The sequence below is a fragment of the Chlorocebus sabaeus genome, chromosome 5 (genome assembly GCF_047675955.1).
Source record: "Chlorocebus sabaeus isolate Y175 chromosome 5, mChlSab1.0.hap1, whole genome shotgun sequence".
Lineage (NCBI taxonomy): Eukaryota > Metazoa > Chordata > Mammalia > Primates > Cercopithecidae > Chlorocebus > Chlorocebus sabaeus.
The window spans coordinates 19,946,958-20,054,509 of record NC_132908.1 but is presented as its reverse complement, the minus strand read 5'-3'; the positions used below and the strand labels follow the sequence as shown (position 1 = coordinate 20,054,509).

Sequence of the window (107,552 nt, the reverse complement as noted above, 5' to 3'; positions counted from 1 at the left end):
TCTTTATAACCTTGGATTTTTGTTTGCCATTTTCCTTAAACGTGCAAAGGAATAGAAAACCGTATGTGATTGTGAAATTAGGAAAACACAGACTGAAAAGATGGGAAAACTCCTGAAAGAGAAGGAAGGGGGGATAGAACTTGGGGACATCAAAGGAGACTTGAATTTTATCTAGAGTATTCATTTTAATTTTTAATTTAATGTTAAAAATTTGAGGTCAGGCGCGGTGGCTCACATCTGTAATCCTAGCCCTTTGGGAGACCGAGGCTGGCGGATCACCTGAAGTCAGGAGCTCGAGACCAGCCTGACCAATATGATGAAACCCTGTCTCTACTAAAATTAGCCGCATGTGGTGGCATGCACCTGTAATCCCAGCTACTTGGGAGGCTGAGACAGGAGAATTGCTTGAAACTGGGAGGCAGAGGTTGCAGTGAGCCAAGATTGCACCATTGCACTCCAGCCTGGGCAACAAAAGCAAAACTCAGTCTCAAAAAAAAAAAAAAAAAAAAAAAAAAAAAAAAAAAAAAAAATTGAAGCTAATATGCAAAATGTTAGTAATAATTCGAGATGATGGGAAATGGAATTTTGCTAGGTTGTACTCTACATTTATTGCATTTTTTTTTTCTAAAAAACACTAAAATCCTCTGCACGTACGAACAAGGGTCTTGGGAGGCTGGGGAATGTCGGCTGGCTGGGACACCCGAGGCTAGTTACTTAGCATCTCTATTTTTCTCCTCTGTAAAATATGAAAGCTTAATGGTTTGATTTGGAAGGAGCCCACACCTGCAAAGAACCGGTAACAACGTTCAGTGGTTTTCCCCGCTGAACTCTCGATTCTTACATCGCGAGGGCAAAGGCTAGGCCATGAGGCCACGCAGCGCTACAGAGGCGCCTTGAACTGGACAGAGCGTCCGCAGGTTGGGGACCCAGCTTGATTCGGTGCAAACTGGGGCTCCACGCAAGACCCCGGCCCACCGGGGAGGAAGCGGCAGTACGGGAGCGCCCCTGTGTGGCTGAAGGCAGGATCACGCCCAAGGAAAACTCAAGCCCAAACACACATGTGAGGATGTAATATTAAAAATATTAACGTTTGATAATTAGGCCCTCTTCATTTTAATAGTGCATTCCTAGTGTGTTCACTATTGCTGAGCACGAGAGCACTGTGACTCCAAAGCTCCCTCAGCGACGCAGGAGACGCCGGTTCCATATTGAGCATGCGCAAACCTTGAGGGCGGGGCGCCTGTGTCATCACCCTAATATATTCTGGGTAGCGAACCGAGAGGACGGGAGGTAGCGTGGCCGAGTGGTCTAAGGCGCTGGATTTAGGCTCCAGTCATTTCGATGGCGTGGGTTCGAATCCCACCGCTGCCACACCCCACAGGGTCTCACTTTTTTTTCCTCCATCCGTAAACCATCTCTTTATGTAGTCCTCTATGTAGTCCTTTTCCAACCTCTCTTCTTTTTTTCTCCTTTCTGATGTCTTTTTTTAAGATTTAGATTGCTTATAATGGATTTTTTTTTTAGTGGAAGGGGGAAGGGAAGAGAAAAGGCAGAAACTGCAGTGCAGGCTCTTTCACTCTCTAGCCCAATACAAACCTCTCTTTCACCTACCCATCCAGCTCCCTCAAAACAAAACAACAAAACAAAACACGGCTCTCCATTTCCAGGGGAAAGCGTCCGAGCTAGCTTGAAAAGTTCCCAACAGCCTGTCTGGGTCTTCCCAGGGTTAGTTGGGGGTGGTTGTAATCATGAGTTAGGGGGTGGGGGGTCCCTTTCTGGCCTGCTCCGTGTACTTTAGAGGGCTCCAGGGACCCAATAAACCTCTGTTGCCTGGTGACCCTGGAGTAGTAGGGGTCTGGCCCTACGTGGGGGTGCCAACCTTGAGGTCTCTGCTTCATTGATTCACCTCTTACTTGGTTTTCAGGCTTGATTTAGGGGTCCTCATTTATAAACAGTTGTTGAACTGTTTATGAAGGGCCTACTATGTGCCAGAAACCGTGCTTGTCCTGAGGCTATGGTGGTGTACAAGGCAGACATGTTTTCGAACCCATCGAATTTGCAGACATTGTCATTGTAATTAATCACACCTGTGAGAAGTGTTAGGCAGTACAGCGTGCTAACCTGGCCCCTGAGAAGCAACGAAGTGACATTTAGCTGGGGCCTGAAATTGAGATTAGCCAAGTGAAGGTGCGGGGTCGGGGAGGGGTGGGGGGAGGATTTCCAAGAAGAGGGAACTCCTAAAGGACGAGAGTCTGCTAAGGCTGAGATGCTGTGAAGGCAATTGAGGGCAGCTGCACAGACAGTGGAGGTGGAGTATTGGCAACAGGTGAGGCTGAAGAGATAGGCAAAGAGGACCATGAATGCCGAGTTAGGGCTTTGAATTTGGTCCCTTTCCAAGGGCAATGGGAAACCATGAAAGGCTTTTGAGCTAGAGAGTGGCATGTTTCAATTTGGAATTTGAAAGTTCACCCGTTGGGCATGGTGGCTCACACCTGTAATTCCAACACTTTGGGAGGCCGAGGCCGGTGGGTCACCTGAGGTTAGAAGTTCGAGACCAGCCTGGCCAACACGGTGAAACCCCGTCTCTAGTAAAAATATAAAATTTAGCTGGGCGTGGTGGTGCGCGCCTGTAATTCCAGCTACTTGGGCGGCTGAGACAGAAGAATTGCTTGAACCCGGGAGGCAAAGGTTGCAGTGACTCGAGATCATGCCACTGCACTCCAGCCTGGCCGATAGACACTGCACTCCACTCTGTCTCAAAAAAAAAAAAAAAAAAAAGAAAGAAAAGAAAAGAAAAGAAAGTTCCCACTGGCAGCAGGGACAGGAGGTCCCATTCAATGCCTATTGCAATTGTCTAGGAGAAAGGACAGTGGCTTGTACCACAATAGTGGCCGGGTGCGGGACAGAAGGAGTGAGTCAGGGAGACATTTTAGAGACAGAGTTGACATAATCCACTGATGAGCATGTCGAGAAGAAGAGGATCATGTCAAAAGTGATGCCCAGGATTTGGGCTTGGGTCATTCGATGGCTGGTTGTGCTTCTCCTCTCCCTCGGAGGGAACATGGGATAAATGGAAAGCAGGTTTGTGGGAGATGATGACTTCAGTTTGATTTTCATTGAGTTGGAGATTCTTGTGGGATATGGGGTTGAGTAGGAGGTTGGACATAGATTTCTGGAGGTCAAGAGGCACTCCAAGGAAATGATACAGATTTGGGAGGTATTAGAGACTGAGGTCATGGGAAGGGATGAACTCACCCAGAAAGAGCCCGCAGAGGGAGAAGAGGGGACAAGACAGAGTGCCGAGGGACATCATCTTAAAGGGAGGGCAGTGGAAGAAAAGCCAGTGAAAGAGACGGGAAAGGCCAGCGATATATGTGGAAAACAGGTGTGGTCTTATAGAGACCAAGAAGAGTGGATCAAGAAGGAGGGGGCGGTCAACTCTGTTGAACACAGCTAAGAGGATTGGCAAAATAAAGACTGAAAAATATTAAGATTTATGGACAAGATCATTGATGATCTTAAAGTCATTTTGGAATGGGTTGAGGAGAAGAAAATTTGATTTTGAAGAGAAGGAGCAAAAGGAAGAGTTGTAGGAGGGGAAATGGGGGAATCAGGGAGGATTTTTTTTTTTTTTTTTTAAAGATGGGGTCTTGCCCTGTTGCCCGGCTGGAGTGTAGTGGTGCAATCATAGCTTACTGCAGACTCAAACTCCTGGACTCAAGTGATTCTCCTGCCTCAGCCTCCTTTTTTTTTGGTAGATGCAGGGTTCTCACCATATCACCCAGGGTAGTTTTGAACTCTCGACCTCAAGCAATCCTCCAGTCTTAGCCTCCCAAAATGTTGGGATTACAGGTGTGAGCCACTGCGCCCTGCTGGGAAGATATTTTCAAGATGAGAGAGACTTGAGGATGTTTTAGATGCCTGGCATTGGGTTTACAATGGGGAACAGCTTCAGCACCCATAATGGAAAGCTTATGAGTTTTGTCTTGATGGTCCCTTCAAATCGACTCTGTCACCTTGGGCTGCCCACTGTGACAACTCTGTTTCTTGCATTTGTGATGCTTCTCCTTAGTGTCTCCAAGTAAGCTAGAACCTCCTACTTGCCCTTTCAGAACGTCACGGCTAGTGGTCTGGGCAGTCTCAAAAATTCTTACAGTGATTCAGTTTTTCTGTTGGGTGGGGATGCCACCTCCTTTTCCATTGGATAAAGAGGCTTGAAAGGAAAAAAGCTTTCTTGACATAGTGACCCATGTTGTCCCCATGCCCAGAGTTTAGACATCCTGCTTCCAGAGTGTTAAGGAATAGATGAGTTGGAGAAATCCAGAAAACAAATAAATTGATTCTTGGCTTTTGGGTTTTCAAAAGCTGAGGTTTGGCACTAGTCAAAAGATCTAGAAAATAATGGGAGCAGTGTGACACTGTTTTTCCTACTCCAAGAATAGATTTCCCAGGATTAGCAGGGAGAAGAAAGAGAGGAAGGAAGTGAGTTTGGATGTAAGCATGTTATCGAGAGGAAAGGAAGCCCCAGGACTGCCAGCTTCAAATGGTCCGAGGTTTGTGGCTCTGAGAGAATAAGACCAATCCCAGAGTTCAACCACAAGCCTTGGCATGGCCAGGGTGTAGAAAAATAGAAGTTACCACGTGTTGTGTTTAGGCCAGTGGGGGCTTAGGCGGTGCTCCTCCAAATTCCCCCAGCTGTAGAACAGAAACCCCCACCCTCCTCTGATCTTTGGAATGAGACAAAGCCCCAGTTTCCGTCATCTATAAAATCAGAATAATAAATCCTATTTAAGAGTGGCTGTAAGAATTAAATAAGATCATATAGATGAAAGCCCTTTCACACTGTCAAGCATTAAACAGACATAAAGGATTATTATTGATCTTTCAAAAATTATATACACACCTACAATTCAGCCTAGCAGAGAGCAGCATACAGTTTTTTGTTTTGTTTTTTTTTTTTTTTAGCTCCTTCCCAAACTGCCCACCTTGTTCAGTAGGTGGGACACACGCTGCTGTGGCCATGTTGGTTCTGATGAGCCCATTCCATCCCCTCCACCTCAGGCTTGTGATGCTTTTCTTCTCTGCCAGTCCCACGTGTGCATATTATGATCTATACCTGGTTGTACTGACACACTAATGTCTTGGTACTCACAACTGATAACTGACACCAAGATGATAGGGGGCGAAGTTTCTGTGGAGAGCAGGGCTAGATTAAGAAGTTTTGTGACCTTAAACTTTAAAGATTATGGTGATCACCACTACCTCTAATTAGTAAATAGAAACAGTACTAAATCATAAAATGCAACCAACTAAACTCTATTTTTCCCATTATAGCTTTATTGGTACTTCATCGAGACATCCAATTATTTTAAAAGTTTTTTTTTTTTAATTTTTTGATGCTCTTTCTGGTACTAAAACCTGTGCTTAATATGCTGTCATCCTCAGACAGGAACCCAAAAAGGCCAAATCGGGCTCGGCAGAAGCTTGGGTCCTGGTTTTCCCCAAGCCCTGGCTGTCAACACAGATCTGTGTGAATGAGAAGCCCAGAACACTGGGTCGGGGTGGATCGAAAGCAATGTTACCAGACAGAGCAGCAGCCGACGGCGTAAACTCATACCAACTCCACCCCAGCCTGCATTAGCCCATAGCGACGCGGCAGCCAGGCTCTGAGCAGAACCCACCCAGTAGGCGGACCTGGAAAGGGGTGAAGCCAGAGAGGGAGGGGGCGGGACTGGACCCAAAGGGAGGAGCAAGGCTAGACCCAAAAGGAGAAGCCAAGGGGGCTCAAGCACGCAGGGAGGACCAGAAAGGGGGCGAAACCAGAACGAGGGAGAATCTGGGGGCGGACCGGAACTGGGCAGAGACTAGGAGAAGGTCCAGAAGGTGGAGGAGGCGGAGAGCCTTGGCCCATGTCAGTAACCGGGGCAGGCCGGAGGGAGGAAAAAAGGGGCAGGGCCAGGGCTTGGAGGGAGGGACGTGGACGTAGGCACGACTCAGGGGGTAGGGCGGGGGCGTGACCAGGACTCAGGGGGCGTGACCAGGACTCAGAAGGCGTGCCCAAACGTGGAGGGGGAAGGGGCGTGGCTATGACATGGGGCGGGGTTAGGCCTGGAGAGCGGCTCAGGACTAGGCCCTGAAGTCAGGGGGCGGGGAAGAGGCGTGCCCAATTTGAAGGGCGGGTCAAGGGCGCGGCCAAAACATGGAAAGGGACTCGGGGCTAAGTGTCGGGGCCGACCAGGGGCGTGGCCAGGATTCAGGGGGTGGAGGGGGAGCGTGCCCACTTCGGGGGGCGGGGCGGAACGGGGGCGGGGCCAAAACACAGGAGGGGCATGAGGCAAAGTCTGGGAGTAGTCAGGAGCGTCGCCAGGATTCGGGGGTCGGGGCTAGGTCTGGAGGACGGCTCAGGGGCGTGGCCAGGATTCAAGGGGCGGAGCGGAGGTGCGCTCAAACCCAGAAGGCGGGGCAGGGGCTGGTACTAGCCCAGGAGCCGGGCGTGGGAGAAGGTGCAGCAGTGCCTACCCCGGCGGGCGGCAGGCGGTCACAGGCGCTCCGCGGAGGCGTGCAGAGGCTGCAGGCCTAGGAAGTGCAGGGCCAGGGCGAGCAAGCCGAGGAACAGAAGCAGCCCGAGCAGCAGTCGCAGGAGGGTCCGCGCCGTGGAGCCGCGGGGCCGCCGTGTCGTGGACTGCACGTATAGCTCCACGGCGTCGGCGAACCTGAACTTGTCGGGCGCATAGCCAAGCTGGGCGCGGGCCTTGGCTATCTGGAAGGTGTGCGTCACGGCCACGCTGCGCACCTGCGGGGACAGGCGGGGCATCCGAGGGCGGGGCTCGTGGAAGGGGGGCATCCTCTACCTGGTTGTTTACGGAAAGGGAAAAGAGAGGGCAGGGATTTCCCCTCCATTGCACAGTGATTTAAAAGGACCCGAGGACAGCGTCTTGCTCCTGCGATGCCCTCATTAGAGAGGTTTTCCTTTCTTCCTTCCATCTTCATTTTTATTGGAGGGTGCCGCCTCTGCGTCGCCCCCTCCAGCCCCGCTGAATTTGCACCTTATTTAACTCCTTGGCCCCTAAGAAGGAAAGGTCTCACCCCTACACTCATCTTCCCGGCCTAGCACGGTGCTGGGACTCAGGAGGCCCTTGATACATTCTTAGGCATCCGCTAGGAGACGGTGAACGCCTGCCAGAAACATCTCCAGGAAACGACATTGGCTTCCTGCTCCCAACCTCAGACCAACCGTGGCCAGGCGGGCCCCAGTCGCAGCCTTCACGCCCTCGCTGATTAACTAAGTTTCCCTAAGAGAGGAATTCCATTATGCAGAACTGATTACTCTCCAGGGTCTAAGTTGTTTCTCCCCTGCTGCCAGACGGCTTGGGGCCCACTGGTGTCAAGGGTAGTAAAGATAGCTATCAGTTAAGGAACACACACTCTGCACTTGGCCTGGGCTAAATCCTTTCTATGCCCTACACCTCATTTAATCCTCTAAGGTGGTACTAGCACTATCTGTTCTGTGCATACTTGGAAAAAGGTCAGAGAGGTTGAGTGACTTGCCCGGGGTCACACAGGGGAGCCAGGTTCTAGCCTAATTTCTTCCCTGCTGTGCTGGCATCTGAAGATGCTCTCCCAGCGGACTCATTTCTTCCTCTCTTGTGCCTCAGCCAGACCCTGGGGAATAATCCACCAGCTGCTGGATTCTCCCATGGCACTGAAACAGCCCCTGGGGTCAAACCTGTGGTCTTGGATGCTTAATGGGGGGTGAGGAGAGAGGCCAGTATTTGTCCGTTTTTGTCCCAGTCATTAAGTGCAGAGCTTTGGGGAGCACAGGAGCTGAGTTATGCTAGATAAGCAGGGTCCCTAACACACTAGATGTCTCTAGATGTCACCTCCTCTGGGGAGCTTTCTCTGACTTCCTCAGAGTTGGCTTAGGCGCCCCTTCTGTGTGCACTGGAGTTTCTCGCGATTTTCCCAAAAATGGCTCTAATTACAGTGTTGAGTTGCCTGGTTCGTGGGCTGTCTTCCCCTTTGGACTAGGAGCTCCCTGAGGGAAGGACTATGTCTTCTTGCCTCCATTGCTCAGCACAGTGCCTGGTACCACAGGAGATGCTGAATACATGTTAAATGCGTTAAAGGCTATAAAGTCAAACTGGAGGGCTGGTTGGTGTGTCACAGACTGACCAGCAGAGGGTACCCGAGCCACAGCCAAGGAACTTCCACAGTTAAGGACACTGCCCCTGAACTGAACAAGGAAATCCCCAACTTAAAGAAGAGGGAGAGGAGCCAAGTCCCTGCCTGACCACAATTCAGCTGCACCCTGGCAGCTATTTTATGGATGTGATTCCTGATGCATTTTCACAAGCTAATGGTTAAGCTTGAAATCACTGAGGTCTGGGTTCAAGTCCCAGCTCTACCATTTAAGTGCGTGATCACGGGCAGGTTATTTCACTGTGTGTCTCACTTCCTCCTCTCTAAATGGAGAGGACAATGGCGTCTACAACTCAGTTAAATGAGATAAAGCACAGTGCCTGGCATATTGTCACCACTCAAGAGATGGTATCATCTTATTCTCTCCTCTACTGATCCGGATGGTTCAAAGGAGAAGCCATAGGTGACTACTTCTTTCTGTGGCCCATTCTCCACTCTCCCCCTCTGACTCCTCTTGTTAAAGAGCACTGAACATGGAGTCTGAAGCCAGTTCTAGTATGGTGTGGCCTTGGACAAATCAATAATTTTCCTAATGCTCAATTTTTTGTCATAAAATGTACAGCATGATTTTTTTTGACCTTTTTAACTTAGCAAGGCATCAGAGACAATCAAATGAGAGTGGACTGGAAGGATTTTTTTTTTTTTTTAGATGGAGTCTTGTTCTGTCACCCAGGTTGGAGTGCAGTGGTGTGGTCTCAGCTCACTGCAACCTCCGCCTCCCAGGTTCAAGCGACTCTCCTGCCTCAGCCTTCCGAGTAGCTGGGACTACAGGTATGTGCCACCACACCCAGATAATTTTTGTATTTTTGGTAGAGACAAGGTTTCACTATGTTGGCCAGGCTGGTCTTGAACTCCTGACCTCAGGTGATCCACCTGCCTCAGCCTCCCAAAGTGCTGGGAACAAGTGTGAGCCACTGCGCCCGACTGGACTGGAAGGATTTTTGCAAATAACCTCAAATACCACCTATTGCTTTGCTATTTACAATCTGCGATGAAAACATCTTCTCTTTTAACTAAGCAAATATAAACCTGCATCATCATTATTATGAGAATAGTATTCTGAGCCAGGCATGGTGGTGCATGCCTGTAAGCTCAGCTATTTAGAAGGCTGAGTGGGGAGGATCTCTCTCTCTCTTTTTTTTTTTTTTTTTTGGTTTTTAGGGGCAGGGTCTCTATCTGTTGCCTAGGCTGGAATACAGTGGTGCAATCGTGGCTCACTGCAGCCTCGAACGCCTGGGCTCAAGTGATCCCCCCACCTGAGCTGGGACTAAAGGCATACACCACCTTGCCTGGCTAATTTTAAAATTTTTTGTAGAGACGAGGTCTTTCTGTGTTGCCCAGGCTGGTCTCAAACTCCTGGCCTCAAGTGATCCTCTTGTCTCAGCCTCCCAAAGCACTGGGATTATAGCTGTGAGCCACCACAACTGGCCAAGAGGATCTCTTGAGCTCAGGAGTTTGAGACTAGCCTGGACAACATAGTGAGACCCTGTCTCATAAAAATAATTATATTCTGTATATAGTAGGTACTTAATATATACTCATTATTCAGTAAGCATGAACTATGAGCCGAGGACCACCAGGCTGGGGTGTGTGTGTGTGTGTTGAGAGTTGGTGGGATTGGTAGCATTCAAAGAAGTGAATGGCCTGAAACTTGCCTTGGGGAACCTCCAGTCTGGTGGAAAGACAAGATGCTTATGAATGAAAAAACAGTGATGATGGATGGGCTTGGAGCTGTCACATTTCAGACCCACAGCCTCAGCAAAAACCCAGAGGTTGGGGTAATCATAACAGAAACAGCACCAGCTTTGGGCCCACACGGAAAGTTCTGAGACCTCAGACAAGCCTCCATCATCATGGTGTCAAAGGGGTAAGGAGTGGTAGCAGTGGGGATGGTGGGGAGAGGTGGGAAGGGAGGGATGGGGAGCAGGGCCCAGGCTCCCACAGCAGCAGCCCACTTACCTCACTCCGAGTGAGCAGCGGTGGGAGGCAGCAGATGGGTCTCAGGGCCAGATGCAGGCGCTCCATCACTGCCGCTGCGGGGAAGAAGGGGGCCAGTGACCAGGGGCCTCACATTATGCAAACTCCAGGGAGGCCCTTGGGGACAAATCAATGGGGGCACCATTTGCTTTGCTGGAGGTCACTTTCAAAAGTCATTGGATTCCTTTAAATCAGCAGCCCATGCTGGGGTGCCTTGTTTAGCTGTGAAGTATGTCACAGGCAACTTGTTTTTAATATTAAAGGACTGGGCCAGGTGCAGTGGCTCATGCCTGTAATCCCAGCACTTTGGGAGGCCGAGGCAGGTGGACCTCCTGAGATCAGGAGTTCGAGACCAGCCTGGCCAACATGGTGAAACCCCACCTCTACTAAAAATACAAAACTTAGCTGGGCATGGTGGCATGTGCCTGTAATCCCAGCTACTGGGGAGGCTGAGGCAGAGAATCGCTTATACCAGGAGGCAGAGGTTGCAGTGAGCCGAGATTGCGCCACTGTACTCCAGCCTAGGCGACAGAATGAGACTCTGTCTAAAAAAAAAAAAAAAAAAGCCCAAAAATTAAAGGACTGAAATTTTTAAATAAATCTGAGCAGATGCAAAGTTATCCATATAATAATCTCTCTCACTTCTACTCCAATGCTCTCTGCAGTAGGAGAGAAAGAGGTTGGAGTAACAGTTCTCAAACTGGGCTGCATGTGGGACCAATTTAAAAATAATGCTGGTGAGAACCAGGTGTGGTGGCTCATGCCTGTAATCCCAGCATAAGAGACTGAGGAGAGAGGATCTCTTGAAGCCAGGAGTTCAAGACCAGCCTAGGCAACAAATGAGACATCCTTCATCTCTAAAAAAATATTTAAAAAATAGCCAGGCACAGAAGTGTAAGCCTGTCACCTCCACTACTCTGGAGGCTGAAGTGGGAGGATCGCTTCAGGCCAGGAGTTCGATACCAGCTGGGGTAACATAGCAAGACCCCCATCTCTACTAAAGTATAACAATTAGCTGGGCCTGGTGGTAGGAGCCTAAAGTCCTAGAGGCTTGAGAGGCTGAGGCAGAGAATTGCTTGAGCACAGGAGGTTGAGTCTGCAGTGAGCTATGATCATGCCACTGCACTCCAGCGTGAGTGGCAGTGCAAGATCCTGACTCTAAAAAAACAAAAAATACTGACACTTCCCTCCCGCTTCCTCCCTGCTAATCCCAGTTTAATTGGTCAGTGGTGTGGCTGAGACGTTTCTCTATTTTAAAAGCTCCCAGGTGACTGTGAAGTGCAGTCCTGGTTGAGAAGCACTGAGTTACTGTTAGTCCACTGGGAACTGGGAACATATTTACAATCCTCCCCAAGTGCCATCGGCCGTGGCTCAGGGCCAGGAGTGCCAATCACTGTGGAAATGCTGTGCATGAGAAGTTGCCCTGCATGTGTTCCCTAGTGAGCAGAAATTTGCGAACCCCTGCTTCTAATGCCAAGCTACCTGATGCATTTAAAACACAAGAGATCCTACCAAGGAGACCCTGGAACACAGCTATTTGGGACTGGAGGGCCACCATCCCCTCAGGCTGGTCACTCCATATCTGAAGCCTGCTCTGCCTTCCAGCTGGGAAGAGGCCAGTAGATGGGTGCTGGGGACAGAGGGAAGGGCAGCAGCCAAGACACATTGTCGGGGGTGGAGGTGGGAGCAGAGACTGACTTTCAGGAACAGGAGGAGAATCTAGAATCAAAATGGAGCCTCCGTTTGTCCTAAGGTAGCCCTAACTTCAGGGTGACCTTGGGGGACAGAACCCCAGGGTTCCCTCTTCTCCTGACTGGCATGAGACCTCCCAGCAGCACCACGAAGAGCCCAGAGCCCGCCAAGCCCAGCTGTGAATTCAGCCTCCCCCACTTTCTCACTGTGGCACTTTGAGAAAGTCACTAACCTCTCAGAGCCTCGGGTCAAGTCATCTTTACAATGGTCCCACCATAACTGCCTTGCAGGTGGGACTAGGGTGAGGGAAGTGAGACACCTAGGTTGTGGAATTTAAGGAGGCACTTGCTTCCAGCACCAGGCAACTGCAAACTCAGGCTTGGAGCTGCTGCACGGCCTCCTTAAATTTTGTGATCACGGTGCCTCACTGTCCTCATCCTAGTCTTGGTCCTGCCTGAGTTTCTTTTTCTTTTTTTCCTTTTGAGATGGAGTCTTGCTGTGTCACCCAGGCTGGAGTGCAGTGGTGGGATCTCGGCTCACTGCAACCTCCGCCTCCTGGGTTACAGCGATTCTCCTGCCTCAGCCTCCCAAGGAACTGGGAATACAGGTGTGTGCCACCACACCGGCTGATTTTTACATTTTTAGTAGAGATGGGGTTTTACTGTGTTGGCCAGGATGGTCTGGAACTGCTGAGCTCAGGTGATCCACCTGTCTCAGCCTCCCAAAGTCCTAGGATTACAGGCGCGAGCCACTGCACCTGGCCCCTGAGTTTCAATTAAGGCAATGCAAGGTACACCTGGCACATAGTGGGCTTTACTACGCACACTCCTTTCCTTACCTGTCAGGTAAACCCAGGAAGTAGGCACCTGGATCCAGGGCTGGCTGTACCCCAGCTTCTCAAACTGCAAAGAAACTTGAGCTGGACTGAGAATAGGTGGTTCAGGTACTGGTGTGGAAAGACCACAGGCTCCCTCTACCGGGGACCAGCAGAAGTACCTGCTGTCTCCCCACCAGCCCACCCCAGGGGGCAGACCCTGCAGCCAAACCCAAGCCTATGCCAGTCTTGAAATGAAATCTGCACCTTGACCCAGAAAACCCAAGGAGGAATTGAAAGCATGGGATAGTTAAATTTTTTTTTTTTTGCAGAGATCAGGGGTCATGATGTGTTGCTCGGGCTGGTCTCAAACTCCTGGCCTCAGGTGATCCTCTTGCCTCAGCCTCCCAAAGTGCTGGGATTACAGGCATAAGCCATTACACCTGCCAGGTAGCTTTTTAACGTGGGATCATTCCCATCATTTAATTATCACCTACATCTGTCTATACCTAGCGACACTCCAGGGCATTTATGTAGAATCTGATTTTTCCAGAATTGACTTTTCTGTTATTAAAGAGAAAAAAAACACCACCACAACATGTGTGTGGAGGGTGGTAGGAGATGCAGCAGAGATGGGCTGGCATGGGATAAGGTGAGCTCTTCACTGGCATAAAAACTTTCCAGGTCAGGAGAAAACCTGTGTCGTCTAGCCTGGGTTTTCTGGTCTACCCCTTCCAGGCAAGCCTGGCTGCTAGGAGTCTGGGCTGCTCAGAGAGGACGCCAGAGTTCCCAGGCAGCCGTGTGGGGAGGCCCCAAAGCCAAACACCTCCCCTGTGCTTTTGACTCTTCCACATGCCTCCTTCAGAGCCTCAACACATAACAGGTGGCTCACAAGCAAAATGCCACAGGGCTAGGAGCCAACATAAATCTGGAAGCATCAAGACCAGCCTGGCCAACATGGTGAAACCCTGTCTCTACTAAAAATACAAAAATTAGCCGAGCAGGGTGGTGTGCACCTGTAATCCCAGCTACTCAGTAGGCTGAGGCAGGAGAATCTCTTGAACCCGGGAGGCAGAAGTTGCAGTAAGCTGAGATCGCACCACTGCACCCCAGCCTGGGTGACACAGTGAGACTGTCTCAAAAAAACAAAACAAAACAAATGCCTGGAAGCAGGGTGGAAGGGAACTGCAGGTAACTGAGGAGCACATAGCGCCCCTCAAGGGCTCCAGCCAGTTCCAATGTTGCCAGAGCTGTTTTTTTAAAAAATTGGTTTTTAGGCCGGGCGCGGTGGCTCAAGCCTGTAATCCCAGCACTTTGGGAGGCTGAGACGGGCGGATCACGAGGTCAGGAGTTCGAGACCATCCTGGCTAACACGGTGAAACTCCGTCTCTACTAAAAAAATACAAAAAGCTAGCCGGGCGAGGTGGCTGGTGCCTGTAGTCCCAGCTACTCGGGAGGCTGAGGCAGGAGAATGGCATAAACCCGGGAGGCGGAGCTTGCAGTGAGCTGAGATCCGGCCACTGCACTCCAGCTTGGGCGACAGAGCAAGACTCCGTCTCAAAAAAAATAAAATAAAATAAAAAAAATAAAAATAAAAAAAAAATTGGTTTTTAGAGATAGGGTCTTGTTCTGTTGCCCAGGCTGGAATACAGTGGTGCAATCATAACTCACTGCAGCCTTGAACTTCTGTGCTCAAGAGATCCTCCCGCCTCAGCTGCCCAAGTAGCTGGGACCACAGGTGCGCCAACACCATGCCCACCTAATTGAATTTTTATTTTTGCAGAGATGGGGGTCCTTGCTTTGTTGCCCAGGTTGGTCTCAAACTCCTGGCCTCAAGCTATCCTCCCATGTTAGCCTCCCAAAGTGCTGGGATTACAGATGTGAGCCACCTCACCGGGCAAAGAGTTGGTTTTTAACGTGAAATTTTCTGACTTTTTGAACATAGAAAAGGACAAGAAGAGAAGGCTGCAGGCTGGGCGCAGTGGCTCACGCCTGTAATCCCAGCACTTTGGGAGGCTGAGACGGGCGGATCACGAGGTCAGGAGTTCGAGACCATCCTGGCTAACACGGTGAAACTCCGTCTCTACTAAAAAAATACAAAAAGCTAGCCGGGCGAGGTGGCTGGTGCCTGTAGTCCCAGCTACTCGGGAGGCTGAGGCAGGAGAATGGCGTAAACCCGGGAGGCGGAGCTTGCAGTGAGCTGAGATCCGGCCACTGCACTCCAGCTTGGGCGACAGAGCAAGACTCCGTCTCAAAAAAAATAAAATAAAATAAAAAAAATAAAAATAAAATTGGTTTTTAGAGATAGGGTCTTGTTCTGTTGCCCAGGCTGGAGTACAGTGGTGCAATCATAACTCACTGCAGCCTTGAACTTCTGTGCTCAAGAGATCCTCCTGCCTCAGCTGCCCAAGTAGCTGGGACCACAGGTGCGCCAACACCATGCCCACCTAATTGAATTTTTATTTTTGCAGAGATGGGGGTCCTTGCTTTGTTGCCCAGGTTGGTCTCAAACTCCTGGCCTCAAGCGATCCTCCCATGTTAGCCTCCCAAAGTGCTGGGATTACAGATGTGAGCCACCTCACCGGGCAAAGAGTTGGTTTTTAACGTGAAATTTTCTGACTTTTTGAACATAGAAAAGGACAAGAAGAGAAGGCTGCAGGCTGGGCGCAGTGGCTCACGCCTGTAATCCCAGTACTCTGGGAGGCTGAGGTGGGTGGATCACTTGAGGTCAGGACTTTGAGACCAGCCTGGCCAACATGGTGAAACCCCATCTCTACTAAAAATACAAAAAATTAGCTGGGCGTGGTGATGTGCGCCTGTAATCCTAGCTGCTTGGGAGGCTGAGGCATGAGAAGTGCTTGAACCTGGGAGGTGGAGGTTGCAGTGAGCCGAGATTGCGCCACTGGACTCCAGCCTGGGTGACAAGAGCGAAACTCTGTCTCAAAAATTTAAAAAAATAAATAAATAAATAAAAAGGAAGAGAAGGTCAGGGATCCCAGAATGATCATTCGGGGTGGGCGGGCATCTGGGCACCTACCAGCGGGGCCATCCACTCAAAGAGGTTGACGCTCTCCCCATCGTTGATGTAGTACGCCTGCCCACTCTGAAGGGGACATGTGGGAGGGGACGGTCAGCCTTCTCCCCAGCAGCCTGCCCCCACCCTTCCAGATGGCTCCCAGCAGCTGTTCCAACCCTGAGTTCTCTGGAGCAGCCCCAAGACCTGAGGACACACCTGAGCTATTCCCTGTGAATTCTAGGACGACCACACTAACTAGCTGTGTGACCTCCATGGAGTTGCTTAACCTCTCTGTACTTCAGTTTCTTCATCTGAGAAATGGGAGGATAATAATGAGATCTCCCTCTTGGACTGTTGTGAAGATTAAATGCGACATTATGTGTGGAGGCTTAGCATTTGGCACCTGTTATTCTGGGATCAACACCAACCTCACATGGTCATAGGAAGAGCTAAACATGCTCTATAAAGAACTCCACACTCCACCTACCAGCTTCCCCCAAGCTTCCCTGGGCTGAGAGTCCCTCCAGCCTTCTTAAGTTGGGGGGAAATCTTGTGTGCCATCCAGCAATCCCCTAGGGATGGGGCGCTCTGTCTGCAGCCCTGTGGGGAAGGTGGTTGGGGGTGTCAGAGGGGACTCACAGCCACATAGCCCTTGGCCGCAGTGAGGGCCTCAGCTGCCAGCACATGTGCCTGCACCAGATTGTGTATGTGGACCCAGTTCATCCGTGCCTTGCGGTCCCCAAATCGGAACATGAACAGCCTCTTCTTGATGTGGCCCTGGTGGAGAGGGGTGGGTGATAAACATAGGCTTGTGCCCGGAATGGCTTTACATTCCATCTAGATGCTGATGGCTCCCCAGGTTCTAGCTCCAGGTCAAGCCCCTCTGCTCCAGGCTCGTGTATCCAGTGCTCTCCGGATATCAACAACAGGTTGTCTAAAGAAAACTCAAACTCACTAGCTCCTGGAGCAAGCATCTGATAGTCTCTCCCATCCCGCTCCTCCCTCCCTTTCCGGTGGACTGGTCAGTTCACTCTGCCGCTCAGGCTAAAACCCAAAAGCCACCTTTGACTCCCCCTTGTCTTACACGCCATGTCCAACCCACCTGCAAATCCAATTGGCTCAACTGTTAAAATCTGTTCAGAATGTGATAGCTTTTCGCCCCTCTGACGGCCACCCTCCTCTCACCTGGACACCACAGTTGCTCCCTAACTGGTCCCCCTCTGTCCACCCTCAGCCCCTGTAGTCTGTTGTCTGCCCAGCCAGGCAGATCCTTTGATTTTCTCTTTTTTTTTTTTTTTTTTTTTTGAGACAGAGTCTTGCTCTGTTGTCCAGACTGGAGCGCAGTGGCAAGATCTTGGTCACTGCAAACTCCATGCCCTGGGTTCATGCAATTCTCCTGCCTCAGCCTCCCGAGTAGCTGGAATTACAGGCGCGTGCCACCACACTCAGCTAATTTTTGTATTTTTAGTAGAGACAGGGTTTCACCATATTGGCCAGGCTGGTCTTGAACTCCTGACCTCAGGTGATCCACCCATCTCGGCCTCCCAAAATGCTGGGATTACAGGTGTGAGCCACTGCACCTGGTCAGATCCTTTGGCTCTTTTATATATTTTTTAGAGACAGGGTATGGCTCTGTTGCCCACACTGGGATGCAGTGGTACAGTCACTGCAGCCTTGAACTCATAGGCTCAAGTGATCCTCCTGCTTTGGCCTCTTGAGTAGCTGGGACTATAGATGAACAACACCACACCTGGATACTTTTTAAATTTATTGTAGAGATGGGGGTCTCACTATGTTGCCCAGGCTGGTCTTAAACTCCTGGGCTCAAGCAATCTTCCCACCCGGCTTCCCAAAGTGCTGGGATTGCAGACATGAGCCAGCGTGCCCAGTCAGGGCTCCTTTTATTTTTGGACAGAGTCTCCCTGTGTCACCCAGGCTGGAGTGCAGTGGTGCAATCACAGCTCACTGCAGCCTTGAAATCCTGGGCTCAAGGGATCTTCCCATCTCAGCCTCCCAAAGTGCTGAGATTACAGACATGTGCTTCCGTGCCCAGCCAGGAGCACCTTTGAAAATTCTAAGTACAACCGTGTTGTTCCATGGCTCAGAACCTTCCAGGGGCGCCTATCCTGCTAGGCTGGAAGCTCAAGTCCTGACAATGGCTGTCCAACCCTTCCTGATCTGGCCCCAGTCCCTCTGTGACTTCATCTCCTACCAAACCCTCTCACTCGCTCCACCACAACTGCACCGCCCCTTTGCTCTTCCTGGACTCTGCTGCAGGTTCCCATCTCAGGGCTTTGGATGAACTGTTCCCACTGTCTGGAAGGTATTTGGAGGAAGAGCCTTTCAGACTTTGTCACCTCTGTCAAGTGGATGCTCAAATGTCCCTTTCTAAATGAGTTCACCCCCGACTACCTGACAAGCCCAATTCCCTCACCCTACTTCACTTTTTCCTTTTCTCCACAGTGCCTGGCATCTTTTTTTTTTTTTTTAGATGAAGTCTCACTCTTGTTGCCCAGGCTGGAGTGCAATGGCGCAATCTTGGCTCACTGTAACCTCTGCCTCCCAGGTTCAAGCGATTCTCCTGCCTCAGCCTCCTGAGTAGCTGGGATTACAGGTGCCCGCCACCACGTCTGGCCAATTTTTTTGTATTTTTAGTAGAGACGGGGTTTCACCATGTTGGCCAGGCTGGTCTCGAACTCCTGACCTCAGTTGATCCATCCCTTTCAGCCTCCCAAAGTGCTGGGATTACAGGCGTGAGCCATCGCGCTTGGCCTGAACATACCTTATAATTTAACATGTTCACTGTTTATTATCTGTCTCTTCATGTGAGAAGAGAAACCCCACAATGACAGAAATCATCTGTTTTGTTCACTGATCTGTCCTCAAACCTAGAACAGTGCAGGGCACATACTAGGAGTTAGTAAGTGTTGAATGAATGAATAAATGCATGGGGAGAGAGTCACTGGGGTTGACCACATTCCTTAAGAATCCACTTAACTGAAAAAAAAAAAAAGGATTGCCGGGTGCAGTGGTTCACACCTGTCATCCCAGCAACTTGGGAGGCTGAGGCAGGAGGATTGGTTGAGGCCAGGAATTTGAGACCAGCTTGGGCAACATAATGAGACCCTACCTCTACAAAAAATAAAAATAGTCAATCAGGCATGGTTATGCACACTTATAGTCACACCTACTCGGGAGGCAGGAGGATTGCTTGAGTCCAGGAGGTGGAGGCTGCAGTGAGCCATGATCACACCATTGCACTCTTGCCTGGGTGATACAGTGAGATCCTGACTGTAAACAAAAAGACATATAGCCAAGCAGAGGAATGTTTTGAAACTGCAGACTGGAACTTCTCCCCGCTAATAACTCTGGCTCCTCATGATCCTGCGCTCCCAGATCAGATCCAGCCACAGGGACCTCTTGCTGCTTCCTAAACCAATCATGATCTTTCTCACTTCCAGGTTTGTGCCCAAGCTGTCCCCTCTGTTTGGCCTATCTTCTCTCTACCACCTCATTTGCTTGGTTAATTCCTTTTTCTTTTTCAAACAACACAGACATCACTTCCTCCAGGGAACCCTCCTGGGTTTCCCTTGCCAGGCCCATCTTCTTGTGCTCCTCTTTCCACAGCCCTCCCCACATTGAAACTGTGACTGTGGTGTCTGTCTCCCTGAAAAATTTGAGGACAGGGCCTATAGCCCCTTGTAGCTATATTTCTGGCACCTGACCCTTTAGAGGCTTTCTGTATGAAGAAACTTGTGCTCCCAGCATGGAATAAACCATCCAGGGTACAGGGAGCCCACATGGGAGTGAGGGCAAGAGGTTCCTTTCTGCCTTTTTGGGGTCACAGGTCTATGGCTCCTCTCCCTGTGCCTTGGCTTGGCTGGTACACTCTGAGAGCTCTGTTCCTGCCAGGAGCTCCAAGGGACCTGTGGACCAGTGGGGGCAGGGACATCTTGTAGAACTGAGGGTTCCAGGCTCGGGACACTTAGCCTCGAGACTGATGCAGGGACCTTGGGCTGGGAGGGTCCTACCAGTGTGCACCTCGGCTAGGATCCTTCTCTGACTTGGGTCCTGAAAGCGGGCATGACGTACCGCCACACGAGGCAGGTGCCTCTGCTCTTCAGGGCCGTAGATCCCTGGAGGCCGGAGCACACACGTCCGAAGAGCGCCTCCTCCTAGCACACAGGGAAGCATGGTCAGGGCTCAGGGGAGGAGCAGCCCACAGGGAGAAGGAGAGAGAGGCCACCTCCGTCTCCTGGTCCTTACCTGGACAGGCTAGAGGGGAAGACCGGCCCAGGGGCTTCCTCGTTCAATTTGTTATTCTCTTAGTCATTCAACAGACACTATTCAGAGTCTCACTCCCACCGCCAACCCCCCTGCCCCCCACCCTGGATGGATGCTGTGAAGAATGTAAGGATGTCCAAGAAATGGTCCCTGCCCTCCCCATGCTCATAGTGCAGTCACAGAGGTAAGAGCCAGATGTAAACATGTGCATAGCCGGTCTGTTTGCCAAGCACTCGGCAGAGTGATTTTCTTTGATGCCCCTTGAGTGCACTACTGTGCCCATTTTACAGATGCACACAGATGCACACACCCTTATGCCCATAGCTCTTGTTCTCTCTTTTTTCTTTTTCTTTCTTTCTTCTTCTTTTTTTTTTTTTTTGAGATGGAATCTTGCTCTGCCGCCCAGGCTGCAGAGCGGTGGCGCGATCTTGGCGCATTGCAACCTCCGTCCCCCAGGTTCAAGCAATTTTCCTGCCTCAGCCTCCCAAATACCTGGGATTACAGGCGCCCACCACCATGCCTGGCTAATTTTTGTATTTTTAGTAGAGACAGGTTTTCACCATGTTGGCCAGGCTGGTCTTGAACTCCTGACATCAGGTGATCCACCCACCTCGGCCTCCTGAAGTGCTAGGATTACAGACGTGAGCCACCGCACCCAGTCCTGTTCTCTCCTTTTTCTAATCATCAGTTGGATAAGGACCAGTTGGATAAGGACTTATGTATAGATAAGGACTATATAATAGATATCTAAGAGACAAGGGCTCTCAGAGAGGTCCTTCTATGTTCCTGGTGCTCTGATACGTCAAGGTTGGAGATGTTATAATCCCTGTCTATGGGGAAAAAAAACCACAGCTCAGAGAAGGGATGTGGTTTGCTTCTAGTCACACAGATCAGAATGGTGGAGCTGAGATGGGGACCTGAAGTCCACACCGTTTCCACTAATGCCCCTGCTTCTCAGAGGTAAGGCAAACAGTGAACCCTATATTTTAGCCAACGCAGCCTTGGTTTCCCCACATGGAAATGGGGTGCTTTGGAAGTGTCAGCAGCTGCCACACTTTCCAATCAATGCAGAAAGGAAAGAGCCGGGGTCTGTACCCCTTTCACTGGTCTATCTCTGCGGAGCTCCCCAGACCCTGACAGAGCTCAATCTAGGGCTTCCGAAATTCTCCACTGGAGGCACCCAAATGGCAGAAGCGGGTGAACATGTCTCTCTTGGAGACATGGGGCAGTCTGGGGGTACAGTCTGGGGGTACATATGTCTGCCGCAGACATATGTCAGTCTTGTCTTAACACCTACTACTAGCTGGGAGCAGTGGCTCACGCCTGTAATCCCAGCGCTTTGGGAGGCCAAGGCAGGAGGATTGCTTGAGCCCAGGAGTTCGAGACCAGCCTGGGCAACATAGAGAGACTGTCTCTACTATTTATTAAAAAATAATAATAGCCGGGCGCGGTGGCTCAAGCCTGTAATCCCAGCACTTTGGGAGGCTGAGAAGGGCGGATCACAAGGTCAGGAGATCAAGACCATCCTGGCTAACATGGTGAAACCCCATCTCTACTAAAAATACAAAAAAATTAGCCAGGCGTGGTAGCGGGCGCCTGTAGTCCCAGCTACTCCGGAGGCTGAGGCAGGAGAATGGCGTGAACCCAGGAGGCGGAGTTTGTAGTGAGCCGAGATCGCACCACTGCACTCCAGCCTGGGTGACAGAGCAAGACTCTGTCTCAAAAAAAAAAAAAAAAAAAAAAAAATAATAATAATAATAATAATACAAAAAACACCTACAAAGTATTTAGTTTATCCTCATAATTCATGTTTAAGATTTTAAAAAATGTTCTTTTATTTTTATTGCCATATAATAATTGTACATATTTATGGGGTAAGGTGTGATGTTTTGGCTCTGAAGTTTAGAGCGCAAGGGATACCTAAAGTTTTTACCTCCATGAATACAGCGTGTAATGATCAAATCTGGGTAATTAGCATATCTATTAATATCACCTTAAACGTTTATCATTTCTTTGTCTTGGGGACATTCACATCTACTGCCTGGGCAATAAAGTGAGACCCCATCTCTGACAAAAAAAAAAAAAAAAAAATTAGCCAGGCACCATGGTGTGCACCTATAGTCCCAACGTTCTGGGAGGCTGGGGTGGGGGAATCGCTTGAATCCAAGGGTTTGAGGCTGCAGTGAGCCATGATAGCACCACTGCACTTCAGCCCGGGTGACAGAGTGAGACCCTGTCTCAAAGAAAAAAAAAATCCACTCTTCTAGCTATTTGAAAATACACAATAAATAGTGGTTAATTATAGTCATTATATAGTGCTATAGAACACTATAACTTTTAAAAAAAAAAAGATTTTTAGAAAATATTTAATATGACTTCTTTTTTTTTTAAATGGAGTCTTGCTCTGTCGCCCAGGCTGGAGTGCAATGGCACAATCTCAGCTCACTGCAACCTCCGCCTCTTGGGTTCAAGTGATTCACCTGCCTCAGCCTCCCGAGTAGCTGGGATTACAGGCATGTGCCACCATGCCCCACTAATTTTTGTGTATTTTTAGTAGAGGAGGGGTTTCGCTATGTTGGCCAGGCTGGTCTTGAATGCCTGACCTCAGGTGATCCACCTACCTCAGCCTCCCAAGGTGCTGGGATTACAGGCGTGAGCCACTGCACCCAGCCTAAAAGGACTTATTTAATTAATTATTTTTAGAGACAGGGTCTCACTCTGTCACCGAGGCTGAAATGCAATGGTGCCTCATGGCTCCCTGCATCCTCAACCTCCCAGGCTCAAGCAATTGGGCTACCTTAGTCTCCCAAGTGGATGGGACTACAGACTCATACCACCACACCCAGCTGGTTTTTTTTTTTTTAATTTTTAATAGAGATAAGGTCTCCCTATGTTGCCCAGGCTGGTCTTGAACTCCTGAGCTCAAGCAATCCTCCCACCTCAGCCTCCCAAATTTCTGGGATTACAGGTGAGCCACCGTGCCCCACCTTAGTTTTATAAATTAATTAACTCCCAGCCCCAATTTCTCAACTAAAGTGGAGCCTCTTGGAAGAGGTTCCACTCTCCCTCCCAAGGCTCAGGTTCCCAACGGGGCTGAACCTCGGTATGGAATCCCTGAGTGGGTCATCCTCCATGGCTGCTTTCCTTTGGGGAACCCCTCCCCTCTGCATGAGGTCTTAGGGGGACCATCAGTCTAGAAGGAGGCCATGGAATGTTCTCACCCATGATGTCAAGAGGGGGACTCTTGATATCATGGACACCAGGACCTAAAAACCTAGGAGTGGAGTCACCCAGAGGAAACTGGTCATCAGTTCCTGCCACCCAGGTCCCTGAAGCTGCCTTAACACTATCCTTTCCAAGCCCTGGTGGTCGTGTTCCTAGAAATCTATTTTCTAGAAGCTAGCCCACATCCTTCTAAGATAAGTTCCCTTTCCCTCATAAATGAGCCAGGGTCAGTGTCTATGGGTCATAACCGAATGCCCCTGGGTCATAACCAAATGCCCTGACTGCTACATCCTCTGAGCCCCTCACTTTACCTTGAGGTCGTGTGCAGTGGATTAAATGGTGGCCCCTAAAAGATATGTCCATGCCCCCAAATCTGTGGATGTCACCTTAGTTGGAAAAAAGGTCATTGCAGATGTCATTGAGGAGCTCAAGATGAGATCTTCCTGAGATATCCAGGGAAGCCCTCTATCCAATGACAAGTGTCCTTAAAAGACTCACAGAGAAGAGACGGAAAAGAGGAGAAGGTGATGTGAAGGCGGAGGCAGGGGCTGGAGCGATGCAGCCACAAACCAAGTAATATCTGGGGCCACCAGAAACTGGAAGAAATGAGGAAGGAGTGTAGGCCAGGCACGGTGGCTGTTGCCTGTAATCCCAGCACTTTGGGAGGCCAAGGTGGGTAGATCACCTGAGGTCAGGAGTTTGAGACTAGCCTGGCCAACTGGTGAAACCCCATCTCTACTAAAAATATAAAAATTAGCCAGGCATGGTAGCACATGCGTGTAATCCCAACTACTCAGGAGGCTGAGGCAGGAGAATTGCTTGAACCCAGGAGGCGGAGGTTGCAGTGAGCCAAGATCACGCCACTGCACTCCAGCCTGGGCAACAGAGTGAGACTCTGCCTCAAAGGAAAAAAAGAGGAAGGAGTGCAGCCTACCTGAGCCTCCGGGAGTGCAGCCCAGCTGACACCTTGATTTCAGACTGGCCTCCAGGATGGTGAAGGAATAAATGATTGCCTTTTGTTCATTTGTTTTTGAGAGAGGGTCACCGCTCACTGCCATCTTGGCTTCCCTGGGCTAAGGTGATCCTCGCACCTCTGCCTCCCGAGTAGCTGGAAGTACAGGCGTGCACCACCACACCAGACAATTTTTGTATTTTTTTTGTGGAGACAGAGTTTTGCCATGTTGCCCGGGCTGGTCTTGAAATCCTGGGCTCAAGCAATCCTCCCATCTTGGCCTCACAAATTGCTGGGATTACAGGTGTCAGCCACCATGCCTGGCCCATTTCTGTTGTTTTAAGTCATCAAATTTGGGTGGCATCATCTGTCACAGCAGCCACAGGATCCTAACACACCCAGAGATAGAAGATGGGAGGACATAACTGCATTAACACTGAGCTAGGATCTGCACGCCTCAGGACTCTGCTTCCAGGACTACGCTGGAACTGCACTGAGTCAGAAAAACAGCCTCAGGAACCTGCTTGGATAGTAGGGAGTGGAAATAACCCCAGGTGACTGCAGCTGGACTCCTGGAAGGCAGGTATCAGGTGAGCTTTCCTGTAAACAGCTTGCAGCTAATTTTAAACTCTGGGTCACCTGGGCATAGTGGGGGGAGGTCGGGTTGCAGCTGACGTTGGCAGGCGGGGCATTGGACAGCCACTTCACGGAGGGCCAGGGTATCTATGACTCTCCTGACCATGGAAAGCTGCAGATGCTCATATAAATAATTCTTGGCTGGAGGATTAGGTGTCTAGAGTACAGGCTGCTGGGATGGCCAGCAGAGGCCCCAGGTAGAGAAAATATTATTCAACTGCACAAGGTTGAAACCTCTGGGAGAGCAGCTGGATATTTCTACTGGGATCAGGGGTCCAGGCCTGACTGGCCCAGGGTGATGGAGAGTTGGGTGGGGGTTGGGGGATGGGGAAGATTTTAAGGAAAAGAGTCAGTGCTCAGGGACCTGCTCAGCTGGGGCTGCAGCACTGCACAGTGATTAAGCCCCAGGCTCTGGTGTAAAACTCTCCTGGGGTTCAAATCCCATCTCTACCACCTAACAGCAGGATGATATTGAGTGAGGTCAGTTCATCTGTCTGTTTTCTCACCTGTACATTGAGGATTATTATTATTATTATTATTATTTTTGAGACGGCGTCTGGCTTTGTCGCCTAGGCTGGAGTGCAGTGGCACGATCTCGACTCACGCAACCTCTGCCCCACTGGGTTCAAGGGATTCTCCTGCCTCAGCCTCCCGAGTAGCTGGGACTACAGGGACGCACCACCATGCCCACCTAATTTTTTCATATTTTCAGTAGAGATGGGGTTTCACCACATTGGCTAGGCTGGTCTTAAACTCCTGACCTTGTGATCTGCTGCCTTGGCCTCCCAAAGTGCTGGGATTACAGGTGTAAGCCACTGCGCCCAGTGAGGATTGTAATTTTTAAGCCCTCCAACTCTCCACATCCACTTGGCTCTCAAGTTCAGAGAGTTTTGATAGTGAAGGGAAACCAAGTTATCTGATTCTTTTTACTTTCTGAATTTTAGAAAGCTATATATATATATATAGTACAAAATACATATATTTTGTACAGACAGGGTTTTGCCATGTTCTCCAGGCTGGTCTTGAACTCCTAAACTCAAGCCATCCACCCACCTCTGCCTCCCAAAGTGCTGAGATTACAGGCGTGAGCCACTGCACCAGCCCAAGTAGTGATAATTTGGATAGCACGAAATTTATCTGAATAAATTTGGCTCTGAAGTTTAGAAAGCAAGGGATACCTATGGTTTTTACCTAAAAGGCGTGTTGTGAAGGGTTAATTTGACCTTTTGCATATAAAGTTAGCAACCTGTGGGAGAAGGGTCCATGAAAAAATATGAGATAAAATTAAAATAAAGGGAAAAGTAGAATAAAGAATGGGGCCGGGTGCGGTGGCTCATGGACTCCCATGCCTATAATCCCAGCACTTTGGGAGGTCGAGGCAGGTGGATCACTTGAGGTCAGCAGTTCTAGACCAGCCTGACCAACATGGTGAAACCCCATCTCTACTAAAAATACAAAAATTAGCCAAGTGTGATGGCATGCACCTGTAGTCCCAGCTACTTGGGAGGCTGAGGTAGGAGAATCGCTTGAACCCAGGAGGCGGAGGTTGCAGTGAGCCAAGATCATACCATTGCACTGCAGCCTGGGTGACAGAGCAAGACTCCTTCTCAAAGAAAAAAAAATAAGAGATTAAGAATTGTATTTTAAAGAAAAAAATAGCATGCAAAATAGGCCTGGCATGTAGTGTGCATTCAAGAAATATGGACTCTTTGCATTCTGTTATTACTCATCTATAACCAGAAGAGGCAATATAAAAAGGCAGCCAAGGCCAGGCATGGTGGCTTATGCCTGTAATCCCAGCATTTGGGAGTCTGAGGCAGGATGATCATTTGAGGCCAGGAGTTTGAGACCAGCCTGGACGACATCGTGAGACCCCATCTCTACAAAAAAAATAGAAAATAAGCCTGGTGTGGTGGCACACACCTGCAGTTTCAGCCACCTGGGAGGCAGAGGCAGGAGGATTACTTAAGCCCAGGAGTTCGAGGCTGCAGTAAGCTATGATTGTGCCATTCCACTCCAGCCTGGGCAACAGAGCAAGACTCTATCTCTAGAACAAATAAATAAATAAGACGGCCAAGGTAGACTCTTCTGGGAAGTTACTGAAGCTCGAGCCTTTGGGCCTCTCCCTTGCAAGGCCCCTTCAAAGTGTTATATCTCATTCCACACTCATAATTTGGCGCTCTTTTGTCTAAAGAGAGACCCTAAAGCTGGATCCACTCCTGTGCAGGAGAAAAGAGAGCCAGACCTGGGTTTGCTCAAGTCTCTTCACCATCTGACTGTGAGCTATGTAAGGGCAGACACTGGGCCTGACTTCTGGGCTGTATCCCTGGCAGGGTGTAGCCACACAGCAGGTGTTCAGAATGTGCTGAATGATGAATGGGCGAGACCCTGGGAAACCATCCTTTGGGAGGAAGGTGGGCCTCAGTCACACATTAGCATGAATCACACAGGTATTTTGGACGAGGCAGCAGTGGGCAGGTGCATTTGATATAAGCAGAGCCCCATGATACTCACCTGGGAGAGGCGTCCCATTGGCCATGAGGGTCAATTGGTCGGCGATGGCTTTGGTTCGGGAGTAGTGGTCTATGTGCTGCCAGAGGCCGGGACAAACAGAACCACCAGAGAGGGTCAGCAATGCTGCTGGCAATGCCTGCCCAGCCTGGCCCAGCCCCAGGGCTGCACCTTCCCTCGGGACTCCCACTGGGATAGGCCAAGCCCCGAGCCCCATGGCCTTTCCTCTCCCCGGGGTGGGACAACAGTGCATCTCCTTCCAGAGCCACAGGAGCAGAGGAGCACTGGGTTTGGAGCAGTAACAATGACTAGGGGCAGCCCAACTCAGGGAGACTCCTGCCAGCCCCAGACACCTGTCCTTGCAAGGCTGATGCTGGACACACGCTGGATGAATTACCTACACATGGCTCTTTTGTGTTCACATGGCATTTTCACATTGGTTAAATTATTTCCTGCTCTGCACAACCCCATGGCAGTAGTGTTACCATGCTGGGATGAAGAAACAGAGGCTTTTCTGGGTGCAGTGACTTATGCCTGTAATCCCAGCACTTTGGGAGGCCCAGGAGGGAGGATTGATTGAGCCCAGGAGTTTGAGACCAGCCTGGGCAACACAATGAAACCTGTATCCACTAAAAATACAAAAGTTAACTGGGCGTGGTAGTCCCAGCTACTGGGGAGGCTGAGGCAGGAAAACCACTTGAACCCGGGAGGTGGAGGTTGCATTTAGCTGAGATCCTGCCACTGCACTCCAGTCTGAGTGACAGAGCAAAGCAAGACCTTGTCTCAAAACAAAACAAAACAAAAACCACCTGTAATCCCAGCACTTTGGGAGGCTGAGGCTGGCAGATCATGAGGTCAGGAGATGGAGAACATCCTGGCCAACATGGTGAAACCCTGTCTCTACTAAAAATACAAAACTTGGCTGGTTGTGGTGGCGTGCGCCTGTAGTCCCAGCTACTGGGGAGGCTGAAGCAGAAGAATCACTTGAACTTGGGAGGTGGAGGTTGCAGTGAGCCAAAATCGCGCCACTGCACTCCAGCCTGGTGACAGAGTGAGACTCGTCTCAACAAAAAGAAAAAAAGCCGGGCGCGGTGGCTCACGCCTGTAATCCCAGCACTCTGGGAGGCCGAGGCAGGCGGATCATGAGGTCAGGAGATACCGACCATCTTGGCTAACACGGTGAAACCTCGTCTCTACTAAAAATACAAAAAACTAGCCGGGCGAGGTGGCGGGTGCCTGTAGTACCAGCTACTCGGGAGGCTGAGGCAGGAGAATGGCGTGAACCTGGGAGGCGGAGCTTGCAGTGAGCAGAGATCGCACCACTGCATTCCAGCCTGGGCGACAAAGCGAGACTCTGTCTCAAAAAACAAAAAAAAAAAAAAAAAAAGAAAAGAAAAAAGAAAAAAAAAAGAAAAAGAAAAGAAAAAGTAAAAAAACCAAAACAACAAAACAGAGGCTCAAAGGGCTTAAGTGATTTGCTCAGGGTCAGGGTCACATGGGTAGAATGTGGCCAGGTTGGGGAGTGCTGATGCCAGCCAGTTTTGGGGGCCCCTTCCTGCTAGGACACATCCTGAGTTGTGAAACCAACCCTGCTTCCACCCATTCCTACCCTCTGAGCTGTAGGTCCCCGGTCCGCGGGCCCCGCCCACCTCTCCCGGAAGACAGGTACCTTGTCCAATGGGAAATATGGCACGGAGTCCTCATCGCCCTGCTCTATGGGCTTCCCGCCAAATGCAACGTTGACAGTGCTGGTATAGATAAGCCTCGGAACCCGCTGGCGAACACAGACTGCAGCAGCAGGTGCACATAGCAACAAATACACACACACATGTGCAAAGACACAGACACACACACGGGACACATGGGACACATGTGAGCATGGAGTCGGCTAAGGAGGTGCCATGCAGATCTCCACCAAGTTTTCAATGCACAACTTGGACCCCCCGGGACCCTCCCAGAATCTACAGCTGTTCAGGAGGGAAGAGTCTTCTGCCCTTAACTTAGGGTGCAGGTCAAGGTTCCTGCTCTGTGGGCCTCTGGGAGCCAGGCCTACTCCTTATTCTTTCTCACTGTGGCTTGGACCCCTGGGCTACCTTGCCAGAGACAAGTCAGAAGAAGGTCTCACTGGATGGAGACATAGAAAAAGGCACTCTAGAATCAGAGACATATGGGATAAGGCAGGACATGCCCAGGCAGCCCACACATGGGTCTTCGATTTTGGTGCTTCAGCAACTTTTTATTGATTGATTGATTGAGACGGAGTTTCACTCTTATTGCCCAGGCTGGAGTGCAATGGCGCAATCTTGGCTCACCACAACCTCCGCCTCCCGTGTTCAAGTGATTCTCCTGCCTCAGCCTCCCCAGTAGCTGGGATTATAGGCATGTGCCACCACGCCCTGCTAATTTTGTATTTTTAGTAGAAACAGGGTTTCTCCATGTTGGTCAGGCTAGTCCCAAACTCCTGACCTCAGGTGATTCGCCTGCCTCGGCCTCCCAAAGTGCTGGGATTACAGGCATGAGCCACCACGCCCAGCCTTATTTATTTATTTTTAAATTTTATTTATTTATTTATTTTGAGACAGAGTTTTGCTCTTGTTACTCACGCTGTAGAGCAGTGGTGTGATCTCGGCTCACTGCAACCTCTGCCTCTCAGATTCAAGCAATTCTCCTGCCTCAGCCTCCCAGGTAGCTGGGACTGCAGGCACCTGCCGGCACGCCTGGCTATTTTTTTGTATTTTTAGTAGAGGTGGGGTTTCACCATTTTGGCCAGGCTGGTCTCGAACTCCTGACCTCAGGTGATCCACCCCTGTCGGCCTCACAAAGTGCTGGGATTACAGGCGTGAGCCACCGTGCCCAGCCAGCTTTGGAAACTTTTCTTTTCCATCCCCTAAGCCCTCAGAGGTAACTCTGGTCCCCATATTCCCAGACATGCTAAGACCACACGGATACACTCATGCGGGGCCCTGGGCAGGTCTGCAGTGCACAAGGGATGTGCTGCCCCCAGGCCCTCCCATTGATGGCAGGAGGGCCCCACCTCTGTCTCCCAGCCCTACACTCTGGGAGCTGGGCCTGCAGCAGGAGAAGGGAGAGAGGGGGAGATGCACAGCAGGTCATACCTGGTTCTGAGCACCTACCATCAATCACTAGTTTGGTGCCTCCGACATTTATAGACTCAATCTGCTCTTTCTGCAGCTAAAAGACAAGACAGGTGAGAAAGTCATGATGCTACCCATGCCTTCTTGCTGAGGCTGGAAGGCTGCGCTTGGGATCAGGTGGGACGGGGCAGCAGGATGTTCACCTCAGAGACAGGGGTCCCGAAGGCCCACCTGGAGTGTGGGTGCCTGGCTCTGCCACCATCTTCCTGGGTGGCCAGGGAAGGTTCTGCCCCCACATCTGGCCCTCAGCAACCTTATCTGTAAAGTGAGGGCCAACCTCCTCCCCTGGGTGGTGGGCGGGACTCAGTAAGACACTTGAGAGGACCTGGTACAATCCCTGGCATAGAAGACAGGCTCAGAACCTGCTCTCAAAGCCTCAGTTTCCCTATCTGTAAGGTGGACAGGGTAATATGGGCTGGGCCCTCATGAGGGAGCTGGGGTATGAAAAACAAAAACTAGGGGGCTATGAGGGCTCCTATGGGCCAGGGACAGGGCGAGAGCTTCCCGATCCACGATCTCATTTAATTCTCATCACACCAGAAGATGAGCTCCATGCTTATTTTTAAGCTATATTTATTAATTTTTTTTTGAGATGGAGTTTAGCTCTTGTTGCCCAGGGTGGAGTGCAGCGGTGCAGTCTTGGCTCACTGCAACCTCTGCCTCCCAGGTTCAAATGATTCTCCTGCCTCAGCCTCCCAAGTAGCTGGGATTACAGGCATGCACCACCATGTCCGGCTAATGTTTTTGTCTTTAGTAGAGATGGGGTTTCATCACATGGGTCAGGATGGTCTGGAACTCCTGACCTCATGTGATCCACCTGCCTTGGCCTCTCAAAGTGTTGAGATTACAGGCATGAGCCACTGCGTCCAGCCTATATTTATTCTCTTAAAAATTTTTGGCCAGGCATGGTATCTCATGCCTATAATCCCAGCACTTTGGGAGGTCAAGGCAGGTGGATCACTTGAGGTCAGGAGTTTGAGACCAGCCTGAGCAACATGGCAAAACCCCATCTCTACTAAAAATACAAAAATTATCCAGGTGTGGTGGCGTGCAACTGTAATCTCAGCTACTCAGGATAATTGATTGAATCTGGGAGGTGGAGGCTGCAGTGAACCGAGATTGCACCACTGCACTCCAGCCTTGGAGGCAGAGTGAAATTCTGTCTCAAAAATAAATAAATAAATAAAAATAATAAAATTTACTTTTATTATTTTTAAATAGAGATGGGTTCTCCTTATGTTGCCCAGACTGGTCTCGAACTCCTGGGCTCAAGCAATCCTCCCACCTTGGCCTCCCAAAGTGCTGGGATTACAGGTGTGAGCCACCATGCCTGGCTCTATATTTATTCTTGTTGTGGCTGTTTTTGTTTCATAGGCAACACGATCAAGGTTAAAAAGAATTCAAACAGTAAAATGGGTGTATGGTGAAAAAGAAGTTTCCCTCCCACTCCTGATTCCAAGTCTTCCTTTTCCCTCCCCAGAGGCAGCCACTGTTAAATTTCCAGTGTTTCTCGAGATAATCTGTTCTCGTTAATATCAGCATATAAGCATGTGTGAGTACAGAAATAAACAGTTTCTTTAGCTTTTTTTGGAAACAAACAGGAGAATGCCAAACACTGCTTTGCACCTTGGAAACTGTTTTTTTAATCTGCACACTTTGAGTTACCTCTTTCTTTTGAATGGCTGCATAGAATTTGACTGTAAAACACAATTTATTTAAATAGTCCTCAACTGATGGGTTATTTCTGGTGTTTTGTTATTAAAAACAATGCTGCAAATACACAAATGAGTGTAATTTCTGAGGCAACGGGTGTACGTATGTTTTGGTGGATACTATTACATCGCTCTCTGAAGAGGTTGTGTTATTACTAATAGTAATATCCTCACTTTCCAGATGATGAAAGAGGATCAGAGAGGTTAAATAAACTTGCCCTAGATAACACAGTTATGAAATGGCAGAACTGGGGCCGGGTGCAGTGGCTCATGCCTGTAATCCCAGCACTTTGGGAGGCCAAGGCAGGTGGATCACCTGAGGTCAGGAGTTTGAGACTAGCCTGGCCAACATGGTGAAACCCCGTTTCTGCTAAAAATACAAAAATAAGCTGAGCGTGTTGGTGGTACCTGTAATCCCAGTTACTCGGGAGGCTGAGGCAGGAGAAGCACTTCAACCTGGGAGATGGAAGTTGCAGTGAGCTGAGATTGTGCCACTGCACTCCAGCCTGGGTGACAGAGTGAGACTCAGTCTCAAAAAAACAAAAACAAAAAACAAACCCAAATGACCAAAGTGGTATTTGGTCTCATGGATGCAGGATGCAGGGTGGGAGTAGCCCAAGTCCTTCCTACAGTAGGTGAAGCATGATAGGGAATGCATGGGCGTGAGGGCAGAGCCAGGACTGGAACCACACTCTGTCTAACTCTAGGTGTTGTGTGTGAGGAGCCCACCTTCTCAACCCCAGACATTCCATAGGAAGCCATGTGGAAGACACAGTCCACCCCTTTGAAGGCACGGTACAGGGCTTCTTCATCTCGGACGTCAGCCTGCACCAGAGGAAAAAGAGATGAGGGCAGGGGGTTCAAGTCCAAGGCAAGAGATAACACCTCTGCACCTTGCCTGGTCTCAGAGCTGGCCTCCTGACCCAGCCCAGGCCAAGCTTCTGTAGCATCAGGAAAGGCTGGTAGGGAAGGATTCACTAAATGATCCTACAGGGCACTATGAGCATCATCTCCTGCTCATTCATCACACTCTCTAGGTCACAGGGGCTGTGCTAGGTTTATGTGTACTGTTTCATCAACTCCCAATGAGACCTTGTGAAGTAGGTGTTAGTTACTATTGTCCCCTTTCTGTGACCACAGCTGCCCAGCTGGTAGCACTGGAGCCAGAGCTATAGCTCAAACAGTCTGGCTTCAGGGTCTGTGCCCCTAAACCCCACACCACAGGTTTCACATCAAACACTGGCTCCTGAGCATCACCACCACCCCAGTCTATTAAGACCCTTGTCCCTTGTACCTGGATGAACTCGGTTTCCGGGGACAGTTCCCACTGGGGTCTGCGGCGGTCAAGCAGAATGACAGGAGTGCCACTCTTGGCCAGGTGGGATCCCAGGCTAAAGCCCAGGTAGCCTCCTCCTCCAGTCACCAGAACCTTCTGCCTGGCAACCTTTGTGGGTTTGGCTTCAGTCTTCTGCTGCGGTGCTGGTGTTGGGGTTGTTGTTGACTCATTGGGTTTGGGCCCAGTCCCAGAGCCCTGTCTGAGCCCAGGTCCTAGCTCTGGCTCAGGTGTAGACCCAGCTCCTGGCCCAGGTACCGATCCAGCTCCTGGCCCAGGTACTGACCCAGCTTCTGGCCCAGCTCCTAAACCATGTCCCAACCCAGCTCCTAGACCAGGTACAGACCCAGATCCTGGCCCAGCTGCAGACCCAGCTCCTAGGCCAGGTCCAGAACCAGCTCCTGGCCCAAGTACAGACCCAGCTCCTGGCCCAGGTACAAACCTAGCTCCTAGACCAGGTATAGACCCAGTTCCTGGCCCAGGTACAGACCCAGCTCCTAGACCAGGTACAGACCCAGCTCCTGGTCCAGGTACTGACCCAGCTCCTGGCCCAGGTCCTAGACCTGGTCCAGTCCCTGAAACAGCACCAGGCCTCGGAGCAGCACCAGAACCCGCCTGAGGTCCTGGAATAGTTTTGGGCCCCAGTCCAGACCCTGGAATGGCACCAGGCTTTGGTGCAGGCCCTGACTCAGACCCTAAACCAGACCTTGGACCCGAGACCTCTCCACAGGCCTGGCAGACAGGGCAGCTCTTCTCACCCTGGCCTGCAGCTTTGCAGGCCTCTGGGGAGGAGCCTGGGGGGTTGGACTTCATCCTCTACTGAGCCATGCAGACCCAGAAACAGACCACCTGTGGGAAAAAAGTAGAAGAAAGAATGCTCTAGAATCGTTTCAGGTCACATAGATTATTAGACCTCTAGGACTGAGGGGAGCTCCAGGTGGAAGTTAGAGACTTTCTGAGTTCCCAGGGAACCTGTCCCTTTCAGAATCTCAAGAATCTCCAGTGGGGGCCTGGCGCGGTGGCTCACATCTGTAATTCCAGCACTTTGGGAGGCCGAGGCGGGCGAATCACTTAAGGCCAGGAGTTGGAGACCAGCATGGCCAACATGGTGAAACCCCGTCTCTACTGAAAATGCAAAAATTAGCTGGGTGTGGTGGGGCACACCTGTAATCCCAGCTAGGAGACTGAAGCACAAGAATTGCTTGAACCCAGAAGGCAGAGGTTGCAGTGAGTTGAGATGGTGCCACTGCACCCCAGCCTGGGCAATAGAGTGAGACTCAACCTCAAAAAACAACAAAAAAAGAAACGCCAGTGTGGCTGCTGTCCTCTGCACAGAGAGTCAGAGACAAGGCAGCCAAGACTTGGGTTTTAGAGCTAGGGAAATTGAGGCCCAAAGTCACATTGTGTGACTGAGGGTGACATAAAGCATTCCTGACTTCTCTACCAGTTTCTTAAAATTCCAGTTTCCATGGAGCACTGAAGGAAGACAGGGCAAATCATGCAGCGGGAACCTCACCAGAATGGGAGGTGGCTGCTTTCTGACTGGGGCGATGGGGAGGGCCTTCTGGAAGAGGAAGAAGAGAAAGAGGAGGAGGAGGAGAATCCACATGGATCCAAAAGGACTCTGCACCCTGGAAACTTGTACATGACTCCAAGTGCTGTGCCTGTCCCCACCCTGCCACCTGCCACCTCTGGTCCTCCCAGGTCCAATAGTGTGGGTAGCTGGTACCACAGGGTCTGCCCAATCCCTCTGCAGGCTTTAGGTTCTGGTCTATGGGTCTAGGGGGACAGCACTGAGGATCCTGTTCTTTGCAGCCTCAGACTACTTTTTTTCTCTGTCGCCTAGGCTGGAGTGCAGTGGCGCAATCATAGCTCACTGTAGCCTTAACCTTCCCTGCTCAAGTGATCCTCCCATCTTAGCCCCCGAAGCAGCTGGGAATATAGATGCATGCTACCATGTCTGGTAAGTTTTTGCATTTTCAGTGGAGATGGAGTTGTTCACCATGTTGGCCAGCCTGGTCTTGAACTCCTGACCTCAAGTGATCCTCCCACCTCAGCCTCCCAAAGTTCTGGAATTACAGGTGTGAGCCACCGTACCCGGCTCCCTAGATCTTTTTTAGATTTTTGAGACAGAGTCTCACTCTGTTGCTCAGGCTAGTAGTGAACTCCTGAACTCAAGCAATTCTCCTGCCTTGGCCTCCCAAAGTGTTGAGATTACAGGCGTGAGCCACTGTGCCCAGCCCTCAGTCTAGACTCAGGGCAAGCCAGGCTGTCAGTCACTGTCACCATCACCCATGCCCCCACCCCCCTCCCGACCTCCCGCTCCACCTGAGGATGAGGCTGGATGACCAGGGCCAGGTGATCATAACCACAACAACAACAACCATGTGCTAGGGACCTCTATGCGTCAGGCCCTACATATGCAGATAGGCGCGTCTCTGCCCTGCATGGCATATACTGGCTGCATGAAAGAATGGGTATTTGTTGAGTGACTGGACTGATGAGCCCCACGTTTTTTGCTGGTGGTGGTCAGAGGGCAGGGACTCTGGCAGCTAGAGGGGCTGTATTTTTAATTTCCTCTGTTACTGCCCTGCTCACCAAATGTCTGGGTGAGGAAAACAGTCCTGCCCCATATGAGCACGAACACTCATGGCTTTATTTATTTATTTAGAGAAGGAGTCTCACTCTGTTGCCCAGGCTGGAGTGCAGTGGTGTGATCTTGGCTCACTGCAACCTCCGTCTCCCTGGCTCAAGCAATTCTTCCTCAGCCTCCCCAGCAGCTGGGACTACAGGCACGTGCCACCACACCTGACTAATTTTTATATTTTTAGTAGAGATGGGGGTTTCACCACGTTGGCCAGGCTGGTCGTGAACTCCTGGCCTCAAGTGATCCACCCGCCTCGGCCTCCCAAAGTGCTGGGATTACAGGTGTGAGCCACCGCGCCCAGCCCACTCATGGGTTTAATGAGAGAGACCACAAATCATCATGGAGGAGGGGCCTAAATCCCCCAGAGGGAGAGGAGAGGATGCAGCCACATAGCGAGCCCTCCTCTTATACTCGGGCCCAGAGGACTCTGTTCTGGGGAAGGGTCTATGGGACCAGAGTTGACTTTCTACCCTAAGGGGATGCCTTTTGTGGCAAAAGCTGGACTCAGCCTTGGGTACTCACTTGTTGGGGTGTGCCCTTGGGTAACGGCCTTAAAACCTCACTGTACCTCAGTAGGCACAACTGCGAACGGACCCAAATATTTCTGGCTGCTCTGGCTCCTCACAGGGTGGCCATGAGAAAACAGACGCCAGAATGCCTTGCAAGGCTACATTGCAAAGCTCCAGGAGGATTTCATTCCCTGGAGTGTCCCAGCACCTAGAACAGTGGCTGGCACAAAGCAGGCGGCCAGCGAATGCTGCTGGGTGAACAAAATCTCTGGGGCATGTTGGGGATCTGGCCGTGCTATGGTCGCGTGCCAGACTGACCCCGGACATGGCTGCACTCATTCTTTTGGAAGTTCAGTGAAGTACAGGCTATGGTTCCCATTACCCAGAGGTGGAAACTGAGGCCCAGAGAACATGAGGAAACTTTGATGGAATCACAGACAATGTCTCCGCCGGAATCCAGGTCGATGGGGACCCCAAAAGCGGGTTTGGTGGAAGGAACTGGCAAAAGGGTGGGGAGCATCAGGGACTGACCCTGGGCGCGCTGGGCTCGCGGGCAGCTCGAGGGTGGGGGTCCCCTCCCCTCTTGGCCCCCTCACCCTCCCTGTCCCGCCCGCTCCTGCGTCCTTCCCTGGCCCGCGTCCGGGCTTCGCTCACCTGGCCCGGGCTCCCGCGGTGCTGCGTGCTCCCCGCGCTGCGCCAGACTCCGCGCCGCCAGGGCCACCGGGCCACCTCCTCCTCCAGAGGGGGCAGAACGGGGCGGAGCGTGGCATCCGGACCGCCCCCGCCTGCTCCTCTGCACCCGGCAGGGAGCACCTGCATTCTCTCAGGTGGAGACCCGCAGGCTCTCATAGAGGGGAAGCTGAAGCCAGTAGGGCCGGGATGGGCGAAATGGTCCACGGTTCTGGTGGGAAAACACACAAAGGCCCTGCGTGCCGGGCTCTGTCGTGCCGGCCAAGTCGTCCTAGAACCCCAAGAAAAAGGTTTCATCTATATCTAGGAGCAGAATTGCTGGGTCATATGATTACTCTGTGTTTAGAGAAGAACCGCCAAACTGTTCTCTAAAGTAGCTGCACCATTTTACAACCCTACCAGCAGTGTATAGGGTTCCAATATTTCCACATCTTTACCAACACTTATTATCTATGTTTAAAATTTTAACTATTCTGTTGGGTGTGAAGTGGGGTCTCATTGTGGTTTCATTTATATTTTCCTGATAGCTAATGCTGCTGAACATGTTTTCATGTGCTCATTGGCACATTAATGTGTTTTCTTTGGAGAAGTGTCTGTTCAAATCCTTTGCTCATTTTTAGCTGAGTTATTTGTTGACTTTTAAGAGTTCTTTGTATGTTCTGGATATAAATCCCTCATCACATAAATGATTTGCAAATATTTAAACAAACAAAAAAACCCAAAAAAGTTCTTCTATCATCCATCCTTCCACCCATCCATCCAACCTTCCATCCATCCATCCTTCCATCTATCCATCCATCCTTCCACTTATCCATCCAACTTTCCATCCATCCATCCTTCCACCTATCCATCCATCCTTCCACTTATCCATCCAACCTTCCATCCATCTATCCTTCTACCTATCCATCCATCCTTCCACCTATCCATCCAACCTTCCATCCATCCATCCTTCCACCTATCCATACATCCTTCCACCTATCCATCCAACCTTCCATCATCCATCCTTCCACTTACCCATCCAAACTTCCATCTGTCCATCCTTCCACTTATCCATCCAACCTTTCATCCATCTGTACTTCTACCTGTCCATCCAGCTTTCCATCTATCTGTATTTCCACCTGTCCATATGGCCTTTCATCCATCCATTCTTCCACCTGTCCATCCAACCTTCCGTCATCTATCCTTCCACCTATCCATCCAAACTTCCATCCATCCAACCTTCCACCCATCTAATTCATCCCATATATCTTTCTTTCCTTCCTTCTACCCATCTATCTACTCTTCCTGTCTTGCAATCTTCCACTGATCTCTGTTGATTTATGCATCAATCACATCACTCTACTTTTGAGGGATGCTTCTTCAGTGCTGGATACTATCACCCTTTGAAAACTCGTGTTCAGCTGGGTGTGGCTCATGCCTGTAATCCCAGCACTTTGGGAGGCTGGGGTGGGCAGATCACTTGAGCCTAGGAGTTTGAGACCAGCCTGGGCAACATAGTGAGAGCCCATCTCTATGAAAAAATACAAAAAAATTAGCCAGGCATAGTGGTATGTGCCTGTAGTCCCAGCTACTTGGGAGGCTGAGGCAGGAGGATCACCTGAGCCCGGGAGGTAGAGGCTATGTGGGCTGTGATTGTGCCACTGCAATCTCACTGCTGGAAAGCTCGGGCAATGGAGTGAGATCCTGTCTCAGTAAAAGAAAACTCATGTTCAAGTGGTGGTATTAGAGGGTCAGGCATGTGCCCAAGAGCTCACAACTGCTGTAATGGAGCCACAGGGGCTGAGAGCAGCAAGGGCTGGTCACTTTGCTCTGAAAAGGGCAACTGAAAAAGCCTCCACCCATACAACGCCCTTTGTGGGCATAGGTGTGGGGAAGAGAAAAACAAAATCTTAGTCTGCATGTTGTATGAGCCAGATGGTAAGAGATCTTGCTTAATCCTCACAACTCTGTTTTAGCTCAATTTTAGAGACAGGGAAACAGGTTCAGAAAAGGGGCTCCAAATGTGGTGGGGAAAAGCCACGGGGTCTGTACTGGATTTAAATCTTGGCTTTGCCACTTTCTTGCTGTGTGTCTTTGAGCACCTACGAGGCTCAGTTTCCTAATCTGTAAACTGCCAATGATGTGCACTTAATAGTTGCGATGCTGTGAGGTTTATGACTAACATGCTTTATGCAAAATGTTGAGCATGGTGCTGGCTCAATTAGTGCGCAAACAATAGTAGCTGTTCTTCTCATTACATGCGAAGTTGGGATTTGAACCTAGGTCCTGTCCTTCCCCACTTCATAAGCCATGTGTCTGGTCCAACCTTAAATTCATAAAGGCCAGCCTCTTCTCCCACCAACAGGGTCAGAGAACTCACATTCCCCGGTACCAGCTGCTGATATTGTCCTGCAAAGAGAAGCATAACTTATATCTGTGATGGGTTGAATTGTGTTCTTCACAAAATTCATATGTGGAAGTCCCAATCCCATGTACTTAACCCTAACTCTGCAAAGAGAGTCATTGCAGATGTAATGAGTTAAGGTCATAGTGGAATAAGGTGGGCCCCTACTCCAGTATGACTAGTGTTCTTATAAATGGGGGAAATTTGGACAGAGACATGCACATAGGGAGAATTTCATGTGAGGACTGGAGTTACGCTGCCCAAAGCCAAGGAACTACCAGAATGGAGAAGTCTGGAATGGATCCTTCCCAGTGTCTTCAGAGGGAGCATGGCCCTGAGGGCACCTTAATCTTGAACTTCCAGCTTCCAGAACAATAAGACAATAAATTTCTGTTGTTTCATCCACTCAATTTGTGGTACTTTGTTATGACAGCTCTAGCAAATGAATACAACCACCACAGGCCCTTTTCTCTGTATTTACAGAGGTGACCCAAAATGGCAGCTGTGCAAGATGGATCAGACTGAGAATAACCACGGCAGGGGCTGTGGTCACCACTGCCTTCCTGGACCCAGCACAGAATCTGGCCAAAGGAGGGTCTCATCAAGCCTTAGCAAGTGAGTTTCATTTTTTTTTGTTTTGTTTTTTGTTTTTTGTTTTTGAGACAGAGTCTCTGTCGCCAGGCTGGAGTGCAGTGGCACGATCTCAGCTCACTACAACCTCCACCTCCCGGGTTCAAGCGATTCTCCTGACTCAGCCTCCGAGTAGCTGGGATTACAGGTGTCCACCACCACGCCTGGCTAATTTTTGTATTTTTGGTAGAGACAGGGTTTCTCCATGTTGCCCAGGCTGGTCTCGAACTCCTGGCCTTGAGCCATCTGCCTGCCTTGGTCTCCCTAAGTGCTGGGATTACAGGCATGAACCACCACACCTGGCCACAACTGAGTGTTTTTAAACAACTTGATGAATTTTTACTTATGTATACTTCAATGTAACTCCTACCTTGATCAAGATATATAATATTTTCATCATGCCAGATGTCCCCTTTGTGTTCCTCATCCCACAGGGTAACTACTATTTTGACTTCAGTCACCAATAAGGAATTTGCTTGGTTCTTGAACTTCATATAAATGACATTATACAGTATGTACTCTTTTGTGTCTGGTTTCTTTTGCCCAATATTATGAGACTGATGCATCTTGTTGAATATAGCTGTATAGATCATTCTTTTTTGGGGGTGCAGGCAGGGTTTCACTCTATTGCCCAGGCTGGAGTGTAGTGGCATGATCAAGGCTCACTGCAGCCTCAACCTCTCCTGGGCTCAGGTGATCCTTGCACCTCAGCCTCCTGAGTAGCTGGCACTACAGGCATGTGCTTCCAAGCCTGGCTAATTTTTGTATTTTTTGTAGGATGGGTTCTCACCATGTTACCTAGGCTAGTCTCAAACTCCTGGGCTCAAGTCATCTACCTGCCTTGGTCTCCCAAAGTGCTGGGATTTCAGGTGTGAGCCACCATGTCAACTATTCATTCTTTTTAAATCGATGCATAGTATTTCACTGTAAAATGTATCAGATTTTATTTGCACATTAATCTGATGGACATTGGGTAGTTTCCAGTTTTGAGCTCTAATGAATAAGGCTGCTGGAAAAATCCTTATATGTCTTTTGTCTAACATATGCACTCATTACCCTTGGAGTGGAATTACTAGATCATAGAGCAGGCATATGTTTTACTTTAGTAGAAATTGCCAAATAGTCTTCCAAAGTTATTGAGTCAAATTACACATCCCTACCCCAACCCCTACCCTAACTGGAATATCAGCGTTCCAACTGTTCCACATCTTGATATTGTAGTTCTTTGTTTTGTTTTGTTTTGTTTTTAGAGACAGGGTCTCATTCTGTTGCCCAGGCTGGAGTGCAGTGGCCCAGTCTCAGCTCATTGCAACCTCTACTTCCCAGATTCAAGTGATTCTCGTGTCTCAGCCTCCTGAGTAGCTGGAATTACAGGTGTGCACCACCATGCCCAGCTCATTTTTGTGTTTTTAGTAGAGATGGGGTTTCACTATGTTGGCCATGCTGGTCTCAAACTCCTGACTTCATGTGATCTGCCCACCTCGGCCTCCCAAAGTGCTGGGATTACAGATGTGAGCCACCACGCCTGGCCATCTTGTTTTTTGTTTGTTTGTTTTTGTTTTTAAGAGACAGGGTCTTACTCTGTTGCCCAGGCTGGAGTGCAATGGCACAATCACAGCTCACTACAGTCTCAAACTCCTGGGCTTAACTGATCCTCATGCCTCAGCCTCCTGAGTAGCTAAAACTGCATGCATTGGGCCACCATTCCTGGCTAATTTGTTTTAAATTTTTGGAGACATGGGGTCTTGCTATGTTGCCCAGGCTGGTGTTGAACCCTTGGCATCAAGCAGTTCTCCCATCTCAGCCTCGCAAAGTGTTGAGATTAGAGGCATGAGCCGCTGTGCCCAGCCCCAGTCTTTTTGATTTTAGTCATTCTAGTGGGATGTAGTGGCATCTCACTGTGGTTTTAATTTACATTTCCCTGGCAGGTAAGGCTGTTGAGCACCTTTTCATGTACCTATTGTCCATTTTAAAAATTGGATGGGCCGGGCGTGGTGACTCATGCCTGTAATCCCAGCACTTTGGGAGGCCAAGGTGGGTGGATCACCTGAGGTCAGGAATTTGAGACCAGCCTGGCCAACATGGTGAAACCCCGTCTCCACTAAAAATAAAAAGAAAAATAGCTGGGCGTGGTGGCAGGCGCTTGTAATTCCAGCTACTCTACTTGGGAGGCTGAGGCAGGAGAATCGCTTGAACCCGGGAGGTGGAGGTTGCAGTGAGCCGAGATTGTGCCACTGCACTCCAGCCTGGGCAAAGAGAGTGAGACTCTATCTACTTAAAAAAAAAAAAAAAATTAAATTGGGATGGGCTAGGCATGGTGACTTATCCCTGTAATCCCAGCACTTTGGGAGGCCAAGGCAGGCAGATCCCCTGAGGTCAGGAGTTCAAGACCAGCCTGGCCAACATAGTGAAACCCTGTCTCTACTAAAAATACAAAAATTAGCCGGGCATGGTGGCAGGCCCCTGTAGTTCCAGTTGCTCAGGAGGCTGAGGCAGGAGAATCGCTTGAACCTGGGAGGCGGAGGTTGCAGTGAGCCGAGATTGTGCCACTGCACTCCAGCCTGGGCAACAGAGCGAGACTCTGTTTAAAAAAAAAAAATTGGAATTTTTTCTTTTTCTTATTGAAATCCTTTATATAGTATGGTATGAGTCTTTTAATAAAGTTTTATGTCACTAAAAACTGACAAACACACACACACGCCAATGATCATTTCAAACAGTTAAAGTCATGTTGCTCCTACTAGTGGAATAAAAGTAATTGTTTTTAATTTTGGAAAATGACCCTGGATGAGCAGCCTTCACTTCAGTTTGGTTGGGCAGGGATGGAGGGTGGTGGTGAGGCTCACTGGTTTCTTCTTCCTCCAGGATGGGCTGACTGTGACTCTGCATTAGCCTGTGATGGAGCAGGGTGGAGACCACCCCATCAGCTGCTTTCCAGAGCTAGGCTCCCGCAGCTCAGCCGCCTGCTCACTGTTCACCATGTGTCTCCCATGTGGCAGCTTCTGGGGACCTGCAGATCCTGGAACAGCAGTCTCATCCCAAGGGAACTCACGGTCAAGGAGAAGAGCTAGATCAGCGAGGAAGGTGGCGTGACATGGAGTGCTGAGTGCGAGAGTTTTGTGTGGTCAGGATGCTGCCAGAGAAAGACTGGAGCCCCCTGGCTCTAGATGGGTCCCAGGGAGCTGATGTCATTTGAGCTGTGCCTTGATGGGTGAGCAGGAGTCTCCAGGCAGAGGAGGCAAGAAGCACCATTCAGGCAGGGGGTTGGTTTAGGGCTTCCCAGCGAGGGACAGTCTAGTGGCTGGAGAGTAGGGTGCACTGCGGGACAGGGCCTGAGAGTTAGATTAGACCCAGGAATGGCCCCTCACACACAAGACAGAGCCTTTCCTTCCTCAGCTTCCAGGGAGTCCTGGTACCAGGAATCATGTTCCCTGCGGGTCACAGCATTCCACCCCATCCTGCCCTCTGGGCTGGGATTTGCTCAGTAAGTGGTCCTTTGCAGGATGACATTTCTGTTTAGAGGAATCATTATTTTTTAACCAGAGTTGTTATTGACCACAAAATAGAGCATGCCACTTGGTGCTTAGTGCACACTCAGGCAGTGTGGGGTCTAGCCCCTCCCCTTACCTGAGAACACTTCTCTAGGAAAGAGTGACCTTTGGTTCTCCATCATTTTTCTTCTGGAGCTGGGATCTGGTGGGCACGAGATGAAGAAAGATGGTCTCCCTGGTGCCCAGATTTCTGGGCTGGCTGGGAGAAGCAGGGCAGGAACCCTTGGAGCAAGGGTACCATAATGGGTGCGGCCCTTCTAGATGGGGTCCGGGGTTTCCATGGCTGTAGCCAAATGGCAGGCGGGAAAGGCTGCGTGAAGGGCATACCTGAAGGACTGGGCCTGCCAGAGGAAGCTTCTGGCCTTGGTGATCTCCTGGGCCAGCCTCCTTAAATCATCTCCTTCAAATGGTGGAAGCGTGGGATCCTTGAAAAGGGGAAGTGAGTGTGAAGTTTGATCCATTAAATAGATGGGAGCTGAAAATCCAAAATCTCAGAAAAAACATTTTAGAGCTAATCACGTCTGGCTTCCATCCAGTGCAGGAAATCTTGTGAGCCTCTGCTTGTATATCTCCAGGGACAGGAAGCTCACTACCTATCAAGACAGTCATTCTGCAAAGGGGACACTTTGAAATATGGTGTGTGAGAGTCAGTGTAGGGAGGGGACTGTGGCAAAGCAAGATAGTGTCAGAAACTGAGTGAAGGTGCCCCCACTCTGGGCCAGTGGAACAGAAATGGCACAGGTTCCTTATCTCACTGCTATTCAGTAAAATCTGTTCAGTCATTTTTTGCATTTCTTCTAGTAAAATAGATTCACAGGTATGCTTTTTATTTGGTTGATTTTAGACAGAGCCTTGCTCTGCTGTCCTGGCTGGAGGGCAGTGGCATGATCATGGCTCACTGTAGCCTCAAACTCCTGGGCTCACGCTATCCTCCCACTTCAACCTCCCAAGTAGCTAGGACCACAGGCATCTGCTACCACACCTGGCTGAGGCATGCTTTTTAAAAAAATGTTAACTAATAAAATTTCACCACCTAGCCTTAAAAATACATCTTACCAATCCTAGCACTTTGGGTGGCTGAGGTGGGCAGATCACTTGAGGTCAGGAGTTTGAGACCAGCCTGGCCAATATGATGAAACCTCATCTCCAGTAAAAATATAAAAATTAGCTGGGTGTGGTGGCAGGCACCTGCAATCCTAGCTACTCAGGAGGCTGAGACACGAGAATCACTTGAACCCAGGAGGCAGAGGCTGAAGTGAGCTGAGATTGCACCACTGCACTCCAGCCTGGTGACACAGTAAGACTTCGTCTCAAAAAAACAAAAAACAAAAAAAGAAAAAAACTACATGTCTCACAGTTCATAAGCCCTAAGAAAGAGAGGAAACCATCCCTTCTGCCTGAGTAGCATAGCAATCCTAGTCTGCATGAAAAAACAATTCAGAGAATCTGATTTGATAAGGTATTAAGCTGAGAGCCTTAAACATATCATCACTTGTTTTCCTGTGTAATAAGGACACTTGGGTGAATATTCATTACTTTTACCAATTTGTTCTGTTCTCTGTATTATTTATGATACTTGTCCCTAGAAGAGCTAGTTGATTGAAAGAAGGAGTCATGTAAGGCTACCCAGACTTCAAAGATTATGCCAGCTGAGCCTGATGGTTCATGCCTGTAATCCCAACACTTTGGGAAGCTTAGGCAGGAAGATTACTTAATCCTAGGAGTTTGAGATCAGCCTAGGCAACATGGTGAGATCCTGTTTCTATAAAACATTGAAGAAATTAGCTAGGCGTGGTGGTGCACCTGTGATCCCAGCTACTCTGGAGGCTGAGGTGGAAAGATTGCCTGAGTTCAGGATGTGGAGGCTGTACTGAGCTGTGATTGCGCCACTGCACTTTAGCCTGGGCAACGAAATGAGACCCTGTCTCAAAAAAAAAAAAAAAAAAAATTATGCCATGTCCTGTGAAAGTAACCTTTAACCTCTGAAAAGAAATCTGGAATTCTGATTGGTTATCTTACTTGATAATTTGTTGCCCTGGGAATGTTATCACTGGCAACATTGCATTCCTAAAAGGTATAAATATGTGCAGAATTTTCCTATTAAGTCAGAAGTAGATCATTGAAATCTATGACTTTACTAGATTTATTACTTCATAGATAACCTAAGACTTTGCTAGATCTATTGCTTAACAGATAACTTGAATGTCTGTGTTTCAATGAATTGAACCCCAGAAGACACAAATATGCAGGAATTAAAGCACAAAGGTTAAGATCGTGGGTGTCTTGGGGCTCTAGCTATACCACTTCCTCTGACTTTAGTTTTTTTGGTGGTTGTTTGTTTTGAGACGGAGTCTTGCTCTGTCACTCAGGCTGGAGTGCAGTGGTGCAGTCTCGGCTCACTGCAACCTCTGTCTTCCAGGTTCAAGCAATTCTGCCTCAGCCTCTCGAGTAACTGGGATTACAGGTGCACACCACCATGCCTGGCTAATTTTTGTATTTTCAGTAGAGACGTCATTTCACCATGTTGGCCAGGCTGGTCTCAAACTCCTGACCTCAAGTGATCCACCCACCTCGGCCTCCCAAAGTGCTGAGATTACAGGTGTGCGCCACCATGCCCAGCTTTAGGTGTATTCTTAAACCTCGCTGGGCCTGCTGTTCATCTGTTTAATGGGTATAATATTAAAAGAGGTAATCTACATAAAGCCACATAAATTTCCAACACAGGCAAACTGGTCTGATCATCAGAAAATATAACAACACCCTCAAATCCTGCTTCTTTCCCAGTCTTGAGGAGAGTCAGCCTAAAAGGACAGTGGCAGGGAAACCCAATCCTTTTTAGTTAATATTTTGTTTCAATGAAAAGCAGAGATCTTTTTAGTCAGAAGGAAAACCCAGGACAGGCGTGGTGGCTCATGCCTGTAATCCTAACACTTTGGGAGGCCAAGGTGGGAGGATCACTTGAGCCCAGGAGTTCAAGAAGGAAAACCCATGCCTGTTGATATTTTATTGAGCTGTTTCAACAGACCTCATGTTCAGTGGCTCTGCAACTTACGTTTTCATTGATGAAGCCTTTCGTCAGCAGGCCGCACATTTTGGAGAGTGTGTCCTCACCCACAGGGCAGTGATAGCGTCCGCCGGTGAAGGAAGCCAGCTTTCTCAGGAACTCAACCGCCGCTCTGGAAGGAAGGGACAGAGGGCTGGTGGGGAGGCTGACTGACCAGCCTAGTTGGTGTGACTCCCCAGGTCCATGGGGAACTTAAGTCTGTGGGGCTTAAGAGAAATCAGCCTGGCAATGGGTGGTGGCTTGTGCCATGGAGACCACCATTAGAACACCAAAGGACACTTTCCCCACCAGTTTATGGACAGCTATAGCAACTGCTGCTGCTTGAGGGAAGAGAAGTCCCCGTGTTCCCCATGTGAGTGATGCCATTTAGCCTGGACCCCCTCAAACCACACAGCCCACACACTCCAGCCCCCATTTCTTCTTTTCTTTTTTGAGACAGAGTCTTAGTCTGTTACGCAGACTGGAGTGATCTTGCATGATCTTGGCTCACTGCAACCTCCGCCTCCCGGGTTCAAGCGATTCCCCTGCCTCAGCCTCCTGAGTAGCTGGGTCTACAGGTGCCGGCCACCACACCAGGCTAATTTTTGTATTTTTTTAGTAGAGACGGGGTTTCGCCATGTTGGCCAGGCTGGTTTCGAACTCCTGACCTCAGGTGATCTGCCTGCCTTGGCCTCCCAAAGTGCTGGGATTACAGGTGTGAGCCATTGTGCCCAGCCTAGCCCCCATTTCTTTATGGGACACTTATCCAGTGCCTACTATGTTAGGCCTGTAAAGGACACATATTACACTTATGGGGCTTATGGTTTAGACCAAGAGATAAAATATGTCCCTATGTAGTCTGTTCGGCTAATAGTAAAGTTTTGATTTTTGAAGGCACTGAGTCTTATCTGACATGTGTTCTTTTTCACATTTTTGTTTTGTTTTGTAGAGACAGAATCTTGCTATGATATCCAGGCTAGTCTCGAACTCCTGGCCTCAAGTGATCCTCGCACCTCAGTCTCCCAAAGCACAGGGATTATAGGCATGAGCCATGGTGCCCAGTCATAACACATGTTCTATAGTGATCGTTTATAAAAATAACCATGACGAGGCTACATTAATATTTTTCTTTCTAGCTTTTCCCCTAAATGTCCCCTAAATACTCACAAATGTGATCCCAGGGAAGAGTAGGAGGGAGACCGTGACATGACTGTGTGAATCTCGTGCAAATGTGTTTCCAGGCTGGAGGAAGTCAGAGGGAAATGTCTGAGTAAAGAGAGGGGTTTTCCCTGTAGTCGCAGCTACTCAGGAGGCTGAGGCAGGAGAATGGCGTGAACCCGGGAGGCGGAGCTTGCAGTGAGCTGAGATCTGGCCACTGCACTCCAGCCTGGGCGACAGAACGAGACTCCGTCTCAAAAAAATAAATAAATAAAATAAAATAAAAAATAAAAATAAAAATAAAAATAAAAATAAAAATAAAAAAGAGAGGGGTTTTCACCCTGTGGTGTGACACCTGCTTGGGCCCTCTAGAAAAATAATGCTTCTCCTAATTTCTTTCTTTCTTTTTTTTTTTGACAATCTTACTGTTGCCCAGGCTAGAGTGCCATGGAGCAACCTTGGCTGACTGCAACCTCTGACTCCCTGGATCAAGCAATTCTCACGTCTCAGTCTCCTGAGTAGCTGGGATTACAGGTGCACGCCACCACACCTGTCTAATTTTTGTATTTTTAGTAGAGACAGGGTTTCACCATGTTGGCCAGGTTGGTCTTGAACTCCTGACCTCAGGTGATCCGCCTGCCTCAACCTCCTAAAGTGCTGGGATTACAGGCGTGAGCCAGCACGCCCGGGCACTTCTCCTAATATCTGATTTACAGGATTAGGGCCCAGGAGACACCGGCGTTTAAGTGAGCGGGTAGATTAGGTGGGGAGCTTGGATCTCCCTGCTGAGATGTGTGGCTCCATATCACCCACCTGTCTGAGCAGTTCAAGGAAATGGTGTGCACTTTCACATCTCTTTTCTCTCTGAGTCTTTGGACTTCATTTAGGACAAGGCTGCAGCTTGTGTCTGGCTTTCCGTCGGTCAGGAGGTACAGTCCTTCCAGATCATGGAAACTGAAAGCTTTCTGAAAGAACACAGGACGGCTGTCAGGCTCAGGGGAGAGGCTCACCCGGAAGACAAGAACCAAATGCCTAAAGGTGGTGCCTGCTGCTGCCTGCCTCTGCCAAAATGCATCTGATTGGATGCCTCTGACCTGTTCAAAAAGACTGAGAGATTCTCTTTCAGCCTCAGACAGACCAAGGAAGCTGCTGAGGTTTAGGAGGAAGAGCATGGCTCGCTGCCTAGCTGGTTAATCCCAAGCAAGTCACTTAACATCTCTGAGCCTCTGTGTCTTCATCTATTTTTCTTTAATTTTTATTTTTTTGAGATGGAGTTTCGTTCTTGTTGCCCAGGCTGGAGTGCAATGGTGCAATCTTGGCTCAATGCAACCTCTGCCTCCTGGGTTCAAGCAATTCTCCTGCTTCAGCCTCCCAAGTAGTTGGGATTACAGGCATGCGCCACCACGCCCAGCTAATCTTTTGTATTTAGTAGAGATGGGGTTTCACCATGTTGGTCAGGATGGTCTCGAACTCCTGACCTCGGGTGATCCACCTGCCTTACCCTCCCAAAGTGCTGGGATTACAGGTGTGAGCCACCGCACCCAGCCTGTGTCTTCGTCTGTAACGTGAGAACATTGAGAATCCTTTTCTCACTGGGGTGCTGGGAAGATGAAATGTAGTGCTTTGTCAATTCTAAAGTGCCCTTTGTAAATCCTAAAGCATCGTGCAGTGTCAGCACAGGGGACGATGGTATTTGTTTTGCATCAAGGTCGGGCTCCGTGGTGGGACTTGCCAGCAATGCTTGCAAGATGGAAGTGCTGCCCTGAGCTTGCAGGTGGGTCACCCATTGCATAGCCTCATGGCACGCTGCATCTGTGGTCTCCACCAGTGTGTCCTGCCACAATTGAAGGCTCTCTGCAAAGCTGAGCAGGTTAAAACTGGGGAGGAGGAAAAGAGGAGGTGAGGGGCAGAGAAGGGGAGAAAGAGATTGGTTAGAATAGGCCTATCTAGACTGAAGACCCCTACAATGAGCCCCATGGCCTCTCAGGGAGAGGGCTGTGGGGCCTCTTGAGAATGAGAGGGTACATACTGACGATTTGGATGCAGACAGAAATATATTTAAATCCCAGCTCAAGCCAGACACAGTGACTTGTGCCTGTAATCCCAGTACTTTGGAAGGCCAAGCTGGGAGGATTGCTTGAGGCCAGGAGTTCAAGACGAGCCTGGGCAACATAGTGAGACCCCCATCTCTACAAAAAAATTAAAAAAAAATTAGCCAGACATGGTGGTGTGTGCCTATAGTCCAAGCTACTTGGGAGGCTGAGGTGTGAGATCACTTGAGCCCAGGACGCTGAGGCTGCAGTGAGCTATGATCACACCACTGCACTCCAGCCTGCGCAACAGAGTGAGACCCCGTGTCAAACAAATAAACAAAAAACCCAAACAATCCTAGCTCAGCCAGTGACTGGTTACCTAATCTTCAGCACGTGTCTTAACCTCTTAAAGTCCTGGCTTCTTTTTCTGAAAAATGGGGGCTGATAACAGCAACGCCTCATGGGCTCATTGTGAGAGTTGATGCAATGATGCGTGTAAAGCATCTGGTGCACAGAAAGTGCTCAAGAAATGTGTACTCTGATTGAGGCAAGAACGAGGCCTAGTCTAAGATGAGAGTCCCCTGGGGTCCCCTTAGGGTCAACCCTTCCGGATAGGGAAAATAAACAACTTCCTCCACTCAAAAATCAAGTTCACAAAAATTTTAAAAATTAAATAAATAATTTGAAAAATCAAGTTCAGCTGAAAACCCTACATCAAGGCCACATGGTAGTTCCTTTGCTGTGCCTGCAATTGTCTCTAGGCCTGAAATTGCGCTCCTTCTTTTTTTTTTTTTTTTTTTTTTGAGACAACGTCTTACTCTGTTGCCCACACAGGAGTGCACTGGTGCAATCATAGCTCACTGTGGCCTCAACCTCCTGGGCTCAAGTGATCCTCCTTCCTCAGCCTCCCAAGTAGTGGGGGCTACAGGTGCATACCACCATACCCAGCTAATTTTTAAATGCATTGTAGAGATGGGGTGTCACTTTGTTGCTGAGGCTGGTCTTGAACTCCTGAGCTCAAGTGATCCTCCTGCCTTGGCCCCCAAAATTGCTGGGATTACAGGTATGAGCCACCATACCCAGCTTCTAAAAACTGCTTTCCTTCAGAGCAGAGCGGAATACAGTGCTCTTTCCTACTCAAATGTGTTACTCAGAAGAGCATCTCAGAAACTCCAGGCCTGCTGGCACTGAGAGAAGACGGCGTGCTTGACCAGGGAAGCCTCGGGAACTGCCCCTTTGATCTTCCTGATCAGCCCTCGCCTCTTACCTGTCACAGCGCTTCCTCAGCTGTTCCCAAATCAGCAAAACCAGCTCTGTCTTCACCTGCTGCAGGTAGGGGCCCATGGACCCTGACGTGTCCAGCAAAATGCATACTTTGCTCTCCAAAACGGTGCCAAACAGTCGGCGGCTCCCTGCTCCGAGACAGGTGGGGCAGAGGCAGGGGGTGAGGGGTCCCTCCTCCTGGGTGGTTTCCCTCATTGTATCTATCAACTATAAAGTCTTGCGACACCTGTTGCCTGCCTGATCATTGATCAGATGTCACCCCACTGGGAGACGGCCTTTGTGGTGCTGTGGGAGGGGGCGATTGTCCGAGGGCAGACCTGGTCAGTGGTTTGGGCTTTAGGAGATCAAGATTTCAGCTCTGGCTTTGTCTGTGATGAGTTGTACAAGCGGTTAAACCTCCTGGGCTTGAGTTTCCTCATCCTTAAAGTTAAGTGATTGGATTCAACAGTATCATGATATTGCTTTGAAATATTAGATAGTGTTTGGGTGTGTACTGGTGTGTGAGCTGGGGGACTTGTACTACAAAAGAAATTGCTGGATCTCTGGTTTTAAGTCACCATTCCCAGGGGTAATGTGAACCCGGAGTGGAGAGAGGCCCATGCCTTCTCTGTCCCAGCTCAGCCTCTGACATGACAACTGTACCTGGAGCAGCAGTCATCATGACGCCCCTGTCTGTGGACCATCTATACCAGGTCCTACTGCAGAGGACTGGACCTAATGAATTTACATAGACCCTGAGTGGCACATGCAAGGCCACCTGTAGGATCTCCATATAGGACTCCCTTCCTCCCTCCTCCTATTGCCCCAGAAACCCTCCAGGCCCCATAGCCTGAATCCCCTCCTGTCCAGTTCTAGCTGTCTGCCCACTTTCTTGGGTTTGATGCTTCAGACCATCTCTTAATCCACAGCCCAACCCATTTGCCTCTCCAGGAGGGGACTTGGCACTCTCTGAAAAGAGGTCCACGGTGGCTTACACCTATAATCCCAGGACTTTGGGAGGCCGAGGCAGGAGGATCGCTTGAGCCTAGGAGTTCAGAGCCAGCCTGCGCAACATAGTGAGACTCTGTATCTTAAAAAAATAAATAAAGTAAGCTGGGCATGGTGGCACGTGCCTGTAGTCTCAGCTCCTTGCAAGGCTGAGGTGGGAGGATTGTTTGTGCCCAGTTCGAGGCTGCAGTGAGCCATGACTGCACCACTGGACTCCAGACTAGGTGACAGAGCAAGACCATGTTTCTAAAATAAAATAGTAATAATAATAAAAAAACAGAGGGTTTCTGCTCTGTCAGTTCCCCTTACCATCTGTACCTCCAGGGTTGTTTTGCTAGGGCCCAGTCAATATTAAAGCAAACCTTTTGACAGTGAACCCCTTGTCATTTGCAGGAAGGCAAGGTGTGGCAGGTGGCCTTGCAGAGCAGGCTGTGACGTGTGTGAGCTCCTGCTGGAGCTCTTGGGCCCATGTTCTACCTCCCTGTTATCCAGCCCCTTGCCTGTCCTCTGAACCCACTGTCATTTTTTTTTTTGGACAGAGTTTCACTCTTGTTGCCCAGGCTGGAGTGCAGTGGTGCGATCTCAGCTCACTGCAACCTCCGCAATTCTCCTGCCTCAGCCTCCCAAGTAGCTGGGATTACAGGTGCCTGCCACCATGCCTGGCTAATTTTTTGTATTTTTAGTAGGGTATTTTTATATTTTCATCATGTTGGCCAGGCTGGTTTCAAACTACTGACTGGTGATCCACCTGCCTCGGCTTCCCAAAGTGCAGAGATTACCGGCATGAGCCACCACGCCCAGGCTCCCAGTGTCATGTTGTACCTGGATGATGTTCCTGGCCTAATCCTCTGATCTGCAGTTCTCGAAGGCCTGGCTTTGGAAGGACTGATACTGGGGTCCCTGGGGGTAGCACTCCACATCCCCTCATGCTCCTCCACCCTTCAGGGCAGTGGGCAGGCTCACCGGACAGCAGCCACTGCAGCCTCTGGACATAGCGCCTTAACACCTTCTCCATGTGCCTGATGTACACCTCCATCTCCCCAGGCGTCCACTGAATGTGTCTCACCACTCCCTGGGTTAAGGTAAGTGGAGGCAAGCATCCATCCCATCAGCTGTTTCTTCATATCCCCATCACCCCCTAAAATTGTTTGTTCCATCATGGTTAACAATTCTCAAAACACTTGTTGGCTGGGCATGGTAGCTCATCCCTGTAATCCCAGTGCTTTGGGAGGCCGAGACAGGAGGATCGCTTGAGCCCAGGAGATCAAGACCAGCCTGGGCAACATAGGGAGACCTTATCTCTTCCAAAAACAGAAAATTAGCAGGCGTGGTGGCATGTGCCTGTGGTCCCAGCTGCTTAGGGGAGGCTGAGGTGGGAGGGTTACCTGAGCCCGGGGAGGTAGAGGCTGCAGTGAGATGCAATTGCACCACTGCACTCCTGCCTGGATGACAGAGCAAGATCCTGTCTCAACAAACAAACAAAAACCCATAAAAAACAACCATCTGTTAAGCATATGTTTTTTGTTTGTTTGTTTAAAGCCTTTTTTTCTTTTATTAAACTAGTAGATTTATGGTTCTACAAAGGAGTAGGGAATTAGGATGATTTTGGTTTCTGGCAAATGCAGTTGCTGTATTAATAAAAATCATAATAATCTGTAATTTTTTTTTGAGACAGAGTCTCACTGTGTTGCCCAGGCTGTAGTGCAGTGGTGCGATCTCGGCTCACTGCAGCCTCCGCCTCCCGGGTTCAAGCGATTCTCCTGCCTCAGCCTCCTGAGTAGCTGGGACTACAGGTGCACGGCACCATGCCTGGCTAATTTTTGTATTTACACTAGAGATGGGGTTTCACTGTGTTGGCCAGGGTGGTCTTGAACTCCTGACCTCAGGTGATCCTCCCGCCTCAGCCTCCCAAATTGCTGGGACTACAGGGGTGAGCCACTGCGCCCGGTCAATGATCTCTAAATTTTAAAATAGAAAACTCTTAATGGTGGGGTAAGAAGTTCATAAATTTTGAACTAAATAATGACTTCGGGTGGAGAGGGGCAGCATACTAGAACAACCCTATGTTCCTCTAGTGAATAATTTTGAATTTTGTGGCTATTTTTAGTTTCCCCAATCTTGATAATGTAAGATAAAAGGGCAAGGAGAGAAATGATCTGATTTTCATTCTGACTAAATTTACTTATTCTAGTGTCAAAGCAATAAAAAATCACCCCAAAATTAGAAAATAGAGAAGAGAACCCTTCCCTTTCTATCACAACCCCTATTTGCTGCCATAACAGAACCGTCATCAGTATTAGGGTACAGCATTCTTATGGGTGAACACTTTAGCCATGGTCCAATCTTCTCAGCAATTGCTACTTTTTCTTATCTTTTCCTTTTTATGTTTTAAGAGACAGGCTCCTGCTCCATGACCCAGGCTGGAGTGCAGTGGCATGATCACGGCTCACTGCAGCCTTGAACTCCATGACTCAACTAATCTTCCTGCCTCAGCCTCCCAAGTAGCTGGGACTACAGGTACACAGCTGCACCTGGCTAATCTAATTTTTTTTCCAGAGATGGGGTCTTGCTATGTTGCCCAGGCTGGTCTCAAACTCTTGGGTTCAAGTAATCCTCCCACCTCAGCCTCCCAAAGCACTTGGTACTATAGGCAGGAGTCACCGCACCTGGCCTCAGCAATTGTTTCTAATTCTTACTCCAATGAGCCCATCTAACCCTGGAATGGGATCTGAGGCCCTCTGGGAAGTTTTTTTCCAACAGGATTTTGCATCTCCTATTTGGTGAGGGGAGTCTCATTTTGGGGAGGAGGGCAGTTCCCACAAGCAGAAATAGAGGCCAGAGTGCCCTACACTGCTCTCTGCCATTTGCAGCTGAGTTGGGAGAGAAAAAAAAACGGTGATGAAAATCGTGACTTACACGGATCTCAACGCTGGGGAAGATGCTGCAGTGTTTGGCTGATGCTGACCTCTGTCCTGACTTTTGATGAGTGCAGTTGGGACCCATGCATCTGGAAATCTCCAGCTTCAATTTTTTGAGCCCATATTTTGCCATCCACTTTAGAATAAAGGAAAGAACTATTATCTTAGGCAATTCAGACTCAAGTGAATGATCATCTGATTCATCTATGAGAACCTCATGTTTGAAACGGGTATGATGTTTGAAATGTGGGATTCCCAGGTCCTCACTGAGCATCCATCCCATGCAAATTCCTTCCCTGGCTTTGGGGGAGAAGTGCACAAGAAATATGGGGGGCAGGCTCAGCACAGTGGCTCACGCCTGTAATCCCAGCACTTTGGGAGGCTGACAGGGGTGGATCAGCTGAGGTCAGGAGTTTGAGAACAGCCTGACCAACATGGTGAAACCCCATCTCTACTAAATACAAAAAGTTAGCCAGGTGTGGTGGTGCATGCCTGTAGTCCCAGCTACTTGGGAGGCTGAGGCAGGAGAATCGTTTGAACCCAGGAGGTGGAGGTTGCAGTGAGCTAAGATAGTGCTACTGGACTTCAGCCTGGGCAACAAGAGTGAAACTCTGTCTCAAAAAAAATAAAAAAAAGAAATATTGGGGGTGAACAACAAAATCTATCGAGCACCTTCCAGACCCTAGTCTAGTGGACACTGTTGCTTCCCCAACATCCATTTCAACCCCACCCACAGCATTTGAGTGGAAAGCCCTGATTGGTCGAAAACTCAGACTCTAATCCAATTAGGATAATCTCAGTTTCCTTGTCACGAGGGACACAACAATGGGCAGGCTCAAAGCAGCCAGGGATGGCATCCGCCATCGGCACAATCAGACCCAGGCTCAGGCTTTTATTGAATAGTTGTGGGACGACCATCCCCTTAGGCACAAGATGGGGGATTTCCATTGATTTCACTTTAATGAATCTACATCAATCTTACTTGACAGGCACAATTGTCCTTATTTTACAAAGGCAGTGAGATTGAGTGTAGCTAGGTGACTTGCCCAAGGTCACCCAGGCAGGAAGTAGCAGAACTAGATTTTGAATTTAGGTCTATTTAACCCTTATCCCATCTGCCACAGTAAGGAATTGTTCTTGTCAGGTTTGTCCTTTTTTTATTTTTTTATTTTTGAGACAGAGTTTTCCTCTGTCACCCAGGCTGGAGTGCAGTGGCGCAGTCTCGGCTCACTGCAACCTCCACCTCCCGGTTTCAAGCCATTCTCATGCTGTAGCCTCCCAAGTAGCTGGGACTACAGGGCGTGCCACTGCACCTGGCTAATTTTTAAATTTTTAGTACAGAAGAGGTTTCACCATGTTGGCCAGGTGGTCTCAAACTCTTGACCTCAAGTGATCCACCCTCCTCGGCCTCCCAAAGTGCTGGGATTGCAGGTGTGAGTCACTGTGCCCAGCCTGTTCTCATTTCTGATTATCCCCCCACTCCTAGAAGTAATGGCTGGTGGAAGGAATTACTCTATTGCTTAATGGGCATGTGCTGGTACAAGCGACTTAATACCTCTTGGCTTGAGCAAACTGTATCCTTTGTGGGTAAGTCAATAGAAGAGCTAATCCTTCTCACGCCCCTTCCTTGAGGGTACTTCTTGTACACTGAGCCTAGGAGAAGCAGATTAAGGTCATTGCTATAGTTTGGATGTTTGAGCCCCTGGAAACCTCATGAAACGTGATCCCCAGTGTTGGGGATGGGGCTTGATGGGAGGTGTTTGGGTCATGGGAACGGATCCTTCATGAATAGATCAGTGCCCTCCCTGGTGAGAGGGTGGGGAGGGAGTGAGTTATCCCTCTATTAGTTGCCGCAAATGCTGGCTGTTAAATAAAAGCCTGGTACCTCCCCATTCTCTTGCTTCCTCTCTCTCCATGTGATCTCTGCACATGCCAGCTCCCCAGTGCCTTCTGCCATGAGTGGAAGCAGCCTGAGGCTCTCACCAGATGCCCAAACTTCCAGCCAGCAGAACCCTGAGCTAAATAAACCTGTTTTCTTTATAAATTACCTAGCCTTGGGTATTCCTTTATAGCAGCACAAATGGACTAAGATGGTCACTCTGTGTACCTCTCTTCCCTCCCCCTGCTTCCTTTTTCACATCAATTTCTCTGTCAATCAAGTCAGTTGTAAAAGTCCTTGGTGCAATTTGCTGAGAGGTAGAAAGGGAGGCTGTTGGGTGGATGGGGAAAGGTTGTTTGGGAACCTCCCGCCTAGCAATGAATTGTTCTTGGGATCTGCACCATTTCACAGCAGTCAATCAGGCTGGCCTAGGGGAATCATCTCCATCCCTTCCCATCTGCCTTAGAGCTAAGGAAACTGCACCTAGTGGACAGAGTCGGAGTGCCCGAGGATCTCAGGAGGTCTCATCTTCAATATTGACTTTTCTCATTCCCTGGTTGTTGTCAAAATTTTGCATGTCCATTTCCCGGGGCTGGGAGAACTGAGTTGCTTGAGGACAGGCTTGCTGCAGAGGCACCAGTGCCCAGGTCCTGGGACAGCAGGAGGGGTTCCTTCCCGCAGTACCTGCTGCCCTTACAGCTCCCCCAGGGCCAGGGGGCTGTCCAGACACCTGCATAGCCTCTAACTTACCCACATTATTCCCTTTCTCTGTGTAGAACAGCGAAAGAGATGTCTCTGCTTCCCTTGACTTGGTCTTCCTCCTCTGTTCCATCATCCCTTCTTTCATTGGCTGGGCCGCAGCTGAAGAACATTTGGCTTGTTGGCTGGAGCAGCTGTGTGCATTCTTGCGATATATCTGTCCAGCTTGGCTTAGAGACACTCAAGTTCAGCTATACCTCACCCCAGGAAATGGGGCTCCAGGATGACTTCAAGGCACCCCGTGTCCCCACCCCAGGTCTCTGGCTTCGCTTGGATCAGAAATAGCTATAGCTACCATTTACCGAGTCCAGATCCTTCCCTGGCATTGTGCTAAGTGCTTTGAGCATGCTGCCTCGCTTCATCCTCACAGTCCCCCAGTTTACAGATGAGGTAAGTGGGACTCCACCAGCAAGAAGCAGGGCAGTGATTCTACCTGGTCCTGCTGACTCCAGAACTCTGCTCTGAGCCACTCTGCCATACCTTTGACATCAGAAATAAAATACATGGTCTTAGGTTCTATGAGCTGAATACTTTCATAAAGATTGTGAAGGCCTATTACCGCTAGTGGCACATGATCCTTAGCCCCCTGAGCCTCAGTTCCTTTGTCAGTACAATAGGAAGCTGATAGAGTACCGATGCAAAGGACTGATCATTATAGGCTCTAAATGGGACAATCTTAGCAGATGGGCTGGCACATGATCAACACTCAGGATCATTGATCGTTTTAGTTACTATCATTATTGCTATTATGTTATTATTTTAAGAGATGTGGCCAGGCGTGGTGGCTCACCCCTGTAATCTCAGCACTTTGGGAGGCTGAGGTAGATGAATTGCCTGAGCTCAGGACTTGGAGACCAGCCTGGGCAACATGGTGAAACCCCGTCTCTATTAAAAATACAAAAAATTAGCCAGGCATGGTGGCACCCACCTGTAGTCCCAGCTACTCAGGAGGCTGAGGCACGAGAATTGCTTGAACCCGGGAGGTGGAGGTTGCAGTGAGCTGAGATCACACCACTGCACTCCAGCCTGGGTGACAGAGCGAGACTCTGTCTCAAAAAAAAAAAAAAAAAAAAAAAAAGGTAGAGCCAGGGTCTTGCTCTGTCACTGAGGTTAGAGTGCAGTGGTGCAATCATAGCTCACTGCAGCCTCGAACTTCTGGGCTCAAGTCATCCTCCCGCCTCAGCCTCCTGAGTAGCTGGGGGGGACTACAGGCATGCACCACCACATCTGGCTTTTTTTTTTCTTGGTAGAGATGGAGTCTTGCTATGTTGTCAAGGCTTGAACTCCTGACCTCAAGTGATCCTTCCACCTCAGCCTCCAAAAGTGCTGGGATTACAGGCACGAACTTCCACACCTGGCTTTAGTTACTATCATTATTAACCCATGCCTCAGCCGTGACCATGACATCCCTCCACCCTGCCTGACCATGGTCGTGCCTTACCTGGTAAGATGCCAGCTCTGCTACTGAGTGGACGCCATTTCAGAGATTTCCGCAAGGGGCTCTTCTCTCTGTCAGGGTCATCTTTAATGCTCTAGAAAACAGGTGGTCTTTCCCATCAGAGGAGTGTTCCCTGTGGCAGGCAGGGCCCCAGTTACCCTGACCTCAATCTGTCCATGAGGAACTTTTGTAGGGAGGAGCCTAAGGGAGGGGACTCTTCAGATAGGTTTGGCCCCTCTCCTGCAGCAGATTCAGAGGGGACTCTGGGTTTTGAGGTGAAAAAGTATGGGTGTATACATGTGTGTATGAGTGTATATGCATGTGTGTGCATGTGCATATGTGTATGTATGCATGTGTATGTGTGTGAGATGAGAGTGAGACAGCTGCTAGTGAGAGAGCTATAGGGGTTTGTCAGAACTTTCTTCATCAGTTACCTGCCCCTCTTCCTAATGGACTGGGATGTCTGGGCTTCCAGCATGACAATAGAAATTTAGGTAACCTCTGTGCCTTATCAGGCACCTCAGTTTTGTTTGTTTGTTTGTTTGTTTTCTTTTTTAAGATGGAGTCTGGCTCTGTCACCCAGGCTGGAGTGCAGCAGCATGATCTCGGATCACTGCAAGCTCTGCATCCCAGGTTCAAGCAATTCTCCCTGCCTCAGCCTCCCGAGTAGCTGGGATTACAGGTGTCCGCCATCACACCTGGCTGATTTTTGTATTTTTAGTAGAGAGGGGGTTTCACCATGTTGGCCAGGATGGTCTCGATCTCTTGACCTCGTGATCTGCCTGCCTCAGCCTCCCAAAGTGCTGGGATCACAGGTGTGAGCCACTGCGCCTGGCCCAGGCATCTGTTTTAAGGGAAGAGTTCCTTCATTCTCAGCCATGACTGGAGTGTGGTGGTCATTAAAAAGTCACTCTCTGGGGAGCACCCGGCCTGGTTTCAGGAGGCACTCAGGAAGCACTGGAGGCTCAAGAGGCAGCCCCTGAGGAGGGGGTGAAGTGCCTGAGCTGGCTCCTGAAACCTGGTGGAGTTCCCCGAACGAGGGCAGAGCCTGGCTGCATAGGCTCTCCTGGAAAGGCAGCCCTTTGACTGGGAATCTGCTACCTATGGTCTGGGATGGATTTCCACATTCTGAACATGGGCTGCACTCACAGGGTCTGAGTCATGCAATGCTGAGGGACTCACAGGTGTCCCTCCCAGTCTGCTCACAAGCACAGGTGCCTCTGAGGTCTTTCCTCTAGAGCCCTTCTGACTGCCAAGGTGGGTGGGTATTTTATGGAGGACAGAATTGACAGGCTGTGAATGGGGATAAACCCCTAGCAGGTGCAGCCCACCCTCAGGCTCCTATCGGCCCCTGTAAAGTCTTGAGTGGCAGTGGGAAGAGCCCTTAGAGACCCTAATTCCTTTGCCTCCAAGAGACCCTCCAGGATAAGCCATCAGATGAAACAGGTGGGTGTCAATTCTGTGGCATCCTCAGTATCAGGGTAGGGAAAAGGCTGGGATAGGCTGGCAGAGCCAAGGGTGGGGTGGGGGAGGCCAGAGGAGCCCCAGAGCTGAGGAGCCGGCCCCCTGGGGGAGATTTTCTCCCAGAGGCCTGGGCAAGAGGCACCCACGGGACACTCACCACTGAAGTGCCCACCCCATCCCTGCTGGCCCCAGCCATTGTAAGACCCAGGAAAGACCAGAAGACAAACAGGAAACCGAATCTTCTGCGTGTTATTAGGAGGGGAGTCAAACCATTTTGGCCCCCAAGGGGGCAGTGGGCCTGGGAGGGCAGAGCTTCTTGGGCTGACTTCTTAGCTGAAGTGTCTTTGGTTTTTCTTTCAGGAGGGCTGCACTTCCCAGTACTTTTCTTGAATGGTTCTTCAGGGAGGCCATGAGGAAGGCACACTGCAGTGGGATTGGGAGGGTCAGTGGCACCCCCAGCCACTGTGGACACGGACACACACACACACACACACACACGCACACACAGAGAGAGAGAGAGAGAGAGAGAGCAGAAGGGACTGTATCCACTGAAACCTCTGACATCCCCTGGATTCTTCTTTTCATCCCTAGAAAGCCACCTGGGGCTGAGAGTGCTATGGACCAATCCTATGAACAACAGTAAGGACCAGGTATGGGGGCCTGGGAGGCATAGGCTCTGGGTTAGTGAATACTTGGGAGTCTCCGACCCTCATGCCAACAAGTCACGTCAGCTACGCCAGTAGGGTAGGTGCTGTCGTCTCCCCATTTTACACATGAGGAAACCAAAGCTCTGAAGCTGTCATCACAGAGTTAACAAGAATTCTGGACAAAAATCTAGTTATCATGAAGCCCTGATCAGGCTGCACATAGCCCCACTTCTTTGTAACCTAAAGTCACATAGCACCAGATCCTGGCTGTTTGCATCCCCATTGTTCCTCGAGATAGGATTTCTGACGTCAGAATCACAAGGCTTTTGTTTAAGAATTGCTTAAGATGTTTTTCAGACCCGGATTCCAGTAAAGTAGCTGATGCCAACCAGTTTGAAGACCCCCAGAGGAACAGGAACAGCATGAGAACACCGCTTCTTCATCTCCCCTGCCCATGACTCCAGCCTGCACTCAACTAGTCAGTGATCTCCACACTTCAGCCCACTGCAAAACCCTTAAAAACCTTAATGCCAAATTCCCCGGGGAGATGGATTTGAGGTTCCCTCCCATCTCCTCGTTTGGCCGTTCTACAATTAAACTTTTTTCCTCTGCCACAACCCAGTGTCTCTGCGCATTGACTTGCCATGCATATCTGGCAACAGATCTATTACAGTTACAGCTCTGTGAGCTTAAGGTTCTCATCTAAGGCCACCTTATCAGTGTGTAGAGAAACTTCGATTCAAACCAGGTGGGTCTGGTTCCAAAGCCAGCACCCTTCCATTGTGAGACACTGTGGCCTCCACTTGTGGGCCGGTCAGCCTGACTGGTTCCCCAGCAATTATTCTCAGTCAAAGCTCCAGAAGACACCACTTAAATGTAAATAAGCATCCTCTGGAAAGGTGAATCACACAGTCATTGCCCATTAACATCATATGAATGAGTTTATCAGATGAGGGAATGGGACTGTGTGCACCTGAGGGTAAGGGATATTTCTTTATTTTTTATTTATTTATTTTGAGACGGAGCCTCACTCTGTCACCAGGCTGGAGTGCAGTGGCGTGATCTCAGCTCACTGCAATCTCTGCCTCCCAGGTTCAAGGATTCTCTTGCCTCAGCCTCCAGAATAGCTGGGATTACAGGTGCACATCACTACACCCAGCTAGTGTGTGTGTGTGTGTGTGTGTGTGTGTGTGTGTATTTTTAGTAGAGACGGGGTTTCACCATGTTAGCCATGATGGTCTCGATCTCCTGACCTTGAGATCTGCCCGCCTTGGCCTTCCAAAGTGCTGGGATTACAGGCATGAGCCACTGCGCCCAGCCGGGAAGGGATATTTTAAAAGCACCAAAAGGGTCCCTTTTGGGGAAGACAGCACAGGCACGCAGGGTGAACCACAGATCTGCAGATCCATTGGCCACAGAGGAATAGAAGATGGAGATGTGGTCCCACCCTCCCAGGAGTCCACAGTCGTCTGGGAAGTGAGTCCTTCCGCGAGTGGTGGAGTCCAGGAGTCTCCTTCACAGGCTCCTCCACTCCATTGCCTCGACCACATCCTTGCTAAGTGCCCTCTGTCCATCGTTGTGGCTTAAACTGCCCCAAATCTCCATCTCCAGCCATGTCTTTTCCCACCTGCCTGTAGGGTACCCTCACTTGTCATCTCGCAGGCTCCACAAACTCACCCTTGTCCCAGACCAGCCTTCCCTGTACCGTCCTTCCATGGGCTTTTCCTCCTCTTTTCTCCATCTTGGTCAATGGCCTCACTGTCTACTGGGTGCCCCAGTGAGGAGCGTGGGGGTCACTTTGGATGTCTTCTCTTTCACACTGCCTCTTCAATCACTTGCAAGTCCAAGGAATTCTTCCTTAGATATTCATTGCTCCTCACGCGATGTGGCCCCTAGCTACCTCTCTCATTGTATCTTGTCCTGCTCAACTCCTCTCTCTGGGGAAGTAACATTTTAGTCTCAAAGGACTCCCACCTTGACCAAACTTTAGCCAGGCTCCTCTAAACCATCTTCTCAATGACACCTTGACCTTGGCCTGCTGAATTCAGTTTTGGCAAATAATTCTGCTAAGTCAGTTTAGTGAGACCTGTCCCATCCTTGATATCCAATCAAGTTCTTCATCTCCCATCTGAGATATCTTTTTTTTTAATGATTTTTAAAAAATTCTTTAATAGAGATGGGGTTTTACCATGCTGCCGAGGCTGGTCCCAAACTCCTGGGCTCCAGCATCAGCCTGCATCGGCCTCCCAAAGTGCTGGGATTACAGGTGAGAGCCACTGTGCCCAGTTCTATTTTTGATATCTAAGCCTTTGGTCTGCCTTTAGCAAGAGCCCTGTTTAACAAGAATCCTTTTACCTATCATATTTATCCAGTTCTCTTAGTAATTTTCCATCCACTGACTCTGCTCGTTGGCTATACATCTCCAGCTATTTTGCTATTATTTAGAGTTGAGTTCAATCTCTCTCCCCTATTGCAACAGTCTTAAGTAAAGTCTTCCTTGCCATTTTAAAAGAGCAACCAGTGCAATTAAAAACAAACAGACACCAATTGCCACCAGAAGCCAGGGAGGGGCAAGGAAAGATTCTACCCAGAGCCTTCAGAGGGAGCTTGGCCATGCTGACACCTTGATTTCAGACTTCCAGCCTCTGGAAGTGAGAGAATCAATGGTTGTTATTTTAAGCCACCCAATTTGTGGCAGTTATGGTAGCCCCAGGAAATGAATACAGAAGGCAGTGCAGTCATTGGCCCATGCCCAGGGCATACCTTTTGGGAGTAGTTGAGAGCCTTTTCCATCTCAGACATGATGGAACTGATGTCATCACTCTCATAAATGCCTGGAAACAAAGCACATTGTGAGCATGGGAGACAGGGTGTGGATCCTGGCAAGTATCCCCATCATTTCGATACTAGAAAGCCACCTGGAGGTGACTCGAGGGCTGGGTGTGGTGGCTCACTCCTGTAATCCCAGCACTTTGGGAGGCTGAAAAGGGAGGATTGCTTGAGGTTGGGAGTTCAAGACCAGCCTGGGCAACACAGTGAGACCCCTTCTCTATCAAAAGATTTAAGAAATTAGTCGGGTGTGGTGGTGGACACCTGTAGTCCCAGCTGCTCAGGAGGCTGGGGTGGGAGGATTGCTTGAGTCCAGGAGGTTGAGGCTGCAGTGAAGTATGATGGCACCACTGCACTCCAGCCTGGGTGACAGAGGGAGACCCTGTCTCTAAAAAAAATGTTGCTTTGTGTACCGTGTACTACTATCTTGCCAACCATGTGCTGTGAACATACCACCCTTCAAAAAACAATCTAAGGGATATTTAGGGTGCCTTCTAGCTCTGGCATTCTAAAATACATACATTTTTAATTTTAATTTTTTTGTAGAGGCAGAGTCTTGCTATGTTGCCCAGGATGGTCTCAGACTGGCCTCAAACAATCTGCTTACCTCAACTTTCCAAAGTGCTGAGATTACAGGTGTGAGCCACCACCTGACCCATACATAATATACTTTCAGAGTTTTACTTCTTCTTCTTCTTTTTTTTCTTTTTTGAAACAGAGTCTTGCTCTGTCACCCAGGCTGGAGGGTAGTGGCGTGATCTCTGCTCACTGCAACCTCTGATTCCTGGGTTCAAGCACTTCTGTTGTACCTCAGCCTCCTGAGTAGCTGGGACTACAGGTGTGTACCACCACACCCGGCTAATTTTTTGTATTTTTAATAGAGACAGGTTTTCACCATGTTGGCCGGGCTAGTCTCAAAGTCTTGACCTCAAGTGATCCGAACACCTTGGCCTCTCAAAGTGCTGGGATTATAGGTATGAGCCACTGTGTCCGGCCTACTTTTTTTAACTTAAAAAAATTGCAGTAAAATATACATAACATCAGACTTCCTAGTTCAAGCATTTAAAAGTGTACAATTCAGTGGCATTAAGTGCATTCACATTGTTGTGCAACCATCACTGCTATCTAGAGGAATAGTTTTACATTTTAAAATGTGATTTTCACAAGCTGCTTTTCTGGAATATATCTGTGGTCTAAGGGAGCTATGCTGGTGCTGAGGCAACTGTTTGGAACGAGCCAAAGGGATGAGGAAACACTCATGTACCTGTGTCTCCAAACCAGTGGAAGCGGCCACCTGCAGCCCGGGTGACCTCCTTGTAGGCGGTGGCCGTGTCAGTGCAACTGGCATAGCAGGCAAGGGGCGTGGTGTCCATCTTTGGCTCGCCCACGTAGAAGAGACACACGTTCAGCTGGAGGTCGCAGCCGCTACAGGCCTCGGCCATGTAGGCGCTGAGTGTAGGCTGGTGGGAAAGAGAAGGTAAGAGGGGCCCGCAGCTGAGGGCCTTGAAGCTGTGGGGCTCTGGGCAGCCCAGCCTGGCCATGTTTCTCCAGGGCCTTCTCTGTGCCTGGTCCAGTCCTTGGCACAAGGATGGAAAGAGATGAACCTGGGTTGTGGTTTCTCTCAATATATATTTTTTTATTTTTATTTTTTATTATTATACTTTAAGTTCTAGGGTACATGTGCACAACATGCAGGTTTGTTACATATGTACACATGTGCCATATTGGTGTGCTGCACCCATCAACTCGTCATTTACATTAGTTATATCTCCTAATGCCATCCCTCCTCCCTCCCTCCACCCTACAACAGGCGCTGGTATGTGATGTTCCCCTTCCTGTGTCCAAGTGATCTCATTGTTCAATTCCCATCTCTCAATATTTTAACAGAGTGTGGTCGGGAGCTGGACCTGAGAGCCTCCTGACACCAGGCATGGTCTAGACCAGTAGCATCCGCATCCCCTGGAAGCCTGCTAGAAATGCAGACTCCCAGGCCCCACCCCAGACCTACTGAACCAGGATCTGCACTATGTATGTATGTATGTATGTATGTATATATTTTAAAGAGACAGGGTCTTGCTCTGTTGCCCAGGCTGGAGTGCAGGGGCATGATCATAGCTTGCTGCAGCTTTGACCTCCTGGGCTTAAGCAATCCTTCTGCCTCAGCCTCCTATGTAGCTGTGACTACAGGCACACGTCATCACACTTTTTTTTTTTTGAGATGGAGTTTCACTCTTGTCACCCAGGTTGGAGTGCAATGGTGTGATCTTGGCTCACCGCAACCTCCCGCTCCAGGGTTCAAGTGATTCTCCTGCCTCAGCCTCCCAAATAGGTGGGATTACAGGCATGCGCCACCACGCCTGGCTAATTTTGTATTTTTAGTAGAGATGGGGTTTCTCCATGTTGGTCAAGGTGACCTCAAACTCCCAACTTCAGATGATCTGCCTGCCTCAGCCTCCCAAAGTGCTGGGATTACAGGCATGTGCCACCGCGCCTGGCTACATCTGGTTAATGTTTAAAATTTTATTTTTGTAGAGATGAGGTCTTGCTATGTTGTCCAGGCTGGTCTCGAGCACCTGAGCTCAAGTGATCCTCCCACCCCAGCCTCCTGAGTAGCTGGGACTACAGGCATGTGCCACCATGGCAGGTTATTTTTAAAATTTTTGTAGAAATTTCGTCTCCCTATGTTGCCCAATCTGGTCTCCAGGGCCTGCATTTTAACAGCATCCTTAGGTGCCTGTCTATACATTAAAGTTTGAGAAGCACTGCTTTAGAAATCATGCTGCAGAAACCTTGGCGAGGTATCCACCTGGGGGAAGATGGATGAGGTCGCAAAGGATAATGGACATCCAGGACGTGGCCTACGCACCATGTCCTGGTCAGGGATGCCCCCAGTGAAGAGGTAGATTCCCTGTGATTGGTGTTTGTCTTTGTCCTTGAAGTCCACTTCCACAGCCTTCCGCAGGGCGCTGAGAACGTTCCTGCTGCCCCAACACCGCAGGTTCAGGGCCCACCTGGGGAGGCAGAGATGGCCATGCTGAGGGTCATTGGCCCATGCCTAGGGCATACCTTTAGGGAGTAGTTGAGAGCCTTTGCCATCTCAGACATGATGGAGTTGATGTCATCACTCTCACAAAGTGAAGACGGCCAGGTGGGGAGAGCAGCAGACAGAAGGAAGCTGTTTTCTGATTTCTGCCCATGGTTGTTTGGGGTCAGGGACTCTAGAGAGCTACTTCCTGGTGGAGAGGGGGACAGAGAAAACAACGCCTGCAAGCTTTCCCTCAGACACAGCCCCACAAAGTCTCTGCCCATCACCTACCGCCAGGCACTTTGTAAATTGTCGTGGCTCATGGGAACCATCTCAGGTCTCCAGCTTTCACTTGTGCTTCCAAACCTTTAAGAAGCAAAGAGAGTTCATTCTTAGGCTGGGGGAGGTCCACTTGGCGGCCCAGCTCTTTGAGTTTTGCAGGCTTTTAGTGGGGACAAAATTCTGATGAGATCCCGTAAAATGTGAGGATGTCACTGGCCTGGGCTAGCCTGGAGATTTCCTTGCAGGTCATATGTCCCAACATACTTGAGCCAGCTTTGGTCAGCTTTCTTTCTGAAGCTTTGAGCTATGGCGTGTGGCCTCATTTAACCTCCCCTAGCATGGCTCCACATTTCTCTTCCCTATCCATACTATAGTTTTTTTTTTTTTTTTTTTTTTTTTTTTTTTTTGAGACAGAGTCTTGCTTTGTTGCCCAGGCTGGAGTGCAGTGGTGGGATCTTGGCTCACTGCAAGCTCCGCCTCCTGGGTTCACGCCATTCTCCTGCCTCAGCCTCCCAAGTAGCTGGAATTACAGGTGCCTGCCACCACACCTGGCTAATTTTTTTTGTATTATTAGTAGAGATGGAGTTTCACCGTGTTAGCCAGGATGGTCTCAATCTCCTGACCTTGATCTCCTGATCTGCCCGTCTCAGTCTCCCAAAGTGCTGTTTGTTTTGTTTTGTTTTTTTAAATACACGTCTATGTAATCAACAGGATTTGGTAAAGAAAAAAAATACACATCTAGCCTGGGCAGTATAACAAGACCCCATTTCTACAAAATAAAGAAAATTAGCTGGGTATAGTGGCACATGTCTGTCGACCTAGCTACTTAGGAGGTTGAGGTGGGAGGATCACTTGAGTCCAGGAGGCTGAGGCTGTAGTGAGCTATGATTGTGCCACTGCACTCCAGCCTGGGCAACGGAGCGAGACCCTGTCTCAAAAAACAAACAAATAAACCCCCAAATCCAGAAAACCCACATTGTCTCATTTGTCCTGTAAGACAGAATTTAAGATCCTTGAGAAGGAGATTTATACTCTTTATGAATGAAAAGTTGTCCCCTCTCTAGTATGAGATTAATTCCTCCACCTGGCCTTTGACCTCATCATCACCTATCTCTTCTGAAACTTTGCCCCCCAGTTCCACCCTCACATCCACACATTCCCAACTTCTCTCCACTTCCGTCTGCCCCCAGCACCTCTCTACCTGTTTCAGACTCTCTATACTTGACAAGAACATCCTCCTTCCACTGGGAAGCTACTCTATGGGCAACTTCACTCTTTTCTCTTTCCCCTTGTGGACAAGCTCCCTGGAAACACAATGTACCACCACTTCCTCACCTCTTCAACCCATTGCAGTCAAACTTCCACCCTGAGAGCGTTCTCTGGTAGAGATGAACAATGCCCTCCATTCCCCCACCAGTGGAAATATATCCCTATTATCGCTGGATAATAAATCTGGGTTCAAGTGATTCTTATGCCTCAGCCACTGGAGTAGCTGGGATTATAGGCCTGTACCACTGAGACCCACTTATTTTTGTATTTTTAGTAGAGATGCGGTTTCACCACATTGGCCAGGCTGGTCTCGAACTCCTGGCCTCAAGTGATCCACCTGCCTCGACCTCTCAAAGTGCTGGGATTACAGGAGTGAGCCACTGCGCCCGACCTTCATATACTCCTTTATAGCAGTGCAGGAACGGACTAACATAGCATCCCAACACCTTTCTCTCTTGTTTTCCTCCCACCTCTCTGGGTTCTCCTTTCCTGTGTTCCTTTGGTGGTTCCCTTCTTCTGCCCACCCTTCAAATGCTGGTGTTTCCCAAGTGCTGCCTTTGATTGTCTTCTCTCTCCCCTTCGCATCTCCACAGGTGCGATCCCTGCACTACCATTTATTTCATTCATATAATTAAAATGCTGATGGCTCAAAACCCCTTATTTCTTGGCTAGGTCTCCTCACTGGAGCTCCTCCTCCTCCTAATGTTCTCCAAACTCTGGAGTGTCTCAGACTCTGGATGTTTAAAACCATCTTTCCCTTCAGAGATCTGTTCTTCTTGGGCATCATCTTCTCTTCACCATTCTTTCACCCCCTACAGCCAGGGATGACATTCTGTAAATTCTAACTCCCCAAAATCTTTTCTATGCACCTTTTTTTTTGAGACGGAGTCTTGCTCTGTTGCCAGGCTGGACTGCAGTGGCGTGATCTCGGCTGATTGCAAGCTCCACCTCCTGGGTTCATGCCATTCTCCTGCCTCAGCCTCCTGAGAAGCTGGGACTACAAGTGCCCGCCACCACGCCTGGCTAATTTTTTTGTATTTTTAGTGGAGACGGGGTTTCACCATGTTAGCCAGCATGGTCTCGATCTCCTGACCTTGTGATCTGCCCACCTTGGCCTCTCAAAGTGCTGGGATGACAGGCGTGAGCCACTGTGCCCAGCCTCCATGCACCTCTTTCTTGATTAACTTTTATTTTGGGCTCAGGGGTATGTGTGCAGGCTCGTTAGATAGGTAAACTCCTGTCATAGGGGTTTGTTATATAGATTATTTCATCACCCAGGTATTAAGCCTAGTACCCATCAGTTATTTATCCTGATCTCCTTCCTCTCACCCGCACCCTCCAATAGGCCCCAGTGTGTGTTTTTCCCCTTTATGTGTCCATGTGTTTTCATCATTTAGCTCCAACTTATAAGTAAGAACATGCTGTATTTGGTTTTCTATTGCTGTGTTAATTTGCTAAGGATTATGGCCTCCAGCTCCATACATGTTCCTGCAAAGAACATGATCTCATTCTTTTTTATGGCTGCATAGTATTCTGTGGCATATGCGTACCACATTTTCTTTATCCAGTCTACCACTGTTGGGCATTTACATTGATTCCATCTCTTGCTATTGTTAATAGTGCTGCAGTGCACATATATGTGCATTTGTCTTTATGACAGAATAATTTATATTCCTTTGGGTATGTACCCAGGGATGGGATTGCTGGTTTGAATGGTAGTTCTGTTTTTAGGTCTTTGAGGAATCATCACACTGCTTTCCACCATGGCTGAACTAATTTACACTCCCAACAAGTGTGTAATTGTTCCTTTTTCTCTGAAACCTCGCCAGCACTTGTTATTTTTTGACTTTAATAATGGCCATTCTTACTGGCCACATACTCTTTCTTCCATTCACAGTGCCTTGGCTTAAGCCCACTCAACACTAGGGCAGGCAATTGCAAGAGTCAAACTGGTCTCTTCCCTCCGGTATTACATCCCTTCAGTTCCTCCTTCACAGCATTGCTCGAGCATTTGAAGATGCAAACCTGATCGTATTAGTACCTGGCTTGCAATCCTCCAGTGCCTTTATATCCTATAGCACAGGAAACTCGTGAGCATGGCCTATATCAATCCTCCATCACCTGTTATTTCTGTCATGCACATTCTCTCTCTCTCACCCCCATATCCATGCTGATGGTCCCTAAAGCTCTAACATACCTCATGCCCCTGCTCATGCTGTTGCCTCTACCTGGAACACCATTTCTCCCTATCCCATCATTCTCAGGTGCTAGGCAAACACCTACTCATTCATCAAGACTCAGCGGAAGGGGCACTTGCTCCATGAAGATGTCCTGAGCCTACTCCTCACAGGTGGAATGAACTGATCCTGCCACTGATACCTTGCAGTCCCATACCTAGCTATCTACTCATTTCTATAGAAAACACTTAATAGCACTTCTTAACATCCCTGTTTCCCACTGTTAGGCTGTGAGTTCCTCGAGGATGGGTTTTGTGTGTCTTCATGTCCATCTCCCCAGTGCCTGGCCCAGGGACTGGTTCATGGCAGATTGTCAATGAAACATTGCTGAATGAATGAATGGGTAGATAAATAAATAAAATTCCTTGTCTATAATGTTACCATAAATATTTTTCTGTAGAGTTTATTAGGGAATGATTGGGCTCTGGTACAGAATAATATCTAATACTAACTGTTGACTTAATAGGTTTAGAAAATGCCCTATTTGGTTTGAGGTTGTATAAAAATCTACTCTTTAAGTGGGTTCCTTTTCTCTCTGTCTTCCCTTGTTAGTTAAAATAGTATGCAATTTTAAAAATTATACATATAGTTTTTATGGCTGGGCTCAGTGGCTCAAGCCTGTAATCCTAGCACTTTGGGAGGCTGAGGCAGGAGGATCACTTGAGGTTAGGGGTTCGAGATCAGCCTGGCCAACATGGTGAAACTCCGTCTCTACTAGAAATACAAAGATTAGCCAGGTGTGGTGGTGTGTGCCTGTAGACTCAGCTACTTGGGAGGCTGAGGTAGAAGAATTGCTTGAACCTGGGAGGAGGAGGCTGCAGTGAACTGAGATCAAGCCACTGCACTCCAGTCTGGGAAACAGAGTGAGACTCCATCTCAAAACAAAAACAAAAACACAAACAAAAACAAACTATATATATAGTTTTTAAATTAAAAATGCTAGATATGTACTATAATTACATATAATATACAATTTTAAAACTATATTAACATTTTAAAACTATATACACTATATATAATTTTAAAACTATATATACTATATATAATTTTAAAACTATACATAAATTTGAAGAAAGTTCAAATCTTCAAAACCTCTCTGATCTTCACTGTATTTAATTCCAAACTATACAGTTTTAAAAATTGCATACGATTTATATATATATATATACACACACACCCCCACATAATTAAATGTATATGTATAATTTTTATTTATTAAAACAGAGATGGGGTCTCACTATGTTGCCCAGGCTGGTCTCAAACTCCTGGATGCAAATGATCCTCTGTCTCGGCCTCCCGAGGTGCTGGGATTACAGGTGTGAGCCACTGACTGCACCCGGCCAAATTTATATATACACTTTTAATTTAAATTTAGAATTGGAAACCTAAATATTTGAAAAGGTGGGGCTTGCTGGAGTCAGGCTGAGGACTGAGACTAAGGCATGGCTGGAGTCCTTCCTTTCTTCTTCTGCCTGTTTTGTCTTAGAAGCCAAATGGGCCAATGGGCTGAATTACTTTATCCTGGTTGATCAAGCAGTGTGTTTTGGGGTCACTTATCACCTTTGCCCCAGTAGGACGGTCCTGCAACCATTTAATTATTCAATGCCCCAAACAAGATCATCCAAATCAGATAAACTGATGGCTATCCTAGGAGGCCGGGTGACTATGACGTCAATATCTGTCGTCCGGCAATGTCCAAAGCCTCAGCATAACGATGGCGTCCAAACACACACGACCCACCCTTGCCCCCAGGAGCCAGGAGACACGTACGCGATGAGGTTGAAGTAGTCCTTGTTGGATAACTGCTCCTCCAGCAGCAGCCGCAGGGAGTGCTGGATATGAATAATGTACATGGAATTGGTCGCAGAGATATCAAGCAGTACAACCACCCTAAAAGGAAACACGAGCTTTAAGAGGAGAACCGAATCTCTGAGATAATGTTTATTTTGTTCCATTTTACTATTTAAAGTTTTTTCCAGGGGAATTTTGCATGCCAAATTCATAGCTGGCCAAAATCTTCTCTGTGGTTTGAGGCCAACAGAGGTGGGCTTACAATGGTAGATTAATGGGGTCAGGGAACCCCCCTTCTCTCCCAAGAGATGCTGTAATGGAATAAAGCCTCATGGTGGAGGTGGTTTAAGGGGTAGGGGCTTCATATAATGATTTTCATAGATTTACTTTAAATAATTAGCATTCAATATTTTTATAGGTCAGAATATGAATATACATACATACATACATATATATATATATTTTTTAGATGGTCTCTCTCTGTTGCCCAGGCTGGAGTGTAGTGGTGTGATCATGGCTCACTGAAGCCTCAACCTCCTGGGCTCAAGAGATACTCCTGCCTCAGCTTCCCAAGTTGCTGGGACCACAGGCACACATCACCATTCCTAGCTAAATTTTTTTTTTGTGTGTGTGTGGAGACCAGGTCTGCCCATGTTGCTCAGGCTGTTTTTGAACTCCTGGCCTCAAGTGATCCTCCTGCCTTGGCCTCTTAAAGTACTGGAAATACAGGAATGAGCCACTACACCTGCCATAGGTTGGGGTCTTTGTAGGGAAAACAAAAACCAGGTGAGCAAGTAACATGAGGAATTAGGTATATCTGGACCTCTTGGAAAATATTTTTATTTTTTTGTTTGCTCTCTGTTTTAAGATCTCTAGCCTCATTCGTTCTTTCTCTCATTTTACAACTTCAAACTTATATTCCTACCTCCTGCCCCATTCTCATTTTGAGACAGCTATGGATAGCAAAAGAAAATCCATGGGATTTACAGTCAGAAGACCTTGGTTCAAGTTCCACTTCATACCAGCTGTGTGGCCTTAGGCAAGTCACAAAACCTCTCTGATCTTTGTTTAAGTAGTTTAACTATAAACTACTTGTAAGACTCATCATAGGGTTGCTTCAAGAACAAAATTACATAATAGATGTATAGTGGCCAGGTGTGGTGGCTCATGCCTGCAATCCCAACATGTTGGGAGGCTGGGGCAGAAGAATCACTTGAGGTCAAGAGTTTGAGACCAGCCTGGGCAACATAGCGAGACTCTGTCTCTAATAATAATAATAATAATAATAGATGTAGAGTATTATGAAATATAATAATTTGTAAATGTTAATTCATCAAACAAGGTATGGAATCGTAATAATGACCATAATAGATAACTATTGTTTCTCCCAACTCAGCATCCATTACCTCATCTGGCAACAGCATCCTGATTTTCCTTTGGGAAACACCTCTGCCTCTATCAGTCAATTTGAGTTGAGTGAAACTGAGCCCACTGCAAGCTTCAGGGATGGGCATTTGACCCTGGCCAATCAGAACATCACACCTCTGGCTGGGTGGGAGGATCCATTCATCCATGACCCATTTGCTCTGGCCAGGGAGGAGGTGTGATTTTTTTTGTAGACACAGGGATTCGCTCTGTTGCCCAGGCTGGAGTACGGTGGCACAATCATAGCCCACTGCAGCCTTGAACCCCTGGGCTCAAGCGACCCTCCTGCCCCTGCCTCAGCCTCCCAAGTAGCTGGGACTACAGGTGTACAACACCATGCCCAGCTAATTATTTTATTTTTTGTAGAGACAGGGTCTCACTATGTTGCCCAGTCTGGTCTCAAACTTTTGGCCTCAAGCGATCCTCCTACTTTGGCCTCCTAAAGTGCTGGGATTGCAAAAATGCTCAGTGACACAACGATGACATTATTGACATCAATGATGGTGGTGGTGACTTTTTCCTCCCCTGGGGGTTCTGCTGAGAGATTCCCAATCCCTAATCTAAGGGATGGCTTCTGATGATACCAACAGGGAATTCATGAGTCAGATAAACGTCATGTCACACACCAGACCCACGAAGGATAAGAACCCTGCTTAGGAAAGGTACCTTTTTTCACAGACAGTGCCCCAAATCCTTCTGCTGGCCAGGGAGAGCCACTCGATCCGCCTCTCGTACATCCGCATAGCTCTGTTGAGCTGTTTCTGCAGAGGTGTGGGCCACAGTGAGTGGCTGCTCAAAGGCTGAGCAACCAAGGGGCCTGAGGGGAAGTGAGTATACCCAGGTGGGCTTCAGGGAATGGTGTGTCAAGTCCCTGGGAATCCAGGCAGTATAATCATTCCACTAAATCATGGACAAATTCGCCACAAGACCAGGAAGGGAAGAGTCACACGGTATTTCATTGCATCAAATGGGGGAGGAAGCAGATCTTTCCCCAGAGGATTACAGGCTTTTTTTTTTTTTTTCTTTCTTTCTTTTTTTTTTTTTTTAAGGCATTGAGGTCCCTGCTTGGGGAGGAGGTGGCCAAAGCTCCAGGGGGTCTGTAGGTGGAGCACACAGTCCCTCTTTACAAGAGGGAGTTTAGTCAATGGCTTGGTGACTCCATAGCCCAGGGAACCTTCCTCCCATCTCCGCCTCCTGCACCCCATTTTCTGACTGATTGAACCCATCACTGACCTGGTACTCATAGAGGAAGGGTGGGTCCACATGAATGTTCTTCACTGTCCCATCGTGCCATTCAAATTGTATCATTGCCTTCTGTTCTCAGGCACGGGCAGGAGGGTGAGCAGGTGAACAGAAGTACATGTAGTTTAATTTGGGCACTGGTTCTCCAAATCAGGTGCAGGAGAGGGAAGTGGGCTCTGAACACATTCGAGGTTGGATTGAACTCCCTCCCAGAACTCCACCACACACACCCCGCAATACCACCACCACCAGGTCATTGCCTTGTCTGGAACTGGAAGTAGAGCGCCTTAGAGAGAGTGATCCCCTGAATGGACCATGCCTGACAGCAAGCCTCTCAGGCTGTCTTCCTGAGAAGCTTTTCTGAACATCAGAGTCATGAAGATATGGTTGGAGGGTTTTAGTAAAAGAGAGCACAGTCGGAGACCTTAAAATATACTGGCCATAGCTTCTTAGGTTTGGAAACCTAGACAGGCTTTCACAGATGCTTTGAAAATCAAATTTGTTCATCTTGTTTTTTCATCCTCCACCAAGTCAACATATCCATCTCTCTATCACTCCATCCATCTAGTCATTCATCCATGCACTGCTAGACCTACATGTCCCTTACTCCTCCCTCTTCCTTTCAGTTTTCCATCTTTCTGCTATCTTTCTATTCACCTATTATTCCTTCCTTCCATTTCTCCATCCTTTCACTCCTACATCCTTCCATCCTTACTTTAATTTCTACTTTCATTCTTTCATTTGCCCTTTATTCCATTTTGTCATCCATCCTTCCATTTTCCATTTTACCCTTCCACCTGTTCAGATTTCCATCCATTCACCCATCCATTCACCCATCCATGCATCCATCCATCCATCCATCCATCCATCCATCCATCCATCCATCCACTCATCCATTTATCCATCCATCCATCCATCCATCCATCCATCCATCCATCCATTCATCCATCCACCCACCCACCCATCTATCCATCCACCTATCCATCTGTCCATCCATCCATCCATCCATCCATCCATCCATCCATCCATCCATCCACATTTCCATTCATTCATCATTCTTTTCCTTCTTCTGGCCAACCTTCCTTCCAACTACCTTCTCAGCCATCCAGTAAACATTCATTGATTTCCTACTCATACTAAACATGGGGGATAGAGAGTTAGAGAAGAGCGTTCCCTCTTTATACTTCATACTTGATGGAGATTTAAATATGTAAAAATTCATGCATTAACCCTTTATGGGAGCAATAGCAGAAGTCTGCATTAGGTACAGCGAGGACATAAAGAGAGCAAGTCTGTCCTGTCTGAGTTGGGAGGAGAAAACCTTCATGGAGGAGGTGACCGTGGTACCTGATTTATCCCTCTTGCCCCATCTCCCGAGTTCAATTTTTTAGATCTTTGAAAACCAACAGCTACAGTGGATTTGATGTGCATTCTAGGGTCCTGGGTGGGAAGCCTGAATCCCTGGTGATTCTTATTGCCAGAATATTTAAGAAGGTGGGAAAAGCCACCAGGGAGCTCTCCTGTGGAGGACTGGAGAAAATGATGAATCTGAATTACCTCATGGATAGTCGATGACACTGTTTTCTGGAGAATAGGTACAAATTCCTCCACAGGAGAGAATGCGTTGGGTGCCAGGACCTGATACAGACTTAATTTCTTGGCTGAAAAAATAAATTGTGAGGTTTTAAGCACTGCCTGGGAAGCTCCAAAGGGTTCAAGACTTTTGTTTTTTTGAGACAGGGTTTTGCTCTGTCACCCAGGCTGGAATGCAGTGGCACAATCGTAACTCACTGTATCCTCAAACTCCTGGACTCAAGGTATCCTCCTGCCTCAGCCTACCTGAGCATCTGGGACTATAGGTGTATGCCACCACACCCAGATAATTTTATTTTTTATAGAGATGGGGTCTTGCTATGTTACCTAGGTTGGTCTCAAATCCCTGGTCTCAACTAATCCTTCCTTCTTGGCCTCCCAAAGTGCTGGGATTGCAGATGTGAGCCTGTGCCCGGCCGGATTCAAGCCTTTTAGTCAGTCACCTGTTTCCTGGGTTCTGCCCTCTTTGGAGATTTACCTTTCAGACCATTGACCTTAAGCCACTCTGCAGAAGTCTTGTCCAAGTTTGGAAACTCAATGGTGAGAGGAGCATCATGCTTTGGGGGTTTAGGCAAGAGGCTTATGAGTAGCCCATTTGCAATCTCTGTGGAAATCTAAATTAAATGAGAAAGCCCTCATTACATAATCATATATTAGAGTTGAAAAGTCCTCAGTCTTCACCCTCCACCCAGTCAACGCAAGTGGAGCATCTTAAACACTCCACGGTAGATTAAAGGCGGTTTTGCCTTTCCCTTCCGTCATCCCCTCCCCTTCTCTGAAGATTTCTGGAATTTCCAGGGGAAGACGGAGGAGTACCCAGCAACTCGCTTGCTCTCACAGTGGCCTATGCTCCTGGCTCCCTCCCTAACCTTACTGGGAAGATCAGCACCACAGACTCCAAGATGACAGGTCGCCCCTCCATGTTTTGGAGAACTAAAAACTCCTGCAGCAAATCACTCAGTAAGCCCCCACGTGGCCACCCTGTGGCCACATTTACAAAGTAAAGAACCGAGGCTCTGAGAGGTTAAATTACATAGTGAATGTAAAAGTAAAACATAGAACAGCAAGTCCCAAACTTCAGAGATTTGAGCACTGCCTTCATAAATTTTGCTATATCTGAGTACTACTGTATTACTATATTTTAAGAATCAACATGTAACATTAAAGCTTTTTAGTTATTAATTTTCTTTAAGTTTAAAAATTCTATAATTTTCTTTAAGTTTAAAAATTCACAATTTTAGAAAGAAGATCTATGATGACCATAATGAGCTAGTTTGAAATAGATACCATTTAAAAAATATATTAATCCATGCACCACATAAAATCATCTTGCAAACTACAAGTAGTACATGCACTTCATTTTTGGAAACTCTTGGCAAGGTTTTGGGCCTTAGACCTGGGTTCAGTCCAAACTCAATCTATTTCTATCTCTGCAATCTTAGGCAAGTTATGTAACCTCTTAGCTTCGGTTTCCTCATCTATAAAAAGTAATAATATACTTAACTCAGACTGTTGTTAAGATAAAACATTTAAATAATTGAACATTGTGCCTATCTTATAACGAGCATTTAATAAATGAGAACTACTATAATTCTTTTTTTTTTTTTTTTTTTCTGAGATGGAGTCTTGTTCTGTCACCCAAGCTGGAGTGCAGTGGCACTATCTGGGCTCACTGCAACCTCTGCCTCCTGGGTTCAAGTGATTCTCCTGAGTCAGCTTCCCACATAGCTGGGATTACAGGTGCCTGCCACCACGCCTCACTAAGTTTTGTATTTTTAGTAGAGACAGTGTTTCACCATGTTGGCCAGGCTGGTCTTGAACTCCTGACCTCGAGCGATCTACCTGCTACAGCTTCACAAAGTGCTGGGATTACAGGTGTGAGCCATCACACCTGGCCAAGAACTATTATAATTCTAATACTAATTGTTGTTTTTGTATTTATACATTTTTAAAATTCTTTTTTGAGACAGGGTCTCGCTCCATTGCCCAGGCTGGAGTGCAGTGGTGCCATTATGGCTCACTGCAGCCTTGACCTCCCAGGTTCAATCATCCTCCCACCTCAGCCTCCTGAGTAGCTGGGACTACAGGCCCGTGCCATCGTGCCTGGCTCATTTTTTATTTTTTGTAGAGACGGTGTTTTGCCATGTCGCACAGGCTGGTCTTGAACGCCTGGACTCAAGTGATCCTCTGGCCTTGGCCTCCCAAAGCACTGGGATTTCAGGTGTGAGCCATGGCTGAGGTGAGAATGACTCTCTTCAAGACAGCCTATTCTGGGTGGTTGAGGTTTTCCTGGTTCTCCAAACTGAGGGTAAGGGAGGGGACAGTGACAAGACAGAGGGGGTGGCAGAAGCCTGTTGATCTTTCTCTGAAATAAATTTTACAGTTAGTAAATCCACCAGGATCTTTCTGGCACCATGGTGGGCCCACCCAGCCCACCCAACTCAGAGCTCTGGGGTGCAATGAAGGGTGGGCCTTGCCTTGTTTCGATTTTAGGAAGTGACGGGCACTGGCAGCTGTGCTGTCTATTAACAGGTGAGAAAGGGGAACAAGGCCAGCTGAGTGCTGCTGGGAGAAGGCCCCAGAATTGACACTCACACCACCTACCTCCTCCATGGTGCAGGTGAGCGCCTCACAGGGGCTGCTGTGCCTCAGGGCTTGCACGTGGCTGAGGAGGCTCTGGGCCTTCTGAATTTCTGCCAGGAGCTCATCCATATCCCGGCTGGTGTAGAGCTGAGGGTGGCAAGAGCAATCAGCCAGCCAGAATCACTTGGCTACCTGCAGAGGCCAACCCAGGAAGGGGCAAGCAGCCAGGCCAATGCCCAGGCAGAGGGGCAGACTCTCTCCACTAGGCCTTATAAACTGCTACCCATGTGCCAGGAAGAGCCTGCAGACATGCTGTGCTCCATTTTGCAACTGACCTGCTGTGTTTTAAAACAATTGAAGAGTTTTCTAACTGTAAAAGTATAAAGAAACACTTTACATGCACTAGGATGGCTATAATAATAATTATTATTTATTTATTTTATTATTATTTTTAGAGAAAGGGTCTTTTTCTGTCACTCAGGCTGGAGTGCGGTGGTGCAATCATTGGTCACTGCAGCCTCGAACTCCTGGGCTCAAGTGATCCTCCTGTGTCAGCCTCCTGAGTAGCTGTGACTACAGCCATGTGCTACCACGCCAGACGAATTTTTAATTTTTTTGTAGAGATGGGCTGTCACTATATTGCCTAGGCTAGTCCAAACTCCTGGCCTCAAATGATCCTCCTGTCTCAGCCTTCCAAAGCACGAGGATTACAGACATGAGCCACCATGCCTGGTCAAGCCACAGGTTTTAAGATAAAATATTTCTTAAACCAGTCAGTTTCAGTCATTTACTTTACCTTTCTAACCTCTGTAGTCTGAGTCACCTACAGACAGAGTCCAGATGATGAGGTATCAAGATAGGGTGCTGCCTGAGTTTGGCTCCCTGCTATGACAAGCAGGGACCTTGTGACCTTTGAATTCACTTGTGAGATGCAAACACTCATTTACTCATGGTTATTAATGGTAGGCAAGACACAGCCTGGGAGCGACCAGATGATTGCATTCGTAATCTTCCAAATGGACCTACACACATGTTTGCTAATCGTTGCCTCCCTTGTGAACACAGGGTGGCTGATGTCTAGTTATTAACTGGGACAAGGACAGTAATGGATGGATCGGTACAGAATGGATTGCTCATTTTGCTCTGCAGTGGGTCCCCTGCAGTAGCAGGAGTTGATCTAGGAGAGAAAATCAAGGCAATTCAGACTCAGTGCTTTGCGGGGAGCAGAGCTAGGCTGGGGCCTATATTAATGGCAACTGGAGAGTGAGGATTCTGCAGGCAGGGTTTTAAAAGGCCTCTGGGCTCCCAGGCATGCAATCAATGCATCATACAGGCTGACCAAAGCATCTCCTGTGACTTCAGGTTGTCCCTGTTCTTCCCACATATTCATTCTAACCCGATTTTACCGTGTAACCTCATTGAATACAGGTGGGGACGGGGAGAAAAGGAGAAACAAGTGTATAGTGTGGTCCTGGCCCAGACCTCCTGGGTACAACCTTGGAGGCAGACAAGGAGAGAAGAAGAGGGGCCACGTGTTGGTAGAAGGGCTTACCTCCATCTTTGGGCTGTAGCAGTGGTAGTAGCCCCTAACAGCTTCTGCAAGGTTCTTCAGGACAGCCTGCAGGGATGAGGCCAGGGTCAGCCCTCACTAGGGCAACACCAATACTCCAGTAAGCCTTCTCCTTGACTGAACCTCCCAATTATCTGAAGCTTCCCATTTTACCAAAGGGAGAACCAGGCACAAGGACAGGTGCATTCTCGTCCACACCCGGGGGCCTGTCCAAGCATGAGGCCTCAAAGGCCAGCCCAACTGACTACCGCCAAAGCCAAGGGACACCTCAGAGAATCTCGGGCACTCACAGGGGGCATCTGATCATCACAGCTGTAGGTGATGAAGTGGATGATGAGTTCTCTTCCCATGGTGGACTGCTGGATGTAGTCGGACAGGATTTCAGAAGGCTGATCTGGGCTGAGGAGAAGGCAGAAAAGTGGACACCCCAGGTCAGATCACTTTGAGAACATTTCAGAGCACAATGGTAATTCCCAAAGAACATCTACCCATTTTTAACTGGCCACCTGTGTCCCAGGTCACCTATGCGGGATGTAGGGCTAGGTGGACTGCAGGCCTGGCTGCCCTGCCTCCTCTGCAGATGGGTGGCCTGTGACTGCAGTCCTTTCCTCATGTGTGTGTGTGAAGAGTCATGGTTGATGATCTTTTCTTTCTTTCCTTCCTTCTTTTCTTTCTCTCTCTTCCTTCTTTCCTTCCTTTTCTATCTTTTCTTTTCCTTCTTTCTTCTTTCTTTTTCTCTTTTTTTCTTTTCATTTCTTTCTTTTTCTCTTTTTCTCTTCCTTCTTTCCTTCCTTCCTTTTCTCTCTTCCTTCTTTCCTTCCTTTCTCTTTTCTTTCTTTCATTCTGTTTCTTTGTCTTTCTCTCTTTCTTTCCTTTCTTTCTCTCTCTTTCTTTCTCTCTCTTTTTCTTTTTCTCTCTCTGCCTGTGACTGCGATCTTTCCCTCATGTATGTGTGAAGAGCCATGATTGATGATCTTTTCTCTTTCTTTCTTTCCTTCCTTCCTTCTCTCTCTCTCTCTCTCTCCCTCTCTCCCTCTCTCTCCCTCCCTTTCCCTCCCTTTCCTTCCTTCCCCTTCCTTCCCCTCCCTCCCTCCCTCCCTTCCTCCTTCCTTCCTTCCTTCCTCCCTCCCTCCCTTCCTCCCTTCCTCCCTTCCTCCCTCCCCTCCCCTCCCCCTTCCCTCCCCTTCCCTTCCCTTCCCTGGGTCTCACTATGCTACCCAGGTTACAGTGCAGTGGAACAATCATAGCTTACTGCAGCCTTAAACTCCTGGGCTCAAGCAATCCTCCTGCCTCAGCCTCCCAAGTAGCTGGGACTACAGGTGCACACAACCATGACCAGCTAATTTTTATCTTTTTTTAGAGATAGGTTCTCACTGTGTTGCCCAGACTGGTCACAAACTCCTGGCTTCAAGCAGTCCTCCTGTCTCGGCCTCCCAAAGTGCTGGGATTACAGGCATGAGCCACTGTGACCGGCCAATCTTTTCTCAAACAGTGGTTTGGTTCTTCAGTTCCTTTCGTGTAGTATGTCAACTGCTTAGGAAAGAAGACCTACCAGCTTCTCATGATGACCACCAGGGAATCCAGCCCCTTGAGAGTGAAGATCTTCTTCAGAGCTTGTAGCAGGTTGCTGCCTCCATCAGGCTGCAGTGTTTTTACCCAGAGCTTAAGTTCCTGGAGGCTGGGGGGAGACAACAACGGCAACCTAATTATAAGACTGTTTGTATTTAATTTCATTTTAATTTCTTTTTAGAGATAAGGTCTGGCTATGTCACCCAGGCTGAAGTGCAGTGGTGCAATCATAACTCACTGTAACCTTGAACTCCTGGGCCCAGGCGATCCTCCTGCCTCAGCCTCCCAAGTAGCTGGGACTGCAGGTGTGTGGCATCCTGCCCAGCTAATTTTTATATTTTTTGTAGAGGGCTGGGCATAGTGTCTCATGCCTGTAATATTAGCACTTTTGGGGGCCAAGGTGGGTGGATCACTTGAGGTCAGGAATTCAAGACCAGCCTGGCCAACATGGTGAATCCCATCTCTACTAAAAATACAAAAAAAATTAGCCAGCTGTGGTGGCACATGCCTGTAATCCCAGCTACTTGGGAGGGTGAGCAGGAGAACTGCTTGAACTCCAGAGGCGGAAGGTTGCAGTGAACTGAGATTGTGCCACTCTCACTGCACTCCAGCCTGGGCAACAGAGTGAGACTCTATCTCAAAAAAAAAAAATTATGTAGAGATGGGGGTCTCACTGTGTTGCCCAGGCTGGTCTTGAACTCTTGGCCTCAAGAGGTCCCCCTCCCTAGCTTCCCAAACAGCTGGTATTATAGGTGTGAGCCCCTACACCTGGCCTGTAGTATTAGGTACCAGGCCCAGGACAAATATTAGCTCATTTAAACCTAATGATAACTTGTTGAGGTGGTACCTTTATTCCCATTTTGTAGATGAGGAAACTGAGTTAGGACTTGCCCAAGGTGATAATGTAAGCAACTGTTACAACTGAGATTTCAAACCGGGTCTGACTCTAAGATCTGAGCTTTTAGAAATTGTGCTATGTGAGGGTCTGGGCCTGAGTTCCTTCCTCCCCATACCCACTGTCTTGGGAGCCAGCCCTCAACAGGAGGCATGGAGTTAATTCCGCGACCCTAAGAAGGCTCTAAGAGAAAGCATTATGGCTGCGTGGCTTATGTCTCACGTGGGTTGGGGTACACACCACTGGTGAGAAGAAAAATAACTTGATTCTTTCTTGGCTAAAACTTTGCACAACACTAGTGAAAAAGGTCTGTTCTTTCTACTTCAAAAAATCAAAAATCTGAAAGAAAATCTCAGTGTGGTGCTAATAAGTTCATCTTTCATGATCATAACTGTCAAGTCTCCTTTTTGAACAGCAAGAACAAGTCCCAGGTCTAGCGCCTTCTCTAGCCAATAGATTTAAGCTGGAATTTAAAACCATTGTTTTTCTCTCATTGTATTTATTTGTATGGCTGCTTTCTTTCTTTCTTTTTCTCAAAGCCATTAAAGAAAGATATATGGTTGCTTTCTAATTATAGAAATATAATTACATGATTATAGAAGTATAATCATGCAAGTGATATGAACTTCTCAGTTATGGTATTGATAGAAAGTTTCCTTCAGGCCAGCAGCAGTGACTCATGCCTGCAATCCCAGCACTCTGGGAGGCTGAGGAGGGAGGACCACTTGAGGCCAGGAGTTCAAAACCAGTCTGATCAACATAGCCAGACCCCATCTCTACAAAAAAGGAAAAATTTAAAAAATTAGTTGGGCACACCCTTGTTGTCCTAGCTACTGGGGAGGCTGAGGCTGGAGGATCATTTGAGCTCAGGAGATAAGATGGCAGTAAGCTATGATTGTACCACTGTACTCCAGACGTGACAGAGCAAGACCTTGTCTCAAAACAAAATGAAACAAAACGAAAAAAACAAGTTTCTTTCAATAAAAAATAAATAGAATTGAAGTAAAGAAAAATCAACAATAGTACACATGGTAGGCCGGGCGCAGTGGCTCATGCCTGTAATCCCAGCACTTTGGGAGGCCAAGGAGGGCGGATCACTTGAGGTCAGAGTACGAGACCAGCCTGGCCAACATGGTGAAACCTCGTTGCTACTAAAAATACAAAAAAAAAAAAAAAAAAAAAAAAAAAAAATTAGCAGGGCATGGTGGAGCACACCTGTAATCTCAGCTATTTGGGAGGCTGAGGCAGGATAGTTGCTTGAACCCAGGAAATGGATGTTGTGGTGAGCCAAGATCACACCACTGCATTCCAGCCTGGGTGACAGAGTGAGACTCCATCTCAAAAATAAAATAAAATGAAATAAAATAAAATAAAATAAAATAAAATAAAACAAAACAATAGTACACATGGTAAAGATATGAATAGGGATATGACAAGAGAATTCTAGGAGTTCCTGAAGATGTAGAACTTTTGGCTGCCATCCACAACAACCCAGAGGTCACTGCTCCATCTAAAGTGGAAATCAGAGTACAAAATGCTCTCGTTTATTGAATACCTGGCACTAGCCTGGTACTTTGTTTTCATTTCATCTCCATAACAGTCCTGTGAAGAGTGGGTAGGATTGGCCTTGTTTTGCAAATGAGAGAGTTAAGGGACATGTCAAGAACACGCAGTGACTGTTGGGGTTGGGATTCAAAGCCAGAGGGCCAGAAGTGGGCAATTCTCTATCCGGAAGGGCTATTCTTTACGGCTAGTGCTGGTGAGGGGGCCTCCCTCCTAGAAATCTAAGCACATGCTTTTTTTTAAACTTCTAAATTTTTTTTGGAGACAGGGTCTCTCTCTGTCACCCAGGCTGGAGTACACTGGCACAACCATAGCTCACTGCAGCCTCGACCTCCCTCCCAGTCTCAATCAAACCTCCCACTTCAGCCTCCCGAGTAGTTGGGACTATAGGCACATGCCATCACACCGGGCTAATTTTTAAATTTTTTGTAGAGATGGGGTCTCACTGAGTTGCTCAGACTGGTCTCAAACTCCTGAGCTCAAGTGATCCTCCCACCTTGGCCTCCCAAAGTGCTGGGATTATAGGCATGAGCAACTGGCCCTGGCCAAAGCATGTGCGTTTTCCTGGGATCTGGAATCCAATCCTGGCTCTGCTGCGTTGGGCATCTTCCCTAAGCTGAGTCTGCATTTCCTCATCTGCAAAATGAGGATAATAATCCTATTCCATGGGGTGGCTATATATACTAAATGCAATCATCTATGCAAAGTACCTAGTATGGCAACCAACACATGGTGGGTGAGTGAGGACATTCCTTTCATGGAAAAGAAATTTCTACTCACTGGATAAATAGAAATTCTTACATACCTCCCTCCTATCCCTAAAAAAAAACCCCAGGCTAGAAACCCCCAACTAAAGGACATCCATGCAGTAGAGTACTATGTAGCCATTAAAACAAATGAGGTAGATTTGTATGCATTGACAGAGAAAGAGATTCAAGACCAGCTAGAAAGCCAAAGCACAGAGCAGTGTTATATAGGTCCTGTTTATGTCAAAATAAGAAGGTAAACACATAGATGCATGTGTGTGCAAATATTATTTGTGGAAGTGATATAAGGAACTATTTTGGGCCAGGCGGATGTGTCTATGGATGTGTCTCACATCCGTAGTCCCAGCACTTTGGGAGGCCAAGACTGGAAGAGCACTTGAGGCCAGGAGGTCAGGACCAGCCTGGACAACATCGCAAGATCCCATCTTTACAAAAATAAACAATATGGCTGGGTGTGGTGGCTCATGCCTGTAATCCCAACACTTTGGGAGGTCAAGGTGACAGATCACTTGAGGTCAGGAGTTCGAGACCAGCCTGGCCAACATGGTGAAACCCTGTCTCTACCAAAAAATGCAAAAGTTAGCTGGGCATGGTAGCGTATGCCTGCAGTCCCAGCTACTTGGGAGGCTGAGGCACGAGAATCACTTGAACCCGTGGGGTGGGGATTGCAGTGAGCCAAGATCACACCACTGTACTCCAGCCTAGGCAACAGAGACGTGTCTAAATAAACAAACAAAAATGTAGCAGGGTGTGGTGGCACATGCCTGTAGTCTCAACTACTCAGGAGGCTGAGGTGGGAGGATTGCTTAAGCCCAGGAGGTCAAAGCTGCAATGAGCTATGATTGTGCCACTGCACTCCAGGTTGGGAGACACAATGAGATCCTGTCTTGAAAAAAAAAAAAAAAAAGGAGGGAGACTCATTTGCTATTATTTATCATCCTTTCATACTGTTGGAATTTTTTAAAAACATGCATGTGTTATTTTCACATAATAAAACTATCTTTGCTAGTTTGGGGGTAAAAACGGGTCTTGTGGTCACCTTCTCTGTCGGTTTATGAATGGCTGCATGGCCATCTTTCCAAAAATTGTTTCTGCTTTTGTGAGTTGTCTCTTTGTACTCACTTATCTAGTAGTGTCCTGGGGTTTGCAGTTGAATTATTCAATAAAGACTCTGCTGGTTAGGGAGGAAAATGAAAAAGTCAATATCACCGTCAGGCAGGAAAGCCACTCACACAGAGGCGCTGACTTCCATGGGGTCCGGCCAGAGGGACCTGGCGTTGGTGCCAAAGGACAGGACAAATAGCTTCTCCTTGTGGCTCAGCTGCTCATCGATGAGGCTCTGTTGGACAAAAGGATGTCACTGGCTCCCATAGCCAGGGGAATGTGGAGCCTGGCTTTGCCTGTCTCGCCTTAGCCAGCCCCTCTGGGCTGGGTCTGAGCTGATTTGCTTCCCACCTGCCGGGCCTCCTGTGGGTGGGATGAGCATCTGGGCTGCCATCTCAGTGTGCTATGGTTGGCCCCTTGGCACTTACCTGTGGCACCCGGAGAGGGAGGACAGAGGTTGGGGCAGTGGTTTCTCTCTAAGGCATGTGAACTGGAGATGGAGCTGGTGAGTATCCATAACTTCTCCCTCTTCTTCCTGGCCAGCTAGAAATTCTACCTGTATGCCACCCCATGAGCTCTACCCTGGCTAATAGTAGACCACTCCACCTGACGGATCTTTGGAAACTCTGTCCTGAGGACTTGTCATGAAGGGGGAGACTGCTCTGCAACCTGTCCCCTGACATCCACTGAGACCACGAACAGGGAACAAGTCTGGAGGACAGCCCCACACTAAGCCTCATAAAGGCTCTGCAGGACCTGTACAAAATACAACGGGCTGTTGCTGCCATGGTACCCATAAGAAAATAGCCTGTCCACACCACATCAGGCTGCAGAGGCTTTTCTCCAGGCCAGACTTCTCACTACACACTTATGAGAAGACTTCTCACAGAGCACTTCACTTGCACAAGCTCCTTTTACCCTTATGGCAACCCTAGGTAGTCACTGGGGTAGTCATCCCCATTTTACAGAGGAGGTAAGTAAGACACAGAGAGATTAGTTAACGCAGTCACATGGCCTGGAATTGGTGGAGGTGGCTGGGATTTGACTCCAGCCATCTGACTCTAGTTCTTAGCTTCTCCGCTATGGAGGTGAGTTGGGGATGGAGCAATGGGCAACACCAGCCTGTTCACTGCTCTCAAGCTAGAGCTGGTGAGCATCCAATGGGAACCGTAACTCCAAAGAAACCAGAATAGCTCCTCCATCCAGAAAAGGCCAGAAGCCCTGTGCTGTGCTATGCTATGCAGGAGTCTTCACATCCTCTTTCCAGGGAAACATGGGAGCTCTTGAGTCAAAGTCTAGTTGGCAGGTACTGTCGTGGTGAGAACACTGGAAGTTCACACTACAACCGAAATGACTCTGTGGTTGGGTTTTGTAGAATTCAACATAGTTCTCTAACCATAGGTGCTAATTAAGTGTGAACTGTTCTTTGTAAGACACCCTATCTTGCATTTGCTATAAACAAGCTAGTCAGCAAGTTCAGGAAGGAAAGGCTGGGGGTGGTGGGTGGTTCCAGGTGTTTCAGTGTGCCAGACAGACTTACCATGAGGTCCTTTTGGAACTCCTCTTTCTGAGGGCCACTGCTGACGGCTGACACATCTATGAGGATGCTGACTCTGGCCCCTTTGATGAGGCCAAATGCCTAAAACCAAAGAGGGCATTTGGAAACAGCCAGTACAAGTCTGTGCATCTCCTACACTGAGCTGCTCTATGCGATGCAGTGATGCGAACACTTCCCTCACCCCTAACAAGCAGCAGCAGACAGAAACCCCATTTTACAAGGGAAAAGCAAAACCCAATATCATGACTTCAACTCTGGGCATAACTGCTCTTATTTTGTGGCAGCCTCTTCTTTATAAGTTTTTTCCCCTTATATTTCTTGTCTAATCTTATGAAGTAATACATGGTCATTGTAGAAAATCTGGAGACTGTAGAAAAGCACCCTTTGTTTGAAGATATAAAATTTGATGGCTATTTATATTAGCTTATCTGATTTAATTTCTCTACATCCTTATTTATTTTTTGCCTACTCTACCGATCAAAGGCAGATGTGTTAGGTTCACCAGCTGCAATGGTATCTCTGTGAGTTTCTAATTATGTTTCTTGTTTCTTCTTTTTGAGATGGGGTCTTGCTATATTGTCGAGGTTGGTCTCGAACTCCTGGGCTCAAGCAACCATGTGCCACCACATCCAAGTTTCTAATTATGTTTCTAAATGGTCTTATTACTCTACAGTTATTACTCCTTGACTTATGATGGGGCCACGTCCTGATAAACCCATCACAAGTGGAAAAATCATAAGTCGAACCATTCTAAGTCAAGGACTGTCTGTATTACTTGTCGATGCTATTTGATTCTGCACATAAATATTCATCTTGTTAAAGCTGCATTGTGGATTGGAACTTTCATTCATATGAAATTGATAGTTCTCTAGGGGCAGTAGGTTCCATTCGGTGTTTTTCCTTAAATCCTACTTTATTGGATATCTAATTTTCCTGTTGAATTCACTCTTCTGCTCTCAGAGAGTATTTTATATCTTCTCTGACACCTGCAGCACTCCCTTTCTGTACTCTCCCAGCAAGTGATTTTGCCTCCAATTTTGCTGAGAAAACAGAAACAAATTGGAGAGAATTAAAAAAAATCTTTCCATGCAGAGTCTACTGACCTACCAGCCCATAGCCCTACACACTTCACCTTTTTCCAGTTAAAATGCATCTAAGGCCAACCAGCAACAGTCTAGGCTAACCTTTGACTTGCATCACTGGATCTTCTCTTGCTAAATAGGAACTCTGCTTCTGTGATCATCCCTTCTTCTGGATCATCCATTCCTATTGATTGTACAGCTTCCATCATCATACGAACAGGTTATAATATCGCCCATCTTAAAAAAGATATAGACCTCTCAGGATGCCACCTCTCCCTCCTGCTGCTGTTTCATTTTTCGGCTCTCCATCTTAGCCACACATCCTTACCTCCCGGGGACCCATTCAAGTTAGGTTCTCACCTTCCTATTCCTCTGAAACCACATGTGTCAAGGTGATCAATGACCTTTGTCTTGCCAAGCCCAAGGGTTAAATCCAAATTCTCAACTTTCTCGAACTCTGAGTAGCATATAGCACAGTTTGACTGTGTCAAGAATTTAACAAGTTAAAACACTTTGTACATGTGTCTTCCAGGACACCACATTTTCCCACTTTCCCCTCTATTCACTGCCCAGATTTTCTTAATTTCCTTTCCTAGAGAGTCCCTCCTCCTTGTTCCAAAGTCACAATACTGGCGTGCCCTAGGAACTTGCTTCTGAGGGTGTGGGTCATGGGCCGACAGCATCACCATCCCTCAACTTGTTAGAAATGCAGAGTCTCAGGTCCCACTCCAGGCTTACCTAATTAGAGTCTTTATTTTAACAAGGGCTTCCAGGTGCGCAGTGGCACAATCATAGCTCACTGCAGCCAGGAACTCCTGGGCTCAAGTGATCCTCCTGCCTCAATCTCCTAAGTAAGCTGGGACTATAGGTATGCGCCACCACACCTGGCTATTTGGTTTTTTAATTTTTTTGTAGAGATAGGGTCTTACTGCATTGCCCAGGCTGGTCTTGAGCTCCTGGCCTCAAGTGACCCTCCAGCCTCGGCCTCCCAAAGTGCTGAGGTTGCAGCCACGAGCCATCACGCCTGGCCACTCTCTTCTTTATCTACCCCAGGGTTTGCCAGCTTTGCCACTACTGACATTTGGCACTATTGACATTTGGGCTGGATAATTATCTTCTGTAGGGAGCTGTCCTGTGCATTACAGGATGGTGAGCAGCATCCCTGCTGCTGATAAACTAGATGTAGGTAACAACCCCTCTCCTCCAGCCATGACAATCAAAAATGTCTCCAGACATTGCCAAACGTTCCTGTGGGGCAAAATCTCCCCTGGTGGAGAACTACTGTTGTTTGATCACCTCCTAAGTGATCTGAGTGTCATGCCTTTGAATACTATCCAAACGCTAATAATTATCTGAGGTCCATCTTCAGATTTCTCTTGGAACTTCAGACCTGTGCACCCAACATCCTGCTCCGCTTCTCTGTCTGGAAGTCTACTAAGTCCCTCAGGCTTCACATGTCCAAAACAAGACCTCTTGGTTTTCCTTCTCAAGTCTGTTTCTCCCTCAGCCTTCCCCATCTCAGTAAATGCCATTCAACACTGGCCCAGGTGCTCTGGCCCCAAACCTATCTAATCCATCGGCAAGTTCTGCTGGTCCTACCTTCCAGTTGTGCGTTGAATCTACCATATCTCATTCTGTCGACCCTAGAGCTTGAGTCTAAGCCTCCATCGTTCTCACCCAGCGCAGTTGTCCTGTTTCCACTTTTACCCCCTATACAGTCAAGTTATGCAGCAGCCAGTGTGATTCTTTTGAAACTTGTCAGATCAGGTCACTCCCCGGCTTTATTAAAGCCTTCATCTTTGGAATCAGGCCCTCCTGGACTTCAACCTGCTCATCTAACCTTGTCTCCTTTCTCCACATAGCTCACTCTGTGCTTGCTGCACTGGCCCATGTGCTGCTTCTGGAACATACCAAACTCGTTCCTGCCTCAAGACTTTTGGACTTGCTGTCTCCTCTGCTTGGGACATTCTCCCCAAAATATTGGCAGGGCTCACCTCTGCACTTTCTTTAGGTGCCTTTTCAATCGTCTCCTCTTCAGAGTATCCTCAACCATTCCATTTATTTATTTTTTATTTTATTTTTTAATTAATTAATTAATTTTTTTTTTTTTGAGACGGAGTCTTGCTCTGTCACCCAGGCTGGAGTGCAGTGGCCGGATCTCAGCTCACTGCAAGCTCCGCCTCCCGGGTTCACGCCATTCTCCTGCCTCAGCCTCCTGAGTAGCTGGGACTACAGGCGCCCGCCACCTCGCCCGGCTATTTTTTTGTATTTTTTTAGTAGAGACGGGGTTTCACTGTGTCAGCCAGGGTGGTCTCGATCTCCTGACCTCGTGATCCGCACGTCTCGGCCTCCCAAAGTGCTGGGATTACAGGCTTGAGCCACCGTGCTCGGCCTTTTTATTTTATTTTTAAGAGGGAGTCTCACTCTGTCTCCCAGGCTGGAGTGGAGTGGCATGATTTCAGCTCACTGCAACTCTGCCTCCTGGGTTCAAGCAATTCTCCTGCTTTAGCCTCTCGAGTAGCTGGGATTACAGGCGCCCACCACCACGCCTGGTTAATTTTTGTGGTTTTAGTAGAGACGGGGTTTCAGCATTTTGGCCAGGCTGGTCTCAAACTACTGACCTCAAGTGATCCGCCTGCCTTGGCCTCCCAAAGTGCTGGGATTACAGGTGTGCACCACCATGTCTGGCCTCAACCATTCCATTTAAATAGGCCTTCTGTTCCACTCTCGGTTCCCTTACTCAGCTTTGTTTCTTTTTACAGCACTAAGCTCCATGAAGACAGGACCTTAGTATTGGTCATGGTTTTTTTCCCCCCAGTGAACCATTCCTTTAGCAAGTACTGGTCATGTTGGTAGTCTCAATCCTAGAACAGTGTCTGTTATACAATGACTCAATATGTGTTTGCTGAATTCATGACCCAAATATGGCACAAGGCTTTCTAGGGTATTGCCAGTCTGGAGGCAAGAAGTTGAAATCTAGAGCCAGTTCTATTTCTTTTAAATTAAAAACAAGCTGCCATGAGGACTTTACAGCTTTTGGAATTGAAAACATTCATTCCCTAAACCTAGCCATTGAAGTTCTAGACATTTATTCCATAGAAATAACTGGACAAGTATGTAAGAGGAAATTGGAGCCGGGTAATACCAGATATTCTCATTTTTCAAGAGAAGTCTGATAGCAGACATGAAAGTGAAATATCAGGATTTTAAAAATCTTGGCAACTAATTTGAAAAATATTTAAAACTAGGGAGCCCGGAACAGCATGGCTGTGGGCCAGATTTGGCCTGCATGCCACTAGTTTATAACTTCTCCTTTTATCCTCTGCAGACACAGATCCAGAGAAGCGAGGCCACTTTCTAGGGCCTTAGTGAGAGAGCAGAACAGGAATGGTGACCAGCGATTATCTGGCCATCATATCAGGCTGCCTGCCTCAACACCCAGGGAGCCGGTGAGCTGATTCACAGGTGATCGCTTCCCTGGGCTCTTCCATGGTTTCTCTGTAGCTCTGTCAGAAAGGGGTGGCAGGAAGAAGGGGCTATCGATCCCCGCCAACTTTGACAAAGGTGCCAGGATGGGGTGATGGGGGTGGGTCGGTAAGAGCAGCATGTGCTACGTGGATGCCTACAGAGTATGGGAGGATTTCATTCCTCTGGGGTCTGCCTGTTATCATGGGCAACCAGAGGGGTCCAGCTATAGCCGCAGACAAGCATCTGCTTACTCAACTTGTCCAAGCAAGTGAAGGAGGTTCTGGATCTGAGGTGTAGACCACACCCTGGAATTGGCGGGACAGACAGGCTTAGCACTATGTTGTTACCCACTGTCCTGGGTAGAGGTGGGGATTGGGAGTAGGGAGCATGACTTTCAGCATCTGCTTTTCCCAGGGTTTAAAGCAAGAGTTGAAGATTGTGCCTAAGGGTGGAAGCAAATGGGAAGCCAGAAAAGTGCCAGTTGATGGCAATTAAGCTAAAACAAATAAGAAAGCAAATCAAAGGTTAATTTGCCCATGATCACTCATTTACCCTTGGGTTCTGAGAAAAACATTTAATTAAAAAAATTTTTTTTTTAAAGACAGGTCTTGCTCTGTCACCCAGGCTGGAGTGCAGTGGCCCAATCATAGCTCACTGCAGCCTTGAGCCTCCTGGGCTCAAGAAATCCTCCTGCCTCAGCCTCTCAAGTAGCTGGGACTACAGGTGTGCACCACTACGCCTAGCTCTTAATCAAATTTTTGCGGTTTTTTTGTTTGTTTGTTTTTTTGTTTGTTTTTGAGACAGAGTCTCACTGTGTCGCCCAGGCTAGAGTGCAATGGCGTGATCTTGGCTCACTGCAACCTCCACCTCCTGTGTTCAAGCAATTTTCCTGCCTCAGCCTCCAGCATAGCTGGGATTACAGGCATGCATGACCATGCCTGGCTAATTTTTTGTATTTTTAGCAGAGACAAGGTTTCACCACGTTGGCCAGGCTGGTCTTGAACTCCTGACCTCAGGTGATCCACCTACCTAGGCCTCCCAATGTGTGGGGATTACAGGCATAAGCCACTACGCCCAGCCCTTAATCAAACTTTTAAGAAAAGTGATATCCAGATGATCAGTCTTAGTCTTCTAAATCTCATTGTGGGTCTGAAGTTAAATGCCTAGTGCACATCTGCATTCTCACCTGCCCAGCACCCGTTCCCCCTTCTGGTAACAGTGCTCTGGACTTCCACATGCAACCATCTGTCTCCCTTTCTCAGTCCATGAGGGCTGGGGGGGCTAACCCCCAGTCTCTTTCCCCTTCCCCCATGTCTTTTTTTTTTTTTTTTTTTTTTTTGCCCCAGAAGTGAGCACTAGTTCCAGGCCTAGTCAGATAGTATATTTCATCTCCTTGGCTATGTTGATTGGTGTAAATTGGTCAATGGGAGTTAATCCCAGGATTTGGAAATTGTGCAGGGAACAGGAAGTGAGGTTCCTTTCTACTGGAGCTACTGATCACCACCTTCCTACGCCTGAAGAGAGATGTCCCGAGAATAAAACCAACTCAGAGGAAAGCAGAGCCCACAAGCCTAAAGGTGACATCATCTGAGCACCTGGATCCAGCTGTGGCTTGGGTTTTCATTTATGTAGGTTAGTAAATGCCTTTTTTAGCTTAAGCCAATTTACATTGGAGGTCTATCATTTGCAACTGAAAGGGCTCTAACAAATACAGATGGAATGAGTGAAAGGGGGCAAAGAATTAAACCTACACCCCTTACCTTCTTGCTGTTTTCTGTTAGCCACTGAATTCTCTCTTGATAGACTTCAATAGTGCTGTCAAGACATCAGAAAGACTCATCACCCAAGGTCAGTATCCTCACTGAGCAACAACAGCCACTTACATACACAAAAGCCAAGTATGAATATTTTTTTTTTTTAAATGTGCATAAGGTCTTCGAAGAAGGTGGTGAACATTTTAAGTGCACTGTAGTGCACGCCTGTAGTCCTGGCTACTCAGGAGGCTGACTTGATCACTTGAGGCCAGGAGTTCAAGACCAGCTTGAACAACCTAGTGAAACCCTGTCTCTACAAAAAATACAAAAATTTGCTGGAGATGGTGGTGCATGCCTGTAGTCCCAGCTACTCAGGAGGCTGAGGTGGGAGGATCACTTGAGCCCAGGAGTTCAAGGCTGCATGGAGTTATGATTGTTCCACTGCACTCAAGCCTGGGCAAAATCAAGCAAAGACAAAACTGAAGATACTTGGTTTGCCAGGGCACTAGGTATAAGGGGATTGCAAAAGGGATCGAGTTTATAGGTGCCGCTCTACTGGTAACACAGTGCACAGGATAAATGACAATGGTTTGGTGGATCAAGCGGTGGAATCAGGCCCTCCCGGACTTCAACCTGCTCATCTAACCTCGTCTCCTTTCTCCACGTAGCTCACTCTGTGCTCATTCTGCCCGGTGTGGACAGGTCTGTGGAGGATGGGGGAGGGTGTTCTTATGAGAAAGTTGGAAGACCACCCTTCCACTTGCTCGAATCTGTGGCTTCTCAGAAGAAATTGTTCCTAGTCTCCTGGAAACTGATCATAAAGGCACAACAGAGGCAGTTAAGTAATCATTTCCACTGGATTGATTAACAAAAAACCTAGTTTCTGAAAAGTAGCTGGGGGACCTTCTGGAAGTTGCCTTATTGCATGCCTGGCTGGAGACTAGCATATATCATGTGCACAAGGTAAGGACTCAGTCACTTGAATTTAATTGACTTGTCCTCGCTGGGGGCAGGTGAGATTTGGGGGCCTAGAGAGGGACAAAAGAGGTCTTTGGAAATGAGATCATGGGGTAGTGGGTGGTAGATAGAGTCATAAGGGATACATGAGTTATGAATAGAGCTAAGAGGATGAGTTTTATTTTTATCTTCTTCTTCTTTTTATTTGAGACAGGGTCTCATTCTGTTGCCCAGGCTGGAGTGCAGTGGTACGATCATGGCTCACTGCAGCTTCAACCTCCCTTGGCTCAGGTGATCCTCTCATCTTAGCCTTTAAGTAGCTGGAACTATAGATGCACACCATCACAACTGGCTAATTTTTATATTTTCTGTAGAGTTGGGGGTTCATCATTTTTCCTAGGCTGGTCTCGAACTCCTGAACTCAAGCGATCCTGCCACCTCGACCTTCCAAAGTGTTGCGAATACAGGCGTGAGCCACGGTGCCCAGCTGAAGATGAACTTTATAATAAAACATGTTTGTGTTCAAGATCCAGCTTTGCCATCTACTAGCTGTGTGACCTTGGACAGGTGTGGTAACCTTTCTGAGCCCCAGTTTCACCATCTCCAACATGAAGGTAACAACAGGATTTGTTACCTTCAATTTGCTAAAAGTCAATTTACTGAAAGCCAATCCTCTGAAAATCAATTTGCCAAATGACCAATTAGCTAAATAGACTTGAACATTCCTTAAAATGCTGGATTCACAATTAAAACTGATAAACCAAAATATTGCAGAATTCTTTAAAACCTGTTTCAGTTTCCAACCTAATAAAAGTTACTATAAATTCTACAGTTCAATGGTTTTGAGAAATTTAAGCAATTGGTCATTCCATGAATGGCCATTCAGCAATCAACTTCTGGTTAACTGGCTTGAGAGTAATGATTTTATAAGGGGAAACCCCTTTCTCTTGATTCTCATTCTTTCTTTGCTGGCTGCCTTGTAAGATGTCCCTTTGCTCTTCCTTCATCTTCTGCCATGAATCATGTGGAACTGTGGGTCCATTAAACCTCTTTCTTCTGTAAATTGCCTAGTCTCGGGTATGTCTTTATCAGCAGCATGAAAATGGACTAATACACATGTGCTATCAAAATCTGGTTTAGGAGTGGGGATGCATGCACGTTTTTGCCATATATTTGCAAAGGTATGAACGCAATCAATTTGACATTGAAAGTCATTACTCTTAACCATTAAACACCACATGAAGCTGTGTCATCCAAGGGACTATGGATTTCTGTTTATATTTTTTTAGAGATAGGGTCTTATTCTGTTGCCCAGGCTGGAGTGCAGTGGTGTGATCATAGCTCACTGCAGCCTCGAACTTCTGGGCTCAAGTGATCCTCCCAACTTCATCTCTCAAAGCGCTAGGATTATAGGCATGGCCCACCATGCCTGGCCCTAGACTATGGATTTGAAAAGGCTGAGAGACATTGATCTGGTCCAATCTTTCTATTTGAGAAAAGAGGAAATTGGGGATAGAAGTGGGAAGAGACCTGCCCATCTCCCTGGGTGGTAGACTTTTTTTTTTTTTTTTTTTTTGAGATAGGGTCCCACTCTATTGCCCAAGGTCTCACAGATGTTGCTGTTTGAACAGTAACTTCCAGGCTACTGAAATGACATATTTCTGTTTTTTTTTTTTCCTTTCTTTTTTTTTTTTTTGAGACAGAGTTATGCTTTTGTTGCCCAGGCTGGAGTGCAATGGCGTGATCTCGGCTCACTGCAACCTCCACCTCCTGAGTTCAAGCAATTCTCCTGCCTCAGCCTACTGAGTAGCTGGGATTACAGGCATGTGCCACCAGGACTGGCTAATTTAAAAAATATATATTTTTAGTAGAGACAGGATTTCACCACGTTGGCCAGTCTGGCTTCAAACTCTTGACCTCAAGTGATCCACCTGCCTCGGCCTCCCAAAGTACTGGGATTAGAGGCATGAGCCACCATGACCAGACTGAAATGACATAATTCTTGAGCTCCGTGGTGTTGGGAGGATGCTAAGAAACATACTTACTCAGAAAGCTTTGACTCAAAGTGGCGGATGATCTGGGTAGAGAAACGTATTTTCTGCACAACATTGGTGTCCTCCTCCCTGAAGAAGCAAAGCCTTATGAGGGGGTCTCTCGGGCCCAGGGGGCTGCATGTGTTGCTGCAGCTGTGGGGGTTGTGGGGAACAGCTTCAGACTTACAGCACTTCTGTGCCCTGGCTTATCAGGTCAGCCAAGGTGAGCTTCTGACACTTTAAACTGTGAGCCGAAAGCCAGTCTTCAGAGTCCTCCCAATCTGAAGACTGGGTCTTGCTCACCTGCAGCCTCTGCAAGATAAAAACCAGAATCAAACAGAGAAGTAGAAAGAGAGGGAAGAGGTTCCCTTCACACAGATACCCAATGGGGGCCAACTCAGACTGATCCTATCTTTTTTTTTTTTTTTTTTTTTTTGAGACGGAGTTTCACTGTTGTCACCAAGGCTGGAGTGCAGTGGTATGATCTTGGCTCACTGCAACCTTTCTGCCTCTCGGGTTCAAGTGATTCTCCTGCCTCAGCCTTCCAAGTAGCTGGGATTACAGGCATGTGCCACCACGCTCAGCTAATTTTTGTCTTTTTAGTAGAGACAGGGTTTTGGCATTTTGGCCAGGCTGGTCTCAAACTCCTGACCTCAAGTGATCCACCAGCCTTGGCCTCCCAAAGTGCTGGGATTACAGGCATGAGCTACCATACCTGGCCCCCTGGTTTGTCTGTTTTAGAGACAGGGACTCGCTCTGTCACCCAGGCTGGAGTGCAGCGGTGTGATCATAGCTCACTGCAGCTTCGAAGTTCTGGGCTCAAGTGACCTTGCCTTAAGTTCTGTGCCTGAGGTCTGCTCTGCCCTCTGTCTCAAAGGGAAATTAGCAAGTGTTGAAGAAGTGTGAAAAACACTCTTATAATTACTGCAAATACTTAGATAGCACTTATTACATGTTAAGCACTTTCCATACATTAACTCATTTAATTTTACAAAGTAGGTTCCATTATGATAACCCCATCTTGCTGACCAGGGAACTGAGGTACAGATAATTTAGGCAATCAGTCCAGGGTCATGCAGCTAGAAAGTGGCAGATGTGGAATTCAAACCCAGGCTGTGAAGCTCAAGTCATGCTTCTAACCATGGTACTATGTTGTCCCTCTAAACGAGCACCAAACTGTGACCATCTCCATGAAGGAGTGAGAGGACTGAGGGGTCAGATTACTTTTTCATTGTGTGATTCTATGCTAACAAATGTCCTGCCCTGGAAAGGCACCACCTAAAATCGTAGGTCTCTGTCGCATATCTAGGGAAACACAGCTCTCTATCACATGGACACTAGATGTCACTCTTTTCACCTTTCAGACTCAACCTTCTCCCTGGTTGGAAACACTGAGCATGGTAGACATTTTTTTTTTTTTCTTTTGAGACAGGGTCTCATTTTATTGCCCAAGCAAGAGTGCAGTGCCACAATCTCAGCTCACTGCCAAAATCTCAGCTCATTGCAGCCTCAGCCTCCCAGGCTCAAGTGATCCTCTTTCCTTGGCCTCCTAAGTAGCTGGGACTATAGGCATGTGCCACCATACCTCGCTAATTTGTGTTTTTTTTGTTTTTTTTTTTTTGGTGGAAACAGGGTTTCACCATGTTGCCCAGGCTGGCCTCAAACTTCTAGACTCAAGCGATCCTCCCATCTAGGCCTCCCAAAGTGCTGAGATTACAGATGTGAACCACTGTGCCTGGTGAGCATGGTGGACTTAATAATTCACCTTTCTTCCATCTGTGTTGCTTTTGAAATAATGTCACATTTTAGGACACAGATTTTGTATTATTCATACTTGAAGACACACTATTAAACACATTATGGATTCTGACTTTAGGCCATGCTGATTATGTAACTCAACTAGTTCATTTGCATAGAGAATGGTAAGATCTTTGTGTTGGAGCAATCCTTTCCCTCTTTCCTTCAGGTTCATCTGCAAGGCAAAGGAGGCCCCAGCTGTGGCTGATAAATATAAGAATGATCCTGTGTACACCTGGGAAGTCATGCATTTTGATATAAAATTAGAGGAAAGATGCATGTCATCAACATCTGAACTCATTACAAGACTTCTTCAGAATCTCAAAACTCTATCAACCTTTCCTCATCTCCTGTAATTAAACTTGCTTTCCTGTAAGTGCCAGAACCTAAGTAAATCATGAGTATTTTTCTGATTGTTTAATTGCCAGCATTATAACTGGATTGTTTTTGACTGTCATTTCAAAGGTATCATATTTAAACTCTAGTGTGGGTTAGGTACATGGTTGTGCACTAGCCTTGCTTGAACATGGCAACCACTGATTGCCAGTGTGTCCCTGTTAGAATGAATTCTGAGTTCTAGACAATCCACTCATCCTCTTGGGAAGGCCCATTGAAGGTCAGCCTAAAATCGTAGTCTGGTTAGAGGTTTATTCAACTATTATGCCCCATTTGTCCAACAGCACTTCCTGAAATGGATTTCTGAATCTAGATTTCAGGGAATCTCAAAAGCAAAGCAAATCTCAGGAAGGGGAATTTTAGAATCAAATGCTTAAGACTTCAGGCCTTGATAGCATGATCAGAGTCTTCACATGCTCCTGAATATTTAGTGACATGGCCAAATAGGCTATACAATTTCTATATAAACAGAGATTCTTCAGTCATTTCTAAAGGCAGAGGATTAGAGATAAATGCTTAATTAATCTTTTTCAGTCCTAGAATCCTATGAGAAGGAAGAAATCCCCAGAATTTAGCACATTCTGCATTCCCTGAATGATTTGTAGTATCACGACCCAGTTAAAGTGACATGGTCTTTACCAGTAAGTCCTGTGTCTGGTTAACGTGTGTAACCAGTAATCCATTGTCTGAATTCTGACCAAGTCCATTCACATTCTTCTGCTTTAGTGACTTCTTTGAATCTCTGCCAGTGTTTCTCCTAATGCTACAAAACATAAAGTAATTTGATGAATGCCTGTGCACTGGGCATTGATTGGTTTGACATCCCCAGTGCCTCCTCTCTTTGCCTTAATCCCTACAAGGATTCTAGAAACATTTTTCTGTGCAGTAACTGAGAAGGGTTCCTGTAGTCCTGATAAAATGTGGACTCCAGTTCCATGAGATATTTTATTATTTAGATAACTAAAGCCCTCAGGTGACTCTAAGAAGATCAGTGACCCAGTCTCACCCTCAGCTCCCATGAACAAAATGCTGTTGCTGTTTTCATTTGCAAAATCAGAGAACTATGCTTACCAATGGTTTTCCAGAAACATATTTTCTTGGCCATGGAAAACATGACTAGTTTGTGTAGCCATTGCAAAACACCCAATGCTTATTTTCCTAAAGAAGGAAAGAATACCAGAAAACAGGATAAATGTGGCATACAGACAATAGTTTTGGGGGGTATCTATATTCAGCACAATGCTTTTCTACATTTTTAAATTAATTTTTTTTTTTTGAGATAAGGTCTCACTCAGTTGCCCTGGCTGGAGTACAGTGGCCCAGTCATGGCTCACTGTAGCCTTGACCTCCCAGGCTCAAGCAATCCTCCCACCTCAGCCTCCCAAGTAGCTGGGACTACAGGCACAAGCCACCATGCCCAGCTATTTTTTTCTGTTTATTGTAGAGATGGGGTCTCACTATGTTGCTTCGGATGGTCTCGAACTCTTGGGCTCAAGTGATCCTCCCACCTAGGCTGGGATTAGAGGTGTGAGTCATCATGCCTCGCCATTTTTAAAAATTTTATGGACAAGGTCTTGCTTTGTCACCAAGGCTGAAGTAATGTGGTGCTAACATAACCTAGCAGCCTCGAACTCCTGGCCTCAAGAGATCCTCCTCAGCCTCCCTAAGTCATGGGATTATAAGAGTGAGCCATTGTGCCCAGCCAACCCTTCTTTAATTAATTCATTCAGTAAATACTTATTGAACACCTACCAGGTATCAGGCATTGTGCCTGGTGCTGAGGATACAATGGTGAACAAGATAAAGCTTTCTCAACTTCAACACTTTAACTCTTGGACCGGATCATTCTTTGCTGTGGGGGCCGTCCTATGCATTGTAGGATGTTTAGCAGCATCCTGGCCTCTACCTATTAGATATCAGTAGCATCCCTCCGCACTTTTTCCCAATGTGACAATCAGAAATGTTTCCAGACATTGCTTAATACCTCATGGACAGCAAAATTGTCCCTAGTTATGAACCACTAAGATAGACATTGTCCTTGTCCTCCCAGCGCTTATATTCTACAGGGGGAGACTGATATTAAAAAACTAAATAAAATAATTACAAATTGTGGAAAGTGCTGAAGGAACTAAAAGTATGTGATAGGAAGTAATCAAGGGGACAGGCACGGTAGCTTACACCTATAATCCCAGCACTCTGGGAGGCAGGCTGAGGCAGGAGGTCACTTGAGGCCAGGAGTTCAAGACCAGCCTGGGCAACCCAGCGAGACCCCATCTCTATAAACTAAATAAAGATATATTTGCCAGGTGTGGTGGCATGTGCCTGTAGTCCCATCTACTTGGGAGGCTGAGGCAGGAGGATTGCTTGAGCTCAGGAGTTTAAGGCTGCAGTGAGCTATGATCATGCCACTGCACTCAATCCTGGGCGACAGAGGGACATTCTGTCTCTAAAAAATAAACAAAAATCCACACCTAAATCCAATGTTACACCCCCTTTTCTCCCTCCTGCTTAAAACTGATCAAAGCCTTCTCTATTTCTAGGATGAAGACTGAGATCCTTCAGATGACAGCTGAGGATCCTCAAGGTCTGGCTGCTCCCACCTACGCCTCTAGATTTCCCACTTCACCACTGCTCCCCTCTGTGTTCCACAAGGGCCTCCCTTTCCAGTTCTTGGAATTCTCTAGTTCCTTTAACCACAGGGCCTTTTCATGTGCTGCTTCTTTGCTCTGGAACATTCTTCTCCTTCTCCCCTACCCTAATCATCTTGACATTTTAGCTCAGATACCATTTCCTCCAGGAAATCGCCAACATCCCATTCTATTTCGGTTTCCTTTGTTTTATACAGACTTTCATAGAACTATGCTCTTTTAGGGCAGGTATCTTAATTTGGAATGATACATTCATTAGTGGGATTTTTAAAAATTTGTGTGTCTCTCCCCTTACACTGTAAGTTACATTAGAGCAGGGACTGGCAGACACTTGATAAATATTTTGAGAAGGGAAGGTGAAGGGCCAGGAGGTTGAAAAACTCCCTTGGTTCTTTTTTTTTTTTTGAGACGGAGTCTTGCTCTTGTCCCCCAGGCTGGAGTGCAGTGGCGTGATCTCGGCTCACTGCAAACTCCACCTCCTGGATTCAAGTGATTTTCCTGCCTCAGCCTCCCACATAGCTGGGATTACAGGTGAATACTACCATGCCCAGCTAATTTTTGTAGTTTTAGTAGAGACGGGGTTTCACCATGTTGGCCAGGCTATTCTCAAACTCTTGACCTAGTGATCCACCTGCCTTGGCCTCCCAAAGTGCTGAGATTACAGGCGTGAGCCACCATGCCCAACCTGCCTTGGTTCTTGAATTTCTAATTATATATGCCAGGCACGTGTGAGACCTAACTTTCTGCTCTTGGGTTCCATGAGATACCCATGAGATACTGTTTCTTAGAATTATCTACCTTTTTTTGCTTCAGCTAGCTCCTTTAGCTTTCTGTTATTTGCAACCAAAAGAAATACCAGCTAAGACACAGCAAGTGAGAGACTCTGAATAAAGTTGCAGCTTAAACATTAGAGTGTGTGTTCTTGTGAAATCATTAAATTACACAGCCTAATAATGGTTTGGCAACTTGCTTTTCTCTTTCAGGTCTTTAATCTTTTATTCAGAGGATGCTTTGTTTTCTGGGAAGCACCATGATAATGTGGCAATGCTTTAAAACACACACACACACACACACACACACACACACACACACACACACACACGGCTTTACTTCAGCAAGCTGTCCTGGGAGACTCTAATGGCAGAGACTGTTGAAATAGAAATGCCTCATGAACACTGGCCGCCCCGTAGTGTCTCACTTCCCTCTTTCCAGTCAGTGATTAACAGCTCTTAATGAATTCAGAGGACTGCACGACTAGATTCTGGGGTGACTGGTGCAGGCTGATGGAGAAGGGGTTGAAATGCATAAAAATAACAAAACAAAATAGTGCTCCAGAAAGAGCATGGGGCTGGGTGCAATGGCTCATGCCTGCAATCCCAGCACATTGGGAAGCTGAGGCAGGGAGATTGCTTGAGCCCAGGAGTTTGAGACTAGCCTGACCAACATAACGAGACTCTGTCCGTACATTAAAAAAAAAAAAAAATTAGCTGGGCATGGTGATGTGCACCTGTAGTCCCAGCCACCGGGGAGGATGGAGTGGGAGGGTCACTTGAGCCCAGGAGTTTGAGGCTGCCATGAGCTGTGATCTCATCGCTGCATTCCAGCCTGGGTGATGGAGTGAGACTCTGTCTTAAACAAACAAAAAAACAAACAACAACAACAACAACAAAAGTGCTGAACCTTTGGTTTCTTCATCTTCAGAATGGAATGGGGACAGCAGTAACTGACCTGCCTACTTCAACACCGTTATCAAGAGGATCAAATGAAATTGAGAAAATAGAAGTGCTTTGTGAAATACGAAGTACTATAAAAATGCAGAATGCCGGCTGGGCGCGGTGGCTCATGCCTGTAATCCCAGCACTTTGGGAGGCCGAGGCGGGTGGATCACAAAGTCAGGAGATTGAGACCATCCTGGCTAACGTGGTGAAATCCTGTCTCTACTAAAAATACAAAAAAAATTAGCCAGGCGTAGTGGCAGGTGCCTGTAGTCCCAGCTACTTGGGAGGCTGAGGCAGGAGAATGGCGTGAACCCAGGAGGTGGAGCTTGCAGTGAGCTGAGATTGCGCCACTGCACTCCAGCCTGGGTGATAGAGCAAGACTCTGTCTCAAAAAAAAAAAAGTAGAATACCATAAAATGTGGGCTGCATCTTCAAGCACTTCAGCATATGACATGAAAACAATCATGTGTTTCATGAACATTTATAGAGCGCTCACTGCGTGCCAGAGAGAACAGGTGTTGGGGAGATAGACATGAACAGGACGCAGCTCTTTCCCTTAGGCCTTTGCTCAAATGAAATCTTATTAGAGAGGTCTTCTGTGAGTACTTTAACTCAAACGGCACCTCCTCCACCTGCCTTTATCTTTCCCCACAGCATGTTTCACTATATATATTCACTTATTTACTTACAAGTAAATACGTTCTATATATTTACTTATTTACTTGTTTTATAATTTCTCTATATTTAGTTACTTACTGTTTGAACCTCTGCGCACCCCTCCCACATAAACATACTAGAAGTAGATCCATTTGGGCCAGGACAGTAATGTTCACTGCTAGGATATTTTTGCATAAAATAGAGTCTAGAACATAGTAGCTGCTCAAAAAACATTTGTTGAATAAATGCATTCAGAGCAGGTCTAGAGTTTAGGCAAAGGTGAGCTGAATTACACTGGGGGGTGATTGCAGGAGAGGAAAAGAACAAACCAGTCCATGGCAGATGGCATTATGGTCCAAGGGAGAGAGGGAACCTTGATTATTGGGTGAAAATAATAATAATAATAATAGGAGTCTTTCCTGAACCCCATTCACTGTCCCCAATCCCCCAGGGAGGAAACCACTCCTCCTGTGGAAGTCCTCCTGTTGCTGTCCCTTCACTTTGTCATATGGAGTTGTCATGGCCTGTCTCCCAGACCGGCTCCATGACTTCCTTGTCTACTGGCAACCCCAGCATTTAGCCCAATGCTCAGCATGTAGGGAGTGGATGCTTCACACCCTAGGCTACCTCAATCTTGTCACTCAGTCCAGAGCTTAGCATCTGGCCTCCCCCACCCCCTCTGTCACCACCCCTGTCAACCCTTGTGACGCTCACCCTCACCTGTATTTCTTCATTTACTTCTCCATCTTTAGGAGAAGGGTTCCTGGCACTCCAGGGCCTTGCTTCTCCTAGATCTCACTTCTGGTTTCTCCAAGCTCCTCCAAGCAACTCAGCAGTGAAGCTTGCCCTGTGGGAATGTGTTAGCTGGTCTCCAAGGTAACAGACTGCACCACTGCAGCTCGGGGCAGGGAAAGGGAAAACCTTCCTCACTCCAGGGAAGAAGTCACCGCTGTGTTGTTGATAACCACTTCTCCCAGGTCACTCTGCTTTTCCCCACCTTCACAAAAACCTGGAAGCAGGATTTAGACCTTTTTTCAAATTTCAGAACCTCTCAGTCAGCACAGAACTATGGTTTAGGCCAGTAAAGCCCTGGTGCCTGTGGCCTTCCTGTGGTAGGAACGGAGGAAAGTTTCCAGAGAACTCTGCCACGTGTGGCAAAGGTGGTAACTTTCTCTTCCTCCTCAGATTCCCTTGGGTTCCCTGAACACAATCCTTGGGAGAGGTCAGACAGTCCCCTGTCCCTACCCGGTCCAGCCCCACCTAAACCTGGCTAATACAGCCAAGCTCAGTGACCTCTTTGCATCAGAAGAGATCATCTGTCACAGTGGTTCCTAAGCCCGGGTGCCCATGAGAATCACCTGGATTGTTTGCTAAGAAAACATTCCCATTCAGGAGATTGATTCAGAACTGTGAAAAGGTGTGGGAATGCGCATTTTTAACAATGGCCCCAGGTGATTATGATGTAATTAGTTCTTGGCCCATAGCTGGGAACCTCTCTAAACCCTTCTTTTATAGCGGTCAAGAGAGACAAAGTAATTAATGTCTCCGAAGTCAACCAACTTGCAAGCTGCTAAAGGATCTGTAGTTAGTTTTTTGAATCTAGGACATTTCTCAAATCGGTTTCCACTTTCTGAGAGTTTTATAAGTTTTATGAACTTTTATCAGTTAGAACATAAGGTTGGGCGGTGGCTCATGTCTGTAATCCCAGCACTTTAGGAGGTTGAGGCGGGAGGATTGCTTGACGCCAGGAATTTGAGATCAGCTTGGGCAACACAGTGAGACTCCGTCTCTACAAAAATAAAATAAAATAAAAATTAGTCAGGTGCAGTGGCTTGTACCTGTAGTCCCAGCTACTTGGAAGGCTGAGGTGGGAGGACTGCTTGAGCCCAAGAGTTCAAGGTTATAGTGAGCTATGATCGCACCACTGCACTCCAGCCTGGGCTACAGAGCAAGACCCTGTCTCAAAAATAAAGAACATATGCCACCTGTGGTAGTCATCATATGGTAGGGAACACCCTTCAGATGTTGGCCCCAGCAGCCATGCCTATAGGCCAGGTCAGAAACAACCAACATGCTCAAAATAGAAACTTCTTATTAACCACCGGTCACCGGGGTTGAGAACACCATGTATAAGTCCACAGCATTTGTTATGTGGCCAGCACCAATAAGGCAGAAAATGAGGAAGATCAGAAAGAGGTAAGGAGGTCCCAAGGG

At 47.9% G+C, this 107,552-nt stretch overlaps 2 protein-coding genes and 1 non-coding gene across 5 annotated transcripts; 1 reads left to right on the top strand and 2 right to left on the bottom strand.

Annotated features, from left to right (window-relative positions):
- Window positions 1-1,289: 1,289 nt before the first annotated feature.
- TRNAL-UAG (transfer RNA leucine (anticodon UAG)) lies at window positions 1,290-1,371 on the top strand. Its single transcript has one exon. It is a non-coding gene; the product is annotated as a tRNA-Leu (tRNA).
- Window positions 1,372-5,304: 3,933 nt separating this feature from the next.
- SDR42E2 (short chain dehydrogenase/reductase family 42E, member 2) lies at window positions 5,305-37,720 on the bottom strand. 3 transcript variants are annotated; one of them, XM_073015225.1, is made up of 13 exons: window positions 37,317-37,719; window positions 33,468-34,355; window positions 32,903-32,998; window positions 30,441-30,498; window positions 28,976-29,094; window positions 27,310-27,385; window positions 19,791-19,873; window positions 16,338-16,475; window positions 15,720-15,785; window positions 12,707-12,770; window positions 10,159-10,232; window positions 6,520-6,793; window positions 5,305-5,526 (listed from the first exon to the last, which is right to left on the bottom strand). In XM_073015225.1, exons 2-12 carry the CDS (start codon window positions 34,317-34,319, stop codon window positions 6,539-6,541), a joined length of 1,881 nt encoding a protein of 626 aa, XP_072871326.1. In that variant the 5' UTR covers window positions 34,320-34,355; window positions 37,317-37,719; the 3' UTR covers window positions 5,305-5,526; window positions 6,520-6,538. The 3 variants fall into 3 exon arrangements, with proteins under 3 accessions (XP_072871326.1, XP_037845689.2, XP_072871327.1); XM_037989761.2 differs by having other exon boundaries at window positions 5,305-6,793; XM_073015226.1 differs by lacking the exons at window positions 12,707-12,770; window positions 15,720-15,785; window positions 16,338-16,475; window positions 19,791-19,873 and having other exon boundaries at window positions 5,305-6,793; window positions 37,317-37,720.
- A 4,876-nt stretch (window positions 37,721-42,596) lies between these two features.
- Window positions 42,597-107,148, bottom strand: VWA3A (von Willebrand factor A domain containing 3A). The gene is made up of 34 exons (XM_073015227.1): window positions 106,059-107,148; window positions 101,387-101,473; window positions 100,955-101,078; window positions 98,310-98,434; window positions 98,135-98,212; window positions 95,139-95,193; window positions 88,811-88,909; window positions 87,399-87,505; window positions 82,925-83,050; window positions 81,663-81,771; window positions 81,355-81,420; window positions 79,824-79,949; window positions 77,698-77,833; window positions 77,184-77,287; window positions 75,618-75,698; window positions 75,051-75,145; window positions 72,939-73,058; window positions 67,672-67,746; window positions 67,222-67,366; window positions 65,620-65,815; window positions 64,290-64,360; window positions 61,150-61,302; window positions 59,419-59,509; window positions 57,969-58,079; window positions 56,895-56,992; window positions 55,338-55,475; window positions 53,385-53,493; window positions 51,418-51,562; window positions 49,850-49,994; window positions 48,931-49,082; window positions 46,969-47,092; window positions 44,244-44,341; window positions 43,993-44,058; window positions 42,597-43,683 (listed from the first exon to the last, which is right to left on the bottom strand). Exons 1-33 carry the CDS (start codon window positions 106,070-106,072, stop codon window positions 44,007-44,009), a joined length of 3,555 nt encoding a protein of 1,184 aa, XP_072871328.1. The 5' UTR covers window positions 106,073-107,148; the 3' UTR covers window positions 42,597-43,683; window positions 43,993-44,006.
- Window positions 107,149-107,552: the final 404 nt, after the last annotated feature.

Excerpts from the sequence above, each read along its gene's own strand:
- SDR42E2 (XM_037989761.2), bottom strand. The coding sequence starts at position 34,319 with ATGAAGTCCAACCCCCCAGGCTCCTCCCCAGAGGCCTGCAAAGCTGCA. Across the intron at positions 16,476-19,790 it reads GGCACCTGCCTCGTGTGGCG|GGCCACATCAAGAAGAGGCT; the intron begins GTACGTCATGCC and ends CCTCTCCACCAG. Across the intron at positions 12,771-15,719 it reads TTGAGTGGATGGCCCCGCTG|TTTGAGAAGCTGGGGTACAG; the intron begins GTAGGTGCCCAG and ends GTTTCTTTGCAG.
- VWA3A (XM_073015227.1), bottom strand. Across the intron at positions 98,213-98,309 it reads AGCCAGGGCACAGAAGTGCT|GGAGGAGGACACCAATGTTG; the intron begins GTAAGTCTGAAG and ends TTGCTTCTTCAG. Across the intron at positions 77,834-79,823 it reads TCACCTGCACCATGGAGGAG|ATTTCCACAGAGATTGCAAA; the intron begins GTAGGTGGTGTG and ends CATTTAATTTAG.